The sequence below is a fragment of the Chelmon rostratus genome, chromosome 12, assembly GCF_017976325.1.
Source record: "Chelmon rostratus isolate fCheRos1 chromosome 12, fCheRos1.pri, whole genome shotgun sequence".
Taxonomy (NCBI): domain Eukaryota; kingdom Metazoa; phylum Chordata; class Actinopteri; order Chaetodontiformes; family Chaetodontidae; genus Chelmon; species Chelmon rostratus.
The window spans coordinates 4,153,282-4,297,460 of NC_055669.1; the positions used below are offsets into that span (position 1 = coordinate 4,153,282).

The 144,179-nt window shown below is 42.1% G+C and overlaps 1 protein-coding gene across 1 annotated transcript; it reads right to left on the minus strand.

Annotated features, from left to right (window-relative positions):
• Positions 1–1,047: 1,047 nt before the first annotated feature.
• brinp2 (bone morphogenetic protein/retinoic acid inducible neural-specific 2) lies at positions 1,048–121,082 on the minus strand. Its single transcript, XM_041949501.1, has 8 exons — positions 120,694–121,082; positions 79,759–79,949; positions 75,396–75,577; positions 62,808–62,913; positions 48,799–49,035; positions 14,142–14,364; positions 2,497–2,803; positions 1,048–1,869 (listed from the first exon to the last, which is right to left on the minus strand). The coding sequence occupies exons 1-8, from the start codon at positions 121,080–121,082 to the stop codon at positions 1,048–1,050; spliced, it is 2,457 nt and encodes an 818-aa protein (XP_041805435.1).
• Positions 121,083–144,179: the final 23,097 nt, after the last annotated feature.

The window sequence follows — 144,179 nt, forward strand, 5'->3', positions numbered from 1 at the left end:
TGACTCTCCATATAAGGCATGAGTTTGTTTTGTTATAAACATTTTTTTGGTCTTTGCACTCGGTTATCTAAAAAGCAATGTGCACTTGTCCACACCTGGGGTTAGATGGAGCATTATTTACAGCGCTATATCCGCAGACCTTTTTGTTACCACATCAGAAGATTTCTTTATGATTTTCAGATCAAAAAAATAACATTTAAGATATTTCGCCATTCAGTTTGCCAATGTGTTCACCTTCTTTTGGTATAGACACACCACCAAGGACAGAACATCACTAACAGGCTTCTCACTCAGATGTTAAGCATAGATACTTACAAGTTTTCAAATGCCAGATAAAATGGAGGGTGGGGATTAAAAAGAAATATTCAAAGACAGTAACAGGGTTCAGGATTATCAAATTTTAAACTGTTAAGCATAACATAACAACTCATTCACCACATATATAATATTATCCCATTTTCCCTTCCCACGAGATTGTTCTGTAGCCAAAGAAAATAGGGTTAGAAAAGGGGAAATCCTCTTCCATTAATTCATTTTTCAAGACCCCTTAAGAGTTCCTCTTTACATATCAAAATCGCCTCTATCTTTGCAAGGAAGAGGTCTTAGGTATACTTAATGACATCGGCTCTCCGAGGTTGTAAATCACAAAACCTGTTGGTATAAGAGAGTCTCTTAGCTTCATCCAGTCGTACAGTTTGCCAAAAGCACGGCAGTAAGCAAGTAGTAGCAAAAGTAAGCCTCCAGGCTAGTACAGAAGAGCCTCTGAAAGAGTCCAAGTATCAGTTGTTCTCCTAAAGGTCCACAACAAGACGCCACTGTTCGTCGAAGGGCTCTGGTAGAAATTTACGATAAAAATGTGACACCAGAAATTGAGCCAAGACCGACCTTAAGAAAAGCCCAGCAGTCAGCCTTTAGTGTTGGATGTTTTATTAATCCACATGATTTGGGTCCAAGAGGCCAACTTAATATGACCTCCCCCACTTAGTCTAGGGTTGTCCCAGCCACTTTTTGTGGTCACTCCCGAACCTGACTTGTGCACTAAGCTAGCTAGCTGCACAGCTGGGCCAGCTCAGGTTCAGGAGAAGCATTGGGAAGTTTGGAGTTGAAGATCTGCAGAGAGTCCTTGATGCGTGCCACCTCTCCAGCTGACAGCTTGAGCCGGTGGCGCAGCAGACAAGAAAACAGGTCAAGTGGCTGTGGTGCTGGTGGAGACAGCCGGTTAATCCGGTCTCTCATCTCCAACAGCATCAGAAAGGCAGCGTCCTGCGTACCTTGCGTGTAGGGATAGTCCAGCTGGAGAATCAGATCCTTGATGCCCTCAGGGTCAAAGTGCATGCTGTATCCAAACACTTTCAGTGTGTTGATCTTCATATACCCCAGGTTGGACGTCTGGTCATCCAAGTCCAACGGTTCATAGAAGAGAGTTTCATTTACTGTTGGATCATCGGTGACTATGCGACTTCGTAGGTAGATGTGCACTGTTTCAAAGAAGGACTTCCATTTGTTGCCCAGAGACAGTGTCCAGTTGTAACACTGCGCCGTGACGACAGCATCCAGTCGAGTTCTCTCCCAGTCAGGGAACTCAGGCTGATTTACTGGCATGAACCAGCTCTCGGAGTGACTTCCTCCAAAAGGATTCACATAAATGACAGGCACAGGCTCCAGTGTTGAATTCTTAGTAGAGCATATCTGAAAAGAAATGCCCATCAACATGTGGATGAGATTGGACTTGTTTTTGTTACTCTTGAGTGTCAGCAACATTCTCTTCCTCCAGGCGGGATTGAACCAACTTCCTAGGCGGACATCGTTGCTGATGTAGATGGCGTGGACTTCTATTCTGCTGTCCAGTCGCTGAAGCAAGTACTTCACCTACAAAAGGGATTAATAATGTTAATGGGAGATCACATTCACTCTTGCAAGTAGACTACATGTAAGATCTATCGATACCCTCCAGTTTGTAACACAGGCTTTCTGCTGTTAGTTGTAGTCTCCACAACCAAGCAAGCTTACATGATGATGACATTGTCATCATAGTCCCTCATGAAGAGTAAAATGACGTTTATTTGTACACTCAGTGGAGTGGCTCATTAATGTTGTAGAAGAATACAACATTAATGAATGAAGAATGTAAAAACCAATGTTTTAAACCAAAAAGACTACTTTGTCAAAAGGGACAAACTACTTAATCTTAATTACTTACTGAGGATAATAGAGCCTACTTGAAATGCCAAATTTCATTTTGGTTTCTATCAGAGATTGCAGAACTTTTGCAGTGCTGTAGCATCTACAGTGTGTAGATCTGCAATACAAAAATGTAGTTTTTTATTTTGTGGTGTATTATGTGCTGTTATAAGTTTGTGACTAGGTACAAAAAATATTGTATTAATGTATCCTTCCATCTTTGTCATGGCCTTGAGTGTAATCAGGGGTACAGGAGTTTTTGGTCCACAGAGGTTTGAGAACCAATGGAATACAAGTAAAAGAAGCTCTGAGAACCTCGGCATCAGGCATGTCCAAGTCCAAGTTCAGATAGTGGTCCAGGGATGCGGCGATGCTCGGCCGGCAGGAACCAAGATGGAGGAGGTTGCCGTGGTGACAGGCTCCGCAGCGGGTTGCGTTGTCGGTGGCACAAGAGGAGCAGGAGGAGGATGAGGTGCCCACAATGCAGGGAATGACTCCCTGGCAGGTGGGCTGCTCCACAGGGCAGATACAGCTCTTCACCTCCTCAGAGAAGGAGCCCATCACTCCATGCTCATTGCAGTAGAGCAGAGACTGGGCCCTGCTCAACCAAAACCCAACGGGCCTGCAGGGGGACACACAGTAGTGCAATTGTGTATACAGTTCAACATCTTCCAACATGGAACAAACACAGAGCAGATAACTGTTCAACATGTAATTTCACTGGGCTGAAAAGCTGTGTTTTGCTGTGTTTTACCTCTGACCACAGGCACCATTACTGATAGGTGTGGTTGGATGTGGCCAGAGGTTTGCCCTGTAACCTCACCCAACAGTGATGTCACTGCATCCTGGAGTACACCTGTACCTCACCAAGGTGAGAAGTTAAACCACAGGAGGTCAGCAAAGACAAGATTTTCAGGGTGTGGTTAGTTACTCTAAGTGCCGCAAGGGACTTGATCTTTCTATGGTTCTTTAACAGCATCTTATTATCATCTATCATCAACACTTCACAATAGTCTGATCTCATATCTACAAAGGCATATTACTGACACAGATTCCTCGTATAACAAGGAAAAATACATGCTATTTTGGGTTATAATTTCATGAGAAAATGAGAGAAAAAAGTTGTAATATTTAATGGAGGAAGAGTTGTAATTTGAATGGAAAAAGTCATAATATTTCAAGAGTAAAACCATACAAGAAAATGGTTTCTATGTGAGTAAAATGCTCCAATTAGGTTGATTGAATTATATATGAATGTTTGAGCATTCCCTGGCAGCCCATCATGTATGCTTATTTTCCTTTCCTATTAGCATGGAGCTGTCATCTCTGCCCAGCACAGTGACAACACTAGCACCTACATGCAGCTCTGTTGAGGGAACAACCAGCATTTGGTTTCAGTTGTTTGCTCTCTTTCTGTTTGCGCCTTACAAAGTTCCATAGAAGCCATAGTTTAAATCATACAAGCTGATTTGTCAGATCTGAGGCTTGTATGTTCTGCACAGCTCAGCATGCTGGCATCCTTTGAGGAGGTCATGGAGGGTTCATTTGTTGATGGACCCAAGGATCTCCTTTCAACCCCCTCACAACAAAACTATCACACTGACATTAAAAGTGTGGAGGAGTTGTCCAATCCCTAGAAAAGACCAGCTTTTAGCAAGCATGACAGACAGATTTACAACATAGGCCTGATGGAATTAGCAAGACCCAAAAGGAGACAAGGCCATTGGTAATCAAAATCTGAGTTAAATGAGTTTCATTCCACAATGGAAGAGCAATCAGACCTCTCCTCTGATTGATATTGACTGTTTCCTTCCCCAGAGAAGGTACCATCTAAAGAACTGGAAGCAGCACCAAGGTGTGAACTCCTTCTCTAGCTACAGACGCATCACACACTCACATACACACTCTGAATCCTGCCGACCCCCCATTTTCAGGGGATTTAGAACTAGAAGGGCTGAGTAGATATGACACCAATAAATACTAACGGTGACTTGAAAACTAGTATCTATCCTTTTGATACATGTTGTCATTCAGATGAATTCATTGTTTTATACGATACCAGCATATGTTAAATGCTTAGACATTAAACATATGCCTTATTAGTATGTCTTATTAGTATCAAATACAATGATTGCATAATCTCAGTTTGCAGTAAGGTTAGAAAGCATTTTGTCCCTTAGGATTGGTGAATGACTGTACTTATATATGTATGCTCTAATCTGACGACCATTCAAAGCGCTTTAACAACACAAGCTTCCATTCACCCACTGAAACATACATTCATACAACGGTGGCTGGGCCACCTGCTCATTACTCGCATTAGCACACTGATGCACAGCATCAGGAGCAATTTGGGGTTCAGTATCTTGGCCAAGGATACTTTGACACGTCAACCGCTGAGGCCAGGGATCACACCATGGACCTTCTGATAAGATGACGACCGCTCTACCTCCTGCGTATTATGCTCAGTTTTATAGGAGGGAAATCATGTTTGCATTTTGTTTTCTTTTGTTCTGCTTAAGCCTCTGGAACCAACTGTGTCTTTGTCCTTTTATCTGCCACGTGCCCCAGAGCAACCTTGCCTAGAATGCACAAATTTTCGTGTCTTGTTGTCCAGACAAGTCAATGCAAGACTGAACTAGAAGGGCCAAAGTACCTTAGAACATCGGTATAACATATTTCTTTTTTTCCCCCATGACCACAGTTTTGCCTGAAGCCTTTTGGAGGTTTTGTGTGTCCGGTCAGTGGCAAGTCTTTCAAAAGTTATCCATCATAAGTTTAGAACAGTAAAATAGTGAGGTATCAACCAGCAAGAGATCCATGCAGACTGTAGGGTATGTCTGTCTACGACTGCCTACACGGACAGCCGAACTGTGCATCCTCTGAAAAAGTCTGCTGGCAAACTTCACTAGCCGAACAGCTGAGAGAAAAGAACGGTAAAGCCTGTCGCCTGGCAACGACACGCTGCTTCAGGGAAAGCCAATGTAAGTATGTGCCAATGTAAGAGTCCAATGTAAAGGAAGTCCCTTTACCATTGCCCAATTCATTACATCTTTTATCATCCATAGATCAATATTGTATGTTTGTTTCACTTTGACCATTACAGTGTGATTATTAGTCATTTAATTTATTTGGTGTTAATAAATGGTAGGTTGATGAAATCTCATTTAGACCAAGTTTATGTTCTGTGTATTCCTTTGAAATAGAGATGGAGATCAATTGATTAATCAATTGAGAAGTCACAAGTTTAAGTATCAGACTGATTAAGTTGATACACTGAATGTATTTGGTTATCAATTTTTGTCTTCGGAGGTGAGTGAGTGACAAACAAATAAATGATCATTTCCTGACACAAACATTGGAGTTTTTCCAGGTTTTCCAGTAACAGGCATGCTCCTTTTAAGCCAACAGGATGTGCTGGTATTAAGGAGGAGGACAGCAATTAAATCTTCATTGTCCTTAAAAAAGTCAGTCACCATCTGTACCCTTCATAAGAACTCATTTAGCACTTCAGTAAGTTTGTAATATTGTTCAAGGATCTAGTTCTTCAATTTGGATAATTGGCAGCTTGTTAATATATTGGTAATTTATAAAAGCCTCGAAGGAGCTTTAGAAAATGCCAAACTGAGAGCAAGGCCGTGGCTCTTTCCTGGAAAGAGAAAGTACCAGTGCACACTTCATAAATACTAAACTTGAAAGTCACAGAAGAAAAGACTAGTTTTTTTTTTTACCAGCGCAAAGCAGAACAGATAGAGTCATTAATAAAGTCTTATCTATCTGTTTGCCACTGATTGCTTGCAAAACAAAGGAAAAAAAAGCAACAATCATTTACATGATTTGAGACAGAGTAGAAACTTCACAGTAAGCTAGTTTTTTTTTTTTTTTTTTAAACATAGGTTACAGCCCATAAGTCAGCCTTAAAAAAAACAAACACAAGGAACACATTTCACCGCAGCAATATATATATATATATATTTTTTGGCCTGGCATGAAGACAAAAAATGGCTGTAACATATGGTTCAACATCTCAAAGCAGAAGTGTAGAGGATGAACGCCATTTCAGTCGAAAATTCTAAATTTACTAATGACATTACCATTTGCAAGTCAAATGTGGTGTCCCTTTGCTCTTCCTGTAAATATTAAAATATTTTCCATCCTACACTTAATCCTTCCATCCTCAAATCATTTTTTATTTTTTTTTTTAATGTTCCAAGTGGTGGTAAAAGTTAAAATTGAGATATTGGTCTGTATGAGTGGAAATCATGAAAATCTACTGCCGGCCCATGGGTCACATGTGGAATGTTAGCAGAATATTAATAAATTTGTGTCTAACATTACTCACCAGTGGAAGAGGCCCACCATATAGTCAACATAGATCAGCAATGAGACAAAAAGTTTGTAATTCATACTTCATCCATTCTAGAAAATTGGATTTCCATCCTCTCTAATCAATAAACCCACCATAAAACCATTAATCTCCCAGGCTGGTCATTCCCTGGAGCCGACAGTAGCTCACTGGCCAGACTACAGGAGGCAAGGCCGGAGTTGTTGGAGAAACACCACTGTCATTGGCCGGCTGTTGTATTGAGTCTCAAAGTGAGTATTTTTGTTGGGATCCTGAAGAGGAATTGTTAGAGATCAGCACTCCTCCACTGGTCATTGAACTGTGGGTTATGTATTGAGCACCGAGTGCCTCCTAGGTGGAGATACTGACCTAGAGCATTTTCTAGGTCAGTATCTGGTTATCATTATGAATTTTCCAAGTTGTTTCCACAAAAATAGCATGAATTTTATATATAAAAGAAAAAATATTGCTAATAGCCTAATTAGGCCTTATTATTTGAAAGTCTGCCCCCCACAGTGTTGTTCTCTCTGACCCTTGAAAAAACCTAGTTACACTGTGGTCTTTATGCTCCTATCATACTTTACATGAACGTAGGTGTCTTGAAACTCTTCCTGGAAAATTGTAGTGTCTCCTAATTATCTAGAATTAAAAAGGTGTGACTTCTGTTGTATCAGACTACAGGTTAGTATTATGTGCTGGTTTTGAAGTGTATTTTGCTCAACATTGACAATACCAAAAGCTATTGTGGTCAGAGCGGTCAAACAAAGGGGAAGGGAATTGTTGAAGCAGGGTCTGGGACTGGGGATGTGATTTCTTTTTATGTAACATAATCCCATTTACAATCTGACCGTCCATGGATACAGCATACAGACTAAATCCACTTTTAAAATCTGCTGCTGTTATTTTGGTCAAGCTTCACAATAATGCAAATATCTTGAGTAGTTACCAAGCAATAAATGAATAAGGAAAGACGTAATAATCAATGAGTCCCTAATAACTCTGAAGCCTGGGAAATATAATACATAAAACACAAAAATCAGATGTATTGTCATGTATGTATGTATGTATGTCAACATTATGTCACACAGTGACATAGTAAATAAATGGTATACAAATTCACAGTGTATTACAAAATATAGCAAAAAATATGCATGTGCATACTGATACATATTTAGAGTATGTATGGTATGCTGCATTGGTGAGACTGTGTGAGTGAATGTGAAAAGGATGATTACAGTACAGAAAAACGTTCATTGTATTTCACTTCATTTCTTTGTAAATTTTAGTTTAGACCTTTTAAATCTTCCATAGTCGTTACTCACTCATTCCTTCATTTCATTCATTTGCTGCACCTCAAAAAATGTTTTTGAAATATTCTCAGAAGCATAAACTAAGTTAAAAAGTTCCAGGGGGGCTGTTAAAAGACAAGTTTTAAGAAAAATCTTGGATAATTGAGGACGACGTCTTGTCACTGATGCCATATGCATCCCATTTTCCATGGGCGAATATCTAATTCACAGTCTAATACATACTATTTATAAATGAGATTATTATTCATCTATAGTGACACCTTTTTCTTTCGGAAGGTGGGAGCTTGGTGTAACAGTGGAGATGAAAAGGCAGACATACATAAATTACCATCCACTTTGGAGTGCTAACAGAAGCAACAAGTTCAGACTGAAAATTGGCTCTGCAGAGATTCTATCCCCAGGCTAAGTTCAGAAAATCACACACAACATTGCCCAAATGCTCCAGCAATTCCTTCCCCTCAGGCCTGTGTAAATAGACAAATTTGAATGGTGATAAAACAAATGGATTTGTGCGGGAGAAAATAGAGAGCTTTCACTGCTGAGCAGCCCCTGATAACTTGTTGTTGCTGGTACGAACTGGGTTAAGACTCTGAGTGACAGGGGTGTTACAGAGAAAGCGAGAGAGCAGGGCGACACAGAGGTGACTGAGGGAGAGAAATAAAGACGGAAACCGAGTCAGAGAGCAAGGGGGGGAGATGGAGTGATGGGGAGAGGGAAAGGACTGTCAGGGAAATTAAAGTCCTCTGTAAACAAGTGCCAAGCTGTCAGACCGAGAGAGGACTTGATTACAGCATGCCACAATGCCACATACCTTACTCCACAAAGGCCCCCACCACCGGTAACTAGACTCTTGGTCTGTCTCATACTTTGCCGTTCTTTCTCTCTTAGTCTCTATCCCATCATCACATCTCTCTTCTGTCTCCCACATTCCCCTCAGACTTTCCTTCCTCTGTTTCTTGGTTTCTTCTGCGTTTTCTCTCTCTGGCTGTTAACATCTCTCTCACTCGGCTTCCCACCCTCTCTTAACACCTGCTTTTCACAAGCCTGTCTTCATTTTTCCCTTCGGCACGACAACAAAACTGCCGTGTAATGCCAGCTGAGTGAAGTTTGGAAGGGTATTTGGCTCAGAAGTCAACCACTGGTGTAGAATTCGCTCAGGCAAAGAGAGACAGATTGGCAAATTTTTAGTAGATGGTGGTTTCAACAGCAGTGTTGCTCTTTTTTTTTTTTTTTTGTCTGTTCAGCTGTGTGTGCTCCAGCTGAGCAGTGCTCATCACTAGGTGTGTTTCCAAACACCTGCACATGTGCACTAAAAAGCATAGCCCAGTCTCCCTAGGAATTACATCCATATTGGACAATTCTGCACATCGCAATTTACATCCAGTGCCAACAGTTAGTGCCAATGAAGGAAGCAGTATGCTTGCAACAAGTCCTCCAAATTAAACAACAAATTATACCATTTGTCAGTGGCCTCTTGAATGGCACATGGAAGCTTGTTCTGTTCTGACATCCATTATAACATCCTAGATCGAGCTATTGCATTCGATAAGTCGGTCCTTGCAGACAGAACAAAAGACTCCAGAAAGTGGGATGAGTAGGCAAGTCAAAGTGGATGGACAGTATTTTCCAGATATCAAATTTATCCTCTTAAGATGTCGACCATGCTATCTGCACAGATAATTTACCAGTGTTTTTGTTGCTGCTGTTTACGTTCCTCCAGATACAAATTCAAAAATGGACTATAGGAACTGTTTCAGGTCATCAGCAGTCATATGACAATACCACCTGATGCGATTTTTAGTCTACCAGAGGAAGCAACACCCTAGACCATGTTCACAAGAACATTCCTGGCAGCTACAAATCCCCCTTTTGGTCTATGAGAACATACGGATTTCCCTGCTTTTCCTGCTTAGCTACTTCCATCTGATGGCACATGTTCAGGGATGCAGCCACTCTGCAGAACCATGCTAATCTTGAGGAATACACATCAACAGTGCTAACAGTTGATGTGTATTCCTCAAGATCATAATGTGATGATCACAAGGACAATAAAAGCATTCCCCAACCAGAAAGTCTGGATGAATGGAGAAATTAGGGCTCTACCTAGAGCCAAAAAAAGCTGCCTTTGACCAGGAAGCATCATCACCAGACAGAAAGACTGAGCTGGCAAGACCTCTAACACCAAGTGGAAAATGTGGCAAGCAATCCAGAACATCACAGGCTACAAAAGTAGGGGTGCCCCATCATGTGTGAGGCCATGTTTCCAGATGAGTATAGCGCATTTTAACCTTACTTTGATCTCCTTCACAAAAAGAGTCACCTGTCAAGTCTACTCTGCCTACAAAGAAGTGGCAAATGTTAGTATCCACAGCGAATGTAAGAAAAACCCTGATGGGAGTGACTGAGTAAAGCTGCAGGGCATGGTAACATCCCAGCAGGTCAGCAAGTTGATGTTATTGTGGATATTTTTTAACATACAGAAGAGTGTTCCTGCCAGCTTCAAGACAGCCACCATCACGTCCACCAGTGCCTAGTCTAAACGACTACCGCCCTGTGGCACTCAACCCCATTCTGATGAAGTGCTTTGAGCAACTGGTTCTCCAGCAGGTGAGGATGCCATCTCCACTCAGTCTTCACACACCTTGAAAATAACATCTATATGAGAATGCTGCTTGTTTGTTGATTTCAGCTCAGCATTCAACACATTCTCCCCCATGAAACTGAACTGAAATTTAGCACTCTGGGCTTGACTACCGCATTCTGAAAATAGATATTGGACTTCCTCACAATCACATCCCAGACGGTCTGGATTGGCAATCACACCTCCTCCACTCCAACGTTAAAGCCCCCCGGGTTGTATGCTCAGTCCCCTTCTCTTCCCACTGCACACCCATGATATCCTCGACATGGAGACAACTCCATGAACCACTTCACTGCTGTGAAGTTTGCAGATGACACCACCACCATGAGCTGGATTACGAATGATAAGAAATCATATTGGGAGGAAAGCCACAATCTTGCAGGATGGTGGACAGAGAACGACCAACAGCAACAGCTTGTTCACCCTGCTGCTGTCTGACAAGTGATACAGTACAGTATTTGCAGTCCAAGACGTAGTAATGTGAGGGCAACATCTCTGGTTCAAGTCTAGATGGGGGCCATTGTTACGTGTCACCACCTCTCTATCATCATAGCAGCTGATGGAAACATCACAGGGTGTTATTAATTCATAACAAAACAAACACACACACAAATGGGATCTGAAGTGGAAAGCACTGACATGTCATGATGTAGCAGAGATACTGATACTCAACCGATTATGTAAGCTCATCACGTCTTGAATAACTACACATAAAAGAGAGTGGAGGCAAACACTCCCTAATCTAAGTTTTATTGTGCAGGAGTTTTGAGAAGCTTGCCCTTCAGAATAAACATTCAAAAGATATTCAATAATATATTTAAGATATATCTAGTTTTTTACTACTGAGGATTTTGTTTTTTTTTTATCTCTGGTCATCAGTTTTCTTTGTTACGTATGGGACATTTTTCCTATCGTTATTCAAGAGAGTGGTCTTACATTCGACAGCATGACTCATTGATTTCATGTTCAGATTTCGTAATGCTTTACCTGAAAACTCTGTCCTTGTGCTGAAATAGCCCCAGCTTCCACTTAGATTTGCTCCGCTTTGCTCAAACTGTATGCTTGCATTCAGATATATTGTTGCTTGAGCCCTTCTCCTCACACTCAGACTGCTGTTCCCTCATGAAACGTCTGCTCCCAGGTTTCTCCTCTGCTCTATTGCACTTTTTGTGCAATAATCCTGTCAAAATCCCCCGACCAATAGTATGCCAGGTGTAGTGTTGAACTATGCATTGATACCTGCTGCCAGACTCCTGCTCCTGAGTCATGAAGGTGATGCAGTTTATCCCTCTAGCGCACAAGTGGGAGGCCAGTGTAGCTGTTATAATAAAAGAAAAGGTGTGTGCACTGGTGTACATGTTAACTGTCCATTTTTTCCAAAAGTTAGAAAGAATTCGAGACGTAGATCCAATAAAGCCTTATGACAGGGACAGGGCACGAGTGGATGAACCCGGTTAAACAGTAACAACGCGTAACTGCGTGGACGCTCTAAGAAATAAAGCAAACGCTTCAGCGCAGGAAACCTGTGCAAGCAACAGCGTATCTGAGTGCCAGCGCACACTTTGAGCCGAAGCAGAGCAAATCTAAGTACAAGCAGGAGCTGCATGAGTGTGAGGACAGGGTTGTGAGGGGAAGCACCTCAACATCTGAACTAGAAATCAATGAGTCATGCTCTCAAATTGAGAGACCACGCTCTTGAATAAAGACAGGAAAAAAAGCCACATAGTTGTGATAGCGTTGTACTCACCAAGGTAATTGCTGTGACCTCTAAATGCAGCAACATCAAAATAATACAAATAGGGCAGCAAACGAGCAGTCAGACAGGTTGAGAACAATGTGTTAGTTTAGTTTCACTTTGTCCTAAGGTCAATCTGAAAATAAGCACACTCATAATGTTGCTAATAATCCCTCACTGAACAGGGAAACTGCGAATGCACAAAACTTTTTGCAAGAATGGAAGATGAAAGCTGAACAAGGAAGTCGATCTGTAAACTATGATGGATGTATACAGCGGACAGTTTGAGTAATGATTTTACCATCGCCGTTAGTTTTCCATTCCATGTAAGTCTAACAAACCCGGGGGTTTGTTTACAGCTGTTTGACTTTCCAGCCTGACTGCTCGTGTTTCTTGTCGTGCCTTACTATGCTCTCAGCAATCACTTTGATGAGAACAGTGTTATTATAATGGTGGAAACAATAGCCAGAATTCCTAAGTAAAACCCAACTTGCACTAAACTGTAGTTTTCTTTTAACTTTGTACAGCACTTTAACAGGAACAAAACTAGTCACTGCTTCAGTCGAAATGCACATGTAAGGCACAGGACTTCCTGTGCACCACAGGATATTTGTGGGGAACATAGGGTTGTAACACAATTCTACCATGTGCATCTGTTTGTCACACAAATATCTGCATTTGTGTCTTAATAAGGACTTACACCAGAAGAGTGCATCACTTATGCCAGAGATTGAGGAATCTTCTAATCTTTTTAAAGCCATTTATACTTCTCATATGTGATATGTGCAGGAGTACCTGCCAACAAGTATCTGACTAAATCAAATAATGAAATATGATTTGTATTTGAAGCCCACTCTCAAAGACAAAAACTGGGGTCAGATGATAATATTGAGCAATATTGCATGATTTTCTTGGAGGTTGTGTATGGAAAAGGAATAGGCCAATATTATCAGATGATCAGACCGAGATAAAGTTGGTGTGATGTGTGTGTAAAAAAAAAAAAAAAAATGATGGAAAGCTACTGACGACATGTGAAAAGCTCCTGTGGGCCATCAGCATGCACTTTTGAGACGGTCCCTAACTTCTGCCTGTCAGTGTCAAGTCACAAAAGGTTCCAGGCTTCATGAGGTAAAACATGAACACCTGTGGAACATTGGAACATCACACTGCACAATATCACTGCAAAAACTGGATGTTTTCTGCACCTGTTCAGAGCTGCTGTCTGTGCACGTCTGAATAATGTATTCATATTCGTTTATACCCCTTACGAAAAGACCAGTATTAAACACTAGACCTGTTTGGCTACAAGAAATCTAAAAGTGTTCAGTTACTGATCAAGTCTTTACAGCATCTAAACAGATGTTGCTTGTATAAAATGCTGATGATTATTACTTTTGCATGCACTTGTTGCTAGGACACATTATTGACACCCCAATCTGAGAGTGTTGAGGTTCATAGATTCTGATGATCCATTCAGGTGCAGGCAGGGTACATCTATCTACTTAATGTTGCTACTGTTTATAATGTTATAATGCTCAACAGCTTAACACAGGAAGACATATTTACTGCTGTACAATCTGTTGACAACAGAGACAGCCCAAAGGTGAAACAGCTGAAATCACAATGCCAGCAATCTACAAATACATGTTTTGGATAGGGATCTGCTTAAAGGGAAGCGTAATTGTGTACGCCACTGGCATGTTTCTCACCTTCCTGTGTGTATAACTTCTGGGGCTTTGCTAAATTCAAAGCTGAGCTCTTTCCAGACAGATAGCTCTAGTTTTCCCAGTGTACCCTGCTTGAGGTGGGCTGTTAGAGAGCCTACAGCTGTAGTAAATCAGCACAAAGCAGCTGCCAAAACTCCCAGTAATAACAAATTATGCCTTCCTCATTTAGTTTGGTTTCTGTCAGTGTATCCCAGTGGGCTACCTCTCTCGGGGCAGACTGATGCGAGGTTGTTTAGGGCAGCGTTTGCTCAGGGTGAACAGTTTCCTGATGATCTTCTGGGCCTTGCCCAGCACCAGGGCAGTGCTGGACTCCAGCTGGGCATAGCGCTTCTGGAGGGACAAGTCGGACGACCAGAACTTGGCGATCATGGACACATTCAAGAACCGGTCGGTGGGCAGTCGCTTCAGGAAGGCTTTGAATTCATCTGCAGGGATTTCAACAGAGACAGGGAGGGGGGCAGAGGTGGAGAAAGATAAAATAGAACAAAATCAGACACTCTGAAGTAATTTCCACATGAGCAACAGTCTTTTGAAGCACTGCATATCTATTCACCACAGTCTATTTTATTCATAGTGGCATGCATAGGTAATGCTGAGGAGTCGGGGGAGTTTCATGTGTTGTTAGAATACAGAAAAAGCTGTTATGTTCTAATGAATTGCCATTACAGAGTAAACACCTGTGCTTCAGTCTGTATTTATACTCATTCACCTCACCATTAGAAGCTCGTCGCATTCACAGTAGCATCATTTGCATCATTGTCATTTAGAAACACTAGTTATCTGACAATTGGCAGCGTGGTGTCACGTACAGATGTGCATTTTCATTGATGTCGTAATCCTTTCTTTAAAAGCCCAAACAAGTTAAGAGAAAATCCATAATCACAAGCTGGATAGGCCAATAAAAAGCATGTGGTGAAATGCTAAGAGCTTCTCTCCCATCTCTGTGCTTCTCCCCTCTAACATACAAATGGCCAAAAACTGTTATGGATGTAATTCATAGCAGATTCTGCACCTGTCGCAGCAACTTTGTGCCAAAACATTACCTCTGCCACCCCCAACAACATGTCAGTGAAAACCATTAAAGCATCTGAATCAATTTTATCTATAATGGCAGTAAGCATGCACATAAAATGCTGTAAATACAACGCTGAAATCAAACAGTTGAAACGCAGGTTTTCCAACTGCAAATCCCTAGGTGACAGACAAATCCATGGTAAGTGTTTACTTTTCCACATCTTACAAAAGCCATGCCACTGGTTTCTGATACAGGCTTCCTGTTATAAATTGGTAATCTTTTCCCCATCCTGATATAGTCCTGATGACATCATCAGGTCTTTTTTTCTGGTGTTGGAAAGCTCCCTCCAAAGTGTTTCCACGCCCATGTGTCATGCCAGGAGCTCATAATTATCAACTTTCACACGTGACAATACAGCAAGAATATATATTCTTTGCTGAACAGCAGCCACTGTGGCCACAAGTGGTAATTACAGGATAATGACAAAATGATTTTCCCTTTGTTTCTAAGTCAGTAGCCTTAAAGAAAACTTACTTGACCTCACTGGGAGTGAGGGCAGGATACAACAAACATGTCACTACTACATCCCATATATGATGACGTACATTCATAACTGTCTTGTAGGCCTTTTAATCTCTGTAAATACGTTGTCTTAACACTGCACTTTTGAAAATACAATCATTTCTCTTACATGTTACAACAGTAGCACAAATGGACAACAGTCATGAAGTCAGTTAAGTGATGTCAGTTTCACCACCATGTGTGTAAAGTTTGGTACTGTTAGCTAATATTAGTGACCATGAGCTCCTGCTTATACCAGAGCAAGCAAGGCTGTGCAGAAAAACTGCTTCTGAATTCAACTGTGTCGTGTTGTCATCATCCTGACACCGTCATGTTCATGCAGTTTGCTGCCCCGTAGTTCTGGTTCAAACATGGTCAAGAAAAAGGCACTTTGGGATTGTTGACTTTTACCTAATATGTGTCTATAAGATGCTTTTTAGTTTTTCTTTTTATATTATATATCGTGTAAGCTATAGCTTTTACTGCCAGACAAAACTGCTTGGGTTTTAAATGTAAGTCCCAAGCTAAAATTTAAGGAAACGTGCTTGGCTTTACTGGCCTCATGCTGTTCAAATAAAACTTTAGAAACAACTAAGTTAGTCCCACGATGACTACCTTCAGAACAGCATCTGCATTGTTCTACTAGCTTAGTTTAGTACAACAATTGTACTACACACACGGACATCTACCTCTCCAGCCAAAATGAACAGAGAACAGTGCCATCAAATTAAAAGGTTATTACCTCACATAATAACCTTTTGTGTGTGTGTGTGTGTGTGTGTGTGTGTGTGTAAAACCTCAGATATAAAAAGACTGGGCACTGTTAGAGTAAATTACACTGAAAATAATGTCGGCACAGAAGACTATAGACTGCTCATGCTTTGTGTTGGGTGTGCCAAGAGCGTTCCGGTGCAAAGATCGTTGAAGTTCCTTTATGAACCACTGGGCAAATATTATGCCAGTATGAAGCCTCAGGGAGACTTCAACCTCTTATTTCTTTTTCTCCCAAAGCCAGCTAAGTGAGACCTTCTAAGATTGTTCTGGGTCTGCTGGAGAATCATATTCCCATGTGCTGTTGTTGGCAGGGAGACAGCAAGGAGATCTGCAGCCAAGCCGACCTGAGCTGAGCCCAACTGATGAGACTCAAGCCTATTACAGTGCTCAGTGATCCCAGATGACACACTGGTCCGTCCCTCTCCGTCCGTCTCTTTGTGTACGTCTGCCTCTTTGCCTCGGTGTGATCTTTCTCTTCTGGACTAGCGAGTCGGGGTTGTCTCGTCCTCCCTCTCTCGAGGTTTCTGCCTCTGCGTGTTCCTGTCGGCCTGTTTCCGCATCTCCTGTTACTCCCAGCGCCCTCGCCTCTCTCTCTCTCTCTCGCCTCCCCTTCTCTTCCTCTCTGTGCTGACATGAGGCTGAATTAGCAGCGCAACATTAATTTTGTTATTGCTGGGTATATTCCTCAGTTGGTTTGTTTTTAGTGCTTGTTTCATGTCACCTCTCCTGATCTTCACGAAGCATTGAAAGCTACGCTGAGCTGAACGTGTGAGTTCATTGTTTGAAGAACAAAAAAAGAGGTCAAACCTTCCACTGCATGGCATGGAAAAGTGGCGACACATACTTTTGCTGCAAAAAAAAAGCCTCTCTTTCTTAGTTGTTCTCGGAGACAAAATAAGAAGGAAACATGTATGACACACTGTAGATAGATCGGCATTATCACCAGTAGACTGAAGGCAGAGGAAATCTTCTGTGCTGAGTGTGCGACACATTAAAATTTTAAATATTTGGATTTGGATTAATACTGAAGTGGTTATTTTTACAATTTTAGTACATTTTTACACTGTTTTGATTTCCATTTAAAGTTTGAAAACAAGAAAACTTCATTTTTGTGAATTTCCTGTTTTATTGTCAGTTGAATTTGCATCTCACTTTTGTTTTTGCGTTTTTCTTTGAATTCAAATGTTCAGCGCTGACAACAGTTAAAACGAAACTGTGGCTCTGTGACTGACCATTGAACTGGAGCAACAAATCAAATCAATGCCACTTTGCACAAAAGTTGATAATGTGATGACGTCCAAAAAGTGTTTAATGTCACACAAGTTCGTTAGCTCAACTAACTTGAAGAACACACAGAATTAGAAGTTATCCAATCAGAAATGCAACAGAAAAAAGCTGAAAAGTCCAGAAACAGTAAAAGATGGACAATGTTGTTGTTGACTGAAGGAGCAGAGTGGAGCTAAACGGTTTAGCAACAATGTGGCCGTGCAATACAGGCCTTCCTGCTGCTGTGATTATGCCTCTGGCTGTAGCTAATGTGGCTGTGGCCTTGTCTTGGTCTAGCACTGGCTGTTATGATTACCAAGGCTGTGATATGTTTTGATGGACGTAAGACAAAGTCCATGCAAGGGTTGTGCAGCTGCAGTGAACTGACATTGTCTAATTGGCTGTGGTGTATGCAACCATCTGTCTGGGCTGACAGAAGAACCAGGTCCAAATCCTGGCGAGAGTGACTTTCCTGGTCAGTGTTACTGTTTTAGGTGCTGTGTTACCCTGACAATCACAATCACAGATAAAGTGAAAGCCACAGCCATACGAACAGTCACAGCCTGAGTCAAAGACCAGTCAATTTGATCTAAAAGCCCCAAAAATGGCATAGCGCAAATTTGGCACAATATGCACAATGTAAGACACCCAAAAATACTCAATAACAAGTAGTGTTTCAGTGCCAAGGCCACAGAAAGGTTTTGGAAATGGCGTGTCCATTACAGTGTGTTCACATCAAGTGGCTGTAGCTGCTGTCTGAGCTCAGCCCTGCCTCTATACCAGCTCTTTCACGCAGTATATGCATGTATCCTTTGTGCATGATACAATGGCTCTACGATGAAATGTAACTGTGAAAATAACCACATAGAGAGGCAGTTGCACAATGCAGATGTGTCTAATTTCTATTAAAAGGCAGCCTTATTTAGGAAAGCAACAGCATCCTCCCTCAACACCTGGCTGTGTATTGCTAACATAAAACTACTGCTACTAATGCCTACCTCTGGAAGTCTCAGCTAGTTCTGTTCAGATAACAGTTTTGTTAGTAACAGATGACCAAACACTGTTTTGAAGTGAACATCTGAATTAGCCTGCTGAATCCCCTACACCATTACATCAAGTACAAATCTTCTGGCCTGCATCGAAACTTTATGTCGAATCCAAAGTAAGATTTTGTGCATTTGAATACTGCTTTGGGGCGCAACACAAGTTTATATAATGGAGAAGCGCTCAGGCATCATTTTAAAGGCGAAGCACAAAATTGATCTGCCACTGTTGTCTGACAGATTCCAATATGGATGCCAAGATGGCACGTAAGCTCATCTGAAACCCTCCGCGAATGAACTCGCTTCCATGCGATTGTTTTTTTTCCCCTTAGCACAGAGACATGCAGTGGGTCTCACTGCAGCCATTAGCCAGTGAGATCAATGCCTCCATATGTCTCAAAGCACTCTCCTTCCCTCTGTCCTCCATCTTTCTTCAACTCTTCTTCCCTCCATCAGTGATTAACTCACACACACTCTACCTTTATTCCTCATTCACGCAACAACCTCCCCCCTGTTTCTTTATCCCTTTTTTCTTCAAATCGTCTACTCTTGCTGTCAGTCCGCCTTTAACACTCCCTTGGCATTATTCCGTCCTAACCTCTCTCTCTTTGTCTCTCTGCTCACACACTCTCAGTAGTAATCATTAGCACTGCCATCACGCTGGAGGGATTTGTCTGTCTGTTTTCCTCCCTTTTCCTGACATTTATGACTCCATGTCCAAAATTTATGGACAATTTGGCTCACTCAAAATCTATCAGATAAAGAGGCCGGGGGGGTTGTTTTCCATAATGGGTGACCGCACGGCCCCGAAATCTCCATCTCTGAGCTGAGTTAGTGATTCATGACATCATCAAGCAGAGACGACAGCTAAGTGACTGGCTGGCTGAGGCCTGTTCACTTAACTCCCTACAAGGACACGGGATATTAAAGAGTCAGAGCTGGGATTTGAAGAGCCCAAGCTGCTTTACACAGTGCAGTGCAGGGGGGAGTGAAGTCAGGCAAACTCCAAGTGCTCACTGCTTTTTGGTTTTAGCCAAACTCAGAGCATGGCTCCGGGGAATGTTGGTCTGCCAGTCCAACTTTTGGTCCACATTAAAATCCTGCTATCGGTTGGATTGCTTTGAAAAGTTATACAGACATTCAGAGGATGTATCCCATGACTTTTTAAAATGATGTGTGACTCCAGTGAGGTGACGAAGCCTTGACTTAGTAGTTATGATGGATGCGAGGAGGGAGTCAGGTGATGTTGCTATAGACCGACAAAGTTCAAGTAGAGAGGACGTAGGGCTTCAAAGCGTTTCCTATTTTCAACCAATAGTAACTTAAAAAACAATTGTTCCGCCCTGTGATTGAGTGGCAACCCCTCAGGTGTGTACCCTGCCTCTCTGCATATGTCAGCTGGGATGGGGGCTGGAGCCAATCACACGTTTTAATTTGTTAACAAGTTCACAACCTAATAATTACAGAGGTGGAAGCTTTGTCTAATTAAGGTTTGCAGTAAAGATATTGGCACAGTTAAGATCATGCGATCATCCTTCGTCCATCCACCCATCAGCACGATTGTTCCTCAACTTTAAATATGGGTTTATTACTGTAATCTCAGTGGTTTAGTCAGTAATGATGTATTTTGTCATTTTGAAAGACTTGTTGCCATAAGAATCTTCCAGTCATTATAGGTTGTGAATAATTTTAAAAAGACTGTTCAAGCACCTCAGTATATGAGCTTTCTGTCATGCCCTCCACTTCGGGCTCCATCTAGTGGAGCATTCTGTTATCCTGTTCCTGCTCATTCTCACTGGCTGGGGGCGCACCTGTTTCCAATCCGGAATGAACTGATGATCACAGCTGCGGCGAGGAGTGGCCCTCCATTGTTCACACTGCAACCTACGTTATAAGAAGCCAGCTGACCACGACTCGACGCCGGATCGTAAAAGTTCTTTTATACCCTCCTCCGCGCTGCATCTCATCTCCTGCCATTCCACAACCTGCTCTGCTGCTTCTACTGGCTCCTGCTCCACCTTCATCTACCCTCACCCTCCGCCATCCAGGAGTTGTTCCTGCCCTCCATTCCAGTCCGTCATCTCCGGCTCTGTTGTTAATCCCCAGTGTGCTTGTGCTTTACCATTTCTGTTCATCCTTACAATAATTTTGTGTTCGTTATTTAGTATCTCCGTTCTGGTTAGGTTTAGTATGGTGTTAGGTAGTTCACCGTTACAGTTGTCCACCAGCCTGTTAGAGTTTTGTGTCTGCACCTGAGCCTCTGAGTCCCGAATTGTGACACTTTCTGGTTCCACTATGGGCAAATGGAGCGATGGTGAATAGGATAAATAAAATAAATGCTATTATACCATTTTCATCTTGTATGCTTCTTATACAGCCTGCTTAATAACAATGCTGTTGATTGCATATGTACTCTCATTCTGATGTTCCTACATTCAGTATCAATGCAAAAACTTTTCACTTCAACAATCTTGTTGCAGTTTGGATGCTGTGTATAATTAAAACATTCTGTCAAAAACAGACAAATCAGTTGTAACCGTTGCATATACTCACTGTCACAGTGTCTCTGTCACAGCTGGAATTAGAATTGATGGGTTTACAACTGCCTGTCATATGTAGCAGTGAACACCAGCGTCTGGAACATCTCCTTTCTCTGAAGATGCCTTTTTTTCCTGCGCAGTGCCCCTGCCTGTCAGCTACATGTTAGTGAAGATCCTCTCATTAAATCCCACATGATTTCTCACAACAGCAACTTCAATGATCATCCCTCTTCCTCTGTGCCTTTAATTCAGTCGCAAACACGACAGACAATAAGGTTGGAGTCGGGATGTCTTTAGGCGAATGCGGCGGCGCGCTTCCTCTTTTATTCTGCAGTGACGCCGGCTGGGAGAGACGGAGCGGAAAACTGAGGGTCCAGAGCTGTCGAGCAGGCTGCTATCTCCATCACTTCAAAGTGTCTGCACCACATTAAAGGCGCCATCCATCATACATGGTTGACTCTGCTCACACAATAGTTAGCAGGGAGGGTTTTATGTTTGGCGGTCTCTATAGATCGTCTGCATTAAAAACTAGACTTGAATTACTTTTCGAAGAAAGATCCGTCACTGCTCAGTGGATTGATCTCTGGCTCAATACTTTCAAACACTTTACTTACTTAGAGCACAAGTCTTTTAAATAAATGTGAACATTTGATTTATATATATACAGTAATGAAAATATACCCCCCAAACACTCCTGAGAGACTGAATAATTGATCATTGTTAAATGTAAAGAGTTGGAGAAAGTCTTCTATCCCCAGGGCAGGTAATGCAGAGTACTTGTGAACCCTATAGAGACATATAGTATGTGCTGAAAAATGTAAATGATATTCAGAGTGATCTACAAAGTGGCCTGGTGTCACACATTCCTATCTGCAAGTCCTGTCAAAAAGATCAGGTAGAAAAGGGGAAACAGCAGAAAACTAGTCTTTTTCCTTCAGTAGTGAGTGATTCATTCCGAGTCTCTAATTACATTTACTTCTTAATAAAGTAAGCTTTTTGTTTTGAGATTAGCCTGTAATCCCCTCAGGACTTGCAGTTTTTTCTAGACACATCCTCAATAATTAGTCAAAAATCCTTGAAGAGGACAAGAGCGCTGTCTGTACTTGATCTGAACTCATAAATCCATAAGAAACTGCACACTAAAATATTTATTTTTTCACAGAGTAATTGAAATTGCGCTTATCTCTGCAGATAAAAGCGCAGGCTTTGGGAGTCTGATAAAACATGCTACAGTACATGACAAAAAAAGTGCATATGATTTCGGTCTATTAGACTCACACAGTTGGAAATACTGTCATCACAGCAGTTACAGTGTGAAAAGTTTTGCATCTCTCCATCAGCAGAGCCTCAGAAACTGACCTGACTGACTTTTTTCAGGCATAGATCAAGTGCTGACCTGAATTTGAGTATTGTAACTTTAGAACACCACGCTCCAAGTGGAAAATATGGTGAATGCATTTATATAGAGGACACTAATCGAAGTTGATAGAGCTGTTGGAGGGAGGAAAGGAGTGGGAGGAAAGTTCAGGCTTTTCACACTACTGCATGTGCAGTAAAGTATACACTACAACAGAGTTATATTGATGTGTGTTACATTGCATGTCATCTTTATTTTATCATTTGTTTAATTAAAAAAAACATACTTTGCACTATTTCTATTACTATCTCTTTAAAGTCACCTGGTTCACTGTACATGTATTTGCTTTTGTGTCTGTCCATTCAGAGTCACCCTTTTAAATATTTGGGATTGTGAAGTCAAGTGAAGTCACAAGTCACTGGTGTTGAGGTCAAAGTCAAGTTGAGAGTTTAGATTTTTTCATGTCCAAGTCATCAGATCACGACTCCAGGCTGACTTGAATGAAAGTCAATTCGCTTTTTATTAAAGGCAAACTCCACCAATTTTTCACATCAAAGTCTGTTACAGGTGTTGTGGAGTACTGCTGCACAAAAAGCCTTTTGGGGCTCCAAGGTCTGAGGAATTGTCTCACGTGATGTCACTGGAGCCAGCATTGGTTGGGTCTGAGGACTCAGATATAAAAACAAATGTGAGGTTGTAGCGGTCAAAAGAAGTGATATTACCAGACCTCTGCAGCCCACTCCTCATCTCTACTGGAGACGAGCGGCTCAAGGCTACATTAGCCTAGACCCAGCACTACTAGCATAACACACTGGACTCTACGACCCAACTGTCAGCAGTCGAGTTGCATTTTGGGTAATGTAGGTGCCAGGTTTTTGATAGGGAAAAAGAGTGCATGGAATAAAAATTACAATGCCTCTGATTCATCAGTTTTAAACGTCCCAATTAAAGGTCCCAATGTTCAATGACATGGTAAATCATATGAAATTGAAAGTTGCTACTGTGTAATCACATAAAAACAGTTACTCACACAGTAACTTTACCGAAGTAATACTACTTCTCCCTGAGTAACAAGAGTGGTCTACTCTTAGCCGCTGTCCTTGTATGTCAGTCTGGCTGATGAGACCCCAGGTCGGCATGTACTAACAACTCTCATTCAGATTCATTGTCTGAATCACTAAGCTCCAGCTTTAAGTGGAATACAAATAGAGCAAATGACAGCCCAATTCCCTCCATGTCGGGGATTGCTGCAGGGAAGGTCTGGCTCTCTGAGCCGAGGAGTTGTAACTTTGCATGACTAGAACCCACAAAAGGCAAACCTACTTTGCACTGGCATGGCATCAGCTGAGAGAAACTGTGGCGTGTCTCAGTGAAGCCTGACATGCTATCACGCACACGAATCCAAACATATGTGACAGATTTACACTCAGCATCTCGAACACATTCCCCGGCGTTCCTTCTCAAACCCATCACCTATAAGTGAGAAATGGGAATCATTTCTGTTTGGGAAACCAATATGTGCACAGGCACAACACGTTGGGGAAGTAATACTATCAGGGTGTGCGCTTATTGGGCTCTTGTGGGTGATCGTAACATGAAAAAAGAAATGCTTCGGTGTCGTACCTTCAGCCTCCACCAAGTCATAAAAAAGATCAATCTCAACTAAAAGCGCCGTTTTCCTTCTCATTCAAGGTTGGCGAGGAGGCATAAAAGCCCTCTCTTGATGTATGAGGCAGAGAGACTGAGAAAGATAAAAAATAGTTAAAGAGAGGAGGTGTGAAGGCCAGAGTTAGAATGAAACCAGCCAGCGTGTTGATCTTATCTTATCTCATCTCATCTTTGTGGGTTTAGAATCCACTAAAAGGCTGGGTACGGCTCTTCTATGTGGAGAAATGACTGATTTTTATATGCATGTTTTTGCAAGTGTTACTGTCTTTATGTGAGTTGCACATGCACCGGGGTTAACAGTCATGCGGTCATATAAAAGAAGCATTTCTTCTCAGAAAAATTCACACACACCAATCCTTCCATATCACTGAACACTGTTATTGCAAGCCTGACAGGCTGTATGTTACACTGACTGTAAGACTTATTTTACAATCTCAACTGGATTACGCAAATCTGTGCCTTAGATAATTCTTGTCAGTGTCAATGAGTGCGCGAGTCTGTGTCGGTTTGCTTGTTTTTGACAACATAAGCATTAGTGTAGTGTTGGGAACGGTTCAGAATGACGTAAATGTCAAATTAAGAAGTACCCGGGCCTTTTTTCTTTATTTCACTTGTTGAACGGTACAAAAAAGTACTTTTGTGTTTATCGTACTTTTTTATTGCATCACTGGTTACACATATGTAGCATGCAGGGGATTATAGATCACAAGTTAAGGAGGATCAGAGGATACTATGCATGAAACAATAGTAAGCAGGGAAAGCTGGCCATAACTCCATAATTGAGTCACCCGAAATGTAGGGTTACGGTTAGGATCAAAGGTGTATACTGTCTGGAAGAACAACATTCAAACTAAATTTTAATAAATCAGTCTGTTCACTAAAGGGTTAGTGAGATATCAGTTCTTCCACAGGCACTGAAAACTAATTTTTTTAATTAAAATGACATATTTTGAAGTTTGTTTTACCATGAAAAAAATCCCTTCATGCCTTCAAACGGCTTAGACGTAACTCTCCGCCTTTGCTTTCCTTCAGTATGCGTGTAGTCAGACCTGTCAGCATGCAAATAATACTGAGCAATAAATATTCATCGATAGTTACATGGATAGTTGTCAACAAAATACTTACAGTAGATACTTCAGACATAATGACGCTACTCATTTAACTACTAATTTGTTTGTCACGTTCTGCTTCTTGCTTTCCTGGCACCACAACCAGAACCAGAACCAGAACCTGACCCTGACTCTGACCGTGTACCTGCCACACTGCACCTGCCCGTAAGCCTGTATGCACCTTCACTGTGGCAGCAAATCATTCTGCATCATCTGCTTTTGGGCCTGACATGCCTAGTTAAGAAACTCATTTAGGATTACAAGCTAAGTGTTAGCTTCCTGCACCCTGCACAACTCACCAGCTGTCTCAATAAAAGGTTTTAGTTATGAAGAAACTGTTTTGTACTGGTGGCATGTGAGTATATCCTATACGAGACAAAATAATGTGAGAACAGTGTATTTTTCTCACTGGGGAAACTCTCAGTGTTACATGTTGCATGCTAACACACAGCACACCCTGAGCTTTTCTCACCAGAGGAGCCACTTCACTGCAAAATGGAGTGAAGAATATTGTGCGGCAGTGCACTTGTAGCTATAAAAACAACTGCAAGATATGTTGGAACATAAAATCAGTCACTTTTATCGCAATCCTCTCCTTTCTAGCCAATCCACCTTTCCTCGGAAGCGAACACAGGAAGCCTCAGGCCTCCTGGAGCCCTCTGCATAGTCAAAATCGCTCGTCTCCCTCCTCACCGTGGTGCTGTATTATTCTCCAGGTCAAATTTGGCTGACCCTAGCTGAAAAATATTCCTTAGGATTCCGCTGTGCCTTTATCAGAGCTGTTTGAAGATGAACTACCTTCCCGATGCCTGCTGAGAGATCAGAAATGGATAATGGATTTAGGCGAACACGAGGGGCGGGGGGGCAGTCGTTATATCCAGCTATTTTCAAGCGGCTTCCACCTGAGGTAAAAACCTTTCGCTCAATTTTCTTTTTCTTCCTATTTGTCTGTGGAGGGCTGATAGATCGCATGTGCTCTTTTAGGAACGTTCTGCTTCACACTTGCAGGGTTAAACACATTTGGGAGCTGTCTGGGGAACGGCGGGGCCTGGTCGCCGGCATGGAGCTACCCAGCAAAACCAGTTTTCTACTCCCAGCCGCTGAGCTGCTGCAGTGGAGCAGCTGGAGGTTGTTCAAGGACATTTTACCAGCAGCTGCTAAAGAGCGGGAGAACCTCCCCTGACATCCACCATGATTGAGATATTTTCTGAAGGTGTGACACTGCAGGGTGTTACTGCCTGCAGATTGTAGGGTGTCGCTGTGGGGAATAAATTGGAGGGTATTTGGATGAAGGATGTGGGGAATCACTGTCAGGCAGCACTGGTTTGTGAGTATGTGTGTTAGGGGAGATGGGAAAGGGGCTGCACAAAAAGAGGCTTTTCATTCATCTGCTCAGGTACTTAAATGTCACTGCTTTACTGCAGAAGACACTGGCATTTGTAAAAGCGATGTCTTTTATGTATGCCGGGTTGACATCTTTGCTTCAGACATTATAAGTAGCTACAAAACACAATCTATCTGTTTCCCCAGGAAAAAACCAAGAGCAATTTAAATGTTACTGTTCTCACAAGTAAACTACTAGAATAATTTTCACAGCGCAAACAAATCAGCCAGCGCAGTTCATCTGTGTTTTTCCAAATGGTGAAAAGGAACATGAAGAGTCGTGCACAGCGTTAGCTCACTTCAAAACATGTAAACACATACTCCTCATTATGCTTCAAGCAAAGCTCTTCTTCATCGTCTAACAGCGACTGAAACCTACATTCAAACGGTGGAATGGGGTGGGGGGATGATCACAACTGCTTTATGCAGTGATTGGCAAGGAGTGTGGAACTCATCTTCCCAGCTCTCTATTTCAATTTTACTCCAAACTGCTACTTTTAATGTCTACAAGCGAGCGCAACGCCGCGAATTGTCTGGAAGTTATTGCCATTATCCCCACTCATCCGATACATTACATCAAGACACGCAAGTAGGCCTGTAGACAGGATCCTCGGAAAGATCAGGGAGCCAGCAGAAGGGTACAACAGCAGGTTTTTCCACCTTACATACAAGTGTGGTCCCTTGGAACAGGTATACCCACACAGGTGTGGTTTGTTTGAGAGAGACAGCAAGGAAATATATGAGAAAGTTCTGTTTTTCATGACATAAATCAACTTGTACTTTTTGTACTATTTGCTTGTTTATGTTTGCTCTTTAATGGTTTCTATGGTCAATTTGTCCCTCCTCAATCTGCCATCCTCGCAGCAGCGCACAGAACTCATTCAGGCATACAACCATAGTCATCAGTTAACCCATTTTTACAGCATGCTTTGTGCATCAGTGAATTGCAATTACGCTGTTGCTCTGTTCACCCAAAGGAATTTGGAAATTTCATCTTTACTTTCATTTCAGCTGTAAGCAGGTTGAAAAAAAAAACCTCTAGTCTAACTGTAATTCTATGTGGTTCCACTCCAGCATGTGAGAAAGCCTGCAGCAGCCTCCCCATTATTAATAAAGGATAAATGGAGGACAGATGCATAATGGCAAACCTCTACTTAACCAGTGTAAGGCATTCCTTAACATGCAGACCTCATACATTAAGGGGGAGCCATTCCAGGGTCTGATGGCTGTACCTAATAAGGGGGCATTAACCTTGAATACTCCCAAGGTCTCAGATAGCAAAAGGAGGGCCAGATGGGCCAGAGCTGCGTTTGTCTGCAGACAGATGGGTTTTAACGGTGCGCCCGCTCAAGCTGCAAACGATCCCGAGTTATAGCAACGCTCTGTTTATGTTTTTACACCTTTTACATTATCACCAAGTTCCTTTATGTGTGAAGGTTATGAAGGCAAATGGAGAGCTGGAAAGCACAAAGGTCAGCATTATGAGCTAATTTACATTAGAGTGCTTCACATGTTCATATTTGGATTTTTAAACTGTGCTTAGAGTGTTTCATATTTAAACAACACATGCCATATGTTCAGCTAGAGGCAATGCAAATCATTTCAGCATGCACTATGAGGGGAAAAAAATCCCTCCATTAGGCACCCATGAATGCAGGAGCGTCTGTACATATGACACACCAAATGATACTACTGGTCAAATCTGTCTCCTGAAACAAACATGGAGACTTCATGCTAGTTTTGTCAGGTGTGTTTTTATTTCATTTTAGTCCTGTGTCGAATGTCCTTGTTAGTTTTCATCATAATTAGTCACCCTCACCCTCTCATCCTGTCATCATCTTTTCACATGAGATGTTATCTCCTCATCATCTGATGTAAAACACAGGTTGAATGATGAAGAATGAAGTGTGCTATCAATATATCAATTTATGCAATAATTCTACCACATGAGACTCAGCTGACTCCTGGTCGCCTAATTATTCATGTATTATTGAGCTGTGTGGATCTGAGCTCCCACATTTGTGACTGTATTTCAACACAAATATGTAACTTGCTCTTCCTTGACACAAAAATAAGGAAAGATTTTGGTAAAGTTTTTATTTCTTAAACTACATTTTAGTCTCGTCTTTCTACGTCGACGATATTTCATGTTGATATATTCACAGTTAGTATCCGCTGACGTCTCGTCTCTTAGTCATGGAAAAAAAGGTCATCGATGGGCCTATTTATTCAGAGTTTTGGAGAAGGAACATTCATATGGTGCTTTTCTTTGTTGTAATTCAAGATGAAGTCAGCAGTTTGTTTTGACCGTGCTAACGACGGGGCCCTGTGGGCTGCGACATCAACCAGCTCATTCACCGCTTTAGTCCAGACTTCGTTTAGTGGCACGAGCCAACTCGCATCCATCCTAAAGGCAGCTGCTGCGTTCAAAATGCTGCCTTTGTAGTTTTATTTTTACCTCACATGCTGCCACTTCTAAAATCTGCTGAAATCACTCAAAGCTTTGGAGGTACACAAGGTGTTTCATCCTACAACAAAAATAAACTATGTACTCGAAATATTACACTGTTTCAATTGTTGCTGTTTTCCTTGTTGAAGTCAAGGTCTGTGAGCAGTTACTCATGTCTGCGTTTCAGGCGCTCTCTGAAGCACCGTCTTCCTGAACTGACTCACTGAAGAATAGGCTGAAGGGTATGATTTTCTCCTCTTTCAGCCTAAAGAAAGCAATTTTGTTTTCAATCCTTGAGAGCATTCACCTTCTGATTCGTACAAGCTGTGTTTTTAAATTACTATCACTTTGAATGCGAGAGGTGAAGTCTCGCTCCTGCTCTAGCTTTGAATTTTGATGTTTGATGTTTTTTTATTAACCTCTCACTGTTGCTTGATAACACGCTTTTCGTTAAATGTACTCCTCTTGAGTCCTCAGGTATCCCCAGAACCCCCCGCGGCAGAAGCTGCTGAACTAGCAAAAGATGCTAATGCACACAGTTTGCCTCTGTGAAAGACTTCTGGACACTTAAACAAGCACACACAAAAATCACCGTCCTGGTAACGTAAATCGTCCTCTTTACCCCTCATGGTGAATGATGTGGCATTTGAAGTGTGCACATGCGATCCGGTCCACGCTCTGCTGAGATGCCAAATTTAGCCTCTATTTATTGATCAAAGTCTGTTTATTTTCTGCAGCGCCAGCCTCCATGCTGCCGAGCAGAGGGTGTCCTATGGCGAGCATGTCAGCAGTCACAGGCGTAGCTGGAAATCTTTGTTCTCTCAGTGCAGAAGGAGTAAAGAAGTGTTTCAGCTTCTCCCGCAGGACCTCTGACATGTTCGGGGCCCAGGGCAAAGCAAAGGTAGGGGATGTTTGCAAGAGGCTTTGGCTGCGCTGAGCTCTCCGTGCTGAAGCAATGGGAATCACGTTGCTCCCTGTGGGGGCTTGAGGGTCGGGAGGAGAGACAGATTAAAAGAGATTGGCTGAGAGAGCGAGAGAGATAGAGATCGCTGTCAGGGATTTGGCAAGCGTTAGCACTGGTCACTTAGAAGCTAAACTTGTGCTAAAGAATTGAAATAGACTTTTTCTTCTTCCTCCCACACTTAACCTTTTGCACAGAGGGAAATAATTAAAACTCCAAATGAAGAGCCCATTGTGAATTTATGAATAGCAAATTTGGTCCCAATTATCTCCGACCAATAAGATGTCACTGCTGAGGTGAGTAATGAGGGGCTATAAATATCCAATGTCATCTGGTGTGAAATTAAAGGTGATCATCCCATCGCAATGACTCGTGACTGCTGATTAACCTGAGTGAGTTCCTGGCTGATGTAAACAGATATAAACTGTTAGACGAATCAGCCGCTACATTAATGAAGTCACTGAGACACACCTTTTTTTAGCATATCCAGATTGATTTTACAAAGTCTGGACGGAAAAAAAAAAAAATACATGAAATGCGATTTGTGCGAATCAGATCCAAGCCACATATGGAGGTGGTCTGAAATGCAGCTCCAATCTGATTCCTACAGATGTGTCTCGACACACAATGACGATCAAATCCAGAGTGACAGAAGTGCATCAGAGCTGCTGAGCAGAATGCAACATCACAGCGGATACCAGCCAGGAAGTAGTTCTACTCCCTGGCCGGATATATTTCAGAACTTATAACAATAAAATATAATATATAATATAATATATAATAAAATGACATTACATGTGACCTATCTACAGTGTGCAGTGATGATCATACAGTATATTGTCTATTGCTTATATTAATTGCTGATTTGCGCTCTGCAAAAACCGGGCGCCTGGCTCTGCCAACCACAGAGCGGCATCGCCAATTAAAATTCAACATTTGTCTGTTAATGGGATTCAGGAAAAAGTGAAATGATCAGATACTTTTCAAAACAAATGCACATTCATACAGTTCTACAACCACACCGCACTCTGTCGCAGGCCCGTTATTGAGCCCGCGTCTCTAAATAAAGGACATCTATTAAAAATAAGACAAAGGTGCATGTCCTCCTGCCTGGCTCTCAAACTCTCTCAAAGTTCATTCCAGAGAGGATGAACTTTACAAGGCCCCAAAAAGGAGGAAAAAAAAGGCCGTCTTTGGCTGTAGAGGCTCATTAATGAGCAGCTCATTAACTGGAAGGCCTGTCCGCCTGGTCGCATGCAGCTGTGACTCACACCGGCACACGCACACACATGCGCACACATGCAGAAACACTTGCGCAATTACACAAGGATGCTCACGCGAGCGCACACATGCTGTGATGACATTTGATAGGCTGTGTGTCTGTGTTCTAATTGAGTCTCCGGAGAGTCGCGTTGGCACTTGGCACCAGGAAAATCCTCGGTCCAGCCGGTCAGGCCAGCAGATGGAAACACGCGATGGCAACAAAGAGCGGTACAACACACCCTTTACACTATGTACGCTCAAAAGAATTCACTGACTCAGCCAGAGTTTAGTCTGACTAATCTGTCCATCTTGCCCCTTTAGAGCAAAAAAAATTTCAAGTTAAGCTCTTTGACTTTTTAGTAAAGTAATTTTTTTACATACATCATGCCAGACAATTCACACAGTCTCAGTCATTGTCTGTGCCTCATTGTGATTTTTATGAGATCTGCTTATTCTGAATTTGACGCAGCAACATGTTGGGACATGAGCAACAAAAGACTGGGAAAGTTGTGGAACGCTCCAAAAACACCTGTTTGGATCATTCCACAGGTAAACAGGTTGATTGGTAACAGGTGATAGTATCATGATTGGGTTTGAAAGGAGCATCCTGGAAAGGCTCAGTCATTTACAAGCGAGGATGGAGCGAGGTTCACCTCTTTGTGAACACATGATTGTATGAAGGATGTCACTACTTGAGCTCAGGAACACTGTTAATCTGTTGTTAGTCAACACAGTTGACAGTGAGTGCAACTGTTCTAGATTCGAGGTTGTAACTCCAATTTATTTCAGTTAATCCATTCATCAAGCTCTGGTTGGTTCTCCTGAGAAAAGTCCAGTTTATCGTGCTTTAGCTTGCTAGCCACTCGCTAACTCCATTTGTCTGTCGCTTGGTGCTGAGCAGGTTGTGTACATCGGGTTCATTAGGGCTTTTTCGCTGAAACCAGCCACCTGCTGCTGCCGTTTGTGGGAGGGAAAACCAAAATAATGAGCTAAATGTAACAGATCTGTAGAGCTGAGAGGAACTGAGGGGTCAGGTGATCCTCTCTGTCACTTCATTGCTCATATACAAATATGAATTAGTGCAGCGTTATGTGTACATTCAATATAGAGGTTTCAGATATGGTGCTGGATGACTTATTCTTTAGACAAAATATATCAAAATAGCAGAAGTAAAATATTAATTCATATTTCTTTTTACATAACTACTGCAGCTTAAATAATAAGAACAGACTCCCTTGTTACCTGTGTGTGCAGTTTGTCCTGACCTTCTTCTATAGCTGCTTTACTAAGTCCTTCATTTGTTCCCTGGGCAACATGTAACAAACTCCCTGGAGTTTGAACTGCATGTTTACCGTTTAACGACCTCTCGATAAACCCTCGTGGGTTTAAATCTCTGTCCGACTGCCTGGTCGAGCCATTCACGCATCGGTGTAGCAGCGAGAGATTCCAGCCAATTCGCATCATCTCAAGTCCCCAACTGCAGCGGTTACCTGGCAAATGATGTATCCCCATAGCACCTCTGTACCACATCTTAGTTCCGCTTCATGGAGGTCGTCTCCAGGAAGTGAGGCGGGAGAAGAGATAAGAGAGTGTTTATTACAGCGGCCGACCCCCTCCGGAGGGACGATGGCACGTCCTCCTTCTCCTCTTATCTCTATCTTCAGGAAAAGAGAGAGTTTTTGCTGAAGACTTGGGGAGGAGTACAGGTTAGGGATCGAGGGTAGAAAGGTACAGGCTGTGTGTGTGTGTGTGTGTGTGTGTGTGTGTGTGTGTGTGTGTTTATGTATCCTACAGTGAAGAGCCTCCTCTTCTCCCCTGCTGTGACGAAAGTCTCCCAGGCTGCTTGAAAAGCCTCAGTGCTTGATTTAAAACAAATGTCGAGAACGGCTCTGTCACAAACTCTTAAACAGGGGAAATGTGAGATACTGAGGAATCAAACGATCACCCGCCGTCAGTCGTCTCCTCACTCCCCGATCGTCGTCTTTGGTCTCTATTTAATCATGTTTTCCTTTGCTTTCCATTTCCTCTCTGTAGTACTACCAACATCCCTCACTTTCCTTCAGGTGACGAACAGTTTTAACTGGAAATCCTCCTCTAGATTCTCATTTCTTCTCCCCTCCTCTCCCTTATTCTAATCCCTCCTCTCCTCCCTCTTTACATCATCTCCCGTCCTCCCATCTCCCCTCTCCTCATCTGTTCTCCCCTCCCTCCCTATAATCACATCCTTTCCTCTGCTTTCATGTCCTCACTTCTCCTCTCTCCCACCTTCCTCCCCTCTCACCCTCTTCCTTGATTTACCCCCCCCCCCCTCTTCCATCGCATCTTTTTTCTCCTCTCCACGCGTTGAAGGATTAATAGCTACCAGGTTATGCCTTGCAGAGCCACGCCGTCACCTCCTCTCACCCGGAACAACGTCCTGAGATGAACTGCTGCTGGCTGCCTATTTGTCAGCTTGGGGCTCGTGCCCTTGGGCTATTTATAGTCCTGAATGTGGTATAAGTAAAGAGGAAAGGGGAAAGAATAGAAAAGAGAGGAGGGAATACCGAGTACCACAGATGAGCTACTCTGTTTCTTTTGGGCTTCTTGCTCCTGGCCCCTTCACTCCACCTCAGGCTCTTCTGTTTCCGTCAAAAATCAAACTGTACGTTTCTTTGCCTGTTGACTCATCACCTCAGAGTACCACACCCCCTCCACAGACCCCTGCGCTGGCTTGCCAGTGCCAGCGGTCAGGTCTCTTGGGACACCCAGACAAAGAATGTGACTGCCCAATCTTTCTGTCCTCCTCTTCAGCCTCTCTCCTTCTGCAGCATGCCTTCATAGCTGCTGCTTTAACAAAGACTTTATATAGAGCAGAGAAAGCTGTTGTTGTGGCGGGGTGGAGAGGTGAGGCCAGAGATCGACTACAGATATATACAACCCCCCCTGAAGTCACAGAAGAGGAAAAAGATAAAAATTAAAAAAAGATAAAAAGAGATTACAAAACTATCTGTTTGGGACCTTTTTTACCTGAAAGGTTTTGAGCATTTCTAGACTTTTTCCCACAGATTTGAATGTTAATGGTGTCCATCTGAAAAATATATTAGAATAAGGCCACGTCCCTCCTCAGGCCACTTTCTGAAGAGCTACTGCACTCTGTTGAAATGCACAGTGGGCCTGTCATTTCAGCCACTAGAGGTCTCTCACTGAAAACAAGAACAAAAGATGGCGTTTGATGATGTGAAGTAGCGTAGGATCATCAGTCGTCACCAACTTCCTCCCTCACTCTGACATATCATGCCGTGTTTCCCATGTTTACCTGAGAGTTATAGTAACCACGGGCGTCGCACCCATGGGGGATGGGGGGGTTGCGACACCCCCACTTTTACAACCAGATGATTTCATACCCCCCACTTTTTCCTGAGGTTATATATTGTAGCGTCCCACTGGATCCAGGAAACGGACAGAGAGTTGGTCTCACCTACTTTTTATTGCAGATTACGGTTACTGTTGGTCGCAACCACACCGAACAAACAATCATTAAACAAGCTATTTCTCCAAAATCTTTTCCTCATTCGCGCGCTTCCCTTCTCTCCCATCCACACACACATAGGTACACTTCCTTAGTCTCGCCCCGCCCCCTCCTCCTCATTCAACCACATGCACGCATCCCTACCAGAGGCGTTCACTGACGGTAGGAAACTGGAACACTGAACAGCAACAACATTGCGGGGTCGTTAAGGTGCTATATAAATAAAGATTGATAACTTTGATAACAAAGATTGATAACTTTGACATTCAGAGCACTGGGCAGTTCTTTGACAGAAAATTGAAAACTTAAATCCTGCTCCCAAACTACCATCACCTCAGTGGTATTGTTTCATATGATTGACAACTTTTGGAATTGTTTCCAGGTTTTGTTCTTCTTGGAATAAATGTTCAATTGAGGAAAAACACATTTTTGTTATTAATTTCGGCCATATTTTTACTTTTTTAATATAAAAATTTACACATTAATGGATAATTGTTGGTTAATTTTCCCGATGATAGATTCAGAAAATTTTGCTAATGTGCCACAACCTAGAAGACCCCCACATTTTAAATGGCTGTGATGCCCCTGATAGTAACTACAGGTGGTAGTAAAGGGGATATGACACCACTGACAGGCAGCCAAGTGAAATGCAGCATTACCTCAAACAAAAGCACAGATTTCTCTGGGTCTGAACATTGTACACAAGTACATAACTCAGCGCAATGTAACATAGGTTTAGTCTTTTTAGACATTTTAATGCGGTTGCACATTAAGCCTTGAAGTGCTTTTTTATTCACAGGCCACAACTAAAGTCTGCATCGATAGACCAGGTTGATATTATTCAAAGTGCTGCATTTGGATAAAAAAATAATGAAAAAAATGAAAAAACATTTTAAAAATATGGCTTCATTTTTGCTGGAAACTTCTCTAGCTTATCTAAAAGTTATTAAAACAATACTAAGGTAAATTTTAACATCTAGCCTGGCAAAAAAAAAAAAAAAAAGAAGAAGCACACCAAAAAAAAACAAAGTAAGCAACTTTATCATTTTACGAACAAGCATTTGGTACATTGTATCCTAAAATGTGAGCACTTCTTACTAGTTTGTGATGCAGTATTAGCAAGTCTTTTTAGCCCATACATGCAGCTAAGAAAGCATTTCCTAAGAGATTATGAATTATTATTATGCTAAGCCTTAGTTTGAAAAAGAGGGCCAAATGCATTTCCCACCAGAAAAAAGCACATTTTGTAAAGGCACACATAAACAGATGTAGTACTATAGAATGTAATTAGTGCGCTTTATGTTTTCCATTAAAAAGTTTCAAGCTTTTATTTAAGCATCACTAAATCTTTCCTAAAATTACTGTCTTTTTTTTTGCCTAAACACGCCCAAAGTCCACCTCATGCTTTTGTCTAATTTTTCATTTTGTCATCTAATCAATTTCCTGGTGGATAAATAGTCACACAATTTGTTGTTTTCAAGATTATATCTGATTTAGCAATTCTACTCACCTCCTATTATGTGTTAATTGAAGAGATTAATCTTTATGAATGTGTTTTGTGCTCTTATGGTGCCTGGTAACCTCAGTGTGTTTGTAGGTGTCTACGTGTGTGCCTCAACCAACACAGAGAAACACACACACACACACTTCTCAATCCTCCACTGACCAGGCTGCTTTTACTCCACTGCTGGTTCCTATCACAACTCTCCAACAGTGACAAGTAGCTGCTTTCTGTAGAAACAAGAGGGGTCAAAGCAAGTGAGCCAGAAGGGGGAGGGTGAAGACACAGGAAACAAGAAGCTCCTCTTTAAACTGACTGGGTTTTGGGCCGAGGTCTCACTCATCCGACTAAACATCAGTTCTAAAGTAATCGAGCTGCAGCAAAAGAAAACAGAAGAACACATGGCCACTTAGATGAAAGAGGTCATGAGGTGTGTGTGCATTACACCGGTGAACAGTACAAAATAAAAGAGGAAACATACTGCAATTATGTTCTCTTCAAATATGCTAGTTTTCTACTTGCCTAATTAGCTGCGGCCTAATTAGCTACAGCGGATAAACAGTGGAACATCTGGCTTTTAGCTGCTTAAAGAGATGGTGAAGCAACTGCACATGTAGACTGCAGTTTCAAACAAGACAATAAGTATGCAGAGAAAATGCCATGGCAAGACTCTGTGGCTGTCAGATTCTGTTATGTGCTGAGTCTAACTGTAAATTTTAATGGTGGTGCTAGAAGAAAGGTTATTTGGTAACCAATAATATCAGAAATTCTCCTCTGGAGAGCATGAATATCTACTTTAATGGCAATCTGGTGTGTAGTTGTTGAGATATCTTGTTCCGGGCCATTGAACAAACAGACTGATCGTCATCACCATCAAACATCATCCATCCCTTCATTCCATCTCATGGAAGACATACGCTTCAGTGTCTACAATGGTATCAATCAATACAAAGTCGGCACAGTATCATACATCATTTTAGTTTGTCACAAATTTGGTCCTGTTTTTGTAGATTTAGTCATAATTTCTTATTTGCTGGGAGCACAGTAGCATCACTACTGAAGGAGAAGCCTGACTGGAGCAAACATGTTAAGCAGCCAGGCAATCAGATGAATCCACCCATATTATGTCTACCTCAGTAAGTTGAAGTATAATCAGGAGGTCATCAGAAACTGCAATGAATGTTAACGTTTAGGAAATAATTTGACTATTTGCCTTCATTTTCTCTTCCTAATGAGTTTGTACAACCTGGAGGTTTGTTAAAAGCATCACAGACAATGGAGTGATGACCAAAAGAGCTACGCTGCAGCGTCCACAGACAGATCAGCTCACATAAGGGCAGCTCAGGTGTGGGTCATGACATCATCAAGAAGCTTTCATTGTATACGTAACTTTAGCACTGAAATCCACATATCCATCAGGAGTCAGAAATACTGAGCTAAAGCGGGGCACTGTGCTGACGTCTCCGTCAGCAGAGTGACCAGGCTATACGCCAGAGGATAAGATCCAGGGGCGACGTGGCAGATCGTGTGAAAAGTCAGCGACATATCAAGATTTGCCCTTTAAGAGCTCGCGCCGCGAGCGCATGAACGTTGTGTGGCCACAGGCGATGGTGCAGGTGTGGAAAAGGCGGAGAGAGAGAAAGTTCAGTGAAGGACACCGCAGAGCTGGAAGATAATGATGTCCTGAGAAGAAAAATGTGAATCCGGAAAGGCGAGGAAAGGTGAAAAATTATGCTTTGAGTTGATGTAGTGTGTTGGGAAAGTGAAGATGAAAGTTGTAGCTTTGCAGGAGTACGGTGAAAGGGTTCACAGAGCACGAGTGGATCTCCGGGACTAATTGAGCCGCTAGTCAGGACACTTTTTAGGGCCACACCTAAAACTATCTACTTCATACGTAAAGGAGAAGTTCACATGATAACCTGCAGACACTAGGACTGACGGCAGGTTTGGATTTACCTGCTCTCTTCTGCCGAGACAAGGCTTCCCTGCTTCCCCTCCTCCCTGACTCAAAACCTCAACCACATTCAGCAATGCACCATTTCAGCTAGCAATTAAATACAGAAAATACACTGCCACATCCAGGGAACAGACATTACGCCTGCCACTCAACTTGTACACCAGGAATATGGATTCTGTCGAGTGGAAAAAGTTGGGCTTTGCTGCTATTCCTGTGAGTGTGTTTAAATTGTTTGTATCTGATTTTCCTTGAACATTTTAGGCCTGTTGAGTTGAGTATAGACGAGCACATTAACGGGGCAATCGACCAGTGGAAGGGACAGGACCTGTTTTAAGTCAGTCAAGTTAGTTTTCTTTGTTCCTATGTTCAGTTGGTTTACTGTTTTGTGTTTCCCACAGGTAAAGTGAATTCACTGTAAGATCTTTCAGCGGGAAACTTTTATTTTCTGTAGAAATGTTTCATAACTCCTTTAGCTATCGTAGTTTATCTTGAAATGTGTGATCAAGTTCTTTCATTTAAAAACACTTTCTATTACCAATGCATGACATGTGAAAGTGGGGTTTAAGATTATCAGCCTGTGTATCACCAAAGATTGACAAGTTTATTTAATTTCACGTATTTTGGAAATATTCCCAAATGTGGAAATGTGGCTATTGTCCACAGAAGGAAAACTCACCTGAACTGCCTGTGAGATATTGTATTGTTAAGTTTCTGTTTATATCTAGATAGATAGATAAACTAAACACTGGCTCGAAGAGCATCTTTTGTGTTATTCATGTTTTAGCGGCCGATGCAGGGGAAGGTGAGGAGAGGGGTACTCAGTTGGTTGTACCCTCACAGGCTCGATGCCACTAAATCCTACACAGTGGACCGTTAATGCACTTCATGATGCTCTTGTAATTTAAAATAGTGCATCATGCAAGTAAAGCTACACCCATTCTCAGTGGCAGCAGTTTTAATTTAGAGAGAGTCACATAATTAAAATAGCTTGGCACCTGGTTCGAAGCCTGTCCCAGCTCGGCTTTTAAGTTCAGAAACAGAACCAGCTTCCCACTTAGTTATTGGAGGAAGATTGAAGTAGTTCTCCTCTCATTTCTGGATTAAGGAGATGTCATTTACAGAGATGCCCACATTCTGAGGCCCTTAGAGTCAGTTTAATGTTCTACTCTAGGGTTTTTTATTGGAATTACAACACTTACGAATCAGTTTCTTCCCCATTTCGATTGCCCGGTTCATCCCAATGATGTCCAGATTTTTATTAATTACTGAATTGTTTTAGACTTCAAATCCTACACAGCAATTAGTAAAAGTTTAACTTCTGCATCTCCCCTTTAATATGTCTGATTGTAAAATATACATCACATAGGTGAACACAATTTTCACAATAAATGTTGGCCTTTTTGATTGATAAAAACATTGTTTAAGCCCCTTAAAACTCATCTCTGTCTATCAAAATTACACATTTCCATGAATTGCCTTAAAATGCCTTAGATGCAACTCTACTACAGATAGTCTTCACCTCTATCTCCACCCACCCCTCTGGTGCTCACCTACAGCTCGAGCATATCTGCTCACCTTTGACTCTGCTCAGACACATAACCCTGTGCTTGGTTTCTGCTTTGATGCTCCTGTGCGCTGCGCAATGGCTAGTGGTAACATAATGGACACCGATCCTGAAGAAGAGCAAATTGTACAGGGTCGCCTACAAGCAGATGTATCAGGAAGGTATGAACGTAATGGAAACAGTTAACACAAGTTTTACTATGTTGACAGGATTGGTTCCTGGCTGTCTGAATCAGTGTTTTTAATATGTCATTGGTCCGCTGCAGTTCCAAAGTAGAAATGCTCGGCCATAGCGTTACGCATGAGAACTGTGCCTACGTGTTTGTGTTTAGATCGTTTCTGTATATGCTATGCCTTTATAAGCACAATAAATTAATAAAAGAAATAATATGATCGGTTATTTCAAGACAGAAACAACAGACGTTGACTGTTTTTTGCGGAAATGTGTAAAGTGAGTGATGACTGCTGCAAAATCATCTAAATTGTTTATCCAGACAAATGAATGTCTCTCTGAACGATGAAACCACACGTTTCTATGGCAATGGTTTCTAGACAATGCCATGACGTACAGGCTCTCGTGCTTCAGAGTCTGGATTAAGTGTCTTTAAAGTCCAACATGTTCACCTTGCCAGCGTGTAAGCACATACTTCTGTTTGTTTTCACTCAGAAAGTACTTTGAGACATAATGTTGACAACAGCTACAACAAAAGCCAGAATAAAGACTTGGCTTGAGACTCCTACAGCAAAACAAGCAAAAAGAAATAAGTATAGAAAGATAGAAGGCAAAAAAAGAGAAAAAGGAAGAAATAAAGAAGAAGCAAAGAAGACTGCTTGTGCCAAACACAGTCCTCCCGTGAAATAAATGAGAAAAATGGGATGAGAAAGAGGAGGAGGTATTGCCAAATCTTGAGCCAAGACGAAATCCATCTCTGGGACTAAAACAATCCCTCCTTCTTTTGTTTTTTGACAAATACAGGAAGTGCATGTGCTACATCTACACCCGGAGACAGCATGCTTTATGACAGCAATAAAGGCGGAAACGGGCAGAGATTCAAAGCAGCGGGCTCCTGATAGCGTTGAGCAGAATCCATGCCAGGACTATTTGTAGGTGGTTCCAAGTATCAAACAGATCCCTGTTAGCTTGCAGGGATGCTTTTTAATTAACATAATGGAGGGAGCGAGACAATTAGACAATTTGTACAGCGCTGCAAAACTACAAGCGGAGCAATAAAATGCAGAGCGGAGAAGGTGAAGAAACCATTAGATGTACTCAGAGAGGGAGAGAAACAGATGTAAACATTTATGAGCAGGATTTATGGATTCATCCATGACATATGGCTGCCAGTTGTAACAAGGAGATGATGGCTGAATAGTGCTGACTGCCACACATCTGAATGTATCACCCAGCAGGGGGAACATAAGCAAAGGGCGTCGAACGCTTAGTGCAGCGGTGTTTACACACGAGTTCATCGCAGTGAACGTGAATATTACTGATGTCATAATGAACAAGCAAAAGAGGTCGCTCTATAAACTATCACCAGTGGCATTCACACACTGAACTGTGTGCTGCAGGCTGTGAGTTGATGAATCGTCTGTTCACCCAGATGGAAAAACAAAAACAGAACAAAACCAAAAAGAAAACACACACATGTTCCCACTTCCCTCTATTGACACTATGCAAAATTTTGAGATATCTATCTCTGAGATTACCCCCTACCCCAATACAATGCAGGTGAGTGGGATTCAATAGGGATTATCACTTCATGCTGGTAAACATGTGCTCATTAAATTCCATTTACCGTTTTGGTTCAATCAAAAATCAGCAACATCACCTTCTAAAATGACCGAAATTACCATTTCCTCATCTGGCACCCCTAACAGCTGCACAACATTCCTGATCTGCCGCTGCTATGCTTAAACCTGGAGTGCAGGACTTGTACAACGTCCCCCACATTCAAGCCCTTGCCATTGACTTCAATCATGCAGGTAAATGTCTCTGTATTTCACAGTACACCTGAGTTTTTAAATCTGTTGTCTACAGTAACACTCCCCTGCTGGTGCATTTTAAAAACCAGCAATGACTGGTTTGCCAGAGCTGAAGGGTGGAGCAACCATAGCGACAGAGTTTGATAAGCAACCAGGAGTATGCCAGAGCCTATGCCTTCATAAGCATGTCAACAGCGTTTGTGTAATTACTCTCACTGCTGTGAGCAAGCTCGTGGTCATGGTTGAAAGGAGCCAACAGTTCCAGTCCTGGTGAGTGTTCCTCAACAGCCTTTAACAACAAACCAAATCTGACTTTGGAGTATGTTGGACTCCTAACAAGCAATACTGTTCTTCCTGCAAAGTGGCAAAGCGATTACTGGACTTAGTGATTTCCAGTAGATGCTGGTGTGCTTGTGTCATTACAGGGCTATTATTAGGTCAATGCGTCCCTCTATTCTTGTTGATGAGCTTTGACTTGCAAGCCCTGTTTTACGCATACTTAAGCAGCGAAGGTCTCTTTTAGAGAAGCTCTGCAGCGTACGTGCATCCTGCCACAGTGACAGCCAGATTGGGTTGGACACCTCATGGTCTGGCTACCTGGCCTAATGGTCACATTACCAGCCTGTTTCTTCACTGGACACTGACATTAGAAGTTGGTTCAGCAAGCAAAGCATTTCCAATTAACACTGTGTGACCTGTTGTTGAACATCGTGATGCAGGTGCAGCAGTGCCTTACGGATACTTAAATTCCTTCCTAACACTGTCTTGGCGTGTCGTTGTCGGTATACGTGTGGTGAAAGCAGTAAGAGTGTTTCATTAGTAGTCTACTAATGAATAGGACTTCAAAATATGCAGCTATGAAGCTGTTACAAAGCTGTTCTTGTGCCACTACTGCATCCATGCTGGTAGCCTCTATTGCTCACTGTAAAGAAAACCAAACTGTAATGTGGATTAAAAACTGAGGTTGAAAGTTTGTTTACAAGCTAGTAAGAGAACAGTCAACAGTAAAGTTGATACGGTCATGGCTGTCATGCTCACAATGAGAATGCTAGCATGCAAATTAGCACTAAACAAAAAGTTATTGAATTTTCTCACTTTAAGGCCACTTTAACTATGAAGAGACGGTGAAAACAGTCCGTTCTCACTTGCTCCCAACATTTCTGCACTGACATCTCAGACAGCTTCTCTAGAAACTGACTGACAGTGAAATATCTTGGCTTGATGCTCCTGATTGATCAAACACTGTCCTCATAGTTAATGCTTTACATTTAATAGTATACCAACCCCTCCTCTGGCCAACATGAACTGAGCACAGCACAAGATGAAAGCCTCTCTTTTTAAACAAGGCTGTAGGACTTTTCTTCCTCCCTCGCTCTGTCTTTCTCTCAGTGGGGAGTTAACGCTGCCTCCTCTCCACCCATGGCGCAGGGAATTGAATCTCAATTACTGAGAAGCTCGGCTTTATGTTTCATGTATGAGTGACCTCATTAGTTAGTTCCACCCCCCCGCCCCTCACCCTCTGCAACACGTATGGTGGCCGAGAACTCACATTCCTCACATCAGCTGCGGTAATGTCCCAAAGATCCGGCTTAAGGCGTTGGTTGTTGGGGGGAAATGGAAATTCTAACCCTTATCAGAATCCCATTATATGACTGGCACTTAAATTTGGCACTTCAACCGGTGAGTCAGTGTCACCTGTGACGGCTCGGGTTAGTTAATTAACTTCTAAAGCCACACTTAGAGAGAGATCTGTCACAGTGATGCCTCTCTGGTAGAGTAATGGGCCAGTCTGTATCGCTGACTGAATATATACATTAATGTACGATTTTGCATTTACTCTCATTCAATATGAGCCACCTATTACTTCCCTGAAAGTACGGCTGTCAACAAATATTCTAAATTCAAATGTATAATCGCATTGTGAAAAAAATCCTGACATTGGGTTTTGGGGAAAAAAAAGCTGAGATTACAGGGGATGAAAATTTCTGATTTCTGTTTTCACTGCTTCTCTGATGTCTGGCCTCCCTCGCTCCTCTCCTGATTTGGTGAATTAAGGGTTTGTTTAAGAGTTGGTGATGACTGTTGGAACAGTGGAGGACAAACCAAGAAGGTCTTGTTGGTGAGTGCATTAGCATCTTGGTTGGGTTTCTTTAATGGTTTTGTGGCAGCTGTTTTGAGGAAGCTGAAGATGCCTGTTTTGCAGAGATGCATTTCGAATCTTCAGGACATGATTGAAACACACCTGTTTTGAAAATGCTGTAAGTACAGGGTCAACAGAGGAGGTGGACGAGCTACACTCGGTGACAGTTAATGTCTGAAAATGAATCTTTCCATTCTGTGTTCACATGAGCAGCAACGCTAACTCGAATTGAAATAATTCTGTTCTGAACAATGCAAGTTCTTCACAATTTGATGAAAGACAGATGAAAGAAAGAAAAATACAGAAAAACATAAAAATAATCGCTGTAACTGAGCTGAGGTGAGACGTTCACAAGGAAGTTACAGCACTCTGTGTTAGGAATGTGGCTCTGCAATTCGATGCACACACTGTATAGACACAGGGGCAGTATTAGGGAATCTAGTGCTGAGCCTTGAAGCTGGCTGTGTTTTCCAATTTCACAAAACCAAAGGTGTGATGTGCCAGACGCAACTTATTCACACCTTCACAGGACATCTTGCCTCCCAAACCGTACATGAGACCTATCCAAAAAAAAAAAAGAAAAGAAAAGAAGAACCTTACAGCTCCTGTGATTTATCTGTGTGTGTGTGTGTGCGTGTGTGTGTGTGGCTAGCTATCAAGCTGGCTTCGGGTCTTGAGTTGAGGAAATGAGCGGCTGAGGTTTGAGGGTATTATTCTCCTCTTTTCTCTCAAACACAGACACACACAATGATTTAGTCTCTTCCTTGTCCTCCTTCTGTCTCTCTGACACACATGAACAAACTCATTCTCTCTCTCTCACACACACACACACACACACACACAGTCCTCGCAGTTGTTTTTCACTCGCCACAATAAATTTATCAGCCCATCCCAGCAGACGAGATTCAGCCCAACTTCCTGGGCACCCCCAGAAGCCAGAAACCGCCGAGCGTGTGTGTGGAGTGTAAGTGTGAAAAGGACAGAAGATGCAAAAGAGGCAAAGAGATAGTGAGACAGAGAGGGGAGCTCTGAAAGTCAAGCAATATTTGCCATGTAGATTACCCTCCTCCCGTCTCCCTGCATTCATTTTTTATCTCAGCTTGCCTTGTGTGAGTCTGGTGAAGTGTATGAATGTGTAAGTGGATTGTGTGTGTTTCTCCAAATTAGATCAAACTTTGATGATCTCCTGGATACATGCGTGTGGGTGTACGGTATATGCCTGCCTGTGCTGTCCTTGTGTGTGTGTGTGGTGAACCAAAGAGCCTTCCATGATATTTTTAGCTATTTACTCAAACACAGAAGCCTCTAAAAGTACTAAACCTCATTTTTTATGACAACCAGCACAAAGTTAAGCTCCTGACAAAAACCATAACGTCAGCGGAACAAGAAAAGCGTGGCAATTACACTCCTTGCTCCCCTCTTTTCAATCCTCTGTCGGTGCATCTTTATAAAGATTTAATGTGAAGCCAAGAAAGCAACTTTGCAAAGTCAGGTGCTGTCAAAATGAGGTGAAGTGAATGCACAGGAACGCTGTTTACCTCTGTAATGTCACTCACTAAGCAATTTCCAGATAAATGGCAGCCGACACACCATCACACGAGCTCTGCAGGGACACACAGCACACCTACAAAGTTTAAGAAAAGCTGCCAGAAACCTGCTTCCAATTAAGTCCTGCCACCACCTTCCTGAGTCATTAGGAAGTGAGCTGGTGATGTGTTGGGATGTAGCAAAAAAAAAAAGAAAAGGTGAAGCTTCAGACAATTTAGGAAGTGGTGCCTGAATTGTTCTGCATCGCTGCCGCCATTACATCACACACCTGTGTCTCGCTCTCTGTGATGAATAGTTTCGATAAAGCCGCCTGGCTCGGCGGAAATCGATTTAACAAGGGCGAGACTGTACACCTGATGGGGCCTCAGTCACTGCGGCTCAGCAAGCTGCTGAGACACAACTTTCACACTGCTGGCTCTAAACTGCTCCTCATTTGCATATCAGGTCTAACAATGCAGCAGTTTCAAAAAAGGGGGCTGGAAACAGATAACAGGACGAGTTCCAGTGAGTAGAAATGAAAGTCAGACATTTCGTGTTTTTAGAGAATGAATAAGTTAAGACAATATTGAATTCCCATTTATGTTTCTTTAATTATCAACCTTCCAGAGACATCTTTGCTCAGTAGAGATGACTCTCACCGCTGTGAAGTTATCCTCCACGCTATATAAATACAGTCCAGTCTGCATCATTTCAAATGACTTACTCTTCTAATTCTATGAGACAGCAAGGCAGACAGTGAACGGTGGACACCGAAGAAGTAAAGCTTTGTAGCTGCGTGGTTTGTCATGTGAGGAAATAATAAATAATGAAAATGAAGTGCCACAACCACACTAACTTCTGGTTTGGCCGCTGCAGCCTGTTTTCCTGGAGCGGTTGGGTACAACCAGATATGTTGCTGGCAGTACGGTCACATCGTTGTTCGGTTTACGATGGACAGCTGTGCTAATAACTTTAAGCAGGAAGAAAACACCTTTGTTTTTCAGGGGTTTCACTGCTCCAGCCTTACTCAGTCGGTCACGACCAGCAGCTTATAGTGGCCAACGCTAGCAAACTTTAGCTAGATGTAGCGTTATTACTGACAGGACTGAGTTTACTAACTCTATGACTCTCCTGTACTTGTGCTACTGTTCCATTACGTTTCAGCACTTACACCGATCCCATAATTGTAACTTGTGGCTATTGTTCAGCACATGCTACATGGCCTTGCTTTAAAAGGTGGACACTAAAATGTTGCATGTTAACCATGTGTTGTAATATGAGATATTTAGCATTCATTTCAGTTGCCTGCTCATTTGGAGCTGACTCGACAAAGCATCCCAGTAGCACTAAAGGGTGTAAACAGCTGGCTGATGGGCCCTTTATTATACTTTAATTGTCCCTCAACCCTGATTGAGAAATAGATCATTATGAGAAAATGCAGATAAAGACACTCTCCTGTCTTTACTCCCAGAGAACAACAGCTCTAGCAGCACTGAATACCCTCAGGCAAAACACAAACCATGTAAAATAGTTAGATGCTCATGTATCAGACTCTCATATAATGTGCCTGTATGAAGATAATCATCTTATCACACATCATCGCTGACTGCACTGTATTTGCCAGGAAAAGTGATTATGAACACAGTTAGAACAACACTTCACAGGTACACGCTGAATAAACAGCGTTGAGAATAAACTGCATCCAGCTCGGAGGTATAAATCACCAACATCCCACCTGCTGCAGCTGTAACTGGAACAGAACAATCTTATACAACATAGTCTCTGTCCAGCTGTCCAGAGCTCCTCTCTCTTATTCGCTGTAAACACAGTCAGCACGTCCTCAGCCCGCCTCAATGATGAGCCAGGACGGTCACAATCACGTAATAATAAGGTTGTTTATCAACTCAGCCTTACGTAATATGAAGCTAAAGCCTCAAACAGCACCTCAGACGTATTTATCTGTTGATTCTCAGTGAAATTATTAATTGAAAGGGTTTAGTTGAGAGAGCAGATTTTCAAGCTTTGGAGAGAAAATCCACTGACACTGGCTCATATAACCAAAACAAACAAAAAAAAAAACCAACCCAAAACTGTTGTCTTCTCTTGTCTGATTCAAATATTGTGCGACCTCCCTATGGGAGGTGAAACTCATAGCCCACTTAACACAAGGGAACTTCCTGTCTTTGATTAATTGCTTTTTCCAGGTTTTTGCTAAATATGTTCACAGATTAAACCAGTTTCACACAGGTCACTTGAACTCTTCTTTAAAGCCACCGTGTGACAACAGTTGCTCCATGCAGTGGTCATATGAAGAATGAACTTTTGGCAAACAGCGAGACTGAAAGCAACATGTAATCAGCACCTACTTTCACTGATAACATTTTATTTCCATCAGAATCATTTTAAACTGCAACATGACATCCTGTTATCATCTTCCTTTAAATCCATCCAACTCTGTCAGATCCTTGATCCGGCTTCCTCTTTCTGTCCTCTTGACTTTCTAGACCGACATGTTTCAGTATTTCCAGCTTTGTTAGTGTCCAAATAATCCATCTGGCAGCCATCCAGAATTCATAGATCAGTAGTTACAACACATAACTCTCATTCAAATCTGTACTCAGGAAACAGCTTGTTTTTCATTTGCACGACCTGAAACATCTTTTTATCACCTGGCATGTGAAGCAGTGATGGTGACTCCACCTTCACTGACACTGTGGTTCAGAGCCATCTGAAGTGAGAGCTTAGCTTAGCAAGGCTTCTGCAGATACAGCAGAGGTGAGGAGCACGAGAATAGAGGCGTGAATGAGAGGGAAGACGGAAACGTGCACCAACTATTCTAACACTGATCAGCAGCTTAAACTGCTAGTTTAGCATCAGCAGTGGAACATGCGACCCTCGTACTAAGACTGTGTCCGATCCGCAGTCACCCAGGGTCAATTCCAACCTGTGGCCCTTTGCTGCATGTCGTCCCCTCTCCCCGCCCATTTCCACTCTGTGCTGTGCTGTCTAATAAAGGCTAAAAAAGCCCTGAAAATACATATTTTTAAAAAAAGTAGTTATATTTCTAGACTGTAGTATGTGTTACTACTACCTACTGTGGATGAAATGTTGCTGGGGCTACTCCAGGCCTTACAGCTACACCATAATCTCATTCAACACAACCTCCCAACCTAAGCTTTACTCAGGTTGAATCTTTTTTTACTTTATTTGCCACTGTGTTAAACACTAAACCAAAACTTCATCAAAAACTCGCCCAACGAGTTTCACATTAAGCATTCCATTCTGTACCTGAGTCCATGAACTCTTGGTTGAAGCTGCTCCAGGCCTCTTTGCTCTTCTCCAGGTTCTCCTCCATGACCTTGATATCAGCGAAGGGACAGTTGCATTCTGGGAAGCGGGGAGAGCACCGGCACCAGCAGTCGTTGTTGCGGCAGAGCAACTCGCCCTCCGAGTTGCACGCCACGTAGCTGAGGGCTGCCTCCACGAAACGCCCACGCAGGAACTCTGGCAGGACATCTTGCAAGCCTGGAAAAAAAAAAGAGAGGAGCGCACGGTGAGGTAGTTCTTCATTTTCAGCGTTACGTGCTTTTTCGCAGGCTGATCCTACGCGCTTCACATGTCATTTCTGTAAGTGGAACTGCTGAGAATGTGTGGCTGCATTTTTAAACTCTGAAAAGAAAGTGAAGGAATTTTTGGTACATTGAAGAACATTGCGGAAGGAAATTCGTAGCATAACGTTTGTACTCGTATGATTTCTAACAGGTTTATAAACATTAATTTTCAACACGTCAGGGTGTTAAATTATATTTCCTTAAAAGCAGCAACCATTGCAGCCTCAGCAGCTTGGAATCACTGCTGGATGTTGGATGGGGATCTTGTTTTCAAAGCAATCTTTATACAAGCAGCAACTGAATGTTCCTTCAGTGTTAAACATGATTTTATTGTAATGCAGCAACAGTTCTCAAATTCCAGTTCCAATGTATGAATCAAATTATGAGTTATATAAATGCTCATCTGCGGTACAGCCTGTGTACCATCATGTAATATTGCATAGAGATATCGACAATAACAACATCTCTTATCATGGCTGAGGCCAATAGAGATGACAAATGTTACCAGCTCATCAGCTGGCTCTGTCTATCGTGTGGGGTGCTGTGCTTTCAAAGAACAGTTTCCAAATTTGAAATGGCTCTCTGTTCTGTGGCTGACTGATGACGAGACGTCAGCTCTGTAGGTTTGTGATGGCATTATCGCGGGATAAAAAGCAACGCTGTTTTCTCCGGAGCAGCTCGGCCTGTATCACTTTCAGTGGCAGTTCTTGCAGCAGGTACATTGGTGCATGTGCAATGGGTTTAGACGCCTACTCAGGGGCATATTTTAGTAGATTTGGGAGCTATCAGTAGCAAATGCCATCTAGTCTGCAGTCGCCACAAAAAAAAAAAACTGTTCCAAAATGCAATGTACAGGTTTCCTATCTGCAGGTTTTATTGCACAAATCATCATCGGAGCTTTTCCCCTAGTTTTGTTTTATTGCATACCTGATGTAATATGGGGAATACGGATGTTGAGCCTTATTTTCATGATCAATGTTCATTTAATCTGAAGACAGAAACTCAAAAGACACACTGAACAGTCTTAAGAAAGACACTCTAACAGCTGGCTTCTGTTCCATTGGTATATTGGCTGCTCGTGACTGAACCACAGTGGCTCAGACCAATCACTGTCCAGTGAAGAACTACTGGTGCCGGCTACAGGGAGAAGAGAAGCTACTGTTCGTTCAGAAACAATAGTGGCTCCTCAAGAGGTTAGCGTAGCTGCTGCTGTAGCATCACTTCTATCAGACCTGGAGAGCATCTCTTCATTGAGAGGAGAGCGAAGTGCAGCACTAAAGGCTTTTCTCCATGGAAAAGATCGTTTTGCTCTTCTTCATCTCTCCTACCACATCTCTTGTTGATTTAATTGGTTTAAGTTAGCCTGTGACAGACAGATGGTTCATCTAATCACCTGCCAAGTGTTTTTTGAAAGTGCCTGTCCTTTTCCAAACAGTTTCCAAGAACAGCTTCCCACGTGGTTCTGTGTAAGAAACTATGTGGTGCATCAACCATTTACTGTCTGGATAAGATGCACATACTCTTTTTGAGGAGATCTGAAAGCAAACAGAACAAACTGAACATACTGTCAGTCATACAGTTACCTCAGACCCACAACACTGCAGGGGGTCAGACATTTATGTTAGCACATCTAACTAGCTTTGTGAGTGCAGTGCACTATTCCATCCTATATGACCAAGGTGGCACTGTAAAACAAATTAAATCCACTCATTTCACTTCTTAGGGGGATTACAATAAGTCACAGCAGCAAACATATTCATACCGAGGACTTACTGGTATCCGCTTGTGACATTTCTGCCTCAGGCATTTTTCTCTTGAGCAGACCTTTTTCACAGAAGACATTTTGACATGTCACAGCAGCAAAGGCACAGGTGTAAATAATAAAACGAATGAGGGCTGAATTCCATTCCGCTGCTCCGCTCTCAAGGCCCCATTATTGTTCGCACTGGCTCCCCGGCATGGCGCTCTCGAATAGAACAGAGCCATCGCTAACATTATCAGCAACACCTGTGGTGTTTCCTACTCTGCCAACTGGAAAACGTCTGCGGCGGAAAAGTCCCACTGGCAAAGTTTCCACAACTGCCTGCTGAAAGATAGAGCCCATGGGCAAATACACAAATTCATGGCAAACGGAATGAAAGACTGTGCAAACTGTGCTACACAAAAACATTAGGGAAAGTAGAAGGGCAGCCAGACAGCGCAGACCTCCTCCACCCTTCTATGATATGCAAGTCTGCAAGTGCAACCACTGTATGTGTTAGATTTCCAAAACTATTAGATTTTCACCTTTGGATGTGAATAAGAAAGCAAAAACTGGATATTACGAACACTACAATATACTATACATCCACTACATATACACTATACATATAGACTAAAATGGATTGTGTTTTTACATACTTTAGAAGATTCAAAAAGCACAGACTGAGGAGTTGCTTGCAATTAAATGCTCAAGTTGTGGGAAACGTCGTACGTCTTCATGTCCTTTAACAACGGGGTACCATCACAGCTTAAATTTCACTGTTTTCATTATTTAAATAAGCCTATACTATAATACAGCGGCATGCTAATTAGGTGCCAAAGTTTGACTGCACAGTCTATTAAACCAAATCAGAAGTCGATGTGTGATGCATCGTCATCTGTTAGAAAGCAGCAGGCGGCTCTGAGAAGGCTTGCCGTGCGGCGTTCATGCTGTTTCTCTGAATCTGTCTGCTGGTCCGTGTGCCTCTTCCTGTATGTCTAATAATCATCAATTTGTTGTGTCAAAAGCTTCCTCTCTCCCCGCTTCACAATCTCACTCTGGATGATTTTCAACAGCCAAGTCAATCCCACTGTGCCCCGCTATGAATATGCATGTCTCTTCTTTGGTATTTACTCTTTCAATGGCTTGGAAAGAGATGTAATTAGTCGCATTTCTCCTCTTCCATGGTTTGGCAGGTGCTTTGAGGTTTTTGCATGTGTGTGTGTGTTTGTGTTTGTGTGTTTGTGTGTGTACTAGTTGCAAGTCTGGCAGGGGTCTCTTCAGTTTGGGAGACAGCTAAATCACACTCTTCCCATAGCCAATCATTATCCCACTTTCTCTGTCTCTCTTCCACTTCGCTGTTTGTTGATCTTACTGTCTTTCTTTCTGTCTTTCTCACATTTGAAAAGTAGATGCAGCCATATTCCTGTGGACTGCTCTGGGTTCGTAAGTTGTTGCAGCAGTAAAAGTCGTTTCCAAATAAGCCGTGGTAGAAGAAGTCATATCATTCTGTTTTGAGCTGCTGTCATGCAGCATTTACAGCCTCGGTTTAAATATATAATGATATAAAGCTGCTTTAAAGAAAAGCAAATCAGAACAAGCACCACTGATTCCATTCTTCTTCTCCACCTGAGCACCCCCTAAATGTTTCTTTTCTTTTATTATTCCCAGGTGGGGTTAACAAGGTTAATTTATTTTAGAAATAGCAATCCTTGCCATTTGATTGGTGGCTTGGAGCACGTCTGAGAGTTTGGCTGTACCCTTAGTGTCGCCAGATACAGAAATATGTTGTAGCTCTAAACCTCGAGGTGTAGCTGTGACGCCTGAACACGGTTTAAATTGCTGTTTCATTAAAAGGTGCGCGAGTGGAAGCAGTACAACTCATGAGAGGCCAAATTACCCCTTCAAAAATGTGGACGTGTGTTCCAAACTTTGACAAACGTGTAGCAGGCTGTGTGAACCAATCAGAGCCCTGACTTTTGTCTTAGATTTACTGCAGCCAACCAACTGGAAGCTAAGCATTACAGTCTTAACACCGATATCACTGTTATCAAATTGTAAGCACAAAGCCCACCTGCTAGAAATTTGTCTTTCATCAAAGATGTCAGATTTCCAGTAAGTGGACTTTGTGCTTTGAATGTTTATCAAACTACTATTTCTCAGTGCTATCGCCATGCTTTCCCAATACTATTTCTCAGTTAATAATGAAGCCTTTCCTTTGCTACCCCAGCCGAAATTGTCTGCTGCTGCTACAACCTCCATGATGGTAGAATAACACTATTAACATTAGAAACAAGTGTCTTTATGTATATGTTATATATAATGTGTATATTGTATGGAATATGTGGTTTTACAATAAGCAATATTCTAATCCCAGAAGCTAGCATAGTAATTTTGTTGTAATATTAGAGAATTAGAGAAGAGAAAATCTGTTCTGTGTAGATCATATAAGGAACATAATAAAAGTGGAAAGTGAAAACGATGGCAGTTTGTTCAGCATGGCTGTGAGACAGAGTTCGACACTTGTTGGTCACCCCTCCTCTTCCCGGCTTGCTGCTTTTCACAGTCATTTCTGCTTAATTTAATACAAATGGAATGACATAATTTGAATCACTTACAGAAGAACAAATAGTGCAGTATGGAGGTATTGTTTTTGATCACTCATGGTACTACTGAGTTATTCATGTTTTGTTTGTATGTTAGCAGCAGAACCTGAACTGGACTCCATGATGGCGGCCATTGTTTCCAATTAAAGTTGGCCATTTAGTGCCTGAAGTAAAAAAAAAACCAAAAGTTTTCTATTCCCCTGCTTTGGTCCACTTCTGTGTTCTGATGTGCGGTGGTGTCACCGTCCCTGGCACCACCTGCTCAGCCTGTAGACTTCGCATTGGGATTACATTGTAGTTTTCCATATAATAACAAATCAATCACATTTTAAAATTGTTGAAATGATAATGCCTTCAATATCTAATGGCAAATGGTTAATGAGAGGCTGCATTAAGCTACTGAGACTGGTGGAACAGAGGCTAGCCTGAACCTAACTCTCCCCATGCATGATACACATTCCAGGTATAACAATGCTGCACTGATTGACCATGGGTGGTAATGCACCATGAAATGTAGCGATGTGCCAGGAAAAAGGAGCTAGCGAACATGTAACACTGCATGTGTACTACACTTCTTATCCCCACCCACCTGCAGTATATAAGGGCACAGTGATTATGAAGAGGAGCAGAAGCAGAAAGTATTCTCTTTAAGTCACTCATTATTAAGCCTCCAGGTTGCTACCTTCCTCTGTATTCCAGTTTGATGTGTAATTACAATTAATCTAACACTGGTGTCATTTTATTAATTACATAGCGCTCTGGGGACGGGGCTTAAAGACAATCATTTAATCACTCAGTGAATTAATCAATCATCAATCCGCCGTACTGTAATGGTTGTGAACACGCAGACTCAAGAGGCAGAGCAGTTGAAATCAATCAGTTGTTGACTTACTAACAGTTCAAAGCGGAGTTCGTCGACAGATAATCAGTCAGCGAGGGGCAAACTGAGCAGGCAGGGGGCAGGCAGGCGAAGGTGGGAACTGGATCAACCATCCTTACATTTTCTCTGCTCTTATTTATTTGTTCACCCGTCTTCATGTATTAGCAAAATTGTCTGTTGTTGCTTTTGTGATTCTTTCACTCTGATTATTATTCTTTATTTAGATATTTTACTTCTAGATTTATCTATTTGTGAATAATTTATTTCCCTCCAAGACTTCTTTAGTTTCACTAAATCATGCCACCTGTGCCGGTAATGAGACAGCAAAGAGACAGTTCACTGGATTCAAAACACTCTTCAGACACCTCCTGGCCCCGACAAAGCCGGCTCCCTGCTGAGGGTTTAGGGGCCGGCTCAGGAAGGAGCCATATGTGTTCTGCGACGGGCCAGCACCTCTGCCAGAGCCCTCGTACCCCTGTGGCGCCACGGGTGGTGCCCAGAGGCGCCAACTTCAGGGTCGTTATGACCTCACCAGACCTTTTTTCATTTGCTCAGGCTTCCCTCTCCCCCTCAGTTATAAATCAAAGACCTGCATAACGACTGATTATTATAAATTTTCTTTTCTTCCTCCTTTTTTGGTTTTGTTTTGTCTATTTTTTTCAGGTTACCTCATCAACATCAGGTATATGTTGCATGTAAACTTTTCCTGTCTGCCTATATGTTTTATATGTCTCTACCTCATCCCTTTCCACCAATAAAAAGATTAGTTAGGAAAGCAACAGGAACTAAAGCTGCAACACTGAGGTAGACTACCCAGCAACTAACTGGGGAATCAGGGCTGGTGCATCAGCAGGGGAGGGAACGGGTGTGCTGGTGGGTGAGGGGCCCAGGTGACTGGGCTTTGCAGGAACACATCACATGACAGGTCGGCAGATATCTGAAATGACGAGAGGCATTTATTACGTTTCATTATATACAGATATGTAGGTAATTGTCAAGATGTTCAAGATTATGATCTGCCTTGTCTTAACTTAACAAAAGTGATAAAAAAAAAAACAACTCTCGCTTCTGTCATTTTTTTCTTTTCAGGCATCTGCTTTACAGTCCCCAGGAGTTTCAAGGAAAAAACCTGTGGGTGTCTCCTTTTTGATGGGGGCTTTTAGGGTCATTACCCATAAGGCCTTGCTTCCATCCAGCCACAGATTTAGATCACCCCAGCAGACCAGAAATAGCAGACCCTCTGTTTCTCTGTCTCAATCTCCAGCAGAGACCGCACTTTCCATTTTGGAACAATTTGATGCTCTTAAGCCTCCCCTATGATCACCACCCCTCTGTTATCAGCGTGTGCCCGAGAGTGTGTTTGTTCTCTCTAAGTCTTTTCTTTAGTAAGTGCTTGTTCCACTACACTGGAATACACTTATGGCTGCAGAGGAGATGGTGTAGGTACCCTTGGACTGTGCTCCCTCCCTCCGCAGCCTCGGGCTCTGGCGGCGACCCAGCTCAAATGTGCAGTCGAGTACATGGGCTGGCACGGATGCTGCTGTATGACACGCTCTCTCTGTCTCTCTTTACATTTATCTTTATGGCTGCCTGCCGTCTTTCTTTCTCACTTCTGATGTTTCCTTCAGACTGTCACTTGAATTTTCTGTCGACTTGTCACAAAGAATGAAATGCATATTTTCCTCGGCTGCAGGTTCCTCAACTGTTTTGTGCTCTCTTCTGATAGTTTGGTGTTTTTTTGCACAGACTCAGCTATGGTGTCTGTATGCAAAATGCTGTGCAGTAAGGCTGGGAATAGGTAAGGTGAGTAAATTAGATCCTCCCTCGCTTTCAACAACCTTTACATTCGAGTCATTCAGGTCTGTGTTGTCAGAGAAAGCACCAATAAGAAGAATTTGGCAAATGATTTATATGCCGCGTTACATAGTGACAGGTGGTGTGCTGAGAATTTGTTTCAGTGACTGCCCGGAGTTAGGCCTGAGCAGAGGGGGGGGGGCACTTGACAGACCTCTCACCCTGCAGGAGCTCACAGTGTCGTGCAGCACGTGTCCCTAGGCCCCGCTCCCGCTACTGATGGAAATCCAGCAGAGTTCTGATGGTGCATTTGGGGGTGCTGTGGGGACGATCTGTTAGAAGTGTTCCTGGAGTCCCTCTGTGAAGGCCACTGAGCAGCTGTCAGCAGGCAATGGTGTCATTTCTGACTAAAAAGCCAGGCCTGCAGATTCATTTTTGTGCTCGCATCAGAAAATCCTTTCGAGACAACACTGTGAGAAATACGTTGTGAGCAAGTCCACATACATTTATCATAGACTCATGGATGCATCCCAACTTTTTTTGGAGTCGGGGTTGTGTGTCGCAGGCCTTGGATGACAGGCTGCTTTAAACATTAAAAACTGCAAATATAAGAGGTTAAAACAAGAGTGATCGTATGTGGGTGTGAGTCTTTGAGCCTGGTTCTGGAGTAGAAGCACTTCAGGGATGAACTTTCTTTTGGTGAAATGTGGGGTTTAAGTGGAACTGAAAGTATGTTGACACTAAAAATGATTGTAGCTTGTGACTTCAGCCTAACAAAGTTATGATAACTCCAGCTCAAGAACAAAGGCAACACCTTGTCTGGACCAATTTCCTGTGCTTTCTACAAAAAGCTTGTGTCCAACACTCTCTCTCCCATTTGTCTCAGTTTTTAACAGCCTCCCCTCGACAACCCGTTCCCACTTTCCCGCCTCCTTCTCTGTCTTCGCAGGAACCACGGGGGGCCGAGGGAGCAAGAAGCCACACTGAGATGTTGCAGCGGTCCTGAGTCTCACTCATTGCATTTCCTCACCACCACACTTCCTGACCTATGCCCATCATCAATATTAAAAAAGATTTGTTTCCAGAATGTCAAAACCACTTGATTTCAAGGCAACACCAAAGAAGACAGCACCTAAAATGTACATAAGGATCCGTCTTTGCACAGGAAAACAGTCCAACAAGAACCAGGAAGTCAGCCTATAAACTCTGACGGGCGTTGTTGGGGTAGTAATTTTACTGACCACAGAGTAACCCGTCTGCCTGCAGATGAACTTCCTTTCAGTGATTGATTCTCAGTGATTTACTGGCGCTAGATTGCCTGATCAACCCGTGGAGGTAAGCAGACAGAAAGAAACACACTGTGCAGGGAGGGCGCTGTTGTGAGGACAGACAGGATGGACATCATCTTAAACAAAATGCATCATTCATGTTGAATAAAACAAAGGGAAGCAAGTAGCGATCAGCCCGAATGTTTGAGATTTGTTTTCAGCTTTGCAGTTTTGAGCAGGTCAGCAGCAGCAGAGCTTGTTGCGGGTGTGTCTGGGGGAATGTGGGAGGGGAACAGGGACTGCAGGGCTGCATGACCGGTGGAATGAAGGGGGGCAGTACGCAGGTTCCAGAACACCAGCGATGTAAAATGTCAAGAAAACAATCTGCCAACACTAACGTGATCACCACGTACGATGTCCTCCAAAATTATGCTATAAAAAAATCTATATTCCAAATTATATGCATATATATCATATAATATGTATTATAATTCTGAACCACTGCAACACATAATCCTCCACGCTTATGCCTGGCAGAGATAAACATTCTTGCTCTTGCTAGAATAATATTGTGTATTCTGCTGTGATTATTTCCAGTGATTTCCACACTAACCTGTGAAAATGAGATCAAAGTAAGTGTAAGTATATTTCCGTATAATAACATGTTTTAAAATTGTGACAATAATTCCATTACAATCATTTCGAGAAGGCGGAAAAGATCATTCCTGCAGCGCTCCTGGTTTGGGGCTGGCTGAGGCCCTTTAAAGGATGCTACTTATGTTCATTCCCACTCACTGGCACAGATAATGTCACCGCAGGTCCTGGTAAACCCTCTGTCAGGAGAGCCAAGCTGTTTGTCTGAGTCAGTTATAACCATATGTGGGGCACAGATATTGTTTTCTCTGAGTTTGAATTTGTGGAGTCAAACTTTGTCCACATGGGACACTGCAGTGAGAGGAGGATTGCGTGAACATCATGCAGCCTAAATGCTGCTTAACCCACTGATGCACTGGCGCCTGCATTTTGTCCCTCCTCACACAGTCCTGTGTGTTCTAAATGGACTTGCTGTATCGACTCTTGATGTGTTGTTGATGCACTCATACTGAAACACACCACCCACGCTCACACACTCTCACACACACACACACACACGATAGTAGATGTTTAATTTCGACGGCTAAAAGCATTGAAAAGATGTTCAATAAAAATAATAAGGACTTTGCTGCTCCACTTCACAGCATTGCTCTGAGTCAAGGCTGTTTTTGACAACCATTAGCGATGAGAGCAGGGCAGCCATTGTTAGCACCAACCCGGTCGTCTTCATTTCAAGCAGGCACATATGCTCACATACCCAAACACCCAGGCAAAGCTTAAAGGTACACAACTCACACACAGGCATGCGATCAGAAAAAGCAAAAACTGGAGTGTTGAAGCATTCGGGGGAATAGAAAATACAAACAGATTTTTTCCACTTGCCTGGAGAACATACAGCACGGACCTTTAGAGGTTCTTACAACATCGCCACAAAATGAAACAACACTTCTCTGCCCTTTAACTCTCATCTCATTTTTCTTTTCTTTTATGATTTTCAGAGGCGCAGAGGCTCGAGCAAAAAGATGCTGTGCAGCTCGAGTGGTTCATCCTGTTACAATGGAGAGGTTGTGAATTGGATGAGTGTAGGAATTACTGGGAAGCACTAATGGAGGCAAACATTCAACAGTTATAGTTGAAAAATATCTTCTCACCTCTTTCAAAATATGCCAGTTTCTCCTGTATATTCGGTCATTCTTCGTTGAGACACTTGGCACCTAAATGCAGACTTTATCCAGTGCTGCAAAAGCCAGAAACGACTTGCACGACCTAATTTTTGTTGATGGGGCTGCCAGGATAAGAGTGCTGAAATTCCAGCTAAATGGGGCCCATCGGTCTAATTGGCTGGAATTAGAAGAAGAGTTTGCCCCTGCACATTGCTGTGGTTGCTCTTCCTCCAGTTCCTTTACAAAATCAACATACAACAAATGTATCACACACTGTGCAGCTTTAGTGTTTTAGTAAATAGATGGAAAATTTAGCTGTTTCCCTCCTGACACCGCTATCTGATAACCACTATTATCAGGGAAGAGGGGAGCTCCACTATCGACTATCCACTATCTGAAAAGACAATATATGGGAGTGCATTTAGGAAATTCAATTTCAGTGAAGACACAGTTAACCAACATCTTAATGAACCCACTAATAAAACTCTAGGGCTGGACCTGACGAACGAGGTGTCTAAACTCATTTTCTTGTGCTAAACATACCAGTATTGATTATTAATAAATCCCTTTTAAACTTCAAGGCCCTTAAAATCAATTTCCTTAAGCACCTTCTTAATGTAAGTGATGGGGTCCTACATGTTTATTTAGCATGATGCGATGCCTGTGTTTGTGCTTTTTCTGAGGTATTTCCATGCACCAGTTTGCTTGTTTTATTTTTGGAAATCTGATTTGACCACACTCACACACACCTGATTAATTTCATGGGATGAGTTTTGTCCTTTCAAACTGTTGGTGATTTATAATTTGGAATGCTTTTTCCAAAGTTTAAAGAAGAAATCAGTGATTCCTTTGGCCACATGGGAGCAGCAAAGCGAGCTGTAAACACAAAATTCACACATTTTCAGCTGATAACATAACGAAGGTGTTAGCAATTCGTTACCTATTTTCACATCTAGCAACATTAGCACTCATTAAAAGTCTTTTACCATCACCATCATCAGTTCACCATCTAATTGCCTACATTAGGCTTCTTTGGAAGTACCATTCATATGAACAGATTCATTTTTAAGTGGTGCGTATGAGCAATTTAAGTGATTTCGTGGCTCTGTTCAATTTCCTCGTCCTACTTTCTCTGCAGGAGGTAGCTGAAACAAGCAATTTACAGCAGTGACGAATTTGGTGAATCAGACATGGAAAACCTGACAAACCTAAAAGAGAAAAGTAAGAGATTTAGCATAACGATACAAAAACGTAGTGGCATGAGGCCCATTATCTGTCGTTTTGGTGTAGAGTGGGTTTACTAGAGTTTTGCTGGGAACAGCTGCCTTCTGCAAACAAAGAGCTGAAAGATGCTAAAATGCTCTGCAGAGCCAAGGGGGACTGCAGAGCGGAGTGATAATTCTCTGTGGGTTTGTCCCTATGAGTGACACCGTACACAGAGTAACACTCATACATAAATCCTTACAAGGTTTTACATAGGTACTGCTCTGAAAGCAAGCTTTTTTTCCCACTTTGTTTGATGCCACACTGCAGCCAGACCCTATGCTGATAATACTTCTGATGCCAGAAGCACAGGGACACCAACTGCATTCCAACAACACTATTGCCTTTGCCCTTAGAATAGAAAAGCAAATTATACTTCAGCTTTGGAGATGTGAAGTACCCAGTGTGAAGCAGTGACTCAATGAAATGTGTGAAACCTTACACCTGAGATTAGGTGCAGTCTCAAGGACGACCTCAAATGTCTAAAAAGTTTGGTCCCCCTTTGTCTGCTTTTTGGAAGAGGTTACAGATCAGCAAGCGTTTATTCCTTATATGATAGGTCCTGAAGGAAAGGACAAGGCTAGGTGGTCGGGGAGGATAATGGTGTTTTGATATTCTCTTCTCTTCATGTTCTTCTAATCTTTTTATGCATTAGAAAGTCTGCCCACAAGCCTGCTGGGTTAAAAATCATCTTCACGAATGTTGTGATCATCGTTTCAGTAGTAGAAGTAGTATATGCTACTGAATTATTATCACCTGCAGTGATGCAGGCCACAGATGTTTGCCTTGGAAGTAATGAGTTGTATTTTCTTTCTGGTTCCTCTGCAGGAAAAATGGGAATGAGGGAGTTAGCATGACCAATCCATGAAAGCTAAAAACAGAGGAAAACAAACCATGAGCGCACGCTTTGATTGCTGTGATGTCAAAAACATAGAGACTAACGTAAAAGCGGAACTACGTGCAAAGCCAGATGTAACCAGACTAACAGCAATGGGAAATAATAAGCAGGGTGGACACCGGTGTGTCAGCTACGTCTATCCTGAGACTCACCAACACAACTTCACACAGACAAATCATATTTACCTGAGCTCATCTAAGCAGCAACACCTGTTCTATCGTCTTGAAAATAAGGAAATGTGTCTCTTTAGTCTCCTCAGGTGGATCTTTTAGCTTCATTTCTGTGTAATAACAATTAACGTAAACAGGAGCTTTACCATTGATTATCTTTCTCTGTCATGAAAGCAGCAGGAGCTGTGCTGTATTATTGAATAGACCTACATTCACATTTAAAGCAGCGTGCTGGTGGAAAACACTGGTTCCTTGTGTCATATCCCTGTAGTGACTTAGAACCAGCAAGCTGGCCAAGAGCGGCCTCTTACTTCACATGCTCTGATCTCATCTGTAATTTTAAGTTACATATTTAAACATTTTCCAGTGTTATTTATCTGATATCTGTATATTTATACGTTTATCTCGATTTATTTTTTTTTGCTTTAATTGATCATATCATATGGTAGCACATATTCTGCTGCAGCTGGTCAACTGCGAGTTCATGATATTTGGTATGGTATCAGTATCCAGCAGGAGGAATGTTCATAACACACCCACATCAGGATCACCTTCATGAATTTGGGCCAGCATCAGTGGAAGCACACAAACCACTGCAGTGTCGTCGGCCTTTCCAGCTTTGAATTCTGGTGTGGAAGGAGCAGAAGCATCGTGACACTGGCTTGTTTGCAACAAAGTAAATGCAGATAAGCAGGACAGTAAGTATTGCTGCAAAACATTACACTGCACATTAAACTGAATTGCACAATTAGTTGCAAAGTGACGGAGGTTATTAGGCCAAGAACCTCGCCCAGACTTCTTTTTGTAGCATGGCTGAATCTGAAAAACAGCTTTCTTATTCCACCACTACCTCCCATCATTTGGTGACATTTTGGTGATACGTTTTACCAATTCAGCTTTACTCGTGTGCTGGGAGTTCCAGGTGTAGTTGTAGGGGTTAGGGTGGGGTCAGCGTGGTCCATCTACAGTCTGGTAAGATAACAGATTCCCCCTGAGACTGAGAGGCAGTCAAGCAGAGGAGACATATAAACTACTGCAGCGTAAAGTAAAGGGTCACCCCGGCCAACTACTACACACAGGAGGTGAGAGGCTTGGCAGGGTGGTGGATGGAGGTGGTGGCAGTGTGTGTTTCAAGTGTGTGTGTGTGTTTGTGTGCGTGAAAAATCCTATCCCCTCAGTGGACCTGTTCTCCAGGGCTGTGAATGTGTGTGTATGCACATAAATTTAACGTGTGAGAGAATGCATATGTGTCGTGTGTGTGTGTGTGTGTGTGCGTGTGTGTGCGTGCATGTGTGTGTTCCAGCCTTACCCTTTAGGTGGATCTTATTTTCTGGGCTGTGCACCAACACCGAGCTCACTGAATCCAAGCTGTCGTAGTTGCTGCAGCCGAGAGGGCCCGTCCTTGTTTCGGTTACCTAGGAAACAGACGAAGGACAGATGTATTTACCATATATGTTTTTGGTTGTTGTTGTTTTTTTTATTATGCCACATTAGCAGTGAATGAGGCAGATGTTTGTTTCTGTCTCTGGCAGCCGAGCGCACAGCTTGTGGCAGGCGGATCGTGTGAAGGCAGGCAGAGGACTGGATGTGGCAGAGCCCTCTGACAGCAGAGAAAACTATCGCCATCTTTTGCCTCCATCCCACACCTGCAGCCGCAGCTGCCCGCAATGTGAACAGCGGAAGGGAGGGAGGGGGGTTGGGGGGGGTGAGAAGTGCGAGGGAGAGAGCGAGCGCAGGTGTTTGCAAAAGATGGTTTCAACTCTGAAGCAGCAAAATGAGAGGTACGCAGGGAAGGTCGCGTTAAGTCGAATACCTTTAAGGAGCCGTGTGCGGTCGTGAAGTCTGATAATGGCCACTGTCACATGTGTTTGAAAGCAACTGGGCTTAAAACTGACACATGGCAAAGATGCAGTAGTAACATGAGTTTTATTTTTCTGAGAAATAATAAAGTGAACAAACATAGCACACATTCTGTTTGAATGATTAAATTATGAGGGACTTGTTTTTTGACTCCAGGGTCAATTTGAGCTCATGAACCCAGTTCCTCCCACTCTCATTGCATTGTGTACGTATCCTGTTGCCTTTAGGTACTAATTACATTCAAATAGCCGCAATATTATATTTCGCTCAGTTTCCCAAATGTTTTGCTCACCCATCCATCCACCCTGACCTACTCCATACATGGACTGTGTCACTCTATAGCAGGCCTTCTCAGAGTCCGGATCTCGTCAAGTCGATCCGGGGCCTACCCATATCATCAGCTCGCAGGTTGTATGCAGCCTGCCACATCCCCACTGGGCCCACAGAATATTAATGAATTCAGAAAATGAGCACTAATGTTACTCATCGGTGCCTGGCTGCGTGCCAGGGGCTGGCGATCCATAGTTCACCTGGACAGACTCACAAAGCTTGTCCATTAGATGCTAGAGGAGGTGAAGTGTTTTGTTTTGTTTTGTTTTTTTCATAGGCCAACTGTTGCATTGAGTCTCTACTTCAGTGTCTAGTTATCAGTATGGATTTCCCATGTTTTTTAATAGACTGTTTCCACTGATATGGACTCCTAAAAATAACCTTAATTTTGTTCGAGAGTTAAATTATTAAGCATTAGTAGCCTAATTATTATTATTAGTAGGAGTAGTTGTATTTAAGTCTGGCCCCCACAGCAAAATTCTGGCCCTTGGATAAATGCAGTTAAGGACCCCTGCCAAAGCTCATGTTATGAATAGACTACAAACGTTGTCCAGTTTTTCAAATACATTTTCTATTGATCTATTGATCTATTTCTATTGTACACTATTAGTGATGTTGAATACACAGTGTAGCTGGAGATCATTCCCATCAATCACTCACAGACGTTGTTGTCACGGCGACGTTAACTGCTGTAAAGAGTGTTGCGCGTAGCCTCAGCTCCTAAATCACAGACACGAAACGACTGATGCAGTCTTGTTTAACCAACCCTCACATCTGTTTCCTGCTGTGTGGTTCGCTGCAGGTGGTGAAGCAGACCTGACCACGGGTTAAACTGACCACACAGCATCCTTTGAAGATGCGAAGGCTTTCTCCGACTTCACATCAGCCATTATTTTCTTCTTCTTTCTCACTGTGTACTATGTGTGCATGTGATATTTGCATAATAAATGTGCAGTATAGGAGGCAGTGACATGACATGTAAGTGCTAATAGTAGCACATTTTCACCTTCACCTGATTAAGACAGCAGATTGTGAGTATTTTCCTCTTCCATCAGTTTGCCCTGTGAAGTATTTGTCTGTTGGATGTGTTGTGCTGTATTTTTATAGCTTCCTCACACAGTCTCTCATACATGCTTACTCTGCCATTTTGTCTTGAACAAAGAAAAGTGAACCTCCCGTCCAGTTATACTGTGTCTTAGTGGGAATTAGAAAGTGTAATTTATTTTACAAGAAGCAATAAAACCAAGTTTATGTCCCTGAAACCTCTGCTTTCAAGGTCAATGCAATGTTCACTGTAGCATCTGACCTGGATGTTAGTGCCTCTAAGATGCATGTCATGGAAAATATGACACAAAAACAAAACCCTGCTTGGCGTGTTGTGTGAGATGCTCTGTAATTGAGGAAAAAACTAAGAGCGGACACAATAGTGAGAGAACCAAAGAGGCGGAGAGCTTAAGTCACGCAGATAACGAGAGAAAACGTGCCAGAGAGTGAAATCTATAAAGATCAAGCATGACACAAAAAGTAGATGAGGAATAAAGCCAGGGAAAGGCAGAAAGAAAAGGAATGAGCAAGGATAGAACAAATAGCTAATTTCCACACTGAGTGTTCAGATGGCACAATTAGAGTAAGAAGATGGATAGGACGCCATTCTCCAGCTAAATCACGCTATTTGGCAAATGATGCAGCCTGTGCGAACTTGCCGTCCCTAAAATAGCCTCGTTCCTCACATCGTCACACTCTGCCTCGCGCTCAGATAGCATCTATTAGAAAAAGGAATGGAAGCTAGCCTTCAAGGCTACATAAGATAAACATCTCAAATATCTTACAAAACACAATCGTCAATGAGAAGTAGTTGGAGATTAGCAAAAGATAAAGATGAGAAGCAAAGGGAGATTAGTGGAAGAGGCCGCTTTGGCTTGTTTAAGCCGCAGTTGTGGGCACAGATAATCTCTGCTTTAATAATGACAAAAAAGACTTGCATCACATTTATCTTGTTGTAGTCAGTCAGTTCTCTGTTCAACTCGTGTCGCTTAGGAAGTGGACGCTGACAGGCGCAGATATGTTTCAGGTGTTTGCAAGGTAATGTAAAGACGCATCGGCACAAAAAAAAAAAAAATCCACGAGTAGATGCACACTATTGCTGCAAGGTGTGAGGATTATCTTGAGCAACAAGGTTGTGATTTCATTGCTGTGGAGTTTGGAGCACTACAGCAATTGAAGCAATTATACATTTTATCAAGAAGACATATCATTAATGTAAAAGACAGTCATTCAACCAATCAGACTGTGCAGCCATGTCACTAGCTAACTGCTAGCTGCATGGTAATGACGTAGCGGTTACAGGTGTGAATTTAGTCTTTGTATCTCTTTCTCTGCATTGAGTTGTGTGAACGCTCTGTTGCAATCACTTTGCTATCAGTACTGTTACAGCTGTGCAGAAATCCTATCTTCTCCGCACCTTGTTGTCAGCGTGTGCTCATACTGCATTATAGGGTATATCCCAAGCCTCTTAAATTGCATCCACATTTCCCTCACTTAAAAGTTGTCCTTGCGTCTTGGTCCCTCCCAGCAAGGATGCATGGAAAGATACAGGAAACCATGTGAGAAGACAAGAGAGGAGAAACGAGGCGTCCTTTCCTCTGAAGCATGACGTAACGCTGCGTCCGGTTCTGATGACGGCTGCAGCCGATCACAGCTGGATGTTCTCAGACCAGTACCAGAACACAGTTATCAGAGCAGCGGTGTTTCCGCTCTGCGGTCTGTTACCTGTTTAACAAACACCTGCACATGAATAACAACCTGCAGTCTGGATTTATCCTGTGTGCTGTGTCCTGCTCAGAGGCTCAGGAACCGTTTCCTCTGGCAGACTGTGTTTGTGTTATTAATTCATGAGTAACATCTGGATATATTGATATTCTGAATGGGAGTTCATTATTTACTAACCCAGACTGTGAGCATGGTGTCTTTGGTACGCTGGATGCTCGTCAGCGTCATGTGACTCAATGTAAATGATGATAAATGATATGAGAAGACTGACAGACTCTCCTACCCTCTCTAACTTGTATCTGTAATGAAGATTAATGGAGGAAAGATCAGATCAGTCCAATCAGCTGCAGCATCCAATCAATAACTGATATTTAATAAGGGGGCGTGTCAGTGGCTAAAAGACTTGAAGGCTGCTCTAATGTATCCTCGCTCATGGCTCCTCAAGCTGGTAATGTGATCCACTTCTCCGCTGAATCATTTCATTTGGGCTGAATGAAATGATTGGATGGATTTCTCACAGAGCATGGACACAGGATGTTTTCATTTTTTGCCAGAGCATTGACATGTAAAGAAAATTTCTAAAGTACTTAGTTACATTACACCACTGTTATTACGGTTTGTTGTGTTTGTTGGTTTATAGGAGAAGTAACTAGCATGAGTAAGTTGCCATGGTGAATGTTACTGCCATGTGCAAGTCTCGTGTTATTGATTGCCACATGTCAAACCTCAGTAAGCTTGATAAGATGCCAGCAGGCTGCATCAGGTTTTGTTCATGCTGAAAATAAAACTTTTTTTCACGGCCGCTTGCTGTCTTTTAACTAATTCAAATGTGGAAACTGGGACAGCTCATCAGAATTTGTTATGACTTGAGTTGTGGTTTGATCCTCAGCACAGTGACTTGGGACTTGTGACTTGCACATGTGTCACTTTACTCCCACCTCTAGCAGCAACAGAATGATGCTGAAGCTTTGGGGGGAAAGTCATGACACGAACCAGAGATGCTTATGGACTGAATGTCTGCAGCTCCACATGCTGTGAGGAGCACGAAGTTTGTGAAGTTTTCATCCTTGTTTTCTAAAGTGAAAACTTAAGTTGAAGCAGACCACAGTCATCTCCATGAAAGACTAGAACACTAATGTTTCACAGCCACTCTTCAAGGCAGCAGAGAGCAACAGTTTGACACTCAAAACAAACCACACATTTAGAAAGAATCACTTTAATGCAAAAATTTCATGTTTAGTTTTCAGTTATTACCTAATATCTGTTTCTCTCTATTGCTTATGATTAATTTATATCATAATTCATATTCTAATAGCCAGCACTCTGCTTTGTTTGCAGAAGCTATGAAAGCTTCAGATCCGACAGATTTCTGCCCTGTTTCCGCTGAATACACACTGGGCTTGTTTGTAACGCATGTGAGGAACTTCAGTGATAATCCACCTGAGAGCTGCCACCCCCGACTGCCTTTGTTGAAAACTCTCAAGAGCCCTTCACTGAGTGGATTGTTCAACCTGGACCATTTTGTTTTTAATGTTTGTTCGACAATGTGCATTATTCAAACGCGGCAGAGTAGTGTGTGTTTTCTTATGACCCTTGAAGCTTTTTTTGACATTCCCATATCAGGTAATGTAATCTTTCACTGTGTCTTTATTGCAGCAAAGCAATGCATCAATGGTCCCAATTCAGAGTTTCTAATATTCTCACCTTGTTGTGTATGAAAATACACAAGGTAACAACATATATATATATATATATATATATATATATGTTGTTATTCTAAACACCTCTCAATATAATTCATTACAACACCAATTTTAACTATGACTTCAGAAACACACACAGAATTGCATTCACACATCCCGAACAATGTGCAACGTGTGTCTGAGCTGTTGTATTAACTTGCGGTGGACTGCACAGGTCTGCCTAATAAAGTGGCCACTGTGTACAACTGTACATGTTCCTTATTGTCAACAAATCTCATGTAAAGACCCAAACCAACAGTGAACTGATCCTGTCAAGTCTTGTCGTGTTTGAGGTTTTGTTCACTGGCGTCATGTTGTTGTCTTGCACTTCCTGTTTTATTGTGAAACCTAACTTTCCTCTCGTTTCAGGCCCTTGACTTCCTGGTGTGTTTCCCAGCTGTCTGAATGTCTGCCCCGCCCTGATTGTCTCCACCTGTTGCTCGTTCCCTTGTGTTTGTATTGTCTGCGTTTTCCCCTGTCCTGTGCCAGATCGTCTTGAATAGTCGTTGGTTCACGTCAGTCCTGTCTTGCTGCTACCTTGTATTCATTCCCTGCCTAGTTATTCAAGAGTCTTTTGTTCTTCATTTGCATTTTGAGAAACCTTAGCGCCTTCAGTTACCGTTTCCACCCTACACCATTTGTTGTATTTTTTGTACTTGAGCATTTTTGTTATTAAACCGGCCTCCAGCCTTTTTGATTTCCAAGAGTGTCTTTGAGTTCTGCTTTTGAGTCCAGCCTCAGTGAGCCTGAGCGCCGTGTCACTAACAAGGATTGCATGTGCTATAAAGCCTGACTTAACTTATTCCTCTGTGCTCCATTGTTGTCCATTAAAACGTGCTCCTTCATTACCTTAAACGCAGACACATTTTGTCCCACATGCTGCTGTACATACTCAAACAGCTGAAAATAGTGCATTTCCTCCTGTTTGAGTGGTGCATGTTAAAAGCCACAGGGCCCAGTTGTTTCGGGAAATGACTGACTCATTTGAAATAATTTGTGACCCATGTTTAAAGATATGTGCCATCAGTCATAGGACACGGGCTTGTGACTAAGACATGACTGAGATAGGTATTGAGAGGCAGACCATGTTAGCTGCTAGATTAACCAGCTGCAAGTAGTTTCTCCTGCTATATGACATAATCAAATATGATTTTGACACCACAGAGGCATATGGGAAATTCAAGTAACAGTGTGTGTGTGAAGCTTTAGAGCTTTAACATTATCTTTCTATCACTGTATATAGTTTATTGGTCAATAAAAACATTCATTTGTGCAAAGTTGTTTTCACTACAAGATGATTAGATTTTATGGAGGAGTAAAGCGTCTGACTGCAGTTTCCCTGCTGATTTTGGCTCTTGAAAACCGCAGCGCTGTGGTAAAAATACTCGGTCTTCCTGCGCATCATACAGAGCTGTTTCCTCTCATTTCCACACAGCAGATTTCACAGATATGATACAGAGGGGCTTTTTTGGTCAAAAGAAAACTGTAGTCTAAAGTGGAAATGTGATTGAGGTTCCTCCACTTCATCGCTGGAGATAAAGATAAAGTATTTCCCTCCCACCTCCTATCCGGCGCTGTGGCGACACGCAGCCCAGAGGCGTACATGGACACAGGTCAAGTGCTTCCCACTCAGCGTCGCTTCCTCTTGGGTGATGAGTTGATCTGGCGGAACACGGCGCAGCAGGTGGCTCGCATGCCAGAGGTCCTCATTTAGCAGACACATGTAAAGGATGCTCTTCTCCAAGTGGGAGTAGCTGTGTGTTTGTTGTGTGTGCGTGTGTGTGTGTGTGTGTGTGTGTGTGTGTGTGTGTGTGTGTAGGCGGGTGTACAAAATCCCTGGGTGTTTGCAATTGCTACTGAACAGGACTATTTACCTGCCTGCCAGTCATCACAGAGAAAAGCTGCTTTATTCCTGTCGCAGTGGATAGGCCATCAGGTTCGTTTGTGCATTTTTATGTTTTGGATGTTTTTATTTGAAGATGATATTACACTGTTAATGCTGATGAGAATGAAACACGTAAACACGTAGCACATGGTTAGCATGTTTTTTGTGATAAATGACAAAAATGTGGATTATAATATGAAGTAATATTTCTCAATTACATTTAAAAATTCATGTCTTAAATAAGCAGCAATAAAAGCTAAAGTTTGGAAAAAGGCATCTTTATTTATTATTTATGAGGAGTTTAAAAGTCAAAAACTCAGCTGATGTGTGTGTGTGTGTGTGTGTGTGTGTGTGTGTGTGTGTGTGTGTGTTCCAGCTTTACCCTTTAGGAGGATCTTATTTTCTAGGCTAACCTTTTAATGTCTGACATACCCACACAGTAACGACCACAGTGGCAGTTTTGAGTACTTATAGTAGTAGTAGTAGTATTAGTAGTAGTAGTAGTAGTCGTGGCTTTTTCACTGCGATCGTGTCACAACGCTGCAACATGCAGTCCCAGGTGAGTCACAGAGATCAAAACGAAATCTAATTTTGATGATGATGTGGTCTGAGATAAATGATCACATGAATATATGTCTGTCTGTCTGTCTGTCTGCAGTGTCATCCATGAGGCTCATGTCTTAATGTAGTAATGACTTCTGATATAACATATCATATCAAAATACTGACGGCATCATGGCCGGTGTGATGCCAGCACAGGATGGCCTCTGGTTTACAGTGGATGTTAATATTGTTTCATATTGTGAAGAAAAAACGTTGTATTTGGTCCACTCGTACACCCACAGTTTGAGTCATCAGGATGATTTCACATTCATAACTATGGAAAACTGTTGTTGAGGAGGTTATTTTGATATTAAAGTTCAAGAAATAAACAAAAATGCTGTTGTACTTCCAAAACAAAAAAACAAAAAACTACTCTGACACGCTGAATTCCATACATGTATGCTCACTGAACACAAAATGTGGTTTTCTTCACTTCAGTCTTTGTTGGGATGAAATGTTTTCACCTGACAGCAGCAGCATTTGAATTGTAATTTAAGCTGATTTCCTCAGTCTCCTGAGCTCGGGCTGTGATAACTCTGTTTCTTTCTTTGTCGGCACAAGATGCCTCTGGGGCCGCCTCGGCTCCCTGCCTTATGCTGTGCCGCTGCATCTAGCTCTCCCCATATTAATGTTGCCTTTACCAAAGCTTTACCCGTCACAAAACTGCTGGAAATGTATGAGGTGGGTGGATGGGAGGACTTTCTACCCTTTAAAAGAGTTTGGGAGAGTCATTGGTGTGTCCCTGCTGCTGACAGTTGGTGTTACTCAGTCTCTGCAGCAGAGATGGGGGGAAAGCGGAGTGGCTTTTGTGGAAATATCCCATCATGCATTTTTGAGCAATTCTCCCAATTTATGTCCCTTTTCTCCAGGGATGGACTGGCACAAAAAAATGCTCCTGGACATTTTTTTTTTTTTTTTTACTCCAGACCAGCCCACCACAATCAGCCCACACCTTTAATGGGCTGCTCCCACAGAGCGAGCTGCCCACCAGGAGTTCTCCCGGTGCTCCTGACGGCCGGCCTGACACTTCTTGATGGGAACACACAGAAGGGGCCATTTTGCAGAGTAACACTTTCGAGTTCTTCAGGTTTTTTTCTCTAAAAGTAAGAGTTCTCTAAAAACTTTCAGTTGACTGAATCATCACCATGGCTGGGCAAAATTTGATCTCGGTGTATAATTACAAGTCAAAACAATTGTTTGATGGGAAGGTGCCAAATATAATATCAACTGAAATGTCAAAGCTTTTAAATCTACAGGGCCTTTTAAACTGGGTTTTATTTTATCTAACTTCTTATATGTACAGGGACCAGTACATAGCATAAAGCAATGCCATAAACTTCAGCATTGATAGCCTCAGCTAGCTGCCTGTCTCTAGATGGGCTACATACAACATACAACATTTAATTTCTTAAGAAATGATAGTGTAGTGGCAGTGAGAACATCCTGTCCAAAATATGTATAGCACAACTACTGTGTGTATCATCTCAAGAGGCCTGACTGTTGAATAAGCTGCTTGTAACCGACAGTAACTTAAACGTGAGAAGATCATTGATCGCATAAAGCTATAATAACATAGATGGTTAATAGTCTCTAACCAGTCACAATATATGGAAGCTTGGTTTTGCAAACTTTCTCCCCATTTTAACTTGCTTTTCTAACATTACATGTGGATCTAACATGAGATCGAGATATTTTACTTCTGAAACGTGTTCAATACATCGTCCATTAATCTTTAAATGTAACTTGTTATTTACTAATCGGGGCCAAGCCCTGAAGAGAAAAGAAAACCTGTGGTGCTTGTTGCCAGATAAAATTCATCAAATTGCCAAATAACTGTTACGAAGACAATCTGCGGCCTCGAAGGGTGTGTGACCCCGGGACAGCTGGCTGCTTCAGTCGGATGGTAATCTCACCGTCGCCGCAGGTTTTCTGTTTGTGTCAGTGAGTTTGTGGAAGTCTGATGGAACACAGCTCTTTGTTTACAGCATATTGAGCTCACGGCGCGTATCCCTTGACAAGTGACTTGACACCTGACTGAAGGGCAGTGCCTAACCGTCCGCTGGCATCACTGATGAGGTGGGGTGAGGTGTGGACTACACTGACACAGTGATGTCACACTGCACCAGAGCATATGCAAGCAAGAAGCAAAAAATCCAAGGCACTCTGAGTCCTGAGTGCGATAGAAAGGCCCAACACAGACGCTTCAGCGGCACAAAAGCTCAGACATGAGAGCACCTTGGATTTTTCCATCTTGCAGTGTCCTGGCTCTTGACTGCAGAAGTAACTTTGTGTGTAGTCGGTGTAATTAAAAAAAAAAAAAACTTTTTGTACTTTTTGTTTCTAAAGCAAAGATGTAGTCCAGTTTCTTTTTTTTAAATTCTTTTGAGACACCCTGGAGGTTTAACTACAAAAACATTTTCAGCTGCTGTCAAGTTGCTCTTTAACTAAATGCTAAAACTCGATTGGTCGCAGGGCCCCTTCACAAGACAAGGCCCCAAGATTACATAATAATGCAGGATCCCCCTGATTTATTACTTGTGAAGTGCAAATGCTGAACAAAAACTGCCCAGTTTCATCTCTAACTCGACTAGATTTATTATTATTTTATCATTTGAGTTCAATTTGAAATCAAATCAATTCAAATTGTATAATAAAACAGCTTTTACTTCAAGGATATCCCTATTTCCACTGCTTTGAATATGGCTTTTCATATCAAATGTTTTGCAGCTTTTGAATTCTGCTTAAATTCCATCAATATCAAACATAATTATGCATCGCTGTGGAAAGCTCCACTCAGACCGGACTGCAGAATCTGACGAATTTGAAGGATTTTGACTGAAGACATGCTGTTTAAGGCATGAGACGCAGCGTGCAGCTAAATCTCTACAGTGTGTATTTCACAGAATATCACTGGGTGGAGAGAAAACAGAATAACTGACGCTGAAAACAGATCTTAACGGTCACCATTTACTCATCTCCAACTGCTAACTTTGCAAAAAGATAACAGACTATTTTAGCCGGGCAGTCACTCATTAGCTGCTCCCCACAGAGAGGCAAATAAACCAAAATGAGCAAGATTTAATTCATTCAGGCTGAGCAGATAATGTGTTTATGCGGCCCGAGATGCAGCACTCACAGTGAGCAAGGAAACTCGTGTGTTGTTCTTGCCTATATATTAAAGTGCTGGTTTGCAGTGTTGAAGCCTGTCAATAAAGATGAAAAAAAAACTGTGCTGCTCTGAGGATGCAGAGGTTATCTATATTTCTGTCTCTTTCTTTCAGACTCTGAGTACAGGCTACATTCCCTGTAGATAATATGCTATGAAAATGTGCAAGATTTTTTTTTTTCAGCCCTTAAAATCCAATTTCATGTTCTCATTTTAATCAAACTTTTCTCTTTAGGTTAAAGGACACCTTTGTGTTCGCTGTCTCTCATACGCAACCATTCAAGGCTTTGTGGGAAATTACATATTTGACTAATCAAGCGCTTCAGTGTCCCTTTTAAAGTGTCTCTTGGCAACAAAAATGGTCAGTCGCACCTCTGCGTACCACGGCTGTGCCAAATGCCGCGTTTTCAGCAACGGCGCTTGGAAACGAGCCACCTTATCCAAGGTGCACGCAAAAGTTGACACTTAGCAATTACTCATTTCAGTCTGCTTTGCTATTTAAGTTGAAGCATGAAAGCACAGTCCACCCACCCACACACCTGCTGTCACCGCATGAGAGGCAGCAGAGTCTGTTCCGATGTGGAAAATGTATGGCTTGGTATTGCTTTGCTTCCAGTTACCAGGGGGAAAAAAGAAAAGGGATTTATACAAGGTAAAACCAGGCGGAGGAGTTAATAGGATTTATTTTTTCTGTTTTCTTTCACTGGATTTTCAACAAAACTGCTCCCCTTTGCAATTAATGATGAAAAGAGTTCATCATTAAAGCCTGATGGGGGATTCTGGGTGAGTGACGATTCACCATGTCGAGGCAAGTCGAGTGCTGAGTGAACCAAAGAACTGGCTTATGTGTTAGAAAAAAGGTCTAAAACCACTTCAAACTGTGCAGTCAGAGCCACTTTGTGCTGTAATCAAACTGCTTTTTGCCCAAATGATGATAATTGCCAGGTGTTTTAACCCTCATGAGATACAAGTGCGCATACACCTACAGGAGAGCACACACGAGTGTGTAGCCGAGTCCAGATGGCATACAGTAGAGTACAGTATGCATAAATACACTTTCCCCACTGGGACCTTAAAGAAGCTTGACATTTGCCATGCTTTAGTGTCTCTGCGGGCTACGGTGCATACGCTGTGGTTTTAATCCAGTCTGCCATTTTTTAAAAAATGCCCTTGCAAGCTCCCCCTCGTCTCTCCCGTATCCTTTGAGGAATGATGCACCTTGAAAATAATCTTTAAAAAAGATTGTGTGCATACCTTGAGAGCAAGCAGAACTATTTGTTACAGGTGCAGCGCGGAGTCATATATCCCAGAGGGACAGCTTTATAGGAGCGCTAATGTTTGCATGTCTACCTTGATGGGTGGTTGTTTGTGGAGCTGGAGAACTACAAACTCGACTCTACATATAGCAAATAAACAGCGCATTTGCATCCCTGCTATAGACTGAGAAAGACATTTTCCGGCACTGCCTGAAAGCAAAGCACATGCAGGTGGATATGTACTGTAAGCAGGCTGAGTCACCCGCCGCGTGCATGTGCACGGTACCTTGATAGCGGAGGTGGCGATCTGGAGGTGGTGCAGTCGCCTTAGGGTGCTCTCTCGATCTGTGAAGTAGGAAGCGGCCAGCTGATGGAGTAGCTCCAGAGACACCACTGAGCTGTTGCTGTTACCCTCCGACTTCTTGTTCAGCTTCTGCTTGTCCAGGAAAATGGTCAAAGACTCCTCTCCTGTGGATAAATAATCAATCAATGAATGGAGTCAGTTTTTAAGTCACCTAAACTCTTTTTTTTTAATTTTCTTACAGTGTATTTTCTTGAAAAAAAAAAAGCAAAACTAAAAACTACTAATTTATTTTTTAATCTTATTGAATAAAATATGAAATCCTCACTTTAAGGTCCTTACGGAGGGAAAATGACTGAAGGGCCATCTATATTACAACATTCCACTATAGCAGAGCAAGGCTGACGTTATCCTCGAGTCATATTCTGACATTTCTTTGGCAGGGCTTCACTGTCTCACTGTGGTTTTGTGGTTTGTCTGCTGTGATGCAGATAATGCATTTGCTCTTGCTTCGCTCCCTTTCATCAGACAATTATAGAACGATTAACACTAAAGTCTCAACCAAAATGAGCTGTTTTGGTCACATACCATTTAACATGCTTCTGTCTCTCTGTAATAATTGATGAGGATTTCTGACCAGAATGTGATTTCTTTTTTCTTTTCTTTTTTACACTGATGAGTTTCTCATGAAATAGTTTTTTTTTCAAACCCTCTTCTCATTCCTGTATCCAAAGCATAACCAAAGTAAGTCGACAGCTGTTCTTGAACCATTTGGAGTACATGCATGGTCTCTTCCGAAATGTAACTCTCTGGAGTTTTATCCCCAGCAGTCAGAATCACTGTGAGTGCTACTCGCATTGAGTAACAGAAGTTCGAACGTACTGAAGGCTTTTTCCTGCCCGAATTTTTTTTATGCAAATAAAAAGCTTGCAGATGACTGTATGTGAGACTTATTAGCTGGAAACACAATGGGACCACAGCATGAAGCCTTAGCCTAGAGGGCTAAGAAATATCTTATGAAATCCAAATCAATAATACAGACGTGATCAAAATCTTAAGACCAGTTGAAAAATAACTAGAATTTACCTTTTGCACATTTATATTTCAATGAGGTTTTAAGTAGAGCTACAATATGCAAAAGCAAGAAGGGGGAGTGTGACAAAAAGCACTTTGAAAAAGTAATTTATTGAAAACAACTAGTAAACTGAAATAGGCTGTTTATCAGCTGATCAAAAGTTTAAGATCACAGGCTCAAAAAAATTACAAAAAACTCCAAACCAGAAAAAAAATTCTCAGCAGGACTCAGTGATGAGTAGCTCCACCGCTCTTGTTAACCACTTCAAAAATTTGTTTGGGTATGCTTGATGCGAGTGTTTCCAGGAAGCTACTGGAAACATTGGTCCAAGTGGTGAAGATGGCTTCACGAAGGGCATCAACTCTCTGGAACTGACGGCCATTTATATAAACTTCCCTTGCCATCCATCCCCAAATGTTCTCTATGGGATTTAAATCAGGGGAACATGCAGGATTGTCCGAAAGAGTGATGTCATTCTCCCTGAAGAAGTCCTTCGTCAAGCGAGCATCGTGAACTGCAGCGTCGTCCTGTTGAAAAACCCAGCTGTTACCACACAGACGAGGACCCTCGGTCATGAGGGATGCCCGCTGCAACTGCGTCCAACCTCTGCAGCAACGACACGCTGCGAGAGGCCTTGCTTATGCAGCTGGACAATCCGACCACGTTCAAGAAGAGAAAGCTTCTTAGCTTTAGCCATCAGGAGGGCATGACCGTGTGAACGCCTGACAGAAAATGAGAATTTTGAGCAGATTTTGACTTTTATAGCCTGTGGTCTTAAACTGTGGATCAGCTGATAAACAGCCTATTTCAGTTTACTTGTTGTTTTCAATAAATTACTTTTTCAAAGTGCTTTTTGTCACACTCCCCCTTCTTGCTTTTGCATATGTAGCTCTACTTAAAACCTCATTCAGATCCAAATGTGCAAAAGGTAAATTCTAGCTAATTTTCAACTGGTCTTAAGATTTTGATCAGGTCTGTATATCATCAAGTGTGCAGTAGGTTCACCAGTGCTGTTGAAGTTTCCTACAGGTCTTCTTGCTTGTTTTGCTAAAGAGTCATTCAACCCTTTTCTGCTCTGATCTCATCCTCCTTTACTTCCTCACTTGTTTTGGACTCTCTGATGAGCCTGCATGATGACTTCCCTCACAGTGCAGGCACTTTGCTTGCACTTCGCTCGCTTCATCTTCTTTGCACTCCATGGAGCATTTGTCCTTTCCTCATCTCCACATCTTCTGACTTCTCTACAGACTGCTTCAAACCGTCCATATTCCTGACAGCAGCTCTTTCTCATGCGTCCTCAGCCTGTAGCGCACACTCTCACTGCAAAGTCCCCTTCAAAAGGGCTGTCATCCTTCTCACCTTCTCACAATCCTGCCTTTCTTCTTATTTCACATTATGGAAATATTGTCACTGTATTCATTTCATTTCAACAATGCTGTCGGGTAGAATTCGGGGACAGATTGATAACTTTTTTAAATTTAGATTTTGTGAGAGGCTGCTGCACCTGTTACATTGTTCTCCTTATGAAAGATTCACATTATTTCTTCAATGTGATTTTCTTGCTAAACCAATTCATGCATGAAACATCTTTCTTTGTGTGATTCATCCAATAAAACCACAGCATCACAGTTGCACAGTAAATCACACCTTGACAGCACCACGTGACGTCATATCAGAGAAACAATTCGACTGTATGGAAAGTCGTGACTCACGACAGGCCACACTTTTAAGTGCCACTGCTGCTTAAAAGATGGATTCCTAAACTCTATTTTGTTTACTGCCACAGATCAATACAGACAAATTACAGTTAAAACCTTCCTCGATACGCACAATGCAGGGTCAGTCACTGCTCCCTGTATAACAGACACTGAGGAGGACTGTTTATAATACCAGGAGTGATTTCACACACAGCCTCTGAAGTGACCAACAGCAAAAATCAACATTAGAAATAAGATCTTTGCTTGGCTTCCTCAATACTAGCTCAATCCTGATTGATTCTTTACATTTGTCAGGTGAATTTCACAGCCCATAAGTGTGAGAGTCATTAAGAATTTATATATTTCAGCCTAACCAACATTTTCACAGCTCAAAGTGACCGTGGCTGGCGACACAGCCATGAAAAACAAGACAGACACAGATGAAAACAGTGGCACAACAAAGGGAAAAATGTGTGCATTCGCTCAGCCACAGTCTAATCAGTATGCAGACTGGCTCAGCCCATTTAGCTGAGGCTGTTAATTACACATAGAGTCGAACTATCAGTCTGCCACTGAATTCATCTCTGCTCTGTCTCCCACGCTGGTGCTCCAGTGCATACATCCAGTGATAAGAGGCACCAAAGTTAGGTGTCTGTGGATGCAAACCAAACACACCGCTAAAAAATAGCAAAGAGATGGCTAGGAGTGTGTGTGTGTGTGTGTGTGTGGAAAACAGCATTTGTCCTCCACGTGAATAGCGTGTGAAAGGGCGGCAGCCAGCGTGGCCTGCTTTAGAAGATGTATGGGCACCGTCGGTTTCAAACGATAGCGTTTTGTCATAATTTAAAGTCCATTATATCTCTTATAAGTGAGTAAGTATCTCCTACTATTTTATACGTTCACTGTATATTACGGGGTTTGACTGATCTGAGCGCGCTGCCTTCGTAAATCTCCCCCTGCCTCTGATGAAATGGATGCAGGAATGTTTATACTCACTATCAATTTTCTACAAGTCCCTTCATAAAAAACTGCCAACTGTAAAAATGTACTCATATATCTGGGCTGTGAGTGTATGTGATAACCGGCATCAGCAGTGTATCAATATCGCGAGGTCGCAGGCTCGATTTGGGAGGCGCCCGCGATCGATGCGGCTGTTTTGTGAGTCCCTTCCCTCGTCGGAGATCGAGGTTAAAAAGAAAACCGATAGAGAGAGACATAACGCCGAAACGGGTCAATGTAATCCCTATTCTGCCTCGTAATGCTCTTGCAGCTGTGTGCAATGTTCATCAGAGGGATGGATGAGTGGGAAATTACTGAGGAAAACAGCCTCGCTCGAATGCCGCAGGTGCAAGGTGTGGTGTTGTTGCCACTTCTGCTTTTCGCTTGACATTTTAACTCGAGCACAGCAGCCGGTACACAGATCCTACACTCCTGCAGCTCTACACTAATGCAGGCTCCGGGTATTTTGCTGTGAGTCCCTCTGAGACCTGAAACGAGTAGCTCTATTTTTGGTCTGTCCCAACACTTCACTAACCCAGGAATAAAGGTGAGTGTGTCACCGGCAGCCCTTCCTTACCTCCCAAGGTAGCAGACACCAGGAAGTGGGTCCCGTACTTCTTGATGAGGTTTTCGTTGATTTGCTGCAGGGTTGGCCGTCGCCCCAGTAACCGCAGGTTGCGTAGGAACTCTGGTGCTAAGGGCAACGGAGCTCTGAAGAAATCTCTCTTCTCCGTTGCCAGGCTGTTCACCTTCCAGTGGCTGAACTCCCTGAAATTATGAATACATTAAAAGGTGAATGCACACTTGACTACGACTATGCATTCGAGACGGAGAGCATAAAATTACATACGGACACATTCAACACAAAAGAGGCTGAAAAGGCACTTGAGCGAGCCAGAATAAAAGAGAGGTTAAAGGTGCAACTTGAGCATATCAAACTGATTGAAACTCAAACAAATTGACAGAGGGAAGGCAGATTCAGAGCTTCCATCTGGGTACAAGCAGCGATACCAGTTTAGAAATACTCTGTTACATGTAACAGCCCTGCATTCAAAATGTTACTTAAAAGTACAGCAGCATTAACATCAAAATGTGAGTAAAGTACCAACAGTAAAAGTACTCATCATGACCCATGCCGCAGTAATACAGTATATATTACTGCATTATAATTTTGGATGTACTAATTCTAAATCACTGTAATGTTGCAGTCTGTGAAGGTAGGACCAGTTTAAATTACTTCATATACTGCTGGGTGGCCTAATCTATGACAACACATCAGGATTTGTTTGTTGATTAGATTTTGTATAAATAAGTAGAATAGTTCACAACTTGAGTAACTGACTCATGCCCTGTTGAATTCTTAGTCACATTGAGTACACGCGTCTCTTTTAGCCACATCACAAATCTGACAGCACTCTGTCTTGGTTTTACGTGCTAATCAGGATCTCCATCCAGGAGGGGCGGGTAAAACACCTGAAGCCTTTTGGTAACTGCCAAAAACACCAGAGGAAGAAGAACTGAGGCAGTTGGTGTCATCTACACTTTGATTTTTTCATACCTGATAGCAATCCAATGCATGAAGTGTATAATATGGAAATATGTTCTTTCTTGGTAACTGTTGTTAAATATTTTACTTTCTTGAAGAAGATCCACCTGGAAGTGATTTTTTTTCCACCAGCCTTTAGCTGCTGTTACGGGACAGTGCCAAAAGCTTAGCTTCGCCTGTGCTGTAAAATTAGCGCCCTCCTCTCCCCTGACTGCTTTTTTTAAGCCATGTTTTGGTCCAGACTCAATGTTCACCATAACAAACACACAGGATTAGAGACAGAAAGGGCTTCAACACTGAGAGAGAGAAAAATATTAAACTTAAAAAGATAAGGCTGGAATGATTGTGTGTATTTTAATTACTCTACTTCATGTTAACAAATCTCATGAAAACCAGCAATGTGTTATTTCATCTGTCAATATTTGCCAACTTCCCTATCTTGTGTGTGGCTCTCAGTCCATTTGAGTTCTACTAATGATGCCAAATATATGTTTTCTTTTTTAAAAAAACTTAGCAATTTCCAATAGAAATAGATTCCACTGCAGTTTTAAATAAAACTAAGACTCGTGCATAAGTAAATCTCAGATTTGGATTGTTTTAGTTGCAGATTTGTTGCTCCACAAAGTATTTATGGCAGTAGCAATGTGCATGATCTTGCCTCAAAATAATCCAAAGATAACCTGCAGAGTTCATGCAGGTGATGAAGGAACATGTGAGCCAGTGCAAGAGTGCAACACTGGAGCTTCATGGCACAGAGGAAGAAGATATACCAAGACCGAATACACACAACATACTTGGTGGGATGATTTAATGGACGTTTTGGCAGTTTTAAGAAAACTATAAATCATCTGCTTCCAGTCTGTGACCTATAGCTGTTCCTGGTCACAGTGTGTGATACTTTGAATAACTCGACTTCTCTTGCAGCCGGCTCGTTAGCTGTCCAGACGAATGTCAGGCAGCAGCAGAGAGCTGCATCCGTCTGGTCAACAGGACACAGTGACAGAGAGAGACGTGGGTCTGGAAAAAAACGTCCATTTCGAGTAGCTGATAATCATTTCATCACTTCAGTCCTGCCACAGGCGAAGGTATGTGAAGCTTATGCAAATACCAGCGGAAAAGCACAGATCCAACACATCTGCATAAATCTGCTGGCAAAACAAGAGGCGTTGAATATTAGCACGTTATGTATGCATTCTGTCTGAACAAAACACCGGCGGTGACGCGCTGTTTTCCTATGAGTACACAAACACACACACACACACACTCAGGAACACACACAGAGGGAGGTACATACACTCTATCACTGTCTCAGTTTCCCACCGGCTGCTCTTACAGTCCCTTTTTGCGGTCAATGGTTTACTATTACAGACAAGGCGGTACTGTAATTATGCTGTTGACAGCATTGTGACTACACTGGGACAAATACAACAGACCATTCCCCTTAATAGTACACAATCCATACGCTTAGGGTCATTCAGATGGCACCGTGGCACAGACAGCAACCGGCTATAATTAGTTTGTAGTTGCTGCGTTGCATATTAGTCTTCAAAGGGAAGCTCAGATTTAGCAGAGCCCATGACAAAGCTCTCCTCTGAAGGAATGGCCCCAGGAGCATCTGGTCAAACTACTGCTTCATTAGGAGGTTCATTCTCACATAATGCACCAATTAATGTCTGTAGCTTGGCCACAGTCACAGTACAATTTCTAGAAGCTATCATTAACTCTGGCCACATTGTTCTTTTATGAAAGCGGGGCAACTCAGGGAAGCTGAGTGTGAGGGCACAGTTTGGAGCTGCGAGCAAAATGTGTCCAAAAATAAAAAAAGATAAATAGACTGAAAACACAAGAAGAGCTCCTTTTGCTTTCTCAGCGCCTATGTGCTCACTCCTCTGCAATGAGGAGCCATTAATTTATTCATATCATCTCGCATATTGTAAATATCTATTTTAATTATTATTGCTAAGGAAAAGAAAGAGTTTTGACCAAGACCAGAGCTGAAAAGAGTACTCAGATTCATTATACATGCAGTAATAACACTATGTAAAAATAATGCTGTTACAGGTTGAAGCCCTGCATACAAAATTTGACTGAAATGAAAGTACAGAAACATCAAAACATACTTAAATTATGACAAGTTAAGGAGTAGTGTTGTCAAGAAATAGTGGAACTACGTAGCCAGGGAGCCAACATGGGGAGAGCCCTCAATAAGCCTGGAATTAAAATCCTGTATCTACCCACAGTTTACATTATCACAAGCAAACTACAGCTGTTTGCTAAAAAAAATAGCTTGACAGACTGATCAATGAGTTATTAGTTAACATTACTCCATGTAATAAGAGCAGTCAGTTTGGGAGTGACAGCAGGCTCCAGCCGTGTGTTTGCAGTTAAGGTCCTGAGGCTTCACCTCTTCTGCATATAAATGGATCATTCCGGTAATTTTCATCATGCTACTTCCGTGCTGTAAGAGACCACACTCGCCCTTAGCTGGAAACTAATTCACCTTATTTCTGCAAGTAAATCAGGATTCCAGCGTCTTCCTCTTTTATTATGACATGCAGTGATGCAGTAATCCTGTCTCATTGTAGAGGCCAGAGTAGGATGGCTCTCCACCTGTGTCTTATGCCCAGGGTTAATAATGAAGACCTGCAACGCTATGATACTGTTGTCCAGTGTGTTTAGTGGACTGAATCCTCAGCAACAATAAAGGAGTATCTCCCAATGTGCTTAAACCAAGCATTGTTATCAAAATGTGAAAAATGAAGGTTGTAATATATAACTCAAAATCGTTCTATGTAACTCTATGTATGAAAATATGAATCTGAAAAACTATATAAATGATCCTGAAATAAACAAATATTTGCGCGATCAAACACTGATGTGTTGTGCTCCCTCTGTTACATGCACCCCGTCCTTTTTAGCTTTGTTTATTGGGTGTTTTAATATACCCACTCATGTAGAGGGTGAACATCACTGTCTTATGAAAACCCTCTGAACACCCACTCCTGCCACATGAGTAATTATTGTAATGTTTTTCAGGGGCACATACTCTATCTGCGCTGTAATGCTCTTTTCTTTTATCTGGATATAGAATGTAGCCTTCCATTACAGTCTTTCCAGGAAATCTCACTCTATTCAGGCAGATAAGTCCATCATCTCTAACGTCTCGCTATGTGTAGCAGTGGCTCTTTGTTCTTGATGCATTATCCTTCACACGGCTGCAAACGTAGCGCATGCTTGTTTTTCAAAATGCCTTTATTCACACTACACATGTTGGACACAATAGCAGGGAAATCTGTTGTAATCTATGGAATAGATACAATGGCTGTGCAGGAAAAAAACACTTTTCTGAAGCTCATACTGATCATTTTACTATGACTATGTCAATGAAAAAGAGTTTGGCAGGATTTTCATCTATTTCCATCTTGCTGGCAAACTGGGCGCCGCCCAACCCGGCTCAGAGATCGATTTCCACGATCCACGTGTTTGATTTGCTAGGTGCCCATCTCGGCGCTGCGCTGCCCATTCATCCGGGCTTGGGACTGGACTGCACTGACTTGCACGAGTTTGGGGAGCAAACTGGGGCTCAGCGTCTGTGCAAAACATTTGAGACGTCACACAAGTTGTTTTCTCAAGCCTCAGCGCTCTCTTTCAGCGCTGTTCCTCCCTAAAACACTTTTTACAGTCACTTTAGGCGAACGCATGAAACAGCACCAGACGTTTCCTTCAAAGTTAAACACTTTTTTCTTGCAAACCATTTTCCTCTGAAGCAGAAGAACAAGATTTGTGTAGATCACAGTGTTGCCACCCAGAGACATATTTCAGCATTGTCCTTATGCAGAATTTCCACAGAAGGATATTATGAGATTCATAAGCTAGCAGATTCCCTGGAGATAGCATAACACTTCAGATCCGCTTTTTCTATTACTGTTTAGTGAGTGAGCACGGTGCACTGACACAATTGTCTGAATAAACAACGGTTGATGTGCTCTAATTTGTGTTTTTATAGAAACATACCCTCGAATTTTGTTCTTGTTAATGCATGATTTCTCCACGTGAAGTCGAAAAAAGAAAGCTCCTGCCAGGGACCAAGAACAGAACTCCTGTCACAGGATTACCAGTAAGCTGGTCTTGATCTGGAAAACCACAGCAGTGCCCCTTTAATACTCATAAGGTTACAGATTTCAGTTGCTGCTCCCACCAACTGTAGGACCAGTTGCATTAAGTCCGTGAAGGCTCACCATAACAGTGCTAGCTGAAATTTCCCAAATATAAACTCATGATTTCAATCAATTAGTGTTTATTTCTCACACACTTTATTATACAACTATAACACGTGGTGAAATGTTACATTGCCATGATGCAAGATTTTGCAATACAAATTTTGTACAAGAAGAGTGCAAAAAAATGCTTGGAAATACATTTATAAAATGTAAAAATCTACATTACAAGAGTTCAAGTAGATTGAACAGATCGAGTAACAGTGGCGTGCACAGACTTTTTGAAGGGCAAGGGTGAAAAGGAAAAAAAGGGCACAAATAGCGTGTCCTCGCCACTAAAGAGGGCACTTTAGCACGCGTTTTGGCTCCCAGGGGGCACTTTAGATCGAATGTTGGCGTCCAAGAGGGCACTTTAGCGTGCGTTTTGGCTCCCAGGGGGCACTTTAGATCGCATGTTGGCGTCCAAGAGGGCACTTTAGCGCGCGTTTTGGCATCCAAGAGGGCACTTTAGCGCGCGTTTTTCAAAAACTGGGCCACGAAGGGGGGTGGTCACCCCCCCCCCGCACACCACGCCACTGTCGAGTAAAGACAAAAAGGGACATGATGGAGAGTTAGAGTTACACCAAATGAAGAGTGAACATGTGATAAATCTTGTGTAGCTCTTCATTAACAGAATCTTGTACCTTGATCACCACGTCGCAGCAGAAGCGACTTAATCCTCTCTGCTCAATAACTGACAGCTGTGGTCATTTAGAGCAAAGCCAAACAGTGAAGCCATCAACTTCACCACCTACTGCAGCTATTGTTCAGTTGTTTATCATTTTACTGACTCAGCATCTCATCCTACACTGACCGTCCCACTTCTTTTCTCGAAAATTCCACAAACCCAAGTCGAAGTGAGTCAACAGCAGGTCCGTAGCACTGCCTGAATGCTATGTGTGCTGTGTGTTCGGTCCGTACGAAACACCAAGCAGGCAGGCCAAAGACGTCAGCTATATTCTGACACACGCAGGGTTTTACAGCTTTAAGTGAAACAAAATGTCCAAAGTCTCTTCAACTACAAAGCTAAAGTGCTTCCCTTCACAGATACATTGCTTCGAACAAATATAGCTATTCTAATCCCAGCGGCAGTTTCATGACAAATATCCCCAACCAAAGGTCAATCTCATTTGAATGCGGCAAACTATAACAATTAGTCTGCAGCTATCACATGCATCAGCGGGCATTAGTTTTAGCTTAGTATTTAGTCCAGGGAGTCACAGGATGGCAGCCAGTGGTTGCACGCTGATTAACTGGAGCTGATTTAGACTGATGTGTTTTCTGAGCCGCTCTACAGTGACTGAGCACGGGGAAGCAGAGCTGACGGCGACGGGCCGAAAAGCAAAGAGGAGCAGTGCATCATTTACTTTCCTCCTCGCTTCGCTCTCTAAGAGTTAACGGTGAGACTGTTGGCTGACTATTTGGCTAATGATGATAGATGGTGTTAATTAAAAGGTTTTAGCACAGTGCTGATTGCACCTGCAGCTCCGGCACTTGGTTTCACTGAAGCAGAGTAGTTTTTTTTTTCTTTCTTTAATAGGAAAAAATAAAAGAAAAACTCTGCCTGTGCAGAAATTTCCCTTGGATGCTCCCTGTGGCAGCGTGCTGGAAAATAACACCTGGACGTTATTAGCTGTCGGATAGAGAGTGTGTGTATTTGCCAAGACTTCCCATCAGTGCAGCTGTGAGGAGAGGGAACACTCTTCTTTGAAAGTGTTTCACTGTATTGCTAAGGTGGTATGTTTCCTCAAATATATCCTTACTGTATATGTTACTTGAATCTATGGGCCTATAACGTTGGGCCTCGTATTTGAAACAATCATATGCACATACTGTATCTGATTTTAATTGATGTACATATACCAATAAGCACAAAAAACAGTGATTCATCAATGTTTTGTCGTTTTCAAAGCATCCAAAGCTGAGTACTAAATTGACTTGGTCAGTAATACTCCTAAAATGACACGCGCACATCCTCATTATGCCTTTTGGAGAGTCCTCAGCACAAATAAATCGTAAGAGAAGTTTGATGGTTCAACATTTTTCAAAAAGCTTCTGTTCCGGCTCAATACAAAAACATCCTGATGATTTACTTGCGTCTGCTGAGAAAACAAGTCTCTATCTTTGGCACACTTCAATCAGCAGCTTACAGAGCACAGACGTGATTTGGTGCTACACTTGCTATACCTGACCTTGATGTTTGCAGGGACATACAGACCTGTTAAATTACTTAAAGCTGCAGTTTAAGTGTTCCTCTTAAAGATGCAGTAAAATAAAAAATATCCATTCCAAGTTTGAGTGGTCCTCTGTTAATTATTCAGTTATCTTTCGCTTTCTGTCAAAAAAAAATCGTTATTGTTAAGTGCTTTTATATCACAATCCCTCTTTTTTTTCTCTGTCCAGGAAGCATTCAAATATTTTCAATGCCTTATTTTGAACTGGAAGTTACAAAAATAAATGTATCCAATCATATGAGGAGTGACTCATTAACGTCCTCCAGCTCCTGATTTAACTACAGGGTTTAGGGGGGTATGGATGGAGGCCAACCATCCTCTACAGTTCCACATCACGATGTGGTTACTACGCCAGGTCCACGTTTGAGCCAGCCATCGAAGACCCTTCTCTGAATCATCCCCCTCCCACATTTTCCCCTTTCAGAACACTGTAACTGCCGTTTCACTGTGAATTTACTTCTACACCTTACAGCTTACAGGTATTTTCTATGTTCATTTTAAATCCTGCTGCTTATATTTTCACTTCTACCCACGTGATGTAGCTGTGCATTCAACAGTAAACACACCTGTGGTGCGCAAACGCCCGGCAGGCTGTGAGGACTTAATTATCAATCACTCAACCATCTGAGGAAGCAACAGCGCAGCCAGGACAGCCTTTTCTTAGCAACTCTCTTCAAATGTGAACAGCGGTGGAAGAAGAATCTAGATCCTTTACTTTAGTAAAGCACTGACACTGTAAAAACACTGCACTACAGATGAAAGTCCTGCATTCAAAATCGTATGAAATTAAAAGTACTTATTGTGTAGTGAAATGCTCCCTGTAAGTGTTTCACTGTTATATTTCATGTTTTTAGATAAATTTTGCTGCTGCATTAATGTGGATGTTGCATGTTTCTGCTGTTGATGTTCATGGTTGAGCTCATTTGAACTGCCTTATATGCTGTTGGCTAGTTGAATGTACAGAAATGCAGCATATTCTATAAGATCTTCACATGACCGTAGGGTCGCCCTCACATGAGAAACACGTTTCTCTACAAAGTCAACTTTTAAGTAGAAAAACAGCCTATTTTCAGCTTTGTGACAACTTCTTTTCCAGCTATTCCAGGAGGGATTTTAAACGCTTTCTTTATTATAATATGTAGGAATATTTTCTCAACCCACAAAGGAACATTTCAATTTATTAGAAAAAATCACACTCCAAATTTGGAGGCATGGTTTTCTCTGACATGAAGGGTATGAAACAATGTAATCTGAAAAGTAACTAAAGAGGAAAAAATATAGTGGAGGAAAAAGTGAACATCTGAGTTGTGGTGGAGTAGAAGAACAAAGTTGCATGAAATCGAAACATAGAAATGAAGTCCAAGTATCTCAAATTTGTACTTGGGGGCAGTAGTTGAGTACACATACTTAGTTACACTCCACCACTGGATCTAAATGCTCTCTCAAGATGCCTGATTGATGTAATCTGACCAATGCTTCATTTGTGAATTACTGAGATTTTTCATTATTATTAGTAGTATTAGTATGAGTATTAGGATTGGAGTTAGTATTGTTGTGAACAGTTGTGAATGAGGCCCGTTGTCTTTGTGTTTTCAGGTGTGTAGACCAGAAAATGAGGCTGAGAGTTCCAGAAAAAACAATGAGGAGAGAAATGCAGAGAGAGGGAAGGTGAGGGGAAGACATAAACCAGAGAACTGCAAGTTCAGCTCGCTGTGTGCACTTCACCACAAGCCTATTTGTTCCAAGCTTTGAGCCATGATGAGAGGTTTGTGGTGTTGAAAGAGAACAGAGCTGAAACTTTTTAATGGGCAGTTTCACCTGAATCAGGTACAGTCTCACCTATTAATGAGAAGTGACCCAAATACTGTTTTGGACTATTTCTGGAGTCGGTGGTTGGTGGAGTACACAACCTTCAAGTTTCTCCATGAAATTTGTGCTTCACTGATCACAACCAGCCCTCCATGGAAATGAGCCTTGATCCATCAGAAGGAGGGGTGATATGTTCTAACCAAATCATTCAAAGTGTTGTTATTGTGCTCAGGGGAGCGTGGTTACTGCAGGAGAAAGGATAAAAAACACACACAATGAATTGGAAGTGAAAAGCAAGTAATTACACAGAACACACTGATACAAACAGTCCAGATTTGACTCTTTTCATGCAGTGTTTATCTCAGCTAAGTGAGAGTGCAGTTGTTATAGTATTATTTATCTGCATTTATATATTTATCTTATCTCACCACTAAATTCTGATGTCGGCCTACTTTGACTCATTGCTCATATAGTAGAAATAAATGTCCTGCCTTCACTGTCCACTGGTATCCATTAAAAAAACTAATTTGCATAATGTGCAGAGGCAGAGGGAATTGTTGAGTTTTTGCATTGAGTGCAACTTTGATCAACATCTTCTCTGTTGAACAATTGCAGTCCGTTTTGATCACGCTTTGTTTGAATAATCGCAGCAGTTGTTTGTTTTTTTTATTGATTTTGAGGTACATGACAAGTTAGCATCACATGAAACGCTCCATCGACGCCGCGAACAGAAATAAAATGGTCCTGAAATAAAAAAGCCATACAGGAGAGGATGCAGCACGAGTCATAATCCTGGGAAAAGGAAGCCACCCAATACGACACAGCCAGCCCTGGGCATAGGCCATGTGGGTGGACGCCTCAGGCGCCACCTTCTGGCCCGTGTAATTTTTCTGCCTTAATGCAACAAATAATAATAATGATAATAGTAGAAAAATAAATAATAATAAAAGAAAGAAAGAAATAAGCAAGAAAAACCCTGAGCATCTCAGTGCCCAGGGCACCAATGCGGCCAGGGCCGGCCCTGCAATACTATATATCTGCTTACAACTACATTTTAGTGGGTTAAATCTCAAATCAAAAGTGTAACAAATACTAATGCACATTGCTATAATTATAGTTTGAAAAAGGAAGTAAATCAATGTCAGCAATCAGCCAGAAAGGATTTAGTGAGCCTACATGAAGACAGACAGCCAAGACACCTCAAATTCAGTATTATGCTGTAGCCGCCATCAGAAACATAAGTTGTAAGTTGTAAGCGTAAGTGCTGATGGCCCCATAATTTTCCCTCTTGACGAACACCTCTTCAACACAGTGGAGACGCAGCCTGTCACTGAAGGAGCTGCCCAGTTCTGTCAGGCTGTCTTGTGTGGGGTGGGACATGTTCTCCATCAGGGATGAGAGTTCATTCTTACAATAAGAACATCTCAAAGAAGTTTTCCTGATTACTCAGCGGAACAGTTGCCATTGTTAGGGCTGTGATTAGGAGGCTTCTGAATGCCAGGCTTTTCACAGATGCCGGAGCTGCTTTTAGTGCTACGACTGCTTATGAACTATTTTAACATGAAAACATGTGCAACCTTAAAATTAGGACTAACACACCCCCTGAACCTTTAAGATGCCACATAACATTTGTCAAACTGTCTCGTCAAACACTCAACCAAAGGATTTTACTCCCAGATGTATCAATAAATGAAGTTCCACTGCTCTGGAGCAAGTGCGGTTTTACTTTTTCAGCCTGAGAGCTGAATCACAAAGTCAACCCTCTTGTCCTGGGATCTGAATTCATTAAAACTCTCTCCTGTCTTTTGGGAGCCCACTAGAAATAGACCCTCCACCCAGCCTGGAGGGTGGAAGCCAGTGCATGATTTTTTAATGATATCTGAGTTGCTCCCACCAGAGTCATTATACATCTCCTGAAAGGAATTAAACTGGAAGCTGACTGCGAGGGACCCTCCACACGATCAAATCTTGACAGCTAATGGGAGCTGTGACATGAAGGGAAAGCTAAGGATTATTGGTAGACAAAATTATATATCACTCCAACAAAATTATGACTGATCCAATGGTATTTTAAGGTAAGCACATTAAAGTTTCTGGAGTAAGTTTGAAGCAGCTGCAGTTTATAGCAGTCCAGGTTTGGAGTTTATATTATGGAGGGGAAGTCAAACCAATTTAATGTCTGGTAATGTTAAATTGGCACGGTCTGTCCTAAATCTGTACAAGACATCACCTGCCTACTTACGAGGCTGGCGTATCTGGGTTGAGTGTCTCTGTCAGCTATTTTTAAAATTTGTCATGCTTCAGCTGAATCTTGTTGGCTTAAGACACCACACTTTATACAATACATGTCAATGACACTGCTGAGATTTGACATGATTGCAGCAAATTGGAGGAGCCATTTTTAGTTTGGGGCTTCATTAAGTAGCTTAACTCAGTCATGAAAAGTAACTAAGTACATTGTCCTAAAGTACAATTTGGAGGCACTTGCACTCAACTTCAGAACTGTACATTTGTACTTTTTATTCCACTATGTTTATCTGACAGATACAGCAACTAGTTTCGTCATACTTGTTTATATTTTCATATAAGGTATGATGCAATGTTAGATAGTAAAATTTATCATCCTGTGATATATATGGCATTTAATAGGAGCTCCACCTTGACTAATTAAACCATTAGAAAGTTGCTTAATATTATAATAATAATATTACATGAGAAAATACTGACAGTACAGTCAGTGCTTTTACCTTTAATACTACATGATACTTACATACTTGTACTATAAGGTAACAGAGTTGTAAATTCCAAAAAATGGTATGCAGGTTTTTTGGAGAGAGTCATAATTATAGGCAGTATTTATGTGGTGTGTGTGTATGTGAGGCTGGGGGTTGGGTTTTGTGTGTGTGTGCTTTCTCTGACAGTATCGGTGTGGCTTGCGGGTTGGAGGAGGAGCTGGCTGCACACACCTGTGCCTGATCTTCATCCGGAGCTTACTTAAGGCGGGGCTTCGGTGTTCTCGCTGCCAGATTGTCACCGCTTTGTGGTAGATCTTTCGCTAGTGCCTCAGAGAATTGCCGCTTGTGATTTCTTGTACTTGTGTTCTACCACCTGTGTTCTCCATATTCAGGATCCACCTCGCAACCCCCAAGCCACCCAGCACCTGTACCAGTCAGCTCGAGCCTCCGCTGTGCCGCACGGCCAACCTTCCTCGCTACCTGTAATATTTGACCAATGATAATAATATTTGACTAATCATGTACTAATATTTATATGGATTCAGACTAATCAGAAATTTCTGCTCTTAGAGTGGCTAATCAATATTTTTAGGATAACATTGTATGAAATGAATATGTGAAAATAATGACACAATGTAAAAGGTGGGTGCAGGTACTATTTAACCTAGAGAGTTTTATCACCTGTATGTGCAGCTTCCTTTGGTTTTACAGGGCTTTATAGTGACTTTCAGATCCTAGTGTCACGTACAGAGAACAAATATGCATGAAATTCAAATATGCACGTCCAGAGCATCAATATGTGTGTTCATTGTACTAAAAATGCAAATGTTGTACAGGAATAAAAGGTTTATCTAAAGATGAGCACACTAGCAATGTAGCAGAACTATTTCTCTGAAGCAGCTGAAGCACAAGATTCTGTTACTGGCTGAAAAGGCTATTTTCTTTCCAAAGAATTTAATAGAAAGGTACAGCCGTGTGACCGGCCCGTAACATTTACGTCTTGCACACTGGCTTCATTTGTAGATTCCCAGTGAAACAATATAGGCTTGATATGGTGTTGACTCAATAGCATCAAGCCTATTCCAGTGTTACTTTAAGAGAGGCTCTCCGAACACATTTTGCAGAGGAGGAATTCAAAAAAAAAAGGAAAAAAAAAAACAAGTTAACCCTGAGGATGCGTGACGTGCTCTGAATCTGCTCGCCAACCTGCCTGCCTTCCTGTATTAGTATCAGACTGGAGAAATCAAGGAGCTGAGCGCCTCACTTTCCCTGTTAAAATTCTCTTAGCTATTTTGAGAGCTGTGCTGTGTCCAATCTCCCCATGTGTGTGTGCGTGCGTGTTTGTGTGTGACAGGCGGCTGATGTGTCCTATTTTCCTTCGAAACCAAAAAACTAGGTTTTGGGTTTATTAATATTTGCATCCACTCCTCTAGCCCCCAAAAGAGAGACAGGGTCTATCACTCCAGCATGAGATACCCCTTCCTGCATTAAAATGAATTCATTTGAAATGAGAAGGCTTCAGTTTGATTGTTTCTCAGGCTGAATAATTGTTCTGAAAGAAACTGAGATTAAATATCTTCTGTGTCTTTGACGGACAAAGTGCCCTGCCAGTGTTAATTTGTTGAGATACCCTCTGTCTGTCTCAGTGTGGTACTTCTGCGACTTTCCAGTAATACATTTCTGAAGAGGCACAGCTATACGGGCAGTTGCATTATTCATATCACCTACTGCAAGCAGGAGATTACTTATTGATGTGAATAGGTATCCCCAAATCACACAGTGAGAAAGTTTGGAAAGTCTTTTAGCTCTATAGGATGAACATAGACTACTACAGCGCATGCTTCTATAGATTGCAGGCACATGCAAATGCGTATGCGCATTTTTAAAGATGGGAGAGAAGACCTTGGCCATTAGCACCAGTTTCTTTTCCCCATGTGTGTCCCTTACAGCAATAGCATTAACAATGAATTGGTTAAATACTTACTAGGATACTTACTGTCCACTCTTGTTCTGCTTCATTTGTCAATGTCTGCTGTAGGGGTGGAGCGACAAGCTACTATCTACACCTGCATCTGATTATTTCACAAAAATATCTATGTTTAGATATATGTCCGAAGCGGACAGGGCTCATGTTGTTAGTTGCAATCTATACTGCTCTATTATCTGTGTCTATTTCTTTTTAGCAGCTTTTAATGAACACCGCGTCCCATGAGCTCTGGACTCTTGCATGCTAAACGCTGCGGTGCAGCAAAAGAGGCGAGTTCAGGTGGTCAGTGGCGGTTAGTTCATACATGTCATCAATAACACCAGGACAGACAGGCATGAACACTGCAAAAGCTTTGGTCTAAAGTGTCCATGATTTAAAAATGAGAAAAAAATCAACAGAAATGGCCCACGACAACTCATCAGCTCATACTGCATAAGTTAAAAAAGGAAGTAATGTTGAGGATTAAGCTCACTGAAGGTCTGAAAATCTAACTGAAAACTATCTGCACCCACGTTTTTAGCCCGTATAGTGTTTGCATACATGCTGTCAAATCTGCATCATTGAGGGTCATGGTCCGACAAAAATAAGCAGGGTGATATCTAAACAGATTTATCAGAGATCTCGATTGTTGTCGATGTAAAGGGTTGATCCCGCTCATTGTTGCATGATTTTGAGTCATGACTCTAAGAAGAGGTGTGATGTTTACAGTAAATTGTGTCAACTGGGGACAAATATTCCTGTAAAAAAGTTGGATGTTCTTCGTATCTATTGAGAGCACGTTATGGGTTCAAATCTGAATAATGTATAATAATGTCGTTGTTTACACCCCGACTATTTTCACTGTATGTGTGCCTTTCTTTCTTTCTCTGGTCCATCCCCAAATAGTCCACTTCATGTGCCCTCATTTCTTCTCCTCTCTCTTCTGCTACTGTGCCACTTCAACAAACCCTGTCAGAAAACCTAAATTGCTTTATCAGAAAATGAAATAATTCAGCCTGCGGACAAAACCAAAACTGAGAGATGTCTCTTCTTCTTATTTTGCAATAGGGACAATTTCAGCCAAATGAGACGAGGCGCGGTACTGTTAGAGACACCAATGGATCACTCTGCCCCCAATTCCCACCCTCCGCGCAGTGAATCAAGACTGAACCGCAGAATTATAATTCAAATTGACTCTTGCTAAATGAAAAGAGAGCATGCACTGGTAGCAAGCATACAAATGCAGGTTATTTCATTTCCCATTGTACTGCCCTCAAGTCATTTCCCCATAGAAAATCTGCTGAATCAAAGAGAATGAGTTTGTTTGTGGGTTTTTTTTTTCCAGCTGGGATGAAATAATTGAATCACAACGTGTTAAAACACAGATCCGGTGGTACTTATTATCGCAGCGAGCTGTCAACTATGTCACGGTGTGGTGCCATTCCGCCATCACATTCACATACTGCATGCAGACGTGTGCGCACATGTGGGCATGAGGACCAATTACAATCCAATTCCAGTGCTCTAGTATGGGGTGAAGATTGTCTTCCACCCGTGAGCCTCCAAGGTCTCAGGAATATGACAGTTATGGCAGCATTGACAAATACAAATACTTCTAATAGATGCAACCACTCTCAAACGACTTGTGATGTGACACAGTGCCGGCTGATAAACAAGAGTGTCTTTGGTTATGCTTTAGGGAAGAAAAAACAGTATATTATATAAATGCATAATTGAAATTTAGTGAATTAAAAATCAATATTATTTTATTTCAACCATTTTTTGTCGTCCCGCGTGTGTAGGTCCAATCCTCACTCTCCTTTTAGCTCCATTTATGGTCTCCACCAACTTCTGGCTCTGTTGATGAACCAAAAACAATAAAGCTGCAGTCTGTATAGGTAAAACAATGCGCTGAGAGTAGAGGTTAAGGGGAGCTGCAGAGTCGGGTAACTTCTCAGTGGGTTTGTCTGGGGAGTCCTCTCACAACACAGTTATCCACAGCAATATAAAAATATTGATCAGTGCAGGTTTAATCACGTTTCATTTTTAACTGAACAATTTGTGAGACAGAGCCTGGCATGGCGATTTTGTATAAAGTCAAAATCATTTAGCTGAGAAGATGCTACATGTTTGTTTCAGAAGGGTGGTGACAACTAGCAGCAAACGCTAATTTGTTCATGGTTGAAAGGGCATAACTTCCACAGGGGATGGTGAATATTTCATTGTTCCTCTTACCATAATCCAGATGAGAGGAGATCTGCATTGATGAAAATATTTATAGACCCATCTGAGTTGCCTTCAGTTATCAGTGTGAGCTCAGAGCAATGAGTTTGTGTAGCAGTGGGTGGTGCAGCCACCTCTCAGGCTACACACTTTACCTTGTTGGTGAGTGTTGTTGGTGCTGTATGCAGCCTGAAAGGAATACCTGCAAACACCACTCAGGGTTGAAAAAGCACTTCCACCTCCCACCTTAGCCTGCATTTAAAGCTCAATATTCTCCTAAAGACGCTTCAAGCACAGAGTTTCTTGTAATAAAAATGCAAATACAACATTATCTTAAATTTTTATTATCGAGGAAGCTAAACAGAAATTAACTGGGGCAGGGAGTAATGTTTGGATTTCAGGCATTGTGACCACATGATGTCTAAAACTGCTTCAGGATACAATCCATTACATTTCTTGGGCTATATTTGAATGAATGAAAACACAAACGGAGCTCACAGGATTACCTCAAATCAACACTGATCACATTTCAAAAGCATCTGGATTTGTTTTGCCATCTCTACATAGCTTTTTTATTGAGTGATACAACCATAATCTATCTGCATGCAGCCGTTGCTCTGCGTTTGTAGCGGAGCAAACTGTGCCAGAAAATGCACCTTGCAGCGTCCTAGAAGCCTTCAAAAGTCTGTGCTGTGGCAGTTTGCTTGTTTCCATTAGTTTGCCAGTTCCCAGTGTGCTAAACATTAGGCTTACTGCCAAACAACACAATGTGGTAGAACTAACTGGTTCTTAGCACAACCTGGCCACCGTCTGCTCTTATCCATATGGTCAATTTGTCTTCCGTTCTCACACTGAAGGGAAAACAAGCGAGCACACACTCACACGCACACACTTCTCTCGGTTTCTACCCCTTTCCAGAAACAGCCCTGCCCTCCTGCCTGGTCTTTATTTCTGCTTCTCACTCGTCTTTCCTTTCCTTGTTAATTCCTTTTCTCACTGCCTCTGCCTCTCTTTCCCTTCCTCCCTCCCTCCCTCTCAGGTGATATTTGGACACACGCTCAGCCTTTCAGTTACCGCTGCATTTCGCTGGTTTGGAAACTCTTTTGTCTGCCGTCTCACAATCAGTTGCTAAGTAAGCCGTTTGGCTTCCGCTATCTCCAGTGGAGAGTTTATTCCACCCAGAGATTTGTCAGTGGATCGCGGGAGCGAAGGATAAGCCTGAACAAAGCAAACATAATGCGGCGAAATCACGATTTCAGCAATAACTTAAGGCCACGGGGAAATGGGGAGAAAAGTCAGATCTGGATCGTAAAATCAGGCACGATGGAAGAAAAAGGCCAATTATAGCGTCATAGACTCGCTCCTGACCCAATCTTGTGTCGCATTCCTGATGAACCGTATAGAAATCATTATTATGATTGGTTTTGTTTGGCATACTTGCCAAATACTGCAACAAAATTTAAGACAGGATATAAAAAGTGATGTCAGTGGAATCAAGTAAAATATTTTGCAGTTTGCCAGATCGTGAGTCATCCTGCCTCGAGATGCAGCAGGGAGCAAAAAGCTGTCACCCAGCTTGTGTAACGCTGCTAAAATAAATCAGATGACAACAAACACAATGTGAAGTAAACAACAGGGGTTTGTCATGACTTTTTCAGAGTATGGTTGCCAGTGGTTACACTGACCACGCTGTCATGTTACTAAACTAAAGACTGCGACATTTCACTTGTTTTTATTGGGGAAAAAAGCAAGGAATGCATAGCTTCAACAGTGTATTTGTTAAAGGACATGGCAGATTAATTACACGGAAACACAAACGGTTCAAAATGCGTGCGAGTGGAGAAAGTGAGGGAAAATGTTGCTGGATTTGAGACAGAAATTTAGATGGATGAGAGGCAGCCCAATCGAAACTGGCAGCTGACCACGCAAAAAGATAACTTTAGTGGAAATGATGTGCACCGACTCGACATGTACTGATCCACCACCTCCAAGCATGAAACAGCACCCAGCACAGACAGCACTGACTGTTCCTGGAGCTAGATCAACCCCGGCTTCCCAAATGGATAGCTCTGAAAACTTACGGCGATGAGGAGCTAGTTAAAGCTTTGCTCCACTTTTAAATGTGCTTAAATGGTTAGTTCTGTTAGATCCCCTCTAACTGGTCTGATTTTGTGTTCATGGGTTCAGTCTATGAGCTGGTTTGTACGACGTACCACCTGGCTAACATGACACAGGTGTTTGCTCCTGTGTCACGGTCGTGTGTTTGTTATTTGTCACTGATTGGTTGCTAAATGTAATGCAGATGGGTCTTATCTAATATGTGTTGTCAGAGACAGATGCCAAAGAGAAAAGGAGGAAGAAAACACCAAGACTGGTAAGTTGGTGTGCTGTAGCAAGCAACCCTCGACAGTGATGGCTAGCGAATGATAACCCTCGTCCCTGAAGTATTCAGTGTGTTTTGGAGTCTGGGGAGAATATGAGCTTTCCTTTACCTTGGAGTGGTGATTTTATAATCCATATTTCATATTATTCCTGTCAGATTCCAAAATACTGTATGTCTACCGGCAAGAGTTTGAAATTTATAAATCAGATAAATGGATCTTAGCGAAAGTGAAATCAGGAAGACTCATTACTCCACCTCAGCTCTGCCTCTTGGCTTCCATCATCTGCATATTTTCTCGCTTCCCTCAATTTAAAATTCATAAGGGAGCTCCCCTCTGGTTCAGACCACCTTCCTAAACCTTTACACTCACTGCATGGGGCCAATCACTAATCAGCAGGCTTTATTAAGCCAGTTAGCTGCTGCTATCCTGTGCTTGCCTGCTGCCTCTGCCCTGCTAGCGTTATCAGCCGCCTATTTTTCCTGGCGTTTTTACACCTGGAACAAGAATTCTTGTCCTGACCTGAGGCTGTTACACCCCAGAGTGGGCCTCTATGATACGTCTGATCAAGTGTGAAAGTTGTTGTTGAGCTCTGGTGTGGTCAAACAAAGCACTCTCAGGCTCAACTCGGAACAAGGTCTAGACTTCGTTCCACAGAGTCCAGTGCAGATAGGACGCCCCACACGTCCAAACACACCACGCACCACCACTATGTGCACTACATGAAGGGAACATCATCATTTATGTACTGTCAGACAGTGTCGGGAGCTGTACTGTAACAACTCAAACACATTGTGACTGCGCACCCTCTTCTCTGAAATATTGCAGCCATGCTATTATTTGAAATCGGCTAAATAAAAAATAATAGGATATACAATATAACCCTATAAATATTTTACCTGCTATAATTAAGTTGAGACATCCCTCATTATGCTGTTGACATCCAGCCAAGGGGACACGAGTGTGTTCAAAAAAGTTATAGTCCGCTCTCGCTGAGAACCCTTGTCGTGCACATTGTCTTTATGCTGTGCATAAGCATGGTGGGAATTTGATTCATTGCTGCTGACGCTGTTCTGGCAGAATCCTCACTGTTGCGCAGCTGCATTTCTCCCGTTACAGTCAAGTGGAAAGTTGTGAGGACATCAGTTTCTGCAGGGACAGCATGTGCTCGCCTCTCTGTCCAGATCTCTGGCTGATTGCTATTTTCTGTTCACTTGTAACAGGTTCGAACTCCTCTGGAGCGCTCCCAAATATCAGCAGAGGCAGGAGCGATTTCCTCAGTTAAGAAGTTGATAGAATACTTCTACTCCTAGTCAGAAAAGTAGGACCAAAGATGCAGCATTGTGAGAGTTTTTGGCCAGTTAGGGGTGATTTCTGTAAACCTACCGCAACTGTAAACCACTGGGAACAACGTCCTCTTGCAGAAAACACAACCGCTATTTCGTGGCGTATGGACAAAATATGTTGGGCGGAGGTGGAAGAGTGTTTTATTCAGAAAACCAGATCTTTTGATGATGAAAAAAGAGAAAAACATTACCCGGATTTCCATCCCATCAGTGCTGTATCTCACTCTTTTTGATGTTTTATTGTCTCTACGTAGCTCCTAGTTCTCTCTGTCTCTGGCTCACACACAGCAGGAGGCCTCGGGTTTAAATATGTGTTAGGCCTGTGTGTGTGAGAGTGTGTGTGTGTGTGTGTGTGTGCCCTGATTGTTCTCACAGGGACTTGGTAAAGGAAATCTCCACACTCTTGCACAAGGTCCTACTGGGAATGTACACATCAAAACTAGGAAGTGTAGTTTCCACTGCGCTCTCTTCTCTCGCTCTCGCTCGTACAGCTTGTGCGCCTTCCGGTTCGTCGGTGCGCAGTTTAATGTGGGTGCATGATGCGTTTGCAAAGCTGGAATGTCGGCCTCTTTTCAGTTTTCACTTTCCTGTTTTGGCTCACAAGCCCCAAACGGCAAGATGTCAAAGAATGCATTTAATGCTACGCTCAGTGGCCATTTTATTAGGTACGCCTTTGCATTGTGATGCAGTTCAACACAACAGCCCTGCCATAACATTTGTGTTTTGTTGACAGTGTCAGACATATGTTAATTCAATTCTTTCAGCTTTTGAAGTGAAGTGTTTCAATTTCTTTCTCCTCTCTATTTCCATCCATGAGCATCACAGAATATTAGTTATACCTCTAAATATAATGTAGTCCTGTATAACACAATTTCTAATTATGACCTCGATACTAATTAACTGTCAAAAAACTGAACATTATAGGGATTCATAAAGGCAGACGTTATGGCAGAACAGCTGTATTGGATTGCATCAGACTGCACAGGTGTAGCTAATGAAGTGGCCTGATTGTGACTGGCGGGCAGGAGTGGAACGATGAGGACAGCAACAGCGAGGCTGAGCTGAAAAGCTTTGTGCAGCAAATGAATAAAAAAGAGACAGCTGCTCAGTGAGAGCTGCGCAAAAAGCATTTCAAAAGTGTTTGATGTTCGCATGAGTCCAAATCTAGCTTGTTTCTTCGCTCTGCGTCATGCACTGTAATCATGAAACACGCAGCCTGTTGGTTATCAGCCCTCACATACTGCGCTGAAGCTGCAGTGGGCTGAAGTCCTGCCGCATTAGCTTCTGTTTCACGAGCCTCACGGCTTTGTGTGAAAAATTAGATCAGTAGAAACACAAACCAAGCACAAACTAGAGCATTGAAGCAGTTTTTAAAAAGGTGACTTATAAGAGACTGCTTGATTATAGCAAAACTGGAGCAGTCCCATATGTGTTTGGATAAGGAGGTCCTGAGGGACACAGACTTAAGGTCATTCCCAACACTTGTGGTATTGTGCATCCCTACTTCTCCTTATTCCTGGTAACTGCTACCGTATGCAGGTGTCCATTAATACCACAAGCATAGAGGTTTATCAGTGCTTACTGGGACAAACTTACCTGAGGCCGTTCTGTGGCTCTCGCAAATACGAATGAAAGTGTTGATGGAGCTCAGATGTTTTGTTGCTTCTATTTAAATTCCACATAATGAACAAATAGGTCAGGTCAACCACACCGCATTACAGTCATAGATGACACACATTCAGGAGCCACGAAGAGACGTACTGTAAACAGATATCGTTTCTGTCTAAAAACATTGTTCAGGAAGGAATGTGTATCTCTAAATTATTAATTAAAGGATATGATTTGTATTAGTTATGTTGATCATGTCAGAATTACAATTATTCTTATTAGAAATATTACATTAATATTCCGATTGAATTCAGCATATCACAACCTTCTGTTGACCACTGGTGAAGGAACTATTAAGGCAGTACATGTAAAATCCCTGCATTAAAAATATTCCCTTAGTAAAAGTACAGAAGCATTATCAGGAAAACGTACTTAAATTATCGGTTATACGGGAAAATGTCTCATGTCAGTGTCGCTGTTATCTAAAGCAGCTTACAGGGGCATCACCGCCAACAACTCCGCTGGTGTTGCAGTAGACCCCGCTGAATTGCGGGATACACTTAGCTCTGAATACCGATTTGAAGCGGTGTGTGAGCATCCAGCATGAGTTAAATGTGCGGGGGGTTGGCTTATTTCAGACAGAGGACACACTTGCCTGCTAACTGCCATCTCGCGTTCAACCGCTCAAGTCTGTGGGCGGGTGTCGGGACATCCTCTTAATCTACGGAGAAGGGCCTGCTGGTCTTGGACGGTGGAGATAGGGGGTTGGCGTCAGAGGAATGGAGGCTGCGGGAGTGAGCTCGGCAATGGAGAAGGTAGGAGGGGACGAGGGGACAAGGAGCCAGTGGAGGCGTTTTAGGGCTGGAATGATGCGGCCACGTTAGCGGGGGCCAGTAAGAAGGCGAGCAGCAGAGTTCTGGTTGTGCCAAAGTTAGCTAAAGACTTAGGTGGACGCCACTAACAGCCATGTCTCATGACTACAGGGGGTCACTCGGTGATAAACAGCATCTTTTCTTTGTAGAATTTCTACCTTTTAAACTTTCATGAGTGGAAGAACTGTCAGTTCTTTCATGACTTTAAAGTGGATGGAGGCCAAATGGAAAGGCGACAGATTCACACATACATGCACCCACCCACTCTCTCTCTCTCTCCCTCCACCTCTCCCTCGCTCAGTCTCTCTTTCTGCAACATTTTGTTTTGACAGAATTAGCTTTGAATTGCCTTTTTAATAATCAAACCTCTTTTTGATGCTCAATAGCTCATATTAAAGATTAATGTGAAAGCTCGCTCTCGGAGAGCCGCACATCAATTTGTCACTTTCTGAGGACAAGGTCTCTTTTATATTCACCTGCTACTTTACAGACACTTTATTTCACACAGCCACTGCTGGGTTCATTTTGAAAAGGTAATACATCACTCATTATGGCCTTCTCCCCAAGCGCAATAGGTTAATTCATTACACCAGTCCCTGATGTAGCCTTAATTTTTGATTGAATTCTGCGGTGTATTCAAAAGCGGACAATGCTGAACTCTTTCTCCTGGAGGTGATGAGGGAAGTTAGTTTTTGATGCTCTTGTCCTCTTTTTCTGTATAAAATCAAAGCAGTGCACAAAGGAAGTCTAATTCGGTGCTTTTTCGCACCAAAGAATGATTCAGGGGCCGAAAACCAAACAGTAATCATAGTGGGAATAATATATGCAGCAAATGATTAGAAATAAAACTGTATTCATTGTATTTCAGCAATTTCTTGACACAGGATTAAAAATACCTTATCCCCCCGAAACAAAAGGAGTGTATGTTGCTATTGATGGCTACGATGAGTGTGAGCATGAAATGAACACACCGGAGTGCATCACGGTGATGGTACCATTGCCAACATCTGCAGGCAGGAAGCAAAGCTGCGTTTAAATCAACATGTCTGTGGGTTTGAAGTCAGTTAAAGTCCTGGTTATCTGTTGTGTTGCTTCGCTTTAACGTGTCTTCGTGAAGAAAGTGTTGACTGCAAAGTGTAATGGCTGTAGAATAATGACACCATCAGTGCCCATAAGCCTTGCTTTCACTATGAAGTCCTCTGCGCCACTGGCTACGATCGCCTGGGAAAATGAAGGCTGAGTGGAGACCCGCTTTTTCTCCTAATGTTTCCTTCTACTCCGTCCTCCACCCCGACACCAACCCCTGCTGCAGCTGCAATACTTAAACCATGTTATTACTCCATCTAAAATTCTGAAAATTTCACATTACCTTTTCAGTGAACATGCTTCTTTCCAAATCGTGTCTTCACGGAAATTTGAAAACAAGTGCTGCCTGTGTTTTTGCTAGTTGCTGGGCTCGGAGAAAAAGGAAAGCAATCTGCTCATCTTTGGCGCCAACAGGAACACCACTTGGATATGCTGGGGGGTTAAAAAGTTGTCTGTTTCCACTTTGACTGCTGTGGTTACCTGCACTTAACAGTAATGTACCTTGCACACCATTTAACAGTTGCTCAACTGTTTACCTGAACCACGTTTCAGGTGTTCTGTTGCATGATATTCAAGGAAAAGCGACACTGTAGCACTGGGTGACATGTCCCTTCATAACCATGAACCCTATGCTGCTGGAAATACTCCCAACACATGATCTATCTGTTCCTGTTCGAGTAACGTTGACTAAGACCTACTGTGCCTGCCTGTTTTATGAATTCACCAAGCATTACTATATAATTGTCCATATTTTCCAGATTTCCATCTTAAATACGGACAAATTAACTTGGTGTTTCGTGTCACAGACAGGTCAGAATGGACTGTAAATGTCAGCACTGCAGTAGATTTTGCTCAGATGGCTGGTTTTTTGCTGACAGCACAGTATCGGGCCTTAACAACAACTTACATGTCCTGCGTGATGCTGCAAAAAGAGGCCAAAAGCACAAGCACTTGTTGCCCTCAGCAACAAAAATATAGTCGCAGCCAATGAGATCATGCTTCCGTAGGCGTTAATGTGCATATCAGACCAAATGGCTTTCAGTCAAGGGTCGAAAAGGCCTTCGTTGACACCTTCTCTTTCTATTTCCGTCACTAAATGAAAACCAAAGTTCAGGAGCCTGATCCAATGAGGCGACGTGAGGTGACGGTGAGTATCTGCAGTACACAATCATTGTGCAACATACAAATACACCTTCAAACATACTTCTGGCCCCTTGACTTGTCCTTTCAAATACATGTGTGCATACTTTCTCTTCATCTCCCTCTGTGTTGGACCCAGTCTGTGAGTGAGACCAGTGGTAATGGTGCTTCTTTTGTTTCATCCCTTCATGAAATAGAGGTTTGCATAACAAAATAGGCTGCAAAGACCCTCTGTGCTTGTGTGTGGCAGGGTAGCGTGTGGCCAACATTTGTGCTATGTGTCCATTTGTGGGAGTTATGTTGGTCAGCCAGCACACAAAAACACACACGCACATACACACACACACACACACACACACACACACACACACACACACACACAGAGAGACAGGCAACAGGCAAGTGTTTCCAGCTAAGCATGCTGCTGCCTCCTGTCTGTTTCCATCACAGAGCCACAGGCCTGTTCCTGCCCCGCTGCTCTGTCCTCGCTAAGCTCTCTGTGTCTCTGATGTTGTGGACAACGGCAGAAGACCACGCAGCCTAAGCCCCGATGCCCCCAACCACCCTCCGCCCCCACCCTGCATGTCATCAGCAGCCAATCTTTCTCGAGCCCGCCAGAAGTGGAAGTGAAAATTAGGCAGAGCCCCTGCCTGTGTTTCTATAAGAACTGCCCGACACATCTTTGTCATTTCAGACAGACGAAAATTGAAATGTCCGATTTTTCCCCACAGTGCTTTGTTCTTCCACAGCCAAATCCAGCCCGCTGAGACGCTTATCAGGAGTTTGAGGTGACATAAAGTTTGACTGAGTGAACAACACGTCCTTCGGTAAAAGCTGGAGTGATTTCTTCTGTTAGACGACCACGAGATCCAGCGTCAAATATCACTGTATAAATTCATGCAGTGAGCTAGCAGTTCTTCATCATTTAATTTTTCAAACAAAACTGCAAAAGCACGATAACAAGTAAGCACCTCCAGAATATTAACAACTGCTGGAACTGAAAAAATGTAAATTATTCAAATTTTAATAATTACTAGGATATTTGAACCAGGGGTTTCCAAAGCCTGTCAATGTCAGGGACCTCCCAAACACATACAGTAGACAATGGAAGCCTGTACGAGCAGCTTCTTCCTGCTTTAAGAGGCGTCTTACACGCAGGTCAAGAGAAGAAAGCAGCAGAATAGGTCTGTTGCTAATCATTGAGTTCTTTCTTGATTTGTTTAGTCTTTAAAACAGCTGTATATACTGCACATTTCCATCAAATAGAAAAAAAATGTCTTCACAATTTCCCTGAGGCAAAGGTGACACCTTAAAATGCATTTGTTTTTTATCCCACCAATGGTCTAAAACCAAGATATTCAGTTTATTATGATATTAAATGGAGCAAAGCAGCAAATCATCACATTTAAGCAGCAATTTATGACCATTTTTGCTTGATGAATCACTTGAACAATTAACGAACTAATCAATTAAACAGCTATCGTTTCAGCTCTGCAGCAGATATGGTAACTGCGAAGATCATTCTCCTCTTGATCTCATTGTTCTAACTCACAGGGAGAGACAGAGATGAAAGAAAACTAATCATCCTCTGCTTGTGGAGCCCCTCGAGGCCCCTTAGAGAGTCCTGATGGACCCGAGACTCCAGTTTGGAAACAACTGGGCTACATTACAAAGTACTTATCTTTGTTGGACACATTTACAAGAGAGGGGCAGAGCTTGGTTGGCTTCATTTAAGGAAAGACTCTGTTATATTGCTACAAAACTGTGATCCATGTCCTACCACCTGCAATTTAATTAAAAAAATCCATTGAGAAACTTAGCCATCCTTCTAAAGGCAGCTTTATTTTTATACACTTTATATACAAATGTACATATATATAGAGAGAGAAAGTTGATCTTATTTCGTATTTCTTTTTATTGTCTTCTTTTTCTTTTATATGTTTATTCTTGCTATTGTTACTGCATGGAATTTCCTGGATTGGGAACAATAAAGTTGTTCTGGACTGGGTTTATTTTATAGATAATTAGTGTGTTATTTCCTCCTCCTGCCACTAGATGGTGCCTTTTCTTTTGGGGTTGGGCTTGTCATGTGACACTTATAGGAAGTCACCTTGAATCTTTGTTTCATTTAGACCAGTATTGGCATAGTAGTGTGAGCAGCAACAACATCCTAATCCATCCTGTGTTGAAATCGCTTATAGAAGCATTGTCTGTGAGTATTTTTGAAATATATCGTTAGTATAAATATATAATGTGTATATTTCTGTGGATTTGTGTAATTTCATTAAAGTAAGAGCTATTGATCATTTGACATGCTATTTCACATATCCAGCTAGTTACTGTGGTAGCTTTCTAGGCTAGTTGTAAACCATATGTTGTGTATCAGATATTTTAGTAATTACATATTTTATGCTGATTGTGTATTTTATTTTCTTTCTTCATTTTAGTTTTACACCTAATTGCATGCTGTCAGTTTGAATAAATCCACCAAATTTGACCAGCGTGTGATGGGAGTCATCTGTCTGTCTAGTTGAAGAAGGGGGACTCTTTAATGAGGGCAGAACAAAAGTTATGTCTTATCTTGTCTTGTCTTAGCATAAATGCCTAGATTATATGATAATTATCTAGATGTGTATGTCATTGCTGCAAACAATGCATCTTGTGTGGCGTTAGAGTGGGATTTGTCCAGAGACGACATCCGTAAGAGACAAAGTGGGCAGTCCAATGATAGTTTTCCAGCTTGTTTAAAGCAGCAGCCACTGATGCAACTTGTGCAATGATGTTATTAGAGGATTTAACGGATTATGGTTAGCTCAGGATGTGGCTAACATGTATTTTTATCTCCATTAGACCTTAAAAGCTAATGAGAGCAGCCATTTTTGCTCGCACTCTGTGGAAAGTTATGCAGAGAAAAGCCCACCGGCACTTATTTTCCTTACTGGTAATCAGATATTAGAATCAGTAAGGTCACTGGGGTGCAATTAGAAAGACAGGCGAGTCACTGTTTCTCTCCACGGTGTTTACTGTGTCAATTTATCATCTTCAGCTCTTCCTTTTCCATGCAGGCTTCCTCTTCCATGTGATGCAAAATAACTAGTTACCAGCACATAGTGTCTAATTATAATTATGGTCTAATTGCGCATCACATGAATTTGATATGGATTGTCAGTCTTTTAAGTCATCACATTGTTTTTTCATGTACTCCATCACAACTGATCAGACTTTGGAAAATGTGCATGAAATGTTTCTCATTAGCTTTTCCATTGCTGCACCGAAAATGTTTTGTATTGCATATTGTGAGTCACAAGCTAGTTCAGTTTCAACAAGGAGAAGAACAAGAGGGAACACAAAAAGCTATAAATATGATCTGAATTGAAAAGAAAAACAACATTTAAAGGTTTCTTTAAAAAAGGAAGTGAACAGAATTTGACGCCCCTCTGAAGCCAAAGCTTTAAATAGGGCTGTTTTTAGTTTTAGTCTTGTGGAAAAAGTAGTCATTTCATTCTGCTTGGCAGTGTTTCCTAGTAGCCTATGTTGTCAGGCCCCCGCTGGCCTTGTTTCACTGCCACTGTCATTGTTTTCATACAAATTAAGAGGAAGTGTGCCAGTGTTCTTCAGGAATTCTTTGAGTAGGATGTGTTGGCTGAAATGTCCAAGTGCTTTTTTTTTGCAGCAATCAAATAAAAGCAAAAACATTCCATAAATTTAGAAATTCATTTGCAAAGTACAAACAAAAAGAGGGCGGCCATGAATCTCAGAGAGCGAGGAGAAGACATGAGAGGCAGCACGCGTTTCTGACTCAACAGCAAACTGTTACAAAGTCCTGTCTTGATCATATCTGAAATGAAGACTCTCCTTGCTTTTAGAACTTAATTCTGTGATGAGTGAATTCATTCAGCATCCCAACTGACAGAACAATCTGTTGTACTTGTTTCTTAGCAACTGAGGACAGCTTTGTATCGAACGGCAAACGGCTCCTACAGGAAACAGGAGCGTGCATCAACGTGTCATTTGAAGAAAGGGGCGCAAAGACTTCTGACAGACTGCACAGCAGCAGCTTCAACATTCAATCTGGCTCAGATTTAACCGTTTCCTACAAATTATGCATAAAACATTTTGAAGTAAATGTAATGCTGCCTGGAACATGTTCTCTAATGACATAATGAGGAAATTTCATTTGTTTTCCTCTTACCTTACAAAAGAAAATCCAAACACAGTGACTACAACATTATGAGGCTTTTTAATGGCTGTATTTAGACACTCACAGCACTAGGCACATTGTGGTACATGCATGTGCCACTTCATTCACTTACATACATATATGCGTATGCAACATAATCAAGGTGGCGATTGTCACCAAAATGTTAAGATTTAGTGGTGGACAAACCTAATTACAAGGGGACAGGGTTCTTCAGATTCAACAGTGATTTTTTTCAAAAAATCCTCCAACTTAGATAATCAAACAGGTTTTTTTTTGGCACTGACGGAAAGAAGAGTATTGTCTGATCTGATGGTACCATCATTCAGGCGACATTATTTGTCAGTGCCTTCCAACAACTATACAACCACTAAAAAAGGATTCACATGAGCTGAATAGTCTATGGTTAAGATTAGGCAACTGTTTGGTTAAGGCAAGGGTTACGCTTAACAGAAACCACCATTGATGGGATGCGAAGAGTAGTCTATAGAGACATTATACCCACCTGTCCCACCCAACCTCTTCAACAAGAGGAATTCACGAACTGAGCCAGATTCTACAAATACTGTGGTTATGAGCTCTATTTGGGGTAAGTGTTATTGTCCCGTTAGAATAATGAGGATTATGGATATACTATTTGATCACTAACACTCACGTCTTCATTAAATGTCTGTTTGTTTGTTTTGTCTAAATGTTCTTTCATACACAACACAGAACTTTTCTGTTCTCCTGTTTCCTTCTATGGTCCACTACAGGATCAACGATATAATGGAGCTGAGGCCCAACTTTTAAAATTTACGACAATGTGGTCACTGATCATTTCCCTGCAAGACTATTTCCATGCCTGATTTCCTCCAAAATGGAGTAACAGGTTGCTAGAACCCCTTACATTTCTAGAGACACTGTATTGAGGACATGACCTCACTGTTGTCAATGGACAGAGTGGGACTATCTCAACTGTGCAGGAACGGTACAGGGAAGAGTCGGCTGAAAGAGAAATTATGAATTCTACTCAGGATTCCTGTGGTGCATATCAAAGTGAAGATGGCCTGTCAACATGGCAGGGGTTTGAACCCGAAAGTACTGCTGAGTAAGAATAGCATGCTGGGATATTTGAACCAGATGATTTAGATGCTTCTCACGCACCTCACAAGTCCTACGTTTCCACCCCTTCTAATGCATTTTTGCATTTCTGTATATTTATTTTCAGTTTATTGTAGAGGGACTGTTTTGACTGTATGACTATTGACCTCATTAACCGTGAGTGGTTGAAATATTTGGTAAACAGGTTGCGCCATTTATGTGCCATCATATTTTTGCCATAACTTTGCCAATTCCATGCAATTTGGTGGATAGCCATCCTAAATTCTTTATAAACTCTGGTAAGTAATGGGGAAAGAAATTTTACTACTTCAATACTCTTATATTTTTGTGATAATTTGGGGGAACTGTGTTGCAGTTTTTCTGCTGAAGCTGAAACACCCTCTCCCAAACCCAGCAACTTTCGTGCAGTCCCTTAGTATGACTGAGAAGCTGTGGCGAAGCAAGAATGTGACACCAATGACACAATGATGTCACCTGCTAAGTGCAAGCTGATCCTAAGCATCTAAAATTGTCTCAGCTGTGACTGTACATAAACACAAACAATCACAAACACTGTGAGGAGACTTCGGACTGGCTACTCTTTGGGAATGGTGTTTAGTGTGTAGAAAGCTTTGTATTTTTTTTTTTATGCTTCATATTGTATATAGTAGATGCTCACAATGAAAAATACTGTATTGTAGGTTTTTAGGTTACCTATTCACACTAAGCAGCTGTTCTTGTACTCTCTTTTCCCTCAATAATGTTCATCTGATCAAATCTCATAAACAATACAACATACGAAAACAGCCAGGACTTAATTTCAGTCTTCAGAAAAGCAGACTCAGGAATATCAACAAACCACCCTCATACGATTGTATGTCAATAAATCAGGTTCTGCTGTTATGAAGAAAGATTTGTAATTCTGCTGTCTGCCTGCTAGAGCCAACCTAGGGAGAGGCGGGCGTGGCAGGGAACACAGCACATCACGAACTACTAGGGCACCAACCCTGTGACTGTGAATGCCGCCGCTGTGCTGGCAGAGGAACTGTGCTGTTTTTGTTGCTTGCTTTAAGGTAAGTAGGCCTAACATAGAAACACTGCCTCCATCAGCCACTAGCACCCACATATTCACTCTACAGGACCATGAAGCGAGACGTGCTAAGGTCAGCGAACCTGGGGAAGGACGCTGGTCCCGATGGAGTACCCGGGGAAGTGCTAAAAGCATGTGGTCTTAATGACTACAGACAGATCATGCTCACATCAGTAGTCATGAAGTGTTTTAAGAGACTGGTCTCACAGCACATCAAAGCCATCCTTCCCCTCACCTTCAACCTACATCAGTTTGCTTGCAGAGCAAATAGTTCCACAGATGACCATCAGCGTAGCTCTTTACGCCGCGCTGAGCCACTGGAATCCCAGGGAGCTATGTGAGGGTGCTCCTCATAGACTTTAGCTCTGCATGCAATACAATCAGTCCAGACATATTTTGAGTATGGACAAAACTGTGTGACTTAAGCCTTACCCCTTCCCACCAATGTCTGGATAGAGGACTTCCTATAGCTTAACTTGGCCCCCAGCTGTGGTGCATGTCAAAGTGTCTACTTTTAAATAAATCCAATGAAAAAGTAAATTATAATTTAAAAAGTTTCTCAAACAAAGGAAATATACACCTATGCACAGCACAAGACAGAGCGAAGCCAACGGTGCAGAATGCCCATGGTGAATAAAAGAAAATGCCATGCAGGCGCAGGCATAATTCATTTAGACAGAAGCTTTGCATTTTGGAAGCTGGCCAGGAGGATGGAAGGACAGTTCGGAACACTGGAAGTGTGGGAACTCTTGGAGGGAATTGGGAGTGATGACAGCTCCTCAGATCCAGAGATTGACCCTGATGAGGAACGCTGTCATTTTGAGCGACAGCTTGACCCAGATGAAGATGAACTGGATGAGTAAGTGTAAACACTTGGAGTGTACGTGGAGATTTTCAGGTTGTTTGTCGCCATATTAACACCTTCATTTGAGATGTGAAGATACCATAAGCGTTAGTTGCTATCTTTATATCCCGCTATGAATTAGGCTAGTGAACAGACCCAGTAAAATTACTCAAAGAAACTGTTTTGCTGAATGCTAAAGACACGTGTGGCTGATTTGAACACTGAACCTAATCTTTACCTTTGTATAAACCTGTGGTAAAGTAACCCTACTTTTTAACAGGTTCATTTACCAATTATTTTTTAAAAAGGTGAAATCATTAAATGCATACTGCTTAGATATCATTGCAGCTGAATCTGTGCTGAATGCAAAAAAAGTCATGCGACTTTGAAAATACTGCTCGTATTTGTTGAAACTAACAACAGTATAAGAGCATGCCAAAATCATCAGAGTGTCTGAAAATACACTCAGACTCCAGAGTGTTAAGAAGGCACAGCAGCGACTGCATTTCCTGAGAGTACTCGGGGAAGACAGGCTGGAAGAAAAGCTGCTGGTGGCCTTCAATCGCTCGTACTGTATCAGCAGCAGACAAGAGTCATCTCCAGAGGGTCAGCACCACTGTACAGAAAACCATCCGTTGCCCTTCGATCTTCCTGAAGGACATTTCCGGCTCCTACTGCCTCTGCAGAGCCCAAAACATTTTAAAGGACTCTTCTCATCCTCCACACCACCTCTTTGACCTGTTGCCCTCTGGCAGCTGCTACATGACCATTCAAGCATGGACCATGACACTTAAAGGGCCAGTGTGTAGGATTTAGTGGCAACTAGCAGTGATGTTCAGCTCACCCTGCCCTTCCGAGCCTGAGTGCGTCTAACTGTGGCTAAAAACACGAAAAAGTCCTCTCCAAAGCCACTGTTTGGCCTGTCAAAAATGGCGGTGCAACAAGAGTGTGGGAGAGTCCATATAGTATGTACAGTAATTCTAAGGTGGTGAAAACAACAATTCTTACTTTCAGGTGATTATACATTAATGAAAGCATACTTTTAATTATTATATTCGATATGTGATCAATGGATCACTCTAAATAAGAAGTAACAGCGCTGCCCTGGTAGCTCGCCTGGTATAGCATGCGCCCAATGTACTAAGGCATGGGGGCTCCAGCCACATATCGTCCCCTCCTCCATACTGTCACCTTACTCTCTCAATAAAGACAAGAGTCAAAAAACTACAACACAACAGCAGGATCGAGAACATAGCTTTCTTAAGTAGCACTTTACTGCTCTCCATTGGCCACTGGCTTCATAAAAACACCTCGTTCTGACTCACATGTGACTGAGCTAGCCAATCAGAGGGTAGAAGGACTTATACTGACCTAAAAATGAGGAAACCACAGAGACAGATTCATCATTGAAATTGTTTTAAAGATGCAGATGTAAACATAACTAATAATAATAATTAACAAAACCTCACAGATATACACAGGATCTTAACAACATAAGCTAAAGTAAAATACTAACCAGGAAATAAACACTTCAAAACAGCCTCCCATCTGAAAGGCAGTAAGACCACCACCTGTAACTCGAGTGAGCAACACAGAGCTTAAAAGCTGTCAAATGGCCCACTGGCCATGTCTCTTTTAGGCTCCTGGCCCTGATGAGATGATTGGAAACAGCTGCAAACAATCAGTCACTGCTGCTGCAAGGTTGGCGAGGGGGGGGGTATGCAGGCAGGCAGGCAGGTAGAGGTCCAGGTAAATAACAACATTCATACTAGGGCGGTAAATTAAACAAATACACATATTCTGATGTAAAATTACATTGTATTTTTTTTTACTTATTATTTTAGAACCTTTGTTTTCGGCTGTGGATGTTGGTACTTCTTTGTGTCTTTTTAGCGCACTGATCAGGAGAAGCACAAATGTCATCATACTCTGATGACAATGAAGGCTTTCTATTCTATTCTCAAACACTGTACCAATACTGCAGCTGTTGATTTGGAGCTTATTTGGATTCACTGAGCAGTAGAGGGGGAAAAAAACAGCAAAGAGAACATGAGGCGACCTCCTGAACCCGATGACTCACACATTGCCTTTGGAGAAAGAAGCCATTACAATGCTAAAGCAGGGGAAATTCAAGACACAAATGGTCCATGTTATTGCTATCTCGTACAGTATACGAACTGTCTTACTGAGTGAACTGCATTTAGTTTTCCTGCTGCACAGGGCCGAAGAAAGAATACAAAAAAAGCAATTGCCAAAAACTAGAGAAAGAGAGAGGAACACATTTTCAGGAGGAGTTTGCTATGCCGCCTTCTCAGTGATTCCTGAGAAGTGTCCCACAGTCATATGACAATCTGTCCCACTTACATCCTTTCACCATAGACTTCCCCTTCATCTGTAAGTGATGTTGTGGAAGGTGGAAAAGAAGGAAAGACAGCAGAGTTTGTATTTGTGAAAGAAAAACATCTCAAGTTGGAGAGCGAATAGACGACAGAGGCATTGTTCCATAACTAACTGCTGAAGTACTCATTGTATAAGTACTCTGACAGCACTGGGAAGCTCCTTCAGTGACAGGCTGCTTCACCCACAGCGTGTGAAGGAGAGATGCTGCAGCTCCTTCCTTCCTGCTGCTGTCAGACTTACAATCAGCACTGCTCCCAGTGACCACACACACCCAAACTAACAGTGCTAAACTGCAATAATGTAAACTCAACCACTGCCTTGTTTTACTTTACTTACTTTTTACTGATGCTTTTTACCATGATACTAACGCCTTTGCTACTGTAACACTGCAGATTTCCCACTGTGGGATTAATAAAGGATCATCTTAACTTGAGAGTGCCTTTGTATGAGCCATTTGAAACTTCCTGCTGTCTAAGTGACCAAAGAGGCCGGCGCCAGCTGAGAGTAGAAGTGACTGTGTAACTGCGAACCAGGCCATCACATATCTTCACATGCTCAGCCGACTTTTCCTGAGTAAGATTGAACATAAAGCAGCCAGCAAGCGAGAAAGAGGGAGAGAGCAAAGTCAGAGCCTGCATGATTCACTTCAGAATGCTCCATACGCAAATGTACGCTTTTTGAAACCGAGTCACGGTCAAAGACGAAAAGAACGCCTCAGATAATTAGAACACATAATTTTTAAGCATGTCTGAATTTCTGACAGTACAGATGGCCATGGCCAGCCGAGAGAGCTCATCTTAAAAGGGCTCGTGGAGGTAGGGAATGAGGGAGGGGAAGGATATGAATATATATAAAAACACATATTTCTAGTCCAAATTGAGGAAATGGGAATTCAAATTGCAGCCTCAGCGGATGCAGTGTATATCTATCATATTTGGTATTAAATCTGGAGTAATGATAATGGTGACAGTGGCCGACATGAGCTCTGGACCTGGCTCAGGATTGCACTGCATTATTTATAGACCACACAGCTAGCAGTCAGAGGACACGCAGAGAAACCTCCCGTCTTAGCACACATTGTCCTCTCCGGCAGGGACTATATTTGGTCCATAAGGGACATTTAAGGTTCTGATCCATGACTGACAGAACATAAAATGATAGACAGTACCTCAGCAGTTAAGTTAGAGCATTTTGTTTCCTCTGCTGTAAATGTCTGTATTGCAAGTGGAGATCAGAAAGGTTATGTGTGTGAATGAAAGATAAAAAGAAGCCTAGTGAATCAATAATATCCAGACTGTTTTGAACTCTTTTCCTCCTTGTGATTATGTGGATGCAGAAATATCATTTCTTTTTAGCCTTATAAAGTGAAAATCTTTCCTTTTCTGCCTTTCGCTCGCACTAACCTGACGACGGAGCTTTTCAAAAGAGCTCTACAGAGTTGGTGTTTTAGCCTTGTCAGGGGCTGTGTGTCAGTGCAGTTAAGTAGACAGCTTTCTATCGCTTCTAACCCCCTTCATGATCACTCATTTCTAAATGTCAATGCAGTCGATCGCACAGTGCAGCTGTTACTGAAGTCAAAAATGATTTCTTTCTTTTCGTCCCTTCACTGGGATGTTTGTACAGACATCATTCTGCACAGAGAAGCTCAGAGTCTGTTTTCACATTCACCGGCTGAAGGGGCAAAGTTCCTCTGTGCTCAGCTTCAATCAGGAGCATGTCTATGTTCCCAGGAGCCTAGGTTCCCAAGGTATTATGTTCCCAGGGTCCTGAGTTCCCAAAGCACTATGTTCCTGGGGAGCTATGTTCCAAGGTTCACTATTCTGTTAACACACATTAATCCTCCTATTGTGTTCAGGTCAAATCCCAACCCTTTCCCTGGGATCATGCAAAAGACTCAGTTTAAAATGTGAACCTACCAGCATGATCAAAACTAGCCTGCAAGCCAACCGTGGTCCAATGTGCAACTATCTGGAAACACACACATTACAATATGAAAAAATGAAATAGTGAACTGTCAGTTAAGCCGCATTAAAACACAGTGCAGGTGATCAGAGTGAGCAGGAGAGGGCAGAATGAATGTTTAACCAGCAGAGACATCTGTCTCGATGCTGACCAGATGTTAGCTGTGACGCTCGGTTTTGTTGTTTGTCAACCGAAATAGGACAAAGAAAAAGATATTTAGCTGCTTTCCTTTGTTCAGGAATGAGTGTGTGTGAGTGAGTCTTTGTGTGTGTGTGTGTGTGTGTGTGTATTTGGAGATCTGTATGGAAATGACCTAAAAGTGCTAGCATGGATGAATGTCATTCCCACTCGTACACAGTTTGTTACAAATTAGGCAGCTTAGTGTGGTTGTAGTTTTAGTAGTGCACAAAAACCACAACACAACACTACTAAAAAGTTTATTTCTTGTTCATTAATCGTTGCCTCATGATAATTAATATTATCAGTAATCCTAGTTTATTATAAATATAAAATTATATCTCATATATAAATTATATCTCATATATAAAATATCTAAACATTTTATAACAAATAGGTACTCAGGGCCCTAAGTATCAGAATATGGCGTTAGGTATTAGTTGACGATGAAGATGCGTCTCCCAGGACCTGGTTGAGCCTCTGATTGGCTGCCTCCATCCACAGGTCGGCAGCTTGCTTCAGGTCAAATGTCTCTGTGGTCATCCGCCCTTCATGTGAATGATTAATTCCCTCCTATTCACTTCAATAAGGACAAATCCTCAGCATAGGAAGATGTGGGACGTGTGTGTTTATGAAATGCTGGGAGAAAAACATTACACAGAGCTCATCTCTGTTTAGCTTGTTTTTTCAGCAAGTGGGTGACTGGACTCTTCAGCTTGACTAGCTTGTTTGTTAGCAATAGCTTGTGTTCCCTACTCTTTTTGTTTTTATCAAGTAATGGATGGTTGAAGATCTCTCAGTCCCCAAAAAACACATCAGTTTTGTCTGCTAGATTTGAATTCATGCAATTAATTCATTCATACTTTGACCCAGGAGACCGTGGTGTCTTCTGAGAAACCAAAAGTTAATTTAATGCTTTTAGCTTATGTACGAAAGTTAACGTATATAATATATAATATACTCAACTTATGCCACATATGCATTATATAACCTTGGTACAAACCCTGATCTTTTTCTAAACCTAACCAAGGACTTTTGTTGCCTAAGCATAACCAAACTACAACCTTTTCACAATGTTAACCGTGTGTTTATCATTGTTACATGATGACAAAGGTCCAGCATGTAGGAGTCACTGGCAAACAACCTGTTCATTAATCTATAATCACCTGAAAGACATTGCAGCATTGCAACTGTGATTCCACCCTTTGAATGCAGCAGTCCTTCAGAAGTTGACATTTAAGTGAAATTTGAAAAATGGAAAGATTTTTGTCTGTTTTATGAGTTTGGAGTTATGAACTGTCAGACATCAGCACATCTTTAAATGAAATCGTCTGAGATAAATGACAGCTGAATGTATGGACAGTCATGTTTCTATGACTATAATAAATTTTAGTCGAATACCAGTTTTTCATATTACAAGTTGTAATACTTGCTCATAAAATGCTCTTTCAACTATCAGCTCTGCAACACATTTCCCTGATCCTGCTGGGCTCATAACTCTGAACAGAAAGAATCAGCAAAAAGTCGGGCGACTGCAGACAGAATCACTGCCTACACCAGTGTCATCACTCTATTCTGTGGCTGTCGCTCATAATTAACAACAGCTCCTTTTTTTATCTATTCACAGATTACACTGAAAGTATTTATAGCTCTGACTTTAATGTCCTAGAAAAATACATTTACCATTCCCTCTGATCCCTGCTTAGTCACTCTTTAAAGATTCCAACACATTTTCTATCGTTAAATTAGCATGGACCTCATAAATCACAGCAACAGTACGATCTTACTGTAAAGTCAAATTACACCAGAGATGAAGATACAAAATCAGTCAAGCACATTCAGCTTGATTAGCTAATGAAATTTCCAGTCCTATGAGTAGGCATTTCAGAAGAAACACTGAATGTTAAAACGAAACGAAAAAAAACACCAAAATCACGACGAATGTAAACCATGAACATGGGTACTGATAGTACTCCCAGCGATCTAGCATCTTTGTATTGGGAAATTTTGCCGCACTTTCTCTGCCATTCTTGTGTGACAAGCTTGCTATAGCCTTAGCAATGTATCTGCCTAGCCCGGACCATGGCGCAGGATACCAGTCAGAGTTAAGAGTACTGAGAGGTGCCCTAACCCTGTGAGAAATTGACGAGGCTGGTGACTAGCATGCAGAGGCCAAAAACCCACTGGATCTGATGGTGACTAGCATGCAGAGGCTAGTAACCCACTGGATCGGATGGTGACTAGCATACAGAGGCTAGTAACCCATTGGATCAGCTGGTGACTAGCACAAAGAGGCTAGTAACACATTGGATCAGCTCGTGACTAGTGTGCTGAGGCTAGCAAGCCACTGGCTCGGCTCATGACTAGCATATTGAGGCTAGCTAGATTAGCTAATAATTTGGCCGGTCATTTTCTCATTTTTTCATTTTATTGGTAGATTTAATGCAGTGATTAGTGCCACCTACTCAACATTCTATCAATTCTGTCTATTTCTTAGCTTGATTAGCTTCTCAGTACTCTTAATTTTGTCTTTCATTGGCCGGATGAAATGATTGGACATGTTCAGTATAGTCCTGCAACAGCCACAGAAAACAGTTTTGTTTTCTTTTTGTTGTCAGAGCATTCGATGTCTGCCAGAATGCAAAGAGAATTTGAAGACGTATAACAAAACAATGCTTCTAAAACAAATCTTCTACCCCAGCCAGGTTTCAAGTTTCCCTTCCTCCTTTCCGTTCTCCTTCAGCCTAGAAAACAAAGAACCATCACTGGAGAAAGGAATGGAGATCTTGCTGTCCCGCAATTCTTTGATCCAGCCTTACACAAATCCTAATACTGCTGCTCGAATTAGATTTCTACCCGTCCAGCAAATTTCAGCACAGAATATCTTTTCTCTGCATGCTCTCATAGTTTGTACAGAGAGGCTTGATTTATTTCCACTATCAGTTCCCCACTATTGAAAAAATGACAAAAAGATCTTTATGTATTTACAAAGGCAAAGAAATATCATCACATTGACCTTTCGTGTTTGTTACTGTGCATGCATATCATTGTATTGTCACTGATACCCCTCTTATTCCAGTTGAGCACTGTGTGCTAATGTGTTTCATATATTCCTGTCATTGATATTTGTTTTAATATTTCAAGTCAATACTTGGCTGCTCAACATAAAATAGTCAAACTGAAATAACTGCGCCTTCACGTGTGCTTGATATTGACTTTGTTCTTGACGTTCCTGACAAATAAAGATCTGTTGCCCTGATCAGTAATATCACATGATATGCATGGAAGAAAGAAAAATGCTAAATGTAATAAAAATGTATTGCAACATTTGGTAAAACTGCAGCACACAACTCATGGTGTCACAATAAATTGAATCCTTTAAGACATTCCATTGCTAATTTAGATAAGACCTGTCTCGGTATACTGTGACTTCTAGTTTTAGTTAAGACTGGAATATCTCGACAATTATCAGATAAAAACGCCATGAAATTTGGTTCAGACATGGATGGTTTCAAGATGATGAAATATTTCACAGGATAACTGAAACTTTGACATGCTGGGCATTAAGGTTCAACATGTCCTGGACAGAACTGGCACAGAATTTGCTGCAGGCATTCGTGGTTTCCAGATCATGCATCTTAATGACTGATTTTTCCTCTAGCGCCACCGTGAGGTTCACGTTTGGGGTTTCGAATGAAATTTCCCTAGTTTAGCCTCACACTGCCAAGAGCACGACTGTGATCTCTTTGTCTTTATTCTTTTTAACGGCTTGTATGCTTTGTTGTTTTCACCTCATAGTTGTAGTTGTGCATGTGCAAGGTTAGCTACTGCAGCTGCTAGTGTTTTAGCTTTACTCATCCATGTGACACCCCTGCAAGAGGCTGAATGCACTGACAGCTAGAGATGGGACTTTTCTTGCCTGAGTGTATCCTTAAGACAGCACGCCCTCCTCACACTTGGTGCTGTTTGAGGACAGTATTTACAGTACGGTGCCTTGAAGTAGGCTCTGGGTAAAAGGCTTAATTGAGGTCATGAAATTCTCATGAGTGCAGTAAACACCACAGATTACATTACAAATGATTGTAACGTGATTCAATGCAGCATGCGAGAGGACACTGATACGTGATTCTATTTGAGGAGGTACTGTATGGAGTAAACCCTCCTAGACAGATATGAGTTTACATTATAATACACCACTAGAAAAACAACATACAAAAACTACAGATATTCAATTTAAAGCCTATGTTATGAACTGGGGGCATGGAGTTAGAGAGGTGTGGACATTCAAACAAAACATGCTATTGGTTGCATTATGGGAAATGTAGAATCCAGTGTTTTTAAAGCTTCACCGATACAAAGAACTAAAACTCTTTTTTAATATGTCTGTTGATCTCCCCCCTCGACTTTTTTAAAGCACACTAAGAAATCACAGGAGCGCCCCTGAGGTCGAAAGGCAAAAAGGCTGGGTCCCTTCCACCTGTTTAAATCCTGCTACACACACTTTCTTTCTGCTTTCTTCTCTCCAACACACACACACACAGGTGCAGACCTCTCACCTGTAAATCTTGTATCTGGTAGAAAATCCCTGCTGGAACCTCTCTCTGAACTCTGTGTACTCAGGACATCTGTGGAAAGGTCCCTTCTCTGATAGCAGCCAGTCCAGCTGCCCCCCGCTCTGCCTCGTGCTGAAGCCCCACGGCGAAGAGTTGGAAGGGGACGAGGAGGAGGCCGACGACGAGGACGAAGACGAGGGTGACGACAGGGAACCATGGAGTGCCTTCCCACCGTGTCCCCCACCGCCCACTTGTTCAGCTCGGGTGGGCCACGGCAGCCATAGCAACACCCACGGCAACCATAGGAACATCAAGGAGGACGCCGACCATCTAGCAAGGCAGGAGGAGCCATGGGAGCACCTCTCTCTTCTCATTGGCCAATGAGTCGCCATGGTCCCGGTGGTGATGTACTAGGGCACCTAGGACCGGCATTTCTTCTGACAGTCACCTCCCACTGGCCTGGACAACGAGACACAGAAACATTTGGCTGTCATTTCATGATTTCTCTTCATTCATGGTTTTGCTGTTTTTGATAGACAGTTCTGTTCACAGATTGTGATTATAGTCCAGAATTATAAAGGCAGCATAATGTCCCCCAAAGTGTTATTTATCAAGTTAACATCAATCATAGCAGCGTGATTGTTTTCATGTCTGCTGTAAATGTGCACAGGAAAGGTATTCTCTTCATGTCAAAAACACATAATTATTGTTATTAGACCATGAACACTAATTAAATGCACAAATCAGAGGGGCATCGCTTTTGTTCCTCCAAAGAACCATATGGCACCACCATTGCCATAAAGATCTTACAGTTGAGGGCACCGCTTCTTGTTAAAATTGAATCTTAGGCCCTAATTATTGCTTGTTTTAAGTCTCATACCTGGGTATCTTGGGCTCACTTTTCTGCACATTTGGTCACATGTATGTATGTGTCTCTGTTATCCAGAACACAGATCTGATAATGTTTCAATGAGATGCATGAACATCAGGGTCAGCACTGCTTTAGTCCAGCCGGTCACGGTTATATATGTATGAAGCTGTTCAGTAACTGCCAAAATCTCCCGAAGAAGAATGATTTGTGCACTTCAGCAGTTTAATAACAATGAAGCCCCCAGGAAGTGAACCGGGCTTCAAAGCCAATTTGACATAGCGGCCAAACCGTGTGATCGTCACGTCACATGATGCACACCGGCACAAAAAGACTTTTCCCATAGACTTACATTGTGAAAGAAGCAGCTGTAACACGGTGGATGAAATCACAACCCCCCACGAAATGACTCAGTCACTATCAGAATTTGATCCATTCAGTCCAGTATCGTTTGGAACGTTTAGACGAGCCACACGATGGTATCATTCTGTCCCCTTTCAGTTTTCTTTCCAGCAGGCTCCATGTGCCACTGATAGGAATGGACGGGACCCTGCCTCCACCTGTTACCAGCTCTCCATACATGGTAACAACAATAACAGTTTAGTCAGGTAGCAAGCTAATATAGCATGTATGTGCATCAGCTGTTCATGAATTATGAGCAAGACAAAAGCTTTATCTTCTTCACTCCTGCCACTCCCTCGCCCATACAGATTCTTCAAGTGAACTGATCAGAGATCAGAGAAATGTTGAATGAATGGCATGATTACACTTAGTGAATCACTGTTCAATATGCATCTAATATGTGACCCCAGGAGGAAGACAGAATCAGCTCTCACATTTCAGGCTGGATTACCAGCCAGGCAAAGACCCCAGGCCCTCAGGGGTCCAAAGTTCCCCGGCTGTACTTTTCACACAGTTATGTTTATTTGATTGAACTAAAAATGTGTTTAGTAAAATGCATCCCTAAAGCTCTACTAAAAACTAAAAGCTGAAGCAGTTGCTTCTGAGGGGCGCGGCACAAACTATATTTACTGATACATTTAACATTTCGGCTGATATTAGGCTGACATGCTGCATATTCAGAAATTTTAAAAAGAAATTTTTCTTGCTTTCGTATTTGATCAAATTGTCCCAATGCAAATATAAGAGAAATATAAATACAGTACATTTTTACATTTACAGAGAAAGGCACATGAACGTTGTTGTTTCCTTGCTGCTGAAGGCCACTGCTATCAGCTGTCCGTCAGTCTTAAACTGTGGTCAGTCGCTCATTAATATCTGCCAGGTGGACTGTCAGTGGTCGTCCAAACATGTGCTTGCATGCAAACAAGTTTTCGCCTCTGTGTAATCACTTGTTTTTATGCAAATGAAGGTCAAATGAAATTCAGCCAGCCTTATGGTTTAGCGGCGGTAAGAGGCGCCATTCATCGCTGATGACACAGAATGACTGAGCTGAATGTGGTGACAGTCTGCTCCGAGCTGTTGGTGCAAAATGGCTCCATGTTTGTCACTTAAAGCTGCTGTCTTTTTTAATATTAGAAAGAATATTTTAGCTGTAAATTCCAATTAACAAGTTACTAAATGTTAATTTGTGGAGGAGAAAAATACAATTTTCAGTAAAAGAAAAAGAAAAAGTAGTAAGTGGTTTCAAATTACTTTGGAGCAAAATAATTCAACATCACTCTGGTGATTACAGTAATTGCAGCCCTAAAGCTAAAAAGAACACGTCTTCTCCAGCAGCTGTGCTGAAGGATGAATTTTCTTATGTTTCTGTTGGCGGAGAAACTAATATCTGTCCCTTTTCTACAAAAGCCTTGTTTTGAGCTGCTGAATGCTCGTCCAAACGGTGAGCCTAGAATGAAGCCTCACATGTGTATAGTGGCGGTCTATTTAGCCATTCATAAACCAAATAATAAAACTGACCCAGGCGTGCAAGGTGTATGCTATAATGGTACTAAAGGGATTTTAGCAGGGGTCAAAATTTAAATGAACTCATCAAAAATGTCCTATTGTAGCACATTGAGTGACGAATGTACAAAGTGGCAGCTCGGCAAAATCTCCGACTGCTTTCAGACGCTTTGTGTGTTTGGACGTGTGTGTCATCAACCGCCTTCATACAGAGCAGGGGTGTTAGCAGCACACACCAAACACATCAGCACAAATCACAGCTCAAGTGTGAACTGTCATCGTCCAACGCGGATCTCATGCATCGAGCTGCTTGCGCAGACCAAACACACACACACACAAACACACACACGTGGTATCAAGGTGACACTTTGAAAAGACTTTCCGGTGCCCTCAGAAGAGTCGAGGCGTGCTCTTCATTTCACTGCTAATGACGAGTCTTGCTGGGTGGAGTCTTCAGGGACAAATCAGCATTTTGGAACAGATATGTAAAGCAGTGGAGAGGATGCTTTAAGTGGATTGGGATCCTAAGTATTCCCTGTTTATCTTACAAACAAATTAGAGAATTAATTTCAGGTGGATAAATGCAGGCTCAGACATGAAAACACAATACTCTGGGCGCCGCATTTTTAATTTTCGCTCGCTGCACCGAGAGATTACTGCAGTTTGAAAAGGCAATTAGCAAAGTCATCTGTCAAACGATTGTATTTATGCAACTAAAATCAGGCTGAGAACTTGATGAATGGAATGGGACTCTGATGCTGTTTCCTGTACTGTTTGGCCCAAAGGTACAACCGGTGCAAATTAAAAATGTGCAGCCTGGTGGATATCTCATTTCTCTTTTTGTTATGTCCCGGGAGAGGCCGGAATCATCTACTGTGGAATAAGACAGCCATGGATTCCAGACCTATAAGAGCCTGCTTAATAAGTAGAAAGAAACAGATAATGTCTTATATTTTCTCCCTGGATTTGAACACTATGAAATCCCACTTTAACTTATTTAAGTGTGCTGATTATAAAATGTTTCCTATGACAGATATACTGGATGTGAATAATTTCTGCCACATTAATGCAGGAATTGTTAATATCAGTGAGCCTTCATACATAAATACATTTACAAACAGGTCGTTCGTCCTTTAAATGGCCTATGCAGCCATTACAGAAAGAACTAATGTGAATGTTTTCTGATCTGCTGGCCCTCTCACACACTTCTTTAGACTAACATTATTTAGCTAGCTGCTGTTTCCATGGATGGATCCATAACTTCCATGGATGGATCATGCAAACATAGGTCCATTTAAACAAACAACCATAGATAAAGGGCTCCACCTCAGATATAATGATAGAAATCATCCACAGCAGTAGGTCTTTGAGTCATAGTCTACAGAACAATGCTGTATCCACATGCTAGCTGCAAAATACAGAGAGCCATTGTTTTTCCTTGTTGGAGAAACCAACCAGCGAGCCAAAAATCAGCATGTCTTCGTTTTAGAAATCTTGACATGTGATGTCTCAGCAAACACGTCTTTGTAGTTTAATCATATCTAAGCACAACATACAGTTTACAGTGTTATAATTTGTTCTCACGCAGTATGAGAACATTTCCATAAGAACCGAAATGACGCTGAATGCCCTGTACGTATGAAACCGACTGAAACTCTACACACTTTTTGCAGAATGAAGGGGGAAAATGGATGCGAGATGAACAATGGAAAAGGACGACACGTGGAAGCCGCGGAGGATGAGGGCAATATGAAAGAGAAGTGACAAGTGATGAGGACAGCAGGGGAGAAGAAAGGACTGTCAGGATGGAAATATGAGCGGCAGCAGGAACCTATAGGAGTGGAAAATGAGTGGAGGAGTGTTTGAGCAAAGACCTTGAGTGTGTGTCACGTACAGCACATTCACTTCCATCAATTCTCATTCTTTCTTCCCTTTGTATCTCCTCCCTACAAGACTTCTACTTCTTCTCCACCCTGTTTGTTCCTAATCTTTCTAACGGTGAAAGATGACTCTAACTGTGTCGAGTCCTCTCCAACCTTCCGACCACAAACCCTAACCATTCAATCCAGAAACAGTTTCTGCATTTCAAACCGACTAAAATATGACGTGGAATATTGATGCTTTGGTTCCATTAAGCAGCTTTTTCTTCCCGTCTTTAATGCGTTCTGTATGTGTCGATATACAGCACGCAGGTGTGTCTGTGCAGCGGCTGGAAGTGTTATTGATTCAGAGAATTCCTGCAATGGTTTTCCACTCCAAGGAGCTGTGAGATTTGCCTTTCAAATGAAGTTCTGTAACTTCTTAAAACGCAACCTCTCGCAGAAATAAGCGATCCCCATAACTGCCAGGCCTCCTTCTCCTCCGCTCCCCTCCTCCGAGACCCTCCCCGCTAATTATAAAATGCATAAAACATGCCGCGAATGCCAGCGAGACAATAGAGGGAAATTGTGAATTTTTAGCCCTGACATTTAATGTTCGCCTTGCATTATTCACACACCCTTTGCCTATTTACCCTTCTCTCTCCCAACTTGAGGGATCAGGGGGTAAGGTAAAAAGGCACGAACATCTCGATTCTATATTGGAAAGGGGGAGGAAGAGGAGGGGGAGGGCATCCAGGTGGAATGGGAAAATCGAGCACGTGTCGCGCTTAAATAACATCTCAGGGACGACAGCGGAGTCAAGGGGGAGAGGCGGCTTATGTTTATTGGATTTTTTTCCATCGCCTTCCCCGGGCTTAGCGAGAGCAAGGAGCGAGTTGTTGTACTGTGTTTGCACAAAAAGGGAGAAGAGGGAGCAGAGGAAAAGGAAGGAAATGAGAAACATGGGGAAAGCTGGGGGTGGTGACAGAAAGACGGGGCGGGGGGGGGGCGCAGACAGGCAGATAGATTGGGGGAATGTAAAGGTGGAAAAGGGCTCTTGAAAGAATGCAGCTGAGTGGGTCCCATCAGAAGTCGTTCCTGAAACTTCCCACCCAGCCGCGGAGTGACCGAGCCAAAGGCTAATGCGAGAGCGGTTTGACCTCCTGACTCCTTTGAGTAATTTGTGCTCCGGCTTGGACGGCAGAGAGCTGTGCGGGGAAGTCAGCGTCCCAGCATTTTTCTTCCCTGAGCCGGACAAAATTACAACCTTTTCCTCTGCAGCAGAGAGTGTGAACCTACAGCAGAATTCATCCGCTCGCTGTCCGTGTGCTACAATTACCACAGCTGGGGATCTTTATTAGATACGACACACATATGCACCAAATGCATATCTGGGAAGATCATGTGTGTGTGTGTGTGTGTGTGTGTGTGTGCATATGCTGCCGAGCACCTGGCCGGGCCCTTGGCAAACATTAGACCAGAGGGAGGTCCATCAGCATTAGAGGCCAGCTGTATTCCTCAACCCCAGCAGCTCGCTACTCACCTCTCAGTGTTTATGCGAGTCAGCAGCAAGAGCCGGCCAGCTGAACACCTGCTCTGGCCGCCCCCTGTAATTCAGGCTCGCCGCACACTGAGGCCAGAGGAGGGCTGGGGGCGAGGGGGTGAGAGCTGGGCCACAGCTAGCTGAGGAGGATTGATGCTAACGGAGCGAGATGACAGTCAAAGAGAGACAAACGGGGAGGTTAAGAGAGAGCGGCAGAAGGAGAGGGAAGACACAAAAGAGAGGAACGGAATGGCAGAGAGGAAGAGGAGCTCAGATCTGCGTTTGATGCCGGCTCCGTTCGGGGGTGAAGAGCAAACGCTGGCTGGAGGGCACAGAGCGGACGCCAGATTCCTCTGCTCGGAACATGGGTTAAAGGTTTGGTTTGGCAAAAGAAGTGGAGAGAATTTACAAGAAGGCTTTCAATGTGCTGCCCCCCCCCCGTAGCTCTTCAGCTGCTTTTTTTTACTGTTAACATTGACTATTCATTCATGTGAAACAAAAGAAACAGGTAAAAAACCAAAAATCACTAAAATCAGCGCACGTAATAATTTGTCCTGTCTATAAATTCAAAGTGCCTTCCTCTCTATACTGCAACTAATACGCTTCAGATTAGAGCTGCAACAATGAACTGATCAACAGAAAATTGACCTGCAGTTATTAGAAAACAAACTAATATAAAATGCTAAATATCCTGTCATGCAAGGCTTTGCTGTTTCTCTTTGTCACAATTTTTTTTTTCACTTACTGACTGTTGGTCAGTCAAAGCGAAATAACTGAGGCCTTGAAAGCACCACGGTGGGCTCTCAGGAACTGTGGATGCATTTTCTAATTCCCTTTTTTTAAAATGTCATCAATCAATTAAATGTGAAAACAGCTGGCAGATTAACTGATTATGAAAATAATCAGACTTCAGACTGATCTATTTTTTTGCCTCCTTTGCCACATCTTTGCTCTTAGCTGCATTTTGCAGTATTTCCAGCTCTCATACACAGCAAAGAAATCCTCTTTGCAGAGAGAGATGTTAGCCAAGTCATTTTGGGAGCTTACTTCAGAAACTTTAGTTGTGAAATGCCAACATGACTTTCAAAAAGTCATCCACTGAATTAATAGAATAATGAAACAAAACTCTCTGCTCTGAGATATTTGCTCAAACAAGTCTCGTAAATAATAAGACTCTAAATATTCTGAAATTATTTGATAAGTTTGGATGGCACACAAAATCCATCCAAGTCTTCCCCCTCACTGAAGGCAAGCATCCGAAGTGACGGCGCTCAGCGTCTCTTTGCGGACCTCTGCAATCTGTCGGCATCAAATTAAGACACTTCAACCGAACTCCGTCTTTAATTCCAGCATGTCTTTTCTGTTGCTGGCAAGGACTTTTCAAAGCGGCTTGTTGACAAACACAAAAAAGGAGAAAAACTTCATGATTAAAGAAGGAAAAGGTTGATCGTCTTGCTCGAGCTGACTCCCACATGTAGCGGTCAATATTTTATGAGGTCTTATCAAACCCCGCGGAGACGATTAAGAAGCCTCGGCTCCATCCACTGAGCTCGCCTCACTTTCACTTTCTGAAAAAACAAAACGTGAAGAATGATGAAGGATAAGGAGAGAGTATTGCAATTAAAAGTGTGGCTGGATTAATCAGATGAGAACAATAGAAAGAGGGATGAAAAGGCATCAGATTAAAAAAACAGGAACATGTTATTGGCTTTTTCTCAGACACTGCCTGCAGGCCGAATCTGGTCTTGAAAAACCAGATAGTAGGAAACAGACTGCCCTCAAACACACACACATACACACACACACACACACACACACACACACACAACAATGGCTGGATTAGGAAGCAGCAGACCCAGCAATAATGTCAGCATAATGCCGATAATGTCCGGAGACACACTCTGATGGGCTGTGATTGGAAACTGGAACCCAGACAAATTATATGCTGTGCTGGCTGTGTGTTTGTGTGTGTGTGTGTGTGTGTGTGTGTGTGTGTGTGTGTGTTCACATTTCTGTGTAGCACGTTACCTCCATGTGTGATACCGTGTGTGTGAGTCCCTTATCAGAGCGTTCTCTGGTCAAACTCCAGCTCCACAAACAAACAGCCATATGGTCAATTAAGGCCCATCAATACCTCTGTTAACATCTTTACCAGATGATAATTAAGAGAACAACAGCCTGTCAGCAGCACGCTCTGCTGAAAGTCATCATACCTCACCCCACCCACTGATTTATGGTGGGAAGTCACAACGTGCTGTTTTTGGTAACACCTTGCTTGTGTGTCTATAGTGTAAACAGACAAGTCCATATATAGGTATTACATGTATATCACATATATTGCAGCAAAAATTACAAATATTGTGTGTGTGTGTGTGTGTGTGTGTGTGTAGATACTTTAGATTCTTATCTTTAAATACAATGCCAATGGCTGCTTAACTGAAACTGTTGTGCATGTGACAAATGAAGAACTTTACATGTGATGCCTGTAGTATTATGCACATATAAAAAAACGTAAATAATGCAAGATTTAGGCAAGTTTAAATAGTTTGATCTGGTCTCGACTCAGTCACAGAGCTGCTTGTACTTTTCTCAAACTAATTTGTGTGGTTTTCACTGGACAGCGATGAAGATGCACTGCTAACGCCACACATACCATTCTTACACTGAGCCTACGGAGCCCATAGAAACAGATGATTTAATTAGCCTATTACTGCTGCTCCTTTCATCATACTGTCATCACAGTACACCACAATACACTACTGGCCACAGTTCAAAATATTTTCTACGTAGACTATAAATATAATGTCAATGTATAATGTCCATATGCTGCACATATGGGTTATCACCAACAGTTTAAGTAAAGCATTAGTGGAAACCAGTGTGGGAAATTAGCCAGCCTCCAGCCAGATGCTGGTAAAATATAAAGTGGTTGGGAGATTTATTATTTATTTATGTCAGAGGCTGGTAGAGGTTCACATTTTGAAGAGTTAATTTCCCACCCTGGTGAAAACATCTGTGATTCTGTCTAAGGTTAGACTGACCATGATCTGAAGACCCCGCACATCTGAGCAGCCGGAGTGAGACGTGACTTCAGGCCCGAGCACAGACCGGCGCTCCGCAAAAATATGAGCGTGTAAGTGGCTGCCGTGTTGCAGTCTCATTCATTAATCGTCTGGCACTTTGTTGACAGGTACTGAAGTAAAGCTTCAATAAATGATGAAAAGCTAGTCAGCTGGGAGCTTAAAAATGCAATTAGTTGCAAGCTACTGATTACCTGCCTAAAACTGGTATTAAGAATCAGGGAAACAATCTGACTTCCATCACTTACGTCCACGATAATTGGCCTGTAAATGTATAGATGATGGCATAAAAGGGCTTGTGTAAAGCACTAATTGCATCTCGAGGCGTAATGCATCCAAAATTACTGAGCCTGGTGATCAGCTTTGTTCGAACAGCATTTTCATACTGTACTGTGTAATTGTATGGTGGCGTTATTCTAACTTTCAGGAGGGGACATGATTATTTACTAAGGTGCCATTAGTTATAACATGCATTCCAGCGTCACTGTAATTATCAGGCTGATTGAAGTGTATTCCACAATTCTGAATGCAGGAATGAATCCATTCCACTGATGAGGAAGGATCCTTTCAGTGGTTTCACTGTTGGCTACAGTTAACCAAATGGTGTTTGCATCAGAGGTCCTTCCTCAGTGTAATTGCAGATGCCAGATGCCAGTCCTATACATGTGTTTTATATATATATATATATGGGAATATAAAATCCCTTTATTTCTAAACATTAAAATATTCTAAATCTATGTATTTGGGCTCAAACACACAGAAAAAGGCCCAATGTACAGTTTACCACACTTCCTGTGTTTCCATCTCTACCACTCACTCTTTATTCCCTCTCTCATCCTCCCATCACAGCACTTTTCTCCCATCTCCTGTGTCTTCTCCCCTTCTCCCCCCTCCCGCCTTCATTTTCACCGTATACGGGTCTGATAATTACACAAGCTGCTCGCGACTGAGTCAAGCAGCCCCGTAAAGTCCTTATATGCAAACTGCAAGATCTCTGTTATTAGTTGCAGGCTAGTTCAATCCCTTCCAAATAGGTCCACACAGAGTCAGCTGGGCTTCAGTTGATATTCTGCCAGCAGCAGCAAAAAGCAAATTCTGGTAATTGAAAAGACCAAGGTGGGGGGGGGGGGGGGGGGGGGGGGGGGGGGATATAGGGGCAATATAGGCATACCTGAGTCTATGTTTGGAATATACATGAGAGGCACTTATGGCATTATACCTGTTCGCACGGACAATCAGTTTTTTCTGAAGTCATGGTAATAATGCCAAGTGTTCACTCAAAACACATTTTAGAAACCATTTAAGAGAGAGTCCTTCTGGAGACTGCCTGGAGAATAAGATGAAGCAAATAAAAACTAAAAAAAAAAAAGAAGAAGAAGAAGAAGCAAGATGAGAATCTGAGCTTGAAAATATTCCAAATCCAAAAAAACACATTAAAAAGCACATTAATGCTTAACTCGGATTCTTACTTACGCTCTAATCAGTGTTTTCTGCTTATGCAAAAGTAACAAACCCAGAGAATTATCCCTGGACTTTCGAGTTATCCTGACCTTCAGAGAGCCTTTTAGCATCCTTCAGCTTTTTGTTTTAGTTTGACAGTTAGCAAACTTTGCTGTTATTGATCCCATTTCAATGTCGAATTGAGCCACAACACTACAGGTGAATAGGATAAAAACCATGCAGCCTAGCCAGTTGATCACTTACATTAAGACAATCATTTTTTTTTTTTTTGTATTACAAGTTTTCTGAAATGTTCAGTTTAAATATGCAAACTAGGCATTTTCTAATTAAATATGCACTTTTTAAACGAATGTCCAGAACAGAAATCTGCACAACAAAAACAGACTGAAAAGGAGAGCGAATGTCAGCTTCAAACTTTTGTCCCAGCACACAAGCTTACCGAGCAGAAATAATATAACAGAATTCAAAGGTTATGGCATATATGGCAGTATCATAGCAACTCATTACTGAAGAAGCCCATGCTGATGCTAAATATAGCGCACTCAGCATCCACACCACCGTAAGTGAACTCACAAACAATGTTAACAAGCTCTTAGTGGAACCACAGCTGAGTGAAATATTTACATATACGAACAGTTGGTGGATAATTGAGCCAGTATTGGGCCCCTCGTGGCCTGTCAGATGCTTGCCAGTCTGGCCGTGTTGGCTCATAAGGCAGCCATGCAGTTAGCACTGGTTCAAATGTAGGCCTAGCTGTACCGATTATTCCCACTATTACACATACGAAAGGGCTCTGACCGAAAAACACTTACGAATCACAGGGTCGTTGTGTTTGTGATTTGTGGACAAACAGCTGTTGGAGTGAAGTTTGAAGGTTAATTTGAGGTTGAAGGTGCTTCAAATTCCTATTAATATAGGTCTCCCTAATAATATCTGAACTGCCTCTGATTCTGTCGTTCCTGACGAGCAGCGGTGGCGATGGGGTTGACCGGCGGTGACCATTAATCAGCTACGTAGTCGCTCCTGCCATCTGCCAATACTGCTAAGTTGACATTAACAACCATTAATGGGTAGAATTAGCCATAGCCAAGGGCCCATCACATTTTAACGGAAATCCATCAACAAACAAACAGCTGATCATTTACCCCTGGATGGGGTCACTTACAGCAATTAGAAGCTTCCTGATCGTCTGACAGATATAAAGGACACGGCAAACCCACAACCAGAGGAGAGTGCGCCGGATATTCATTCCGCTCCGTGGAAATAGAATAAAGCTCTGTTGACATTTGTTCACCAAATAAATGATGACGCTTACATGCCTCGACTGTGCTTTTTGTTTTCGTTTGTAGTGTTTTTCAGGCCAGTCACAAAAAAAGGCTGCCGCAATGCTGTCCATTAAGCTATTAGCACAATCAGCATCAGTGTTACATTTAATGGGAGTATCAGAACAGTTAGCACTACTGACTTGGTATGTTGGTTCATGTCAAAGGAACGCTCTGAAGGAACAGTTGGCTGTTAATTGAGCTGGCTTAAGCACTAATGGCCTATCAGAGCATTGCCAGGCAGGCCATATGTGGGCTAATGGGCCAACCATGGTGTTAGAATGAGTCCAGTGATAGAGGTGTTGAACGTTCCCACTGGCCAAATTCCTGTGATCCACGTAGACGAACCTGGAAACACAGGTGGGCTAATCCTTAATTCTAATTCCACACACATACAGTATCAGTGCTCCACAACCTTATCGAAATTTTTATGGAGGGCAGTCATTTTGGGCTGCTGTGACCAGACGCTGGACACATGCACGCAATACTGATGTGAATGAGAATGAGAGGCTCATTAAGAGGAAGAGATTTGCATGGTTCAGGGAACGTGACTTTCCCCCAGTAAGATGGCCTGAAATGTATTTCTGTTTTTACAGAAATGAGTGGGATTAAGGAAGACCCATCCTACACTCATATTCACAGTCACATTCAGTGGTGGAATGTACTACAACTAAGCCCATTCATTCAAGTGCTGTACCTACATAGTGAGCACAAGACGGAGGTGCTGCTACTTGTAATGCACCACATTTCAGAAGAATGCATGCTGGCGACACGGCTCTAAGGAGAGCTGGTCCGACAGTTGGTCGCTGGGTCCACCAGTTTAGTCCAGAGTGAAATAGCTCGACAGCTATTGGATGGATTTAGATGCCTTTTCATACAGATATTCGTTGTTTCCAGAGGATGAACCGTATTGACTTTGCTGACCCCTGACTTGTCCTTTAGTGTGCTGACATTTTTGACTTTTAGTGACATGTCCTGGCAGCTTGTATGGATTGCTATCAAATTTAGTGCAGATATTGATGTTTTTTTGCATATTTTTACATTTTCCTCATATACTTTTGCACTTTTACCAAGGGAATGCAGGACCTTTGCATATTGTCGAGTATTTTTCTATGATAGTATTACTACATTTACTTATTTATTGGCATTATTTATTGTTTTGTTATATATACAGCTTGCAAGAAGACTTATTACAATACACATGCAGTTGTATTTTAATGTCTGACCGACCTACTACTACAACTACCACTACTTTACTTTCATCATTTACATGCAGATCTTTTAAATGGCATACTGCATGGGGGGAACCTGCTTTTCATTTACCGCTGGATCAAAAGTGCATTATTCCTGCATTTTCTTACGTATAATGGATCTCTTTTTAAATGAGCCTGACTTTATGGTGTTTGGTCACATTTACGCTGACGAGGGCTATGCCATCCCTTTTAAGGCCATTCCACGAAGTAAGTAATGGCCGCCTAGCAGTCATTCATCTTCAATAAGTGGTGAGCAGGCAGGTGGAGAGCTACGGGCCGTCTGGCAGCCATAGAGGCAAGTGAGTTCGTTCTAAAACTGTCATGTTTATGCTCATTCAGCGCTCACCCGCACAGCTGCTCAGCCAGAGTTTAATCATACAGAAGTTTCTTTGCTTGACCTATGAAATGACACTCAATCACGGAGAAGGTTAATGAAATGTAATATAAATGTTTAGCTGCGTTGTGTCTTTTCATTAAATTATATAAGCTTAATTATATAAGCGTAATTGTCCTCTGAGTTATGGCAAAGAGTTAAAGTGCACTGCAGAGCAAGCATGTAAGAGTTAGTGAATCACATCAAAATTTGATTCACATAACCTTATCAAATAATGAAAAGCACATACTTAATTAGTTAATCCCAGTGGTCGTGTCTTTTAAGATGCACTTGGTTTGTAATATTACATGTAATCGGAGTCCAAATTAAAAGCAGAGGATGAAACACAGAAGAGATTCACTGTGGCTACCCAGCTTAGATGTTTGTGGCATTATGAGCACTATTAGGAAGTGCACAGAGGATGTATGAAATAAAACAGGCAACAACTTCATCAGCTTCATAGTTACCATACTAACATGAGAGTGGTTTTAGTCTTCCAATGTAAAGGCATCTTTACCAACATGTTGAAGTATTTCTTTAAGCTAAGGAGGCTAAAGCACTGTGCTATCTTAGTGAAAAGCTTTTAAAGGAATCCTCTGACATTTGCCAAGCTGGGCTGCACATGTCCACTACTACCTGTGCATCCAACACACACACAGCTGGTAATGATCCTCTAACCTAACGCTTGATCAGGTGGCAAAAAAGTAAATTTACCAGGATTTCAATGGGAGCCCCATAAGACTAGGCAACAGAAAACAAAAACCAGGAAAGAAAACAAGAAAAAGCACAGAAAATGGGTACCTTGGCTTAATTCAGACTGCAACATACAGGGTAGAGTGTCAGCATTGACGGTATCTGACTGCTGGATAACTGATAAGCTGCGGGAACAATGGCCACCTCATTAAATGCTGGATGGGATTTTCTGAGGAGTTAAAAAATACAAGTGGATCGTGGTCTGAATAGACAAAAGACTTGTCATTGGGCTGACATCAACATCAAAGAGCTGGAGAGCCCGAACTCTCAATCTCTAAACTAACCACTGTGTGCTTTTTCTGAAACAAACCCTACTGGTTTCAGCACCTCCATCTCATCCGGCTGCATTAATACTGCACCAGACTCACAACACTTGCAAAACAGCGGAGTTTAAAAGGCTTGCCAAGCTGTGGTGGCAACAAAACGAGGGACCAAACAAATGTGGCTTCAGTTTTAAGAGGGACTGTCAGAGAAGAAGTTTTCTTTTTTACCAAAGCCAGTCAGTGTTATTCGAAGTCAAGACAATTCTTTGCTCCATCGAAAGGTCCAGTTTGTTTAAGGTTAATAGGAAAGCAGTCTTGGAAGAACTACTACAAAGTAAAATTATAAGAAAATGTTCTGAATTTCCGAATTTCACTCAACTTATAGTACAAAAGTATTGTTAGCAAAATACAACTGAAGGAACAAAAGGAAATTGATTGTGCAGAACTGACCATTTGTTTAGTATGCACAGTGTCTGGATGAAGCATTACCTTATATACACTTTATATACACTCCTTTATATACTGTTGGATAGTTCAAGCTATCATAATGCATCACATTTTGAATGTGATCATATGTTTGTATGTAAAAACAGTTCATATAGCTGTAAAACAAATGCAATCTGCAAAGAAAACTGCCTCTTTAAGTATAAAGTTGTAGTAAACCTCTTTTCACATGTGATTGATACATGCTGTTGTTATAAGAAATATTGATTAGCCACTTTAAATATAGCGCTTGATTAAATGCAGTAAATGAGTTACGTTCCATCACTGGTGGGAACATTCAAGTAGACATGAATATGCATTTCTCCGCCAGACGAAGCGTTCTGATGCAAAGTTGAAGAGGTTGAAATCTGCTGCTTATGAGCTTCATGAATACACAGGGACAAGAGGAGAGAAAGAGGCTGGAAGAGAGCAGATGCACCGGAGTTCCTGGTGAGTTCTGAGATCAGTCAGAGGTTTATTTGCCACGCAAACACACATGCGGACACACTCCACACACACACACATGGTCAGTGCGTATGTCGCTACGTAGCTACGGCCTGTTTGGAGTGAACAGACTGCACAAACAGTCCAGCGGTCAGACTCGTGCACGCAACAGGAGGTGAACATTTGCTTTGCAGTCTGTCGTAACGCTGTAAGTGGCAGGAGCTGTTGCGTGATCGGTAGCTTGCACTTTAACCTAAGCTTGGACACTTTGTAAAGTCCACCCCCAGCCATGCATCAACTGCTCCGGCAAATTCACACTTTCACAGCAAGTCAATCGTAGATAAGACTGCGTGGGCCTACAGATGGCATATTGCTTAACATCTTTATCCCTCCTTGCTTTGCTGTAATAACACAGGGATAAATCCTAGCTCTTATTATGATCAGTGCCTTCCATATCAAATAGTTCCTGGGCCCAGATAGTATCTGATGTACTCTTACTGAGCATGTGGGGCCAAACCAGTCGCCACTGGTAAACATTACATTCTGCGTTACCGTGGTATGCTGTGAAGACATTTCTTATTTGTTTTGTTCTAGTTTCATGTGACCAGACAAATAGCTGCTCTCTTCAGTTCACTCCTATCGGCCACATCGCATTCATTCGACTCCCTCTCCATCTTTTATCATTAGGAAAAAAAAGGTTTGATGTGGAATCTTGATACATCTCTTTGTTCCATCCTCTCAAATAACCTCTATATCTGAGGGCTTTTGATAAACAGTGGAGCATCTGCTGCATAATTCAGGGGTCCTGAAACTTCTTCTGTTCTGCACCAAAATAAAAAATGTAATCCCATCCCCTGGGTCCTATGCGGCCTCATTATTCATTGCCACTGGTGTCATGTCCCCAGCAGAGGTAGGCCCGTGAAATATTGTAGGTCCCAGCATATAGTTTAAAAAAGAACAGGGTGCTATCTAGTGCATGTGTGGGCAGCATGTTCCACTTGTTTTAATTCTGTGTGGGCCGTGCCAGTCGCCAGGGTCATGCATTGTGCTACTGCTCCATTACCATGGGGAATGAGTATGACAGGGCAGGGATGTTATGACCCTGTCATCGCAGAATTATGTTCCTCATTGTAACTCGATTGCCTCTGGTGGTGATGTGTAATCAAGGCCAATTGCAAGGCCATCGTCTCATCTCTCCAGCAGGCAGCACATGTTGACACATGTGTCACTCGCGCTTTATCCCGAGCACCTCAGCTGTAATGCAATCAGCTGGTGTTTGCATGATGGGCCCGGGATAAAAAATTACAACCTTGGACCGTTTTCAAAGAAAATAATCTGCAGGAATTTCTCAGGGGAGCATGTGTTTCTATTTGAACCGTATTAAAACCGTGCAAATTGAATTTAGTCAGCCACAAGTGGCGGAATTTGAATTTCTGAGATTAGCATTTTGGTGAATCAATAAAAGAAGCAACTCAAGGCATTTTACAGGGTGGATTAATCTGTATAAGATTCATCAGAGTTGCCCTCTGGGACAGAAGTAGCCGCCGCCTCTCTCGTCTGTGTTTTCGAAAAAAAAGAGAGACGCTATTGGCCCACAGTGAAAGAGAAGGCATGATTGAAAGCTTATTTCCCCTTCCAACATCATCAGCAGCAACCTGCCTCCATTACAGGAGCGCATTAGCAGCTTATAGTCAGCTCATTGAAATGTGTTTAAGAAGTCCCCTCATCTGTAACAAATGTACGACAGTCTCCTGGGTGTCAGTGGGTATGTATATACCTCACACACACACACACACACACACACACACACACTCACAAGGAGTATATCTCCTGCTGCATCACAGATAGATTGAGAGCTATTTCTTAATGATCTCTTCCCCTGGGATTCCTATATAAAACCATTTTGTTAGCAGCGCCGCTCCTCAATAAAGCCAGAAGAGGTCTTGTAATTGCTTCACCAGGCCAAAGCGGCAACGCTTCATTTTGCTGAGCAGGAGCGGCAGCGGCATCATAAAGATAGCCCATCATGCACCCGTGCTGTAGTTTAACCTCCACTGGAACAACGGTGGTCACTTTAACCTTTCTGGTCTCGAATCTCATAAATCTAATTAGGTCAATTGAAATTTGAAAAAAAAAATGTCAGTCAAGTGTATCCCTGGTCATCAGTAACGATAGAAAAAATGATAATTGTACATTAGGTCATTATTAACAATGTCAGCCATGACTGGTACGTGTAATTCAGTAGACCTATGTCATACTACTCTCCAAGCTTTATTGGCCACACAGTTCATTATCACTTCCTGCAGACACTCGTTTCACTTGGCCCCTGTGAATATGGAGCATTATCTCTCTGTGATCTTCACCTTGAGGAAAATCTTCAGTAAACCATTTAGCAGCACTGTTCTGTTCCTCAAGCATGGCTAGATTAACACTGCAGCCTTTTTGGCCCTTGCTGTGGAGCCCCGAGAAGCCCCCAGTCATCAGGGGATGTGTGAGAATCAGCACAACGCTAAGAGTTAAGCAAACGCGTGATTGAAAGCTCCCATCGTGCATGGCACCACGGCGAAATTTTAGCCGACTCAGTTTAGCAACTCCAGCCTCTGAAAGCAGCCAGTTCAGTCAAGATTTGTAATAATGACCAAACATCTCCTAAAGCGAGCGCAGAGCCGCGGAGCGGGAAATCCCGGGGCTTCTTTGTTGAAGCATGGTGAATTATTAGACAGTACCCACAGTGATGCCCGCCAACATGGACATATTTTCCAGTTAAACTGATTCATACTTTTAATAAAACGTTGCAGCAGATACTCCTGCATCCCAAAGTCTGTCTCAAATGAACAGCAAACGTTCCTTTTTAGCAGCATGTGTGATGAGCTTGGGTTTCTGTGATTTCTATCCTTCCACGTTTCGGTGACCTGATCCATTACAGTGATCCCAACCTTTAGGTCTCCTGAGCATATCCCACTAGAAATATATTTTGAGCATCCATGCACTATTTCCAAGTCATAAATGATGCATATGGATGTGTTACATGATACATGAATATTATTGGAATTACTGATGAGGTTCGTTTTAATATATGTGCATTAGTAAAGTGGTAATACCCAGGAGGACAGCCTGCTATTTGCTGTTTACTGTGATTAGAGTTATAACACAAATGCAGGACCAGAGTACTCATAATGACAGGTACAGAGCACCCTTAAGGTCATACTGTATCTATGTATGCATGTATTTATACAACAGTGTGTGTAGTGTGTGTGTAGGTTGTTAAGTCAAATGTCCTGTTATAAAAGAGTGAACTGAAGTAAGACTAACAAATAGACTTGATCACTTAATAGACCCCTGCTTTGTGGAAGAGATAGAAAAGGATCTAATAAAGGCAAGCTGTGATGCTTTGTGAGAATTACCCGTATGTAAAAACATGTCTGAGGCTGCTTGTGTCACGTCTCAGGTGTGCATGTTCCTGCTCATTCGGTCTCTCTGTCGCTCTTGGGCCACACCTTCACCCTTCCAGGCCTCTTGAGCATTGCTCTTCACCTGTCCACCACGCGCCCTCTGACTGTTCTCCTTTCACCCCAGCTCATCCCGCAGCAATGACCTGAGCTCCTCCGCCACATTCCCTCCTCAGCCACTCAAATATACCAGATCCATTGTTCCTGCACCAGTTTGTCAAAGTTGCCATGTGCCTCCTGCACAATCTGTATTTGTATCCACCCTGTCTCTTTTGGTTTCCTGCTACCTGTTCTGGATTTACCTGGATTTTGACCTGTCTGCCCTGCCCCTCTGGATTTGTTAGTCTGTTTGGACTCCCTTCCCGGTGTTCCTCCTTGCCTGCCTCACGGTTCTCTGAGCTTTTAGACCACGTTCTGACAAAGAAATCACTGAAGTGATCCTGTCTGCCTGCTTTTGGCTGCATTTGGGTCCTACTTTTCTTGCTCGTATTCACCAGCCATGACAATCAATCAAGCCGATTGAGACTTCATGTAGTTTAAAGTCAATGACTGCATCCTTATTGATTAAAGTATGTGCTCAGTAGCAAGTTCATTTGCTTGTTCCACCTTAGAAGGAACTCCTTCAGCAAACTGTTACCTACATAACCCTGCCAAAGGATAATTAGTGTAATGAGGATAAACGTTCATGAAAACTCAGAACTCCCAGAAAAAAGACGCTGCTGGTCTGAACTGTGCTGAGCAGGAAATTAAGATTGTTAATGAACAGCAGCAACGTTAGTTCCTGATCAGTTCATAATGAGCACATTTAGGAGTTTTTTCCGCCTAAATCCATGTGATGAGTAAAATTTGTGAAGAAACCCACAACAAGCGGTTGTATATGGTCTAATGCTGCAGTCAGACTGGGATCCAATAAACAAATTGGCTCTAGGTGAGGCAGGGTGGGCAAGAAGGAACATAAGCATGGTGGTAAACATAATCCTAGAATGGCTAGTGAGCTACCAACAGTTCATAATGTTGGAAATTAGAAAAGAAACAATCTGTCCCCAGTCTCTGTGTGTCTGCTTTCACACCTTCCGAACTGCACCAAGCCGAGCGGGTGAGGCTGGAGAGCACTCTAATATGTGGAAAGCATAAAAATAGGTTGTAAATACCATTTTCATTTAGGTGACTTATTTTGTGTCCTTCACTTGTGACACATTACGATCCGCTGAACCATTTGCTTAACCAAGCAGGCGTAAAACTCTGTCTTGTCTTAGAGCAAGTGTTTCCTGAAGGTTAAACTTCTATTCCATCCCACTGAGACTGGCTGGGGGAAAAAAAAAGAGTTCTAAACAACCTTGCCTCTCTATGTGATTTCTTTCCCATAATTTCAACATTTCATGTGCTCCAGACTGTCATTGCTTTGGATTGTCTCGCAGAACTTTTAATGTGATGGCACCCAAGAGACATAATGATACCCGGGGTGTTCTTTACTGTGATTACAGGTATGACAGCGACAAGGTTAGACGCAAGACAGTTCCACCAAGTGTCATCTAAGAGCAGAGAAGCAGAATCTCTTTACTCACGAGTTTAGTTTGCACGCAGCCATAACGCATGAGTACCCTCTTTATGACTCTCGTGTGTGAGATTTGGATGGAGCAGAGCGGGCGGATGGAAGGGTGAGAGGGAAAGGTCGACAGAGGGGATCAGTAGCGATGCATCTGCTGACATCTCCAACCACTATTTTAAAAATCACTCACAACACACTCAAAGGCCAGCGCCCATTGACTTTCTACTTGTATGTGGGTGAGTGTTTAAGCGTGTGTGTGTGTGCATTTTTAATTGGTGTAGCCTGTCCTTTGAGAGTTCCCCACCACTTCTCAAACAATTAGTTTAATGGAGCATTACTCCCCTATCTGGGTTAGCAAAGTCAATACATCGACGTCCTGCAGACATAAAGTGTCAGTGCAGCCACTCATACGGCCATGGAGCCTCTGCCGCACACTTTGGATTACACAGAGCCGGCGCAAAGTGCACTCCGGTTAAGCAAAATGCACTATTAGAGGTGCTAGGATTCCTGGGAGCGCAGACGTTTGGGAGCAGATTTATGAGAACTTATGTCGCGACACATGCAAGCGATCCAAAGACAGGACGCAGCCGCTGACTCCGACGTTTTCCGTGTGTCTCTGTAGGACGTGCATGATACGCTGTACAGCTAATTCTCACTTCTTAAACAGACACTCGAGCTTCTTTCTTCTCTTTTTCTTTTTGCACTTTTGGGGCTGGATCAGGCTGCTCTGCAAACATGGCCAAGTGTCTAACTTTTGGAACGGTTTCATTTCTGTTTACTTCATTCCAGGAAAACTCAGTGGTGTACAACGTGTCGTTCATTTTTATCATTTTCCTCATACAAACACTCACATTTGATGGCAGTACTCCCATTTTTTCCTTCTTTCAACATTAATTGAGTTTGCTGCTGGATGGATTCAAATGGCACAATAACAATTTCAATCTTTCTTTTCCAGGTATCACAGTTGTATACTTACATTTACATTCATACACAATATATTTAATGTAAGCCTTTTTTTTTACATTTTAAACACACCCAAAGCTCACTGATCAGCTCCTTGTGTGTGTGCGACTCTGTCTTGGTAAACAACAGCTGAGTGGAGTGTCTGTGCTCAGCATCCCAGAGTGAAAATGCCAGGTTTGGTATCATCACGTCTGCACACAGACCAAAACCTGCGCCCGCTGACTGGATCACGCCGTATACTTGCAGTTGCCAAAGATGCTACAGATAAATCATAGATGGGTGGATAAACTGTGAAAAAGACAGTTCCAACCCATAAGTCCCACATTTTAACAAAAGAAGAGCTCTAGAGGTGCTGGTAGTTGTTATTTGCTATGGACAGAGCTTCAGTCTTTACGCCAGGCTACCCAGTTCAAAACTAGTATACTCTACTGTCTTTAGAAATAGAACTGAAGCACAGAAAAGCCATTACAAGCATACTTCATGCTTATTCATGCTTAATTTAAATGTTTACTTTTAAACAGTGTACGTCAAACTACACTGAAAGAAATAATTCAAGACCCCTGTAAATATGACAGTAATATATAGGTATGCATGCTTAATAAAAATGCTGAATATCATCATGATGAGAATTTGATTTGACTTCATCAGAATTCATTAGTAAAAATCCAACAGGAATCTTTGTGTGAAAAATCCACACTAAAATCAAGTTTATGTCTTTAAAATAAATTAATATTTGACTCACAGATTACATGGTTTAAATATTTGTAATAATAAACGTATGTTTCAGCAATAATTTTGAGAATGCACTACGAATATCAATTAGTTTTAGGTTAGTGTAATTATCAAACAAATCAAATCAATTTTATTAGACAGCAACTTAACTGTAAAAAAAATCAAGTAACGTGACGCTGACGTCGTGACGTCATCCCCTGACGGTTAGGACAGACCAGAGCTGGCGGCACAGCGGATTGAGTTCAGCTTGACCTGACCGTAAGTATCTGATTTTCAATTAATGTATTTTTCCATTTTAACATTCCTTAGTTGCTGAAGCCAGACATTAGCATGAAATATCAGTTTAGAAACATTACTGTTGTGACGAAGCCATTCCCCACCAAAGCTAATTGGCCTCGTTAGCATCTGAGTAGACCCTAGTATTATACCATGTTAAGTGAGTCATGGGCTTTTTTGAGACACTGTGTAGCTCGAACATGCATATGCATGCATATTTCAAAGTGGGGACCGGTTTGGCAATAAGATTTAAAACTTTTCCCCGTGCTAAGTTAGCCATAGCCATAGGAAAGATGCTTCAGGCTAGCTTTGTATTTGGTTTCAGACCGCGTTAACTTTAGTTTTCAAGGCGCCGGAGCAGCTCGGCCCGACCCATTTTGAACCTCCACGTCTCTCTCTTCGGCTGCGTGCCGCGTCGAAACTAGCAGGAACACAACGTTGCACCGTGACCCGCCGCAACCCACCCCTCCCACGTTCGAATGGACAGGTAAAATTAGTGAGTGTCGGTCATCTTCAGATTTCCGTGGGTCTGACTGTCTTTTGAGCCGCTCTAAACGTGGTCTGTGTGCACACCACGGGGGTTTTGGTTGGAGTTTTTAGCGCAAACTATCCGAAATGTGGTCCAATGCATGGACTCTTCTAACTAATCAGTCGAAATGAATTGAAGTGATTTAGCCTAATAGTAACTTTTAAAAGTAATTAATGAATAGCAAGTATTTATTAAGTTATAGATGCTATATATACATATTGCGGGAATATAGACTATATACTGTGTATCAACTTGCTGTAGCAGGTAATAGTATTTTTTATTGTACTCAATTTTCTGCTTATATTACAGAATCAGCCTGGAGTCACAGAAATGCTCATATGAAGGAGGGAGATAGAGGGAGGAGGAAAAGCAGCAGGCCAT

What these genes read in the sequence shown, in the direction of transcription:
- brinp2 (XM_041949501.1), bottom strand. Translation starts at nt 121,082, where the DNA reads ATGGCGACTCATTGGCCAATGAGAAGAGAGAGGTGCTCCCATGGCTCC. An exon ending in TCGCCACCTCCGCTATCAAG is followed by an intron (nt 62,914 to 75,395) that starts GTACCGTGCACA and finishes TCTGTTTCCTAG; the next exon opens with GTAACCGAAACAAGGACGGG. An exon ending in AAATAAGATCCACCTAAAGG is followed by an intron (nt 49,036 to 62,807) that starts GTAAGGCTGGAA and finishes TTTTTTTTCCAG; the next exon opens with GCTTGCAAGATGTCCTGCCA.